At 44.3% G+C, this 113,261-nt stretch overlaps 3 protein-coding genes and 1 long non-coding RNA gene across 8 annotated transcripts in view; 1 reads left to right on the top strand and 3 right to left on the bottom strand.

Moving 5' to 3' along the window:
- The window catches only part of SLC16A4 (solute carrier family 16 member 4), a 14,353-nt gene extending 2,047 nt beyond the window's left edge, over positions 1–12,306 (top strand). Inside the window, exons 3-8 of the mRNA XM_028733837.2 lie at positions 615–758; positions 1,357–1,518; positions 2,062–2,622; positions 4,246–4,457; positions 5,881–5,974; positions 12,176–12,306. Coding sequence (XP_028589670.2) covers positions 615–758; positions 1,357–1,518; positions 2,062–2,622; positions 4,246–4,457; positions 5,881–5,974; positions 12,176–12,306 — 1,304 coding nt within the window. The remainder of the gene's footprint in view (positions 1–614; positions 759–1,356; positions 1,519–2,061; positions 2,623–4,245; positions 4,458–5,880; positions 5,975–12,175) is intronic.
- Positions 3,187–12,188, bottom strand: LOC114599160 (uncharacterized). The gene is made up of 4 exons (XR_003707264.2): positions 8,950–12,188; positions 5,361–6,977; positions 4,356–4,454; positions 3,187–3,848 (listed from the first exon to the last, which is right to left on the bottom strand). It is a non-coding gene; the product is annotated as an uncharacterized LOC114599160 (long non-coding RNA).
- Positions 12,307–28,988: 16,682 nt separating the features above from the next.
- RBM15 (RNA binding motif protein 15) lies at positions 28,989–36,378 on the bottom strand. Its single transcript, XM_028733836.2, has one exon. The coding sequence runs from the start codon at positions 35,879–35,881 to the stop codon at positions 33,053–33,055; it is 2,829 nt and encodes a 942-aa protein (XP_028589669.2). The 5' UTR covers positions 35,882–36,378; the 3' UTR covers positions 28,989–33,052.
- Positions 36,379–47,424: 11,046 nt separating this feature from the next.
- On the bottom strand, positions 47,425–101,323 carry KCNC4 (potassium voltage-gated channel subfamily C member 4). 5 transcript variants are annotated; one of them, XM_028733840.2, is made up of 4 exons: positions 100,640–101,323; positions 91,602–92,541; positions 87,502–87,687; positions 47,425–51,695 (listed from the first exon to the last, which is right to left on the bottom strand). In XM_028733840.2, exons 1-4 carry the CDS (start codon positions 101,279–101,281, stop codon positions 51,664–51,666), a joined length of 1,800 nt encoding a protein of 599 aa, XP_028589673.2. In that variant the 5' UTR covers positions 101,282–101,323; the 3' UTR covers positions 47,425–51,663. The 5 variants fall into 5 exon arrangements, with proteins under 5 accessions (XP_028589673.2, XP_028589675.2, XP_028589676.2 ...); XM_028733842.2 differs by lacking the exon at positions 47,425–51,695 and adding an exon at positions 72,514–72,890; XM_028733843.2 differs by lacking the exon at positions 47,425–51,695 and adding an exon at positions 72,514–73,269.
- Between the last annotated feature and the right edge of the window lie 11,938 nt (positions 101,324–113,261).

Here is a 113,261-nt window from a genome sequence, read left to right on the forward strand (position 1 = left end):
AACCTATGTATACAGCCGTCCTGAAAACACTTGAAAGCTTATAAGCATCTAAGACCAGGATGTAAGGACAATGTGTAAATTACTGTTTAGTATAGATGCACATCAACGGCATCCATGTGTTAATATGGTGGCAAAATTCAGGTTTAGGGGAACTACTTCATTTTTTCCTTGAACCCTAAGGTCTCCCCAGTGGAGCAAGGAAGGACATAAACAGCTACTGGTTTCCCACAAATTGCCCAGAGATAAACCAGTAGATCCCAGACCACCTTTGGGCCACCCCTGATGTAGTGGATAGTGCGGGACTTAAAATGGGGACACCTGAACTGAAATCTTCATGCTGCCCGCAGTACTTACTGGGTTAATCACTGTCTGTCAGCCTCATCTATCTCACACAGAAGGATAGGAAGGGGAAATGCCATGCATACGACTCTGAACTCGGTGCAGAAAAGAGGATACACATGTGATAAGTAACTCCACTAATATTAAGGACTACTCTCATCAGCCATGTTGAAGCAAGTTTTTTCTCTCAGCTCTGTTTAGGCAATGTCTCTCCTTCTGCCAGTTGTACCCCTTTCCCCAAGCCACCATGAAGCTGTTTTTCTTCTCTGTTGCAGCACCACTGGTAACCGTAGTATGTGAAATTATAGGAGAACGACCAGCATCAGTGATTGGGGCTTGCCTGGTTGGCATTGGTTGTCTTATCAGCATATTGGCCACAAACATCCCCTTTCTTTGTGTGTCTATGGGATTCCTGACAGGTGAGCTTACCTTGACCATATTTTTAAAAATCAGCCACAATAACAGAAAAGTCTAACTGGAAATAGAAAAACTGAGTAACAGTCAGGCTAATGTTGGGTTGGGGGAATTTTGTTTATTTTTGGTCTCCCTGCACTGCTGAGAGACAGGGCCCAATTTAGAAGAAGTTATGGATAACCAAAGGGAGCTACTCTACCTGTTGGGCTACTGGAGGCACCTACAGGCAAGTGCCCCCTTTCATTCATATGTGACCCACTAGGTAGACAAAAATGTTTTGTTGCACATGCCCTAAAAAAAAAAAAATACATTGAAGGTGAGAAAGACATCATCTGAAGTTCGTTTTGTCAGCTCTTAAGATTACTTTTGAAATTGAATGTGTGTGTGTGTGTGTGTGTGTGCTTATTAAAATATCAAGATATTGCATTTTGGGCAAAATAGTTCAACAAAATAGTTCCACTCGCTCAATAACTTGAGCCTGTATGACAGAAGCTTCCCTCCTTCTCCTTTCGTTGTGTGCCACCCAAATCTAGGGTTGCCTACCACCCTTCGGATGGGCCCAGGAGAAGGAGCATCTTTCTTATGTGTTTCTTTTCATTTTAGGATTGGGTTTTGCTAGCTTGTATCAGGTAGCAGCTGTGATGATTGTCAAGTACTTCAAGAAACGCCTGGCTCTAGCCAATGCAATTGGCCGTTCAGGAATGGGACTGAGTGTTATACTAACACCATTTGTTCAAGTCCTGATAGAAACGTATGGATGGCAAGGTTGGTAGCTTTCACTTCCCACATTTCATTGTAATTCCGACCTTAGGTGTATCGGCTTTGAGAGTGGGACAGGGGAGTGCAACCCTGCTCCTCTTATTCAATCTCTCAGTGGCTTTTTATACTATTGACCATGGTATCTTCCTGGTCAGGAAGGCACTTTATTAGTAGAGTCATTCCCATCTGCATGGTCAAGTCCAGAGAGCAGCACTGAGGGAGTGTGCTTTGCTCCTGAAAGGAACAAGCGCATAGCTTTGCGGAATACATCCGCCATTAGAGGCCCAAATGATCTCCATAGCCAGGAAAACCTTTTGCAAGTGGAAGAAGACTCCTTGGGGAGTCCTGGGAAGGAAGTAGAAAAGCCTCTGATATCTTGCCTTAAAGAATGCCAATTTTCCCAGCATGACTGAAAATTAGCTTATTTTAGACCCTCTGAAAGTCACCAAAATGTTCCTTCAGAGGGGGTGCTAATAGAATTTATTAACATTTCTATTTCCCTGTTATTGCAGCAGAATGTCACATCTCAATCTCTGTCTAACCATTTAGGTGCCCTACTGATATATGGTGGCGTGATGTTGAACCTTGTTCCTTCTAGCATGCTACTACGACCGATTAACATGATGAAAAAGAAAGTTGTAAGTATTAAACACGAAGACAAACAAACACCTGTGCACCTAAAAATTGTAGAGACCATTGAAGACAGCCAAGATAAAATTGGCACCACAGAACCGAACAGAGCAGATCCCCTCGATCATGAATCCATCAGTATGAACAATCTACAGCATGTTGGACTACAATTAGCCCCAGAAAACGACAAGTGTTCTGAAGTGCCAGAGAACGGGAGCCACAAAAACAAACATCCCAATCGGAATGGTAATCAAAACTGCTTTCCAACAAACAAGGAGGGAAATTCCAAGCCGCAGCCTTTTTCTTGCAAGCAATGCCATGTTGATTTTTCCCAGCTAAAAAACCCTTTCTTCTACATTTTCACATGGTCTTTTCTCTTCAGCCAGCTAGCCTACTTTATCCCCACTTTCCACCTTGCAGCCAGAGCTAAAACACTGGGCATCGAGCCAATGGATACTGCTTACATCATTTCAATGGCTGGTAAGAAAAACTCAACTTCTAAAGTGGCTTTCTTAAGATCTCTGCATGACAGCTTCACTAATAATTCACTTTGGGTGAAGAGAAACTAATTCCTGTAGAAAAGAAATGTAACACTGCTTATGGCTCAACATACAACTCTATTAAAAACAACAACCCAAAGATCTGTTGTTTTTAAGTATGAAATCAAAATATTAGTTATAAAAAGATCTCATAGCAATACAAGAAAGGATAAAAAAAATTACAACACAACAGAAATGATCCTGGAAAAAACTGAATATGATTTTGGATTAATAAATAGCTCCCTAGAAACATTGACACTGGTGTGCTGCAGCCATCAAGAATGTAAAAGAGTGTTGTTAACAGTAAATACAATACACTGAATAACGGAATATATCTCATCTCTTTGTCTCAAATGTGTGTTTTATATGCCAACTGGTGTGTTTAATCTGCCACCTCATCTATTTTTTAAAATGTGTCTTAATCAACTTCTAAGTAAATTGTTCTGAACAGAATCTGTTCCCCTCCCCATTTGATATTGTATTATGAAATAAGAAACAAACTCCAGTAATTAAAAAGACTTTATTAAATGAAGCCATTGTCTCCCATTGTAAGACAATGATGCATAATAGGGATCAGCAAGTAGACGTTCCAAGCCCAAATCCAGTCACCCACCCAAAATACTCCCCTTCCCTCCAATCTGAAATTTGCCAACCAAGGCCAAGAGTGGCATATGAAGGGAGTAACATCTGTGGCAAATGTGCTTGTCAGCAAGCAATTTTGAGACGTAGGAGTTGGAGACTTGGGCCCTAACCCAGCAATTGCATGCAACTAAGTGACTGTTTTAAGAAAGCTAGTTACTGAGCAGGGATACAAATGGCCATAGTTTCAAATGTGCAAACTTTCTCTTAACAAAAAAACAAAACACAAAGAAACTGGCTGCATATATACATGTAACCTTCTACATAAACAAGTTTGCTAGACTGCAGCCAGTATACTTTTTTGTAAAATGAAAGGAGGGGAAAAGACAGCCAGGGCTTTGAAAATATTTTTAGTATTTGTTCATAAAATATTTCACAAATGGCATATAACAATCTGGAAATTCCTGAGACACCCCCCCCCCCATCGGTAGATTACCAGGACATCACTGTTGGCGATTAGTAGTAATGAAATACAAAATTCTAATGGATGGCACTTACCTTTCAATTAAGCAGATCAACAAATTAGTCCTGAACAAAAACAAAAACAATCAATGTGAGCCACTGATGTTTTCATAAGAATACCAAGTAGTAAGCTAAATTAGAAGTGGCATAAAAAAGACAGAAAGTTTCCTGAGCTGTTTTTATTTTATTTTGGGAGGATATTTTAATTTTTTTAAAAAAAGTATTAGATCTCTGCAAGGAAATATTAAATGTTAAAGAAATAAAAGGTAGTAAAATAACATTCTTTTTTTTCATGTAAACTGCCACCAACCTCTGGGCTTGAAATTTTGAATTTTCACATGTATTTTACAGAAATAAAAGGAGGGTACAAACTCTTTCCTTTCTGACCTTTTATCTGTGTTTTTCAAAGCTTCTACTACATAAATTCTGTTTGAAAATTCATTATTTTTCTGCTTCCCTTTAGGTATAACAGAGACAGTCAGCCTTTTGCTCTCTGGTTGGATTGCAGATCAGAACTGGATCAAGAAGTATCATTACCACAAGATGTACCTCATTTTTTGTGGTGTCACTAACCTGCTGTGTCCTCTTGCCACAACCTTCCCATTACTTATGACCTATTCTGTAGGCTTTGCCATATTCAGTGGTGGATACTTGGCTCTGATACTTCCTGTACTGGTAAGCAGAAGAAAGCAATTAATCATCAAAAGGCTAACAGCAAGGCGATCCAGAATTATTATAAAGCACAGCCCATCCAAAACTTTCACCTACTTCAATACACAGAGGATAAACCAGAAAATTAAAAATGCTTTGAACATGATATACTTGAGGCTCCATTTAAACATAGGAACATGAGAGAAAACCTTACAGATGCTCTGAAGATCTATTTGATTGAACCCAATGCATTTTGAGTCTGCGACTCTGCCTCCAAAGCATTAATTAAACAAGTCTTCTGTACGGCCTCAGAACCAAATTACACATGACTTCTGTCACACTTTTGAAAATGTGCTTAATTGAACCCCTTTGACTTGGGCAGGGGGGTCAGTTGTAGGGCTCTGATATGAAATGTTCTCCCAGTCTAGATTGCCCTTTCCTCTCCCTGCTGAAAATCATCCCCTTCCTATTCATCCCTTCTAATTTCAGATTGATTAAACCTGTGGTAGCCAATCTTTTTTAGCAAGCATGTCACAGGTCTAAAATATGAGACTGTTCCATTCTACTGCAAGCTACATACATTTATAGTCCTTGGGTTGGTTTGACCTCAAATATTATATATTGAGCTGGGGAGAATGCAGTGGCACAACACTGGATAAACAGGGAGGACTAGAAATATGACTCTAGTCCAGGCACGGGGAACTTCCAACCCACAGAACAAATTAGACCCTAATTTTCTCTGTGGAGTCATTTCCCCCAAACCTCACCCACCTGATATTATACATGGGGTCAGGAGTGTGGGATAGATAAACATACGGTTGTGATCTGGAGCTTAAAGTGTGCTTCAGGTTGTTCCTCATCAAATGAGGCTTGCTGACAGTAAGCTCATTTGAAGTTGCACATCTGCTGCAAGTGTAGTTTATGTACCTGTAAATGGACATTTTTCCTCTATAGACTGGCCTTGTAGATAGCTATGCCTGTCTGCGGCAGAAAAGTCTCCATCTGTAGGTGGAGTTTGAATCCAAACAGAATCTGCAAATGAAAAAAGCGAGACTCCCTGTGGGCACCAAGAAGCTCATTGGGGCTGACAGTGAGCTCTTTTGAAGTTGTCACCTGACATCACCATAAGGGAGTCAGGTGTCAAAGTAGACCTTGGGGTATGTGAAGGGTCAGGATGTAGCCCTCTGGCTGGAAAAGGTTTGTCACCCCCGCTCAAGTCTATGCCAGAGAAAGACCCATGTGCCTATCACATCACATAAGCCTCTACTGGCTGTGCCAGAGATTGGTCACCTATGGCTTAATTGCAGATGGTTTATTTTTATTATTATCTTTAAAAATGTATTTCTAAACATGCAAATGAAGGGAACATGCAAACTGTTTTCAAAATGGGGGACAATGTGTAGAAAATATTTATAAAACATATAAATAACACTGATTGCTTCAACAGGTAGAGTTTGTAGGAGCCTCCAGATTCCACAGTGCTTTGGGACATGCCTCATTCATTGCTGGCCTTGCAGTCCTCGCTGGACCTCCTATTGCAGGTAACTTAAAACAACCTCTTCCTTCCATTGAAAGAGTGCTAGAATTCCTTTCTTGTCAAAAGCAAGGCTGAGTAAAATTTGTATACAACAAGGTCACTGCACAAACTGAATGACCTCCACTCATGCCACAGAACTTCCCTTCCCTCTCCTCCTCCAGCTGCTTCCCCTCCACATCCCCTGATATCTGCTCTGATGTTTCCCCCAGCAGATTTCAAAGGGTGCAGGGAGTCCTCTAGGAGAGGAGAAGGAAGGGAAAGTTCAGTTGCACGAGTGTTAAGCTGTTCCACTCACACAATGACTTCACTGGATTCTGTATTGGGTTTTCCCCTCCAAAACACTATCAACAGACCAACCTTTTTATGGACTTTCATTCATTTTATAGTAAAAGTCAGCACAAAAAAGGGTCTTCCTTAACCCTGTTCAAGGTGTGTGGAAAAGGAGTATAAAGCATGCATTTGTGTTTTTAATCCTTCCTCTTGCCTGTGGGGTACAAGCCTCTCTAGAAGAGAAAAAAAAATCCTTAGGAAGTAACAGTGAACTGTTGCCCACCCACAAGGGAAATAAGCAGCAGCAACTGTGTAGCACCATCAGTTTAAATGTTAAACAATCTCATATCCTTCCACTTCCTCTGTTTCCCTTTTGTCTATTGTAAAGCACCTTTGTGAAATGCCAGGTACATGGATAATGCAATATAAATAACAATAGTAAGGAAAAATATTGCTCACGGTTGCTGCAGGCTGGGTATTTGCCTCCTACCTTCCTTCTTCACAGCTCTGGCCCTCTTTCGCTCTCACGGTCTTCCCTAGACTGTCTATTCCAGGGGTAGTCAGAGTAGTGTCCTCTGGGTGTTGAGCTGCAGCTCCCATCGTCACTGATCACTGGCCACGCTGGCTGAGGCTGATAGGAGTTGGGAGTTCAACAACGTCTGGAGGGAATCGTGTTGGTTATCCCCATGGACTAGCCTTCTCCCTACTTTGTCTTTCCCTTTTCTGTGTAGAGTCCTCTGGAAAAGAATTAATGGGCACATTAGGATAAATTATGATAATGGAAAAAGGCCCTAAATCCCGCCTCACAGCCCCATGTGAGAAAGGGTTCCTTTGCCTCATTCCCCTGGAAAAAAATTAATACATCTCTAGCATGTAACTGACACACCAGTAAAAGGAACATATGTAGCTGTTAGCCAAGCAAGTTGCAGCAGCATAGGAAGCAGCCAGGAACAAAATGACAGATAATCCAGAAAAGCTGGGGGGGGGGGGGTAACCTCTGTATTCATACATTGACAGTTCAAAATCCCTTGCATGCCTATTGAGATGTAAGCCCCGTTGAATTCAATGAGGCTGGAATCCTTTTTTTAAAAGGAGAATGGAAGGCAAACAAACTGTCACATCTACTTTCCTGCTAGGTCTTGCCAGCAAGGTGAGAGAAAAGGTGGAGGAGCACTCTCACTGTGCCAGCTATAGGGCTGACAGTTTCCTCCCTAGACTGAAAGGGTTTTAGGGGACTAAAAAGGATTTGGATCCAATTCTTCCGTTGGTTTGCTCCCAACACCCTGCAGTGATTTCCATAGCAGCAAGAAGTAGGCACCCAATGTTGGTTCTCCCTTTCTGCCCTCACAGGGACTAGAGGAATACAAGGCCCCTTTTCTGTGACATCCAATGTACTTGACTTGTTTGATTTTTAAGGTGGTACAGACCCATTCAAAACCAGAAATACAAATTTCCAAAAGGTTGTAAAGTCCCATGAACGCTACACCAGATTATAGAAACCTGAACACAAGACCCTTGTCGTGTCATCTTTAAATAGAAAGTAAACAATTATCTGGGGTAATGGACTATGAAGCATTTTCTAAGAAGAAAGCAATGCAGTTAGCCACAGTTTGCTATCAGAAAATGCTCTGGGAACCTGTAGCAACCTAACAAATATACACACTTAATGATGTCACAGCACCACACACCAAGTGAGATTTAGCAAAAGGACTAAATACAAGAGAGAAAACAAAGGCACCTCGTTGCCCTCTGAGCAGCCTGCATGTGATAGAGGGAGAAACAGAAAGGGGAAGGGGAAGAAAAGAGAAAATAAACCCCATTTGCCCAGGCAACCAGCCAATGCTGGCTTGTCCTGTAACGCTGGCAAATTTCATTGCCAACTAGGAGAGACTTTCACCTCAAGCTGTCTTTCGTCCTGCATGACTGGGTGAGAATGTGGATGAGGAAGCACACCTACAACTCCACATTCACATTCCTGGAACTGGGTAGTTTCACATTTCCTGTGGTAGTGTTCGTGTTGTAGAACCACATGCCCTCTCAGTTCAGGAAAATGCCAAAGTTAATGTCATTTTGGCAACTTCTAAAAACACATTTGTGCTCCCAGGCCTTTGCTTGTGCTCGTCTCTGGGAAGCTGCTATGCCTTTTAACTCTGCCCCGAGTTGCCTGCTTTGTGTGTGATTTTAGTCTTCAATCTGTTTTTCAAAATGGCTAGATGTTGCCTCAGGACTTATGTAGCAGGCAGAATTGAAAACATAAAATGGAAGTTGAAAGGATGGCCAAATCCCTTCAGTAACCTTGGAGTTTGTTTAAAACCATTGTAATAGAAACTCGGATAAAATGTTCATTCCCTTTCTAACCTGTGGCATACGAGTCCAACAGGCTACTAGCATGGTTAAACAACAGTGTGAAGAAAAAGGCAACTTGGTGCCCTCCAAATGTTGTTAACTACAACACCCACCACCCCTGAACATTGGTCATGCTGCCTGGGGCTGATGGGAGCTCTAGTCCAGTAGCAACTGAAGGGTACTACACTGGCTACCTGCACTTTTAAAATGAGGAAAATACAGAACACAAGGTTTGGGGGGGGGGGGAATCAAGCAACAAGAAAGCAAACAATTAAAGCAATGAAGAGGAAACTGCTAAAGGCATGAGCAAAACATGTATTTAAATGCAGCAGGTGCAGGAAACCAACCAGGGAGACATAGTACCTTAATGAAAGGTGTAAAAGAAGTACTGAATAAGGAGAGGGAGACTGCAGAGGCTAAACGGAATCTTTGCGTTACTAGTCACTGTGGTAGAAGCTGCAGAGAGATCCAAATCAGAATCTATTGTTATCTTGGAGGGCATCTGAGGTTGTCCATGGAGGCACAGGTCTGAGGTGCTGTGTCAATACAGGCAACAAATGAAGATGTTTAAAGCTAACTGACAAATTACAAATTAACAAGTCACTGGAGTGCAACCCAGTCACATTACCTGAGAGTTCTTAAAAGAAAGAACATGAAATTACTGAACATGCACATATTGGTCACTGATAGTACCCCTTTTACTAGCACTTTCAAGTTGGCGTGTGTGTGTGTGTGTGTGTGTGTGTGTGTGTGAGAGAGAGAGAGAGAGAGAGAGAGAGAGAGAGAGAGAATATCAAGTTAAAAGACTAAAATCAATTAGAATTATTTGGGTCAAAAGCAGCAGATAGGAGAAATCATACAGCCATTATAGTGTCACAAAAGGCAAAGCAAACTTAGCTTGAGATAAGGGGGTGATCTGAACTGCTAATACGGTTAAAGAACAGGAAGGCGAGAGTATAAAGTACAAAGATGGTTCTCACAATGGAGCAGTAGGGTTCTCAAAGGATGTGCGTTGAGGCCGATGCTATTTAACTTCATAAATATTAACTTCATAAACCTGGAGCCAAGGATAAGCAGTGGAGCTGTCAGGACTGCGGATAACACAAAATTACTCATGAGTGGTGAAACACAGGTTGTGATGAACTCTAGAAAGATCTCTCTAAACTGGGTGAATGACTAACAGAAGAATAGCAAAGGCAATTCTGAGTAAATGCAAAACAGATTGAGGTTGAATCCTGACAAGACAGAAGTACTGTTTTTGGGGGACAGGAGGCGGGCAGGTGTGGAGGACTCCCTGGTCCTGAATGGGGTAACTGTGCCCCTGAAGGACCAGGTGCGCAGCCTGGGAGTCATTCTGGACTCACAGCTGTCCATGGAGGCACAGGTCAATTCTGTGTCCAGGGCTGAGACCCTGCCTGCCCGCGGACTGTCTCGCCAGAGTGGTACATGCTCTGGTTATCTCTCGCTTGGACTACTGCAATGTGCTCTATGTGGGGCTACCTTTGAAGGCGACCCAGAAACTACAACTAATCCAGAATGTGGCAGCTAGACTGGTGACTGGGAGCGGCCGCCGAGACCATATAACACTTGAAAGACCTACACTGGCTCCCAGTACGTTTCCGCGCACAATTCAAAGTGTTGGTGCTGACCTTTAAAGCCCTAAACGGCCTCGGTCCAGTATACCTGAAGGAGCGTCTCCACCTCCATCGTTCTGCCCGGACACTGAGGTCCAGCACCGAGGGCCTTCTGGCGGTTCCCTCGCTGCGAGAAGCCAAGTTATAGGGAACCAGGTAGTGGCACCCACCCTGTGGAATGCCCTCCCACCAGATGTCAAAGAGAAATAACTACCAAACTTTTAGAGGACATCTAAAGGCAGCCCTGTTTGGGGAAGCTTTTAATGTTTAATAGGTTATTGTATTTTATTGTTGGAAGCCACCCAGAGTGGCTGGGGAAACCCAGCCAGATGGGCGGGGTATAAATAATAAATTATTATTATTATTATTATTATTATTATTATTATTATTATACAAAGCAATGGGGTCTTAACTGAAACTAATGAGGGGAAAATGCATTTGCTTGAGTGCACACCTCACTGAAAATGTCAGCTCAGGACACAGTAGCAATAAAACACGAAATGTTATTATTAGGAAAAGAACTAAAACAGTCTCTCTCTTTGGTATAAATCTAGTGTGGCAGCATTTGCAATATTGTGTACAATTCAAAAAGGACTGGAAGGGGTACAAAAAACAACAACTGAAATGACAGGGGGCTGGATAAACTTCCCTAAAATAAAGATTTAGGGCTTTAAGGTGTTTTAGTTTGGTGGGAGAAGTTGACGATGGTGTGGCATAAAAGGTTTATAAAATTATGCATGGTGTAGAGGAAGTTGATAAAAAAAGTAATTATTTCATGGAGTCAATCAGCAAAATTGACACACAGTAGATTCAGAAGTATAAGGGACGCGGGTGGTGCTGTGGGTAAAAGCCTCAGCGCCTAGGGCTTGCCGATCGAAAGGTCGGCGGTTCGAATCCCCGTGGCGGGGTGCACTCCCGTTGCTCGGTCCCAGCGCCTGCCAACCTAGCAGTTCGAAAGCACCTCCGGGTGCAAGTAGATAAATAGGTACCGCTTACTGGCGGGAAGGTAAATGGCGTTTCCGTGTGCTGCGCTGGCTCGCCAGAGCAGCTTCGTCACGCTGGCCACGTGACCCGGAAGTGTCTCCGGACAGCGCTGGCCCCCGGCCTCTTAAGTGAGATGGGCGCACAACCCTAGAGTCTGGCAAGACTGGCCCGCACGGGCAGGGGTACCTTTACCTTTACCTAGATTCAGAAGTACTCTTTCACATAATGAAGTTAACTTGTGGGGTAAGACTGCAATCCTATGCACACTTTCCTGGAAATAAGCCCCATAGAACACAGTAAGACTTATTTCCAAAGTAAACCAGCATAGAATTGCACAGAAAAACCAGATTCATATCAAACTCCATCAGCAACTATTAGCCCTGATAGCTAAATGGAGCCTGTCTCTGACTGCCAACTGGCCCCTGAATGGGGTAGATCTACTTGCATGTGGAAGCACCCCATGAATGGAAATCTGTATAAACAATCCTCCACTGGGAGTTCATTTCAGAATACCTTGAAACAGACATGTATTCCAGTGAAGAAAAAAAAGAGTGGGCCCTCTGGTGGCACATTTTAAGAACATCTTGGCAGAGGACAAAAATATTGCTGAGAGGAAAACTGGTAGTGTTACTTTAAAAAGGCCACAGGGATTTATTTATTTATTTGTATGTATAGTACACCAGTCAGATATCTCAAAGTAAGAGCGTATCTCATCTGATTGCTGTGTGGCCAGTCTGGTATTTGTTTCATGCTCCAAAATGTATTGTACAACAAATGCTTTGGGTGGGGCAAAAATAATCTTGAGTATTGTACTGTGGACTTCTATAGTCTTGCAGAATAAACATTTAAACTCAGCTATTTTCCTTGGCCCTTCTATATAAGCTCTGCAATAGTAATGTTGTGGGAAATGAAGTGATATTCAACTGAAATATCAAAAACTTAAGTAACTGAACTCGGATTCCCTCCTACAGGTTGGCTACATGATTACACTCAGACATATGCTTACTCCTTCATTTTTGCGGGCAGCTGTTACCTTGTTTCTTCCCTTTCACTATTCCTTGCACCAGTAGCCCAAAAATGGAGGCAAGAACTGACTACATAAGCAAGCAAAATTCTGCAGCAATTGGAAGAAGCCATATCATGTAACATTTATAACAGTTTGTTGACTATGTAATAAAAAGAAATAAATTAAAGGACTTTTCCAAAAGATATCCTTTTGAAGCTGTGGTGCCTTAACATACCAGTGTGATAGTAAATTTATATAGTATGAAAACTGAAATTAAGTATACCTTCAAATCCTGAACATACAACTGAATGCCTCTGCCATAAAACCGAGTTTTTAACACATTGTTAGGTACAAACAAAATTGCAAGAAACATTTTTAATAGCCAAGTCTAACAAGCCTGGTATCCCATGCCTTCCCAATATCCCAAAACACAGAAAAAGCTAACTCACCTCTGAAGGTCCAAATACTAGCAACCTAAAAGTGTGAAAGAGGTCACTACTTAAAGAGTAAGCAGAAACCCCAAGGAGGAAAAGCTGCTTAAGGGGATGAAAGACATTTAACAGCAAATGTCCCCCTCCCGCCTCCGAAAGTCAATTCCATTTCAACAGTAATTTGTGAAATACAAACTGTCTTCAGAATCTGGACAGAAGACAAGACTGCTGGCTCTCACTACACCGTCTCCTAGAAAGGATTAGAGAGTAAGTTAACCATAGGCATCAAGTTTTAAATTTTATCAAGTACCATATATTGGTGCAACAGACCTTTTCATTACAGAATATGGTATATTGGCCTTTTAGGTTATGTTAAAAGTGGTTTAATGGTGGGGGGTAATAGTTTGAGAATGAACAGGCTTCCATATGTAATTCTATACGCTACAGGAAAGCATCTTTTCCTATACTCAAAAGGAAACAAGGGCCAGAAAAAGATCAAAGATCATGTCACTTCTGATGACCTACAGGGGCTATCACACAAAATGAACATGGAAATCTGTCAACAGTCCCCTTAATTTGTTTAGTTCACAGGTTACAAATTCCCAGAGTCATTTCTGATCATCACACACACGTTTTGCTGCAGGTACATAAACACACACATCACCACTTCTTGGCATATACCTATACACTTAAGACTGAGATACTCATGTTTCATATTCTATGGGAAGGGACCATAGCTCAGAAGTGAAGCACATGCTTTTCATGCAGAAGGTCTAGATTCAATACCTCACATTTCCAATGTTAAAAGTCAAAAAGTAGCAGGGGAAATCTCTGCCTAAGACACTACCAATCAGAGCACACAGCACAAGGCGTCAGGGACAAAAGTATCACCTGGTGTGAGGTAGTTTCCTACCTATTAGTAGCAGTGATTATAAAACGTAATAATTATTATATCAAATATAAATCCATGTTCTTTCATAGGAAGTTTGTAACATGTCAAGTGGCTCCATGTGAGAACACTTTTTCCAGGCAGCAAGAACAAAGTATCCACTTGCGAATCACCCCTGTGAATACCCCACCAGCAAATACCCACTAGATGGCAACAATGGAATATCTATCCTTGTACATAATGCTGCTACTCAAATTGTCTTCCCAATGGAATGGGATGCACAAAGAGAATTACCATTTGTATTTAACGTCAGGCAGGCATTTAAAACTTCCTAGCCATGAGGGTGAACTGACCAAAATGTGAGGTATTAAACCCTGTAAGGTGGCACAAGCCAATAATATGGTGCATACTTTTGTATAAGATCTCAGGCAACTCCAGCTAAAAATCTAATGTATCCCTACGGACAGGAATTGTGGCTTGTCACACACTTGACAATCTTCTTTCCCAGTTCCAGACACTAGTTTTATTGCGGCCAAGTGGATCACCATTCATGATGGGTGGGCTGGGTTTGACTTGCGAAGTCTTTCATTGTACAGCCTGGTAACAGACAGCACTAGAATAGATGGCCTGCTGATCTTAGTTTCATTTGAGTTGGTTTGATTAACTATGCTACTAAAGATGTTTCAGTAAAATAATGGAACGAGCCGAACAGAGAAACATGCAAATACAACAAAGATACGAAGGAAATTGGGATCATTCATATTTACCTAGACTTGACACTTTGCAGTTACGGTAAGTTTGCAGGCCCGATCTGAAGGTGCTTCTACTAAATAGAGGTATAGCGGTGTTGAACTGCAGACAAAAAGATATAGAAGGGAAGCCCATCACCAGCAATCCCAAGTTGGGCAGACCTTGTCCAGCAAACAGGAACAATTCCTGATATGTACCATCTGTATAGACACAGTTTCACAAGGACACCAAAACAGATATCCATTTTATTCCATCAGTGGGCTGCTACCATGTTTACTAGAAATACATGTTCCAGGGAAATGCACTGATTTCAGATTTTCAACATCAGCATGGCAATGTGAAAACTAATTACAGTATGGCCAAAAATCTTGCTTCATCTCAAAAGCATCCTATACCTTCCATCTAAACATTAAATCGCACTAAGATGGCAAAACCAGTCTAGCTTCTGTTGTTCATGTTTATGTACAGATACACACTTCTTTACTTTGGGTGATAGCTCATTTGCTAGCTATTTTCAGGGCTGCGTGTAGCCCATGCATCCATGGAATCATCAGCTCCCTGTCCTCACCAGAATGTGTATGTGTGCATGAAAATAGATCAGCTGTTTTTCATATGATCTGCTGCTAATACATACACAATGTGCTGTCAACTACACCATAATGCAGTATTGGTCACCCTTTTTCTGTACACTGCTTCACTTTGGGGGAGTTGTGTAGACATCTGTCATTAAAGAAGACAAACATTCCACAACTAGTTTAAAGAGTCATCTTCTTCTTGGCAACTTCCTTTTCAAATGTATTTTCTTGTGCATTTATTCACTTTAGACATCATGCTAATTGATCTGATGTGCAACTGACCCATTTCATAATGCTAGAACTCAGCTACTTTACAATCTTAAGTCCCCATGACCTCATCTTTTGCTATAGTGCAACTAATGTACAAACATCTGTACAGAAATAATTGTATATTATCCATGTCATTTCAGCAAAACAAAAGCCTGCAACTTCCAGACAAAGAACCATGTAAGAACTGAAAATGGGTAGAGATTGCATGCTGCTGATGGTGGTAGGTAGAACAAGGAAATTCTTGTATATGAAGCAGCAGGAGGGGAGGATGCTACCTGGTTATTCCCACATGTTTTGCTGTATTTTAAAACATTAGCATCATTTTCCCCCCTTGGTTCTTCAGTATTTCAAAAGCCTCAAATCCTATTTTTTCTAATAAAAAGTTAAAGGTATATTCATAAAGAACGGACAAGGTTTTCTATAATATTTGTGCTGCAGACAGGACAGGCCTTAGTAGACTATGCCCTGCCGTTTCTTAATTATGTCTACTGATTTCATCTGGAAGAATGTTAACTGCACAGTGGCTTCTCTTACTTTGCATACTTCTGCTTCTGAAAGTCACTGCAGCCATAATATGTTGATCTATAAATCTCTGCTCTTCCCTTCAAAGCCTTAACCGTACCTCTGCCGTGACATTAACTATTGTTACTAACCAAACACCCTTTAACTCTGGTCTTGCAAAACTGCTTCAACCCCTGCTTAACAGGGAATCTCACTGGCCTCATTTTAACAATGGTTAAGGTTGATGAAGACATTGTGGCAAAGTGGATTTACAGTAGAGAAGGGACCAACATTACACTGACAGGTGCGTAATTTCCTGGATCTCCTCCTGTATCTTGTTTTATAAATTGGCTGTTACATTGGTTATCTTCCAATCCAGTGCTTAAGGAGGACAAGTTTAGTGAAACGAGGTGGTAGATAAGTAGGTTGGTTTAATAACAGTGGGGTAAGAAAAGAAGCACACAGGAATCCTACAAGTGCAACTAACTTTTGGTACGTAAACGGAAGTTTCATTCATATGTCTTAGCACTGGTGTCACTGAATGTATTCCTGAATGATCTGGAGTCAGCAGGATGGAGAATGAAACAAGACACCCCAAAACAGTCAGTTAAGTGTTAATACAACCAAGCTCTCCAGAAAGAGAAAGCACCCTGCGTGAAGAGGGTGAAGTTTTGTGATTGGCACCTCCAGCTTCCATTTAGGGCTTACTCATGAGTGCTTTTGCGAGTTATGTATCTGAACAATTCCACCAATCTTCATTGTTGTTTGCCAGTTCACTTTTAGAAACAGTAATTATTTTACTTAGTTATTAAATTTCTATACAGCCCTTCATCCGAAGATCACAAAGGAGTTTATGGTGAAGTTTTGGTGGTTGCTTTTTGTTCTACATTATCTAAACCAGGGTTGGGGGACCTCTGGCCCTCCTGTGTCCCCAACTCCCATTAGCTCCAGCCAGCATGGCCTATTGCCAAGAATGACAGGCACATTAGTCAAACATCTGGAGGGCCACAGGTTCCCCATCCAATCTTATTCCAATCCCAACCAGTCATTCCCTATATCCAGAGAAATCATTCTCAAAATCATTCCATAATTCCCCAACAAATCCCTTGTGCTCTTATTTTTCAGTTCACTTACTGTGTCTTTCTCATTATTCATATTAGTGGGGCATTTATTATTGCTAGGCAGGGCCATAGCTCACTGGAAGAGCAGCTCCTTTAATGAAAAATGTCCCAGGTTCCATTTCCGGGTAGGGCTCAGAGAGAGCCTTAAAGTCAGAAACACTGGACAGCCACTGCCAATCAGTACTAAGCTAGATAAACCAATGGCCTAATTCAGTGCAAGGCAGCTTCCTGTGTTCCTATATTGAAGTAAATTGCCTTCACCTCTGACTCCCCCACTGTGACCCAAGTTGTACATGCATTTAAGTTTAGCATTTAAAAAAAGAGAGAAAACATTATATGTGTTTGGGTAGTACTGTAATCTTCCTGTGTGTACTTTGTTATGTGTGAGTGTGCCCTTTCAGATATTCAAAGGTGGTGCAAGGACATGCATAGAGATCCTCAGTCCCATGTCCCTACTCTCCTCTCCCCTCCCAAAAAGTGGGTCTGAAGGGGGTTTGAATGTGCTTACCAAGCCCCATTCAGACCTTCCACTTCACACAAGAAGGTTGTGAGTAGAGCAAGCAAGGACATTGGGTGCATCAGTATGCACACATCCCCTTCTCACCTGTAACTGTTTTTTGAGCACCTGAAGCCTATGATGTCATATTTGTAGACAAGCAGTATACTTCCATGCTTCAGGAAAATGTCATCCACTCTGTCAAGGAAAAAGCAGAAGGGTGCAAAGTTCAAATTGCCCCAAGGCAGTTACTGGGAGGAGCGGCAAAAGTGCCAAATTCAGTTCAAATCCACCCCACAACTTTAAAGGGGGCCTAGCAAAACAACCCTTGCACCTATCTGTATGAAATTTGGCAAGCTTTATCTACTTAGAAGAGGCTAACTTCGTCTAATTGTGAAGAGGGGGCAAAGAGCTAGATTTTGATTACCTCAGCCTGTTCACTGGAAAGCTTTAGATTTTCTGCAGTAAGGCTCTGCTTTGGACCCAAATCCAAGCTGGGATTCTCTGAAGTGGTACAAGCCAAACCAACCTGCTTTGTACTTCACCAAGTATTTTCTTCTGAGCAGAGCCCTCAGTGTAAATGACATACCTAAGTACCACACACTCTAACTTTACACATTCAGATGATGTTGATCTAAATTCACAATAACTCTCCAGGAAATGTTTTAAGGTCATAGAACAACTCCGTTCAGGGTATCATAGCACTGAAAAGGGCAAGTTAAGTATTGGAGAAATTACCGTATTTTTCGCCCCATAGGACGCACTTTTCCCCCTCCAAAAATGGGGAAATGTGTGTGCGTCCTATGGGGCGAATGCAGGCTTTCGCCGAAGCCTGGAGAGCGAGAGGGGTCGGTGCGCACCAACCCCTCTCGCTCTCCAGGCTTCGCGCAGATCTCCGTAAGCCGTGGGAGCCCTGCACTGGGCTCCCACGGCTTGCGGAGAGTTGCCTGTTCTGGGGGCTGGGGTCGGGGGAAGCTCAGGTGTCCCCCGCCACAGCCCCATGCCTGGGGGGGGCAATAAATTTTCCCCCTTTATTTCCTCCCCAAAAAACTAGGTGCGCCTTATGGGACGGTGCGTCCTATAGGGCGAAAAATACGGTAATGAAAATAAAACTTTATGGTCCAGACATGCCATTACACAGACACATGGCACAGAAACTTTTAGAACTTCACGTACAGTTCAGGCAACTTATCTAGAAAACATGTATTGTTAGATAGAAAGGAACAGAGAAGGAACTGTAATAATGTAATGGGATGATGCATCTCTCTTAGGTCATAGGGTTACCCAAATGTCCCCGGGTCCCAGGGACAGTCCCTGGATATGCAAATCTGTACCTGGACAAACCCCGTCCCCGGAATGTCCCCAAGATTTGCAAATCTGTCCCCGGGAAATGTGGCAGCGGCAGCCTCAGCAGCCCGGATCCAGCCTCAGCAGCCCGGATCTCAGCAGCCTGGTAGTGCAGTTGGCTCTGGCTAGCTTCAGGAGCTGCTAGCTGCCACTGCCAAAGGGGAACTGGGGGTGTCCAGCGGTACAGTTCTCCTGCCCCCTTCCCCCTTTGTTTTGACAGATCGGGGGAGGCTTGGGAGTTGCGGACAGGCGGCCGTTGCCCTCCTGTGCATTTATGTTTCACAGGGTGTGAAAGAAGGGCTTTGCACCTTGTGTAGCAGAGAAACCACACACCTTGTGCATTCCTCCTGGGCAAAGGCCGCCTGCCCGTGACTCCTGAGCCTCCCCCGATCTCTCAAAACAAAGGGGGAAGGGGTCAGGAGATCGGGGAAGGTTTGGGAGTTATGGGTGGGCGGCGCGCCGTTGCCCAGTTTTTTAAAAACTCTGCACATTTATGTTTCACAGGGTGCAAAAGAAGGACTTTGCACCTTTATACAATATGCATGTGTGCTTGGGCCCAGGGTCTTTTGCCTCACCATCCCCACTACTGACTCCCTGTTGCTACTCAGCTTCAAAAAAAAAAAAAAAAAAAAGGGGGGGGGTCCCTGGATTCATTGAAAAAAATCTGGTAACCATACCTTGGGAAGAAATTGTAAAACATTTGTGGCCTTATAGCTTATAAAGTGGGGAGGAGGGAAGTAAATGGAATTACTTAATTTGGTTTAATTCGATTCAGTGTTGGACTTTGTTCCTTATCTTTAATGTTATGTTTAAATGACTTCATTTTATATCACTTTGATATTTTTTAAGTTGACAGTTTATAAAAATTATTTAAAATAAATCATTGTTATTTCTAAAAATTTGTGAATACTGTAGAGAAGTAGAAATTGTGAATTGTTTTTCTTCTCTCTCACTACTAGAAATTGACATCACCCAACAAAGTTGACTAGAAGTAGATTCAGGACAGGCATAGGGATACTTTTAGTTAACATGTATCGGCTACTAATTTAAACAGTTTAAAAAAAGACTCTGGAAGAATTCATATCCTTCTGAACCACTGAATCAATATCCTAAATATATCTGTACCATAAATGTATTGCAATGTCTGTTTTATTTTCAGTCTCTTTCCCCAAACTGAATTCCCCACCTTTTTTAAACTGAGTTGATAATTTCTGTGACTTAGTCACTAAAGATCCTACCGTATTGTCAATAGGTAGTCACATATAGTTCAATGGAGAACAAAATTTCTACCTTACTGCAAGTATATATCCATGGTTTGTATCCAATGAAGTCATCCCATTTGTCCAAGGACTTCTCTGTGCACAAGAAAAATTGCTCTCCTTCTCCTCTTCTGGCACATCATCTCCAAATCTGCTCTGGAGGGTTGGGGGAACCCCCCCAGAAGAGATTTGAGGGTGGAGGAACAGACAGGGAGAAGAGAGGAAATTCGGTTGCACAGACAGGATTCCTTGCACTAACACAATGACTTTCCCCTGTATATTGCCTCTGTACTTACACTAAATCTCCTGACATTTTATTGCTCTTTCGTCACAGAATAATTGCACTAGTTACCTACATCGCAATTTATCCCCACTCTAAATCATGGTCCATCCTGAGTAATACAGGGTGAGATCCAATGTGAGTGTCCACTTACACATTCCCCTGAAGCCCTTTGCACACACCCCAAATCAGATATCATTGAGGGGGAATGCAGGGCACTGGAGAGAGGACAAAGAAACTAGATTGTTGGGATCTGCAGGGAAGAAGATAAACCAGAAGTCCATTTCCATTCCACAAGCAGGCATTATCACTGAATGTTTGGTGCCAACCATGTTTATTTTGGCCATGTCTGATTAATTACTCCACTACAGTCAGTAGTCTCCAAACAGAGTAAGTATCAAGACTGAAGTATCTGATTTGGATGAAAAGAAGAAACAGCTTGGTGCTGTTATGCTGCTCCAAACACCATCTTTCTCCATCTGAAAGAACTTTACAGGAAATGGTCTAGGAAAGCAATGAGCATCTGCTCATTACTCAAGACATCCTTGAAACATTAACTTCCAAACACAGGACCCCACTTTTCAATGCCTTGTCAGCCAGGACAGAAATGACTTTAATTGTCATCCCATATATCTGAGAGGATGCAGTGCATACTGAACCTCAAATATTGCGCATTCTCAATTGTGTACACAATGCAAACTGAAAACACAATAACAGCAAGTGTGTGTAGAAATGCATAGTTCCTGGGTAGGCAAAGCTCAGATTCACACATCTATTTGCTAACTGGAATTTTCGGCCAAATCACACACTACAGAAAGCATCAGTGATCCCTTTGATGCTTTTATTGCAGCAATAGTCTCCCTTCCCAGTCATTCAGGTCTTCCATAAACCAGTCACATCAAACACAGGGTAACTGGTGGGCATTGTTACTCATTAATGCCTGGGTTGCAGTCCTAGGTCACCCATTTATTATATGCAACCATGAGACTAACAGTAAGATTTCAGAACCCTAGGAGTATATCCTAACTCCTGAAGCTTTCTAGGAACAACCAGACTAACTTGCCTGCCCACCATGTAGAAAGGGGGGCATTTATGCCTCCAAAAGTTGAATGACAATAAAGTTCTCTCACAATCTATAGCCAGAGTATCCATTTTTATACTAGTATAAGTATGTTTCCTATTGTGTCCTACTACACGCAGCAGTCCAAGCAACTAGAGAAGATCCAAAATGATCAAGGGCTCCAAGAGTCCCAGATCTTCCTTGAAATATGTGCATCAGCATTTACTGAACCAATATTTGGGAAATTTCCAAAATAACCTAAAGTACCAAGACCTCTAATTCCATGAACGTAATTCTATGTCACAACCGTTTAGCACATTTTTTTTTAAAAAGACTAAGGAATTTTTAAAGACACTTGTCCTATGCTCCACCTCACTGCCCCAATGCCTGGTTGGCTCCATCAGAAGAAACACTGTTCTTTACACAGCCAGATTTGGTAATAAACAAATTACGGTCTGTTGTTTTGCTCACTACTGGTCCTGTGTTAACACAGCAGAAGCAAATGACCAGAGCATCACCATGCCCTTAAAGTGCTTTTCTACACACTTTGCTCTCTTCCACTTCCCATTAAAATAGCAATTGACTGCTAATTCCTCTCCCACCCCCAGTCATTCACTCCCCAGAGCAAAAATTCTCAGACTCAGCAAGACTACAGTATTATCAACTAGAAAGATGTCAAGGTGAGGTATTTAGAATAGAATTAGGGTATGAAGGAGCTGGAGGAGGGGTGGGGGATCTATCTTTGGACTCCATCACTGGTAGCCAGCACAGGCAATGTTCAGGGATGATGAGTTGTTTTCCAGTAACATCTGGAGGGCACCAGGTTCCCTACCCCTGGGCTACAGAAATCCTTGACCTTCATGATACCTCTTCTCCCTTACCATCAACTAGGCTGATATAACAGAATAATTATTTCTCTTTTCCTAGAGTACTGAATATGAAAAAGCAGAACGCTCCCAAATCCATTCTGTATTCAGTAAACAACTGAGATGGTTCTCAGATCCCCCAATCCTTGGTGCCCAGAATAGGAAGTAAGAGAAATGCACTATATCGCTAATATTCAATATATCACTGACTGGTGGCCACTGGATAAAACAGCTCAACTGCAACCAGAATCTAACCTGCAGTAGCCTTTCATTTTACACTGGTTCATTTTTTAAACTGTTCCAATTAGATTTGCAGTCCCAATATCAGAAACACACACGAAGCAGACTAAAAATCTACCTCCAGCACGCAAGGCTGGATTGAAAGCAGAAATTGATATGCAAGCTATGCAAGACAGCTTGGTGTGCACATCTGAGCTTCTTGTCTTTTGCATCCTGACCTAAGCAGTGAAAGAGGTCCAAGTGATCAGAAAAACACAGCAAGTTAATGTAGGAAAACAAATATGGCATTTTCTTGCATTTACATTTTCTCAGAAGCTCAGGTGCCACAGACGAAGGTGCCAGAGATTAAATTCTGACTGGTTGTAAATGGAGGGCTGTGTGCACCAAAATCAAAATTCTGTACTCAGAAAATCTAAATTTAGCTAATTATAAATTATTCATGCTTACATATACTTGCTTATCTTGCATAATTTATTTTGGTTCCATTATTAATGAGGAACAAGAATCTACACAGGGCATCAAAACCCTACCCTTCTAACCAGTGGGAATCCTATTCACATGTCCCCACTCCTCTACTTAAGATGTAGTAGGCATGTCTGTACACATCTTCACTCCCAATTTAAACCATGAAAGCAGAGTGCCTCAGAATGCTGCCTTCTGGGCAGAATATTTAAAATCTGCCTCTGTGCAGGATTACAGCACACACAAAGCTCTGAATACATCTAAGCGTTGCCCCAAAGAAGACTGCAGTGTGGATGCATTACAGTGGTACCTCGGGTTACATACGCTTCAGGTTACAGACTCCACTAACCCAGAAATAGTACCTCAGGTTAAGAACTTTGCTTCAGGATGAGAACAGAAATCGTGCAGCGGCAGCGCAGCAGCAGCAGGAGGCCCCACTAGCTAAAGTGGTGCTTCAGGTTAAGAACAATTTCAGGTTAAGAACGGACCTCCGGAACGAATTAAGTTCTTAACCCGAGATACCACTGTATGTGCAACAAAAGCCTGAATATTATCCAGAGGTGGGGAACCTTTTTTCCGCCCAAGGTCCACATTCCCTTCTAGACAACTTTCCAGAAGCCATGTGCCACTGTTGGGGACGCCCAGAGGGAAAAAGCAGGCAAAGCAATGCATGTGCACTTTTTACCTTTGTATACTAAGCCAATTTCTTCACATCCACATATCCCTTACTACGTTCCAGCCAGAGAAGCAAGGAGCATGATCAAAAACATTCCAGCCAGGCAAAAGTACTCAAATGAGAATGCAAACAGGACTGGTGGCTCAGGAGGGAGTGTGGCCTGGAGAGAGTCCCGAGTGCTAGTTAGAGAGGCCTGGAGGGCCACATGCCCAATAAAAGCTGTAAATGGATGCAGCCTATAACTGTAGACACCCCTGACATTAAGTTGCCAAGATATAAGTAATTTCACACACAAGGTTGATTTCTTACCAAAAGACCCTCCATTATTTGGATAAGCACTTTTAAGGCCACCTTGTTAGTACTACCTGCTTGTTTGATATACTCTTCAAGTATGAAACCTGGCATACCTTATGCACTCATTCTCCTCTACCTCTAAAGATCCGTTAGTTGGATCACTCTCTTCTGATTCAAAACCCCAGATCTGGAAGCATCAGAAGGCAAAGTCCTCACATTGTTAGGATGTCCAAAATGGGATCCATAAAGCTCACACAATCTTCTCGGGTTCAAATGCAGTACTGACACTATGTAATGCAGATGTGGAACCTGCGCAGCTGGACAACTTCCACAATCCCTCACCACTGGCTAAAACCCAACAACAGCTAGAGGGCTACAGTTTTCCATCCCTGATCTAGTGCTAATTTCAAAAAAATTCCTTCCAGTAGCACCTTAAAGACCAACTAAGTTAGTTCTTGGTATGAGCTTTCGTGTGCATGCACACTTCTTCAGATACACACTGTATCTGAAGAAGTGTGCATGCACACGAAAGTTCATATCAAGAACTAACTTAGTTGGTCTTTAAGGTGCTACTGGAAGGAATTTTTTTGTTTTGACTATGGCAGACCAACACGGCTACCTATCTGTAACTAGTGCTAATTGTAACCGATTTCTCATGATCCAATGTTCTAAAGCAGCCTTCCCCAACCTTGTTCCTAAATGTTGTAGTCCAACAACTTCCATCGTCCCATCAGTTGGGCAACTGTCAAGGATATGGAAATCAGTAATCCAATAACATCTGGGGGGGGGGGGGAAAGGTTGGAGAAGACGCTTTATAGAGCACAAGGCTCTAAAGCTATGGGAAGAACAATGTTAGTCTTTCTTACATGTTGGATCTAATCTAGTCTTCACCAACCTGGTGCATGCCAAATTTTTGGACTGAAATGTCTATCAGTCCAAAATAGCTGGAGGTCACAAAGTTAGCGAAGTTTGGTCTAACCATGGATCCCCATGGACCACCAATTTCTTTTAAATTTTCAAAGCAAAAGTACATACTTAAGAGTAGCTTTAAATTAGGGCATAACTAACCTGTGCAACAAGTGCCCTGCTGGCTGACCAAGGTCTACACCCCCCCAAGCTTTCTTTCCAATAACCCCAGAAAGCAGTAGGTACAAGGAGATTTGCCAGAAAATAATCAGTGGTCTATGACCACTCACAGATCACAGCCTACTTTCTACTATTAGCAACTGCCAAAATATATTGACTTCAGTAAAGATTTTATACTTTTTATCGTCTTAGTTTTAACAAATTACCTGAACCAGAATAACTCGAGACACTAACTTATGTCCATACCTCTACATTTTACCAATTGCTAAACTTACAATTTGTATTAGATGGGACACTTTATATAAGCTTCCACTGACAATAGCTTTCAACCAATCAATTTTCCTTTACAGCCTAACAAAACAGCAATAGGAGGTATCCAACTAAGTTATACCCAAGTCCATTGATTTGGAGTCAACTCAGAGTTGGATACCATCCTACGAATACAGAGAAAGTTCTTTGTAGCCCTTGTTGTGAAAAGGTAACATAACATCTAGAACTATACACTGGTGTGTGAATTCTATGGGGATCGAATTGATACTTCTTTTAATTAAGAATAGGTGTTTTTCCCAGTCCTCCTTCAGACACTACTAAATGTGAAGTGTAAGCAATTGCTATTTCTCGAATATTCAGAGACAGAATGTAGAAGTAAGAGTTTGTATACAACTACAAACCATCTCTTACTGAGGTGCAGAAATATTTTCTTTGGTGTATCTTATATACATTTTATAATGAAATGCTTAGCTTGAAGATTTAGAACCTTAAACACTGATCTACCAATCCACTTTCAATTGTGTCAGTTATATTTTTTAAATTGGTTGTACATTATTTTAAAATGTTTTCCTGTTTGTAATCGTTTTCTTATGAAAATTAACTAATGCTAAAGAGCAATGGCTAAGCACTTTTCAGTCCCATTGATTTCTGAGAAAAAATACGTATGCTCTTCACTCCCCCTTAATGAGGCTTCACTTTTGCTGGATCACACTCTTAATATACTGAATGGCAAACTCTGTGTGCAGTTCAAGATAAGCAAAGAACTTCAAAAATATTCTTACCATAGAATGCATAGTTATAAAGAAGCAGGTTCAGTATTTAGATACTTTTCTGTCTGCTTGGTATGCTTACAGAGTTACCATATTTTTCGCTCTATAAGACGCACCAGACTATAAGACGCACCTAGTTTTTGTAGGAGGAAAACAAGAAAAAAAATATTCTGAATCCCAGAAGCCAGAACAGCAAGAGGGATCGTTGCGCAGCGAAAGCAGCGATCCCTCTTGCTGTTCTGGCTTCTGGGATAGCTGCGCAGCCTCCCAGTGGCGTAGCGTGGGGGGTGCAGGGGGGGCCGGCCGCACCGGGCGCAACATCTGGGGTTAGGGCAAATCCACGGGTTAGGGGGCGCAAATCCACGGGTTAGGGGGCGCAAATTACTTGCCTTGCCCCGGGTGCTGACCACCCACGCTACGCCACTGCAGCCTGCATTCGCTCCATAAGACGCACACACATTTCCCCTTACTTTTTAGAAGGGAAAAGGTGAGTCTTATAGAGCAAAAAATACGGTAAATCCATTTTTTCATATATGCCATAGCCCAAGCCAACTTAAGCAGCAGGAATTCAGTATGTTAAGAAAAATGTACAGTTTACCTTTCAGACAAAGATGTCCCTCTAACCAATCCAGAGGGGCTGACCAATCCTGTGAAGAAATAACTCACTATTATGGAGCAGCCATTAGAGCATCCCCCAGCATCACAAATGAACTGCAATTAAAAGATACTGGGGTAAACAATAAGAGGGAAAGTACAAACAACTGTGTAGTTTTAATTCAAAGTGAATCAACTCAATTCACCTGAACGATCCTCTAAGAAAAATCATTAAAGGAATACTGTAAATATAGCAGACTGCATTTCAAGTGTGAACATCTAAATCATCTGTGGCATTCGCACCATCAGAGTAGACTGCAATCCTATACACACTTACTTGGAAGTAAGTTCCACTGAACTTTACAGGATTTACTTCCAAGGAGTCATGCACAGGATTGTGCTGATGACGGTCCTAATTACTCAGATTTCAATAAAGGATGTGTAACCACCTCTTTCCATTTCTTTATTTACAAGGTCTGTTTTCTTGCAGTACTTAAAAAGACAACTGAGGGGAAATTCAAATTACTTGCCAAAACCCAAGACAGTTGTGACAAAAATTTAAACTGTGCCTGTTGATACCAAGCTGTGTTCTAATATGCTCCATCATTACTCAAGCAGATCTGTTGTATCACTTGCCAGAATTCAGTATCCTCACAATATCTGAATCACTTAAAATCTAAGTATGACTATCTCTTCACATTCAATGACCTTCCTATATATATTCCATGCAGGAAAAGGCATGATCAAATGATGAGCATCTGCTTAGGTTTCTAGGTATGAACACAACACCAAGTGTGCATTTTCACATGACTGCATTGATTTTAATACAGAAAAGTGATGTCCTGGACCATATAGAAAGCCATGTGTGAAGCAGCCCTTTGAGCCAGTACTTTAATTTACCCAACAGAAATATCTGCATTTATTATTAGGAACAATGGGTGGTATCCAACTAGTCATACTTGGTAGGCTCACTGAAATCAACAGACTTAAGTTAAGTCCATTGATTTAAATGGGTCTATTCTCAGTACTACTAAGTTAGATACCATCCAATAGCTTGACCGCTCAACTATTTGCAGATTTTAAAAAAGGAAATCAGAAATCAACTAAAAGTGACATTAAATGACAAGTTTGAATTAGTACTCAGCCATCCTGGAAGTCATAGCACTTTGGGTAAAAGCGAGTTAGTAAGAGATATACCAGTTACCTAAGGACTTAGGCGGCTATAATATAATGAGAAAAGCCTAAAAGCAGTAAACCCAGCTCCCTAGAATTACAATTTAGTTTGACCTCTTAAAATCCCTTACCTGTTTAAGTGTTTTAAACAGCAGTTTGCCTTGGGAACACATAATTTGTGGAACACAATCGTTGCATCCGTGTGTTGATAAGCACCTGCTGCCTAGCAATCATCCTGCGTGAATACAGGACAGTGCTAGTGTTCTTTATCCACAATAGGTTAAACATTTCAAGGCAACCAGAGCAAGCTTGTATTTCAAGATGTCTTCCATCTGCATGTCAAATGGCAACTAGTTAATTCTAAGACAGAATGGCAAACATATGCGGTTTCTGCAGCCACGGTGCAGGTGCAGCACTGTTCGCTTCCTCTTGACCTCTGGTGGTGTGACGTCAACCGTGCCCCGAAGTCTCCTGCAGCAAAGAGTTGTACTCCTGCACAGTGGGAACAGCTTTCCAAAGCTCAAGGTCCCCAAATGCAGGGACACATTTTTCAAAGTGTCACCACTTTTTTCCTCCTCTCATCATCTGTACTACAAACTACAAGTTTGCAGTGGTACCTAGGAAACGATCAAGGTTGCATGCACATCCAAGGTGTGTAGACAATTTGCTTCAAAACTGGTCAAGAGCACCAATACCAATGGTACAGGTTTTAATGACAGCATTCTAGCTCTCAGGAACTCTTCATCCATTCAGAACTACACCCAGGACTGCACAACTCTGGTGAAAAGCCCCTGGATGCGGAGGAGCTCTTTCAAGTGTGTCTGGAAACGCGCTATCACTTAAATTTTTTTGAGTTACTTTTTCTTTTTTTCAATTTGGTGGAAAGGTTTCTATGCGCAAGATGCAAAGCAATTTCAAACTTTCTTCAAACTAAAATCAGAACTAAGGCCAAACAAGTTAGGTGAACAAAACAAATCAAGAACTTAAAATTCAGGAACTCCAGCTCTTCAAAATCAATGAAGTCCCAGATTTGTACACTGTTCTGAGACTTAAAGATGCTTTCCCTGCTTCTTGCATGCCAGCAACAGCACCATTTCCTCGTAAAGATGAGGAGATAGCAGCCATTGATCCCCATTCACCGTAAACAATGGGACACAGCAACACAACAGACTAGATTCTTCAGATCTGATACAACAGGATGGTCAATATCAATGCGTAGGTCTCCCTGCTTCTTGTCTGAGACCCATAACTATCAGATCGAGGAGGAGGAGGAGCGGCGGCAGTGGCAGCAGCAGCAAAATACCCCCACAGCTGCAAACAAAGGGGTCAAAGGTTTGTTGTCAATTCATTTCCAGGCAGAAAAACCACTTTCCTCAAAAGAAACAATTTATTTAGAATGAAACAAAATTAGCTCGACTGTGAGCGCATGTTTTGAGTGACAGCTAGTTTAAGCTGTGTGAGCCATAAAAAGGTTTTTTTTCCTTTACTTTTGCAGAAATCTTGTGTACACAGCACAAAGCAAAGAGGTCAATTTTCCACTTAAAACACGGGCATTGGCATCACAATAGCAGATACACAACTTTTTTTTAAGCTGCCATTTTAGTAAAATGCACAAATACTAAACAGATAAGCTTTCTTCCATGAGGCCCATGTAAATTCCACACAAGCCAAAGCTTTTCTTCGCAAAGGTCCATTAGAGCTTGGAATCCCTTGTTGTCTTCGGCAGTTCACCAGCCTTGCTTTCAGGAGGAAAGAAGAGGTTATTCAGTACAAGTGTTTACAACAGAGTTGTCCTCTCCCTACATTAACAGATAATTTATAGAACTACAAGGCTTTTCCTGAATATTCTAGGGAAAGTCTGAAAGCACCAATCACCCTTCACTGGCACAAAACTTTTGAAATGAATTAACATCTATATATAGATGCACAATGAATAGCCCAGGGGTTTTAAAACGTAAAATACAGTTTGGAGTTATTCAACTGAACTGGTAAAGAAAGGTAAAAACCCAGGAGGAAAATCAATTCACACAATTTCGCTTTTTCAAAAAGGCAACTCAAACAAGAACAAGAAAGTTAACTGTTCTGTTTGTATGTGTATTTTCTCACTTTACTGCATATTACTAGCAGCAAGCCCACTAGTTGCAGGAGGGAGGGGAAGCCAATGATATACATCAAATTCCACCAAATTACATCTGCACAATTCCACCCCCCCCCCCCGTTTTTCTAAAGTATTGCAGTTTGGTCAAATACAACTGGAAATGTTTACATTCCATGACACATCTGGAGTATCTATTCTTATCTACACAAATTAAATGGAAGCCAGGGTAAGTTACTATACATCTTATTTTTACATTGATTTCTTCACTTCTAATTCATATTCAAATTTTATCAAGTGCCCCCAAGTATAGTTCCTGAATACACTTTTGTGGTAACCTCTAGCTTTTCCATTTAACCATCTAATTCCAGGAGGTTTTTCCATGCACCTTTTCACTCTAAATCATGGCCAGGCTCCAGCTGCTTGCTTAAGACACCCAAATAAGTTATCTCTTTTGCCTATTATACTCCTAGGGAAGTGATCCACACTGAAGATTCCTTTAAAAATGCTATAATCTTGCCTCCACTTCAATTGCTCCCATTTGGACCGCCCATGTAGGAAGCCATTCTACAGAACATAGAAGTGGATCTCACAATAATGAGGTAGCCTTAAATTTATGCCATGTTGCCAGCCAACAGCAGTCTTTATGCTGAACTTTCAAGCATGCAGTCACTGGCTAACAGCCAAACCGCTGTTTAAAGTTTCCAAATGTAAAAAAAAAAAGTATTAATGGCAATATGCCACTTTTTCCCCCTAAGCAACAAAAAGTGGCTATTAAATGATGTATCAGAAAAAGATAATTCTCCATTCTAACGCAATACACTGTAATGAATGAAAACAGTTGTGAATATATGCACCAATCAAGTGTGCATCGCTCATACTGAAGCTCCATAATGCCATATACAGAGAAAATAACTCTGATCTGTTGTGTATAAAAGTGGCATTAAATGCAACATTTGCTAGTGCTGAACTCTTACCCAGATGGCTCAAAAGGATAATTGCTCTGCTATGCACACTCAAAAGTAAATACAGCCCCCCAAACTTGTATTTAGATTTTATGGCGGTTTTAACTAAGTGCTGTGACATTTAATGTTGCTTGTCAATTGTTATACCCTACAAAGGGCTCCTAAAATGCTAGGTTTCCTTTTCTAGCTAACAAATGAACCAGGTTTTTTACTAAATAATAAAAAAAAATTCTAAGTAAGGATTTGGAAATTGAAATTGCCCATTTCACATAACCTTAACATACTTCAAGTCATGAAGATAAGCAGCAATGAACATAATTTGTTTCCATTTTCAAAGAGGAAACCCCATGGTGTTGAGTTTTTCTGACACCAGTTGTCAGTGGCTTGCTTGTAAGCAAGACTATTCATACAATTTTTTTGCAAATTCAAGTTCTGTAGGGCTTTTCTCAAAAGAGCACTGCATATTGGAGAATGGGTACTATTGTTCACAAGTATAAAGGTTTTGAAGGGTTACATAGGTGGCCTTCCATAAATGACTCAGAAGTCTAACATAGAGATCAAGCTCTGTTACAAAAACCGTAAGAGAATCCACTCTATATGCCACCAGTGCTTGACAAGTCCAATAACATGGATAACTCAGCAACAGTCATGTTATGCACTAACTGGCAACATAGGCCTATCTTACTGAGACTTCGTCTGGAAGCAGAGAATATATGAAAACAACTCCCTACAGAATTCTCATTAATAGTAAGGAAAGTGGCTAGATTTTGCATGCACATTGAAGGGCTCTTCAGCCCACAGTTCAAAGTTTTCTTCCTTTATTACAGGACAGCAGACATTTTCAGTGTGTGCTGGTGGTTATTTGAAACTTGCAATTACTCATCAATGGGTTTTAGGGTGCTAAAGCTGTTTTTCTGAAAAAGTGAAAGGATTGACTGATTTCAGAAATCTAAAAAGTGACTTTAACATGCTTCTCAATTTAAGCTTACAATGAGCAACGTGTTGCTTTCACCAAGCCACATTTCAAATAATGTAAATCTTTATACCTGGGCAAAACCATTTTACACCAAGTGGAAAACAGCACTCTTCATTACTCAGAGGCTGGTACAATGCCTTAGAGGGTTAATAAAATGTTTGAATGAAAAGATTAGAAAAATGAAGCCACATGTCTGAACTACTTCCCCCCCTATCTATATCAGGATGTTTCTATGGAGTTTAAAAAACCTCATTTCCCAAAAAACAAATTATGTTCTTTGAATAAACTGAACTGCTTCCCCAACACTTGGAAATAAAAGACTGCAAAAATGTCAAGATTAAAACAGTGCAATCCAGACTATAAAACCTTGCATAATGCCCATTTTTTACCTGAAAGTAACTACCAGGTAGCATTCACTTCTATTTTCATGGCTATAAAATGATATTGAAATGGTTATGTGGCAGAACTTTTTACAAAAGTTAAGTGCCATCTCAGAAAATTATATTTCCAAGTTACATTTTGGAATTCACTGTCCCTACCACAATTAGCAAAGGGCAATAACAAAAATGCAAGTAATCACAGTTGTCTTAAAAGCACCTGCTTCTTACATACTGAAGCGCAAGATGTTCATGGATTATAGCAATGCTCTTGGTTCTTTATCATGTATCACAACTACAACCCAAAATGAATAAGAGATTCAAAAGTACACCTGTGTACACATTCTTTGTGGGCATGCACTTCTATGAACTTGGCAACAAAACTAAAACCCAGTGAAAGAAGCCTAGTGTACCACAAAAGATAAAGTATCATCTGCCTTGGGGAAGTCAATCCTGAATCAATTCAAACTCAGATGTTATTTTCAGGTTCTTGATGGAGGGATTATTTTGATTTCAAGGCTACAAGCCCAAGGCCTTCACTTAACCATAGGGCTCACAATGGGCATTTGCTTTAGGCATGTGATTCTGTATGAGCCACAAATGCTTTAAATCTGGCCATTTAGATTTGTAAATGTAGGGAAGTTTTTATGTCTACTTTAAAGTTATGAAATGAAAGAGGACAAGAAGTTAAAGGGTATTTTTTTAAAAAGGTGGGAAGGGAGAAAGAAATATGCTTGTTCTGGGATTCATATTTTAGTTGAAGCAGACCTTCCATTCCTGCTACCTGCACATCAGCAAGACAGTCATGGTAGCCTAGCCATACTAAAGAACAGCTAACAAGTCTGCCTTCTAGAGAGTTTATAGAAAACTGAGGGGAGGTAAGATTAACTACATATCTAATTAAAAATTATACTTGGGGAAGTGGCTAAGGCTTATCGCATAGCACCTGGCAGACACTGGAACAGAGGGGAGGGGGGCTGTGTGAAGCAGCAGGAGAGAGCATAGAAAGTATTAGGGCTTTAAGATGCACCACGGACAATGATCATGACCAAATAGTCATCCTCTGATTTAGCCAGGGCCTTGGCTGTAGAATCCAGGAACTGCTGAGAAAAATCACAGGGTGGGAAAGCATGCAAGACCCCGCTGTTTTCTTTGTCTTTATTGCCCCCTACTGGGAGGCTTATCACCCCAGCTGCCTGTTTTTGTTTAAGATAGGACACCAGGTTTCTGAGCGGCCGCTGTGTAGAGGTGGTGTTAGCTTCACCAGCCCCAGATGAGGCACGGTTGTCTGTGGTACCAGGCACAGCCAGAAGAATAGCATATCCATTGGGCCCTGCCACTTTGATACGACGGGTAACTTCATCCAGCTTGGGCTGGTCCAAACGGAGGCGCTGTGTGATCTTTAGCTGGGCCACTTTGCCACCAGTTGCTCCTTCCACCAGGAGACTGCTGGCCACACTCAGATCCCCTTGAAGTAGGTGCATGTTAGACGGAAAGTTGCTGTTCTTCAATAGAAGCATTCCTTGCCAGGCCAGGCACAGTTTGGGGGATGACCCAGACTTTGAGGTTCCATCCTGCTGCTGTTGCTTTTGAGGTGGAGGTTTCAGCCGAGATCCTCCACCACTGCTGCCTTCGGATGCATGTTCATCCTTTTTAGCTGGACTCTTGCATTCTTGGGTGGTAGCAGTGGTAAGTGTGCGATGCTTTCTTTCCCTCTCAGAGCTTTTGCGGTCACGCTTCTCACTCTGGCTTCGCTCCAAGCTACCCCTGCGTGGCTCTCGGATGGGTGAAGGGCGCTCCAGCAACAGCAAACGAGAGGTTGGTCGTTCTGCATCGCTACTATAGCGGTCTCTGCCCAGACTTGGCTCAGGACTGCGATCTTGTGGAGAGGCTGCAGCAGGACAGTGACGCTTGCGAGATGAAGATGATCGTTCACTGTCCGGCGAACGGTCCAAATGCCGCCCATCTTCCACTAGCCTTCGCTTCCTGGGTAGATCCCTACTGCTTATGACTAACTCCCTTTCCCCACGAGTTCTTTCTAGAGACCAACCATCTCGTCGGCGTTCCAAACTTTCTAGTGTATCATAAACAGTTGCTCTGCTCCCCCTGTCCCGAACTGGAGGTGGGGGAGGCACCCACTCTGTCTCAGGATAGAGATCTCTGTCACGATCGCCATACACTAGGGGTGGAGTCCTATCCCGAGCACCTCGGAGTGGATCTGATGGGGCTCCACGATGTGCCCCAAAGGCAGATGTCTCTGCTACCAGATCATAGTGAGGAGGGGGTGGAAGTGGCAATGTCTGCAAATAAGGTTGCTGATAACGATGCTCAGTGTCAGCAAAGTCCACGCGGAGACGGCGGTCTGGCCCACCCAAAGGAAAACCACGCATGTGGCTACAAGCAGCTTGTGCAGCATCCAAGCTCTCATACTGGATGTAAGCCCATGAGTCACCTTTACGATAGTCAATGGTGCGAATAGTGCCAAAACGGTCAAACTCCCTGGCAAGAGCAGCCAATGGTACCCAAGGCCCCAGACCACCCACCCAAAGTCGTGTGGTTGGGGTGGCCTTACCATAGCCAATTTTGATAGGGTTACGCAGCAACACTTTACCGGACATAGCAAGTTTAGCCCGGTGGGCCATGTCCAAGTTTTCAAACTTGAGAAATCCATAGGTACTAGTTTGACCTCGGGATGGCCTCTTGATGTCCACCTCAGTGATTACCCCAAAGCGGTCAAAACCTCGGCGTAGATCCGATTCAGTCACCGATATGTCCAGATTGCCGAGGAATAGGGTACGATTGGCTCTCTGGTCATCTTCGGGGCTAATCTCTTCCTCACTGGCTGTTCCAGTGCCACCAACCCCACGAAATGCAGCTGCCGCCACCCCGGCAACTCGATCCAGACTGTAAGCGGGCCTCACGCGGTCATAGAAGCCCCCATAATCTCGTTCTCTTTCCAACTCCCTAGGCAGAGGTGGCGGTGGCGGAGGAAGGCGGCCCAGGGCAAGCTGCTGCAGCCTGAAGTCTCTGTATCCCAAGCCAGCTCCTCCACCAGCAGGAGAAAGCGCCCTCTGAGTAGCCCCAGTGGAGGGGTGCCTGATGGCTGCAGGTGCCGCACCTGCTACACCCACCGCTGCGGCTCCGTAGGGAGATTCCTTGTCCAAAAGGGCAGGAGATCGGCTGGCGCGACGCCGGCCGCTCCCCCCTCCGCTGCTGCTCCCGACGTAGACAGCCTCGATCTTCAGCGGCCGGTCGTAGAGAACCAGGCGGCCGCGAGCATGCTTGGCAGCCCGGGCGTCCTCGGGGCGCCGGAAATTGACGAAGGCCACCCGCTCGTCGCCAGCGCCGGTGCCGGGCGGCAGGCGGCTGATTTTGACACTTACATCCCCGAAGCGCTTGAACTCGTGGAAGAGCCCGTCCTCGATCGCCTCGTCGCTCAGCGCAGAGCCCAGCTCGCTGATTTTCAGCGTCTTGTACTCACTGCTGCTGCCGGAGTCGGAGGGGGGCGCCCGGGAATCGCCGCCGCCGCCGCGGCCGCCCCGCGAGGACGACTCCGCGTTCTTGCTGCTGCTGCTGCTGTTGCTGTAGCCGTGGCGGCTGCTGCTCCCGCCGCCCCCGGAGCTGCCCACCGTGGCGGAGTCATACTCGCGGCTGCTGGCCCGGCTGGCCTTTTCCAAATGAAGGCTCCGCCGACTGCTGCCGCCGCCACCCTCGCCAGAGCCGCCGCTCGCCGACTTCCCGCCGCCGTTGCTCGGCTTCTTGCTGCTCCGCTCGCTCCGCGCCGAAGAGGAGTCCTCGCCGCCCCGGGACCGTTTGGCCTTGGCAGGAGAACGCTCCTTGCCCTTCATGGCGGCGAGCGCCAGCAAGAGGGAATCGCGCGCCGAGTATCGCGCCTCACGCACCCGCCGCCATCTTGGAACCCTCCTGCACACGGCAACTCCGCCCACTTCGCATCCATTGGACGACTTAACCGAGGTCCGTCATTCTAATTGCACAGAAAGTCTGTCAGTGTGAGGCGAGGGGAAGGGAAAAATCGGCCCAGAGCCCCGGAAGCGGAAACCCTCCTTCTTAACTAGCGCTCATCATCCTATTAGACGAGGCGCCCGTCACTCCGAAGGTCCGTGAGCTCCGCTGAACGGCGGGCAGCAGGAGAGTCACACTATAGGCCGGCTATGGAGAGGCTATGAGCAGGAGCTGGGATTGGGTTGGACAAACATCCTGTCAGTCGTCTTTATTTCTCCCTCCGTCACAGCGCGAGTCGCCCAAGCATTCATTGGCCATTTTCTTCGAATCCGGGCTCCTGTCTCTCCCTGTTCCTATTAGCGTGGGACTGGGCGGGGCGGGGAGGTCTCGCGCTACAACTTTGATTTGATTGGATGTTGGCGATGCCCAACTCGACCGTTTCAACTGGCGGCTGGGATTCAGTAGCCGTCCGCTCATTGGTCTGTCGACGATTGTCGCTAGAGTTGAGGCGCGGCCTTGCTCGTTTGATTTGGCTGAGGCGCGAAGGCGAGGCGGCGTTGGTGGTACCGCTGGGAAAAGCTCGGAGCCTGGCGTTTCCTGCGCACAGCGTTTCCTCCATCGTCACCGGCCTTCGTCCCTCAGAACTCAGTCTGCCTCCGCTGCAGAAATGCGGAGCACCGCCCAGGGTCCCGCACTGATAAAACGTCCATAAAAACATCTTTGCCTTGGCTCCGAGAGTATTATATAAGACATTAAATACAGTAAAAACACCGTAAAATGAATATACGTTCAGTACTTCGAAATAATAAACGCTAACTTTGAAAGTCCAAACGAATAAAAAAAATTGCCTAGGTCCTAAAGCCCACCCCAAGTTCTGCAACTGGGGAGGACTCTTCTGTGGTAAAAAGGTAAAGGTACCCCCGGCGTTCCGTGTGCTGCGCTGGCTCGCCAGATGCAGCTTGTCACGCTGGCCACGTGACCCGGAAGTGTCTGCGGACAGCGCTGGCTCCCGGCCTATAGAGTGAGATGAGCGCACAACCCTAGAGTGTGGCAAGACTGGCCCTTACGGGCAGGGGTACCTTGCCAGACTCTAGGGTTGTGCGCTCATCTCACTCTAGAGGTTGGGAGCCAGCACTGTCCGCAGACAGGGTACCCAGATCCTAAACCTCCATGCAGTCCTAGCGACAGCTGCAGCCCCCCCTTTTCTCTCTCTGAATATTTTAAATAGGCTGCTTCGTGCAGTAACTGATGCAGGCATTCCAATGGTACAGTTTTCACAAGCCCTGGTGTGCCAGTAGCAGGAGCAGCCCAAGATATTTTGACACCCGAGGTGAACCACAAAATAGCATCCTCCTCTGTGCCAGGGAAGAAGAATAGCTGAGTGAAAGTCCACATCAGGAACAAGAGGGGGATAAAGATCTTCATCGGGATCTGCTGCTCCTGTGGATCCTGCCGCCCAAGGTGGGCTGGCCCTGGTCAGTAGTGGTAGGTTCATTACCCCCACATGCATTTCCTGGAAAGTGGAGGGCTCAGTAAGTGATCTAGGCTGCTTGCACTGCAATAAAATGCACCTCCTAAGATGCACAGGCGGCACAGAGATCACTGAAGACCACATTTGAAGTTGGGCAGGAATTTTCCATCCATGCAATATACACAATATTGGCAGGTAATGACCCTAGTTTTCAGGAGCAATTGTACCATTCAAACAGAATCCACATAATCTACAATGTGGTCCTATATATGTATACTTAGAAGTAAGCCCCATTGAGTTTAGTGGAACTTTCCCCCAAATTAGATGGTACCCAAAGAGGAGTATCAAAATATTTTCTAGCAGATTTACTAACTTCTCACAGTCACACCATTTGACATTATTTGTAGCAGGGGAAACCTGATACAAAAACATATACTGTGTATGGATTCATAAATCCGTATAAATACCACTTCACTCTGGAAGTGCAACAAATCCTAACACTTTGATGAATCTTTAAGATGCCTGGGGAGGAGTCACGTGATTATTGCCTGCAATAAGTCCCACTGAACACAGTGGGACGTAGATAAGATTGTCTTGTTAGGATGGCCAGATGCAAAGGAGGTCAGGGATTAAGGGTGTAGCTTCTCCCTCTTGTACACAAGTATTAAAGATGCAGGTGCCCTGTAATCTTTTGTATCTGACAATACATAAAACACTCCTTACATCCTGAATACAGTGGAAGCTGTTAATAGTAATTAGGTAGAGTCAGGGAATTTATATAATTCGTTAAAATAATTCTCCCCTTTCTACTTAGCTTTTTAAGGATTTCAGATGATTTGTATCAAATTAATTAAAATAATTTATAACAACATCCAAAAAGTGTTCAAACAGAATTCATGTTTATTCAGCTTTAATTTCATGTCCTAGTTCTAATTCAGGTTAGTGGGTTCTCTCTTTAGTAGAGGTTTTAAAGCAGAAAAAGAAGCAAAAACAGGTGAATAAAGCCTTTTTTATTGAGCCTTTTTTATTGATTAAAAAATACATTGTATTTGTTGTATTAAAACTCTGCACATAATGTATTTGTTGTATTAAAACTCGCTGTCTATTAAAGTTCATTTCATCTTAAATGTCTTCTATCTGTGTATACTCAGGAGCAAGCCCCGAAAGTGTTAATAACATCCAGGAGCAAGTCTCATTGAGCTCAGTCTCAATACACAAGCTGCACTGAAATTAGTGGGAGGTGTGGAAGAGTTCTACCATAGTGACAATAATTTCTTACAAGATTTGGTTCATTTCAATGAGATTTGCATAGGAAAATTTCCTAGCAGATGGATAGCTTGAGAGTCATGTTCTGCCCAGTGATTATCTCAATCATGATAATCTGTGAAAAGACAAAAGGAACAGTTTACCTAGAAAAAGCTATTTCTGCCAGTATCATAATGCTCTTATGTAAATCTATGGTGCAAGCACATGTACAGTTCTGGTTGCTCCATCTCAAAAAACAGCTGGAAAAAAATGATAAGGGAGTTAGAGCAATTTTGCTAGGAGGAATGGCCAGTACACTAAGTAGGGGGTTGTTTAGGGGGGGGGGAGTGGGAGTGGGTATGAGGGAGATTTAGGAAATTATGTGAAGTGTGGAGATGGTGAATAAAATCTCCCGTAATACCAGAACCAGGGATAATCTAATGAAACTGATTAGCAGTAGTTAAGGGCACACTATATGTGTGTATATATGTATTCCCCCCCCCCCCATCTTTGAGGATACAAACCCTTCTAAGATGGCATGCAAGTAACAGAGATACTTTAATAAAACCACAACAATAATTTTGGAATATAATACTTTACCAGGATCCTTTCCACAGGGCATGTGGTAGTAGATAGCCCAGGTTGAGGAGAGAGAGAGTTCAGTTGCATCAGGCTCCCAGATGGTCTTCCTCAGAATACAGAAGGAAGTACTTCACACAATACCAAATTAATTTCTAGAATTCATTGTCACAAGATGTGGTGATTACCACCAACTTACAGGATTTTAAAAGATTTAAAGCATTCCAATTATTTGAATTTCTTATTATTCTTTCTAATTGCCACTTCTTCACATTTTGTGCTGCAGTTCTCCTATCCGAAAATGCATATGAAATTGTGTACGTAGGGGGGAAATTACATAAACTGCATAAGCAAAATAACATACAAAAAAGAGCATTATATATGGGGAAAATGCTTGCAAAAGGCAAAATTGCATATATACAAAATGTGTATATTAGGAGAAACCTGGACTAAAATGCTGAAGAATTTTCAGGAGGACTGTAAAAATATCAGAAAATACAGTAATTCTGAGATGTGGCAAACTGACTTAGGATCTGAAAAAATAGAAACAGAGATTGTAATTGACAAATTGATCAGTCCTTACTAAGCAGCTCAGTGCAAGAGATGAATTGGCATCTGGTGTTCAGGAGGGGATGGGAGTAAATAAGCTAAAACCTAAGGTGGAGATATTGTTAATCAGTCATTCTGGTAGCAAGAGCAGAAGCAAAAGAGGGCAGGGCTCTTGCACCTCTAGTAGTTGTGTAAATAATTATAGCAGGTGTAGCTTGCCATGCAAGCTCAGAGCTGCTGAAAGTCCCTCTTGTACAGAACTATTCAAGGTACAGAAGCCTTGTTCTGTTTTACATTGGCAGCCCTAAATTCTGGTGATCTAGAAAAGGATATTAATCTTACCCTCCATGGGTCTGTACACTCCCTAAAAGAGTGGCATACCGCTTGGGGATACTCTTCAACCCAATGCTTTCCCTGCATGCCCAGGTGGACACAGTTGCCAGGGTACCTTTTATCATTTCAGTAGATTCACAAGTTGCAGCCTCTCAGAAAAGGTGGACCTAGCATCAGCTATCCATGCTTTTTTTTACTTCTAGACTAGACTAAGCTTCTGGCCAAGTCTGCTCTTGGTATTGTATTTACACTTCTTAGTGTGACCCACTTCTTTTGCCCCCTGGCAGATGAATGGGAAGAGGTGGAGGGTGAGGGTGATAGTGATGGGGACATATTGCACCTCCTGTTATGCCCCCTAGCCTTGTGTTGGCTGTGCATTTTAGTCCCCCTGCCTGCAGATGGAGGAACAGGAGGGACTGCAGGATTGACAAGGACCGTAATGGGAGTCTCTACTACTGGTGTTATGGGAGAGGTCCTGGTCCCTTGTGCCTCCTGAGCCACTATGCCCTCATCAAATGCTTTTTTGCCTGGGTGGATTTTGTCCATCAATGCTCCTAGCTTGCCGGGATGAAATGGGGGGCAGGGAAACAGGCTGAAGCATTGAGATAGAGAGGCCTGAAAGGCTGAATTTGGCCCCCAGGCCAGAGGTTCCCCAATTCTGTTTTAGCCCCTACACTGTTTAATAACAGTGTTAAATTGCCTAGTTCAGTAGTAAATAGTATTTGTATAATAGCCTCATGTATTTAAGCTGATGTCTGTGGCTGTGATTGGTGAATGGTGACATCTGTTTACCGGACCTGGTCATATGGAGGGGAAACATCCAAGCGGAATACATGAGAAATTTCCATCCAAACATAGAAATTTCACCCAATGTAGAAATTGGATGTAAATGTCCTTTTGGGGCTAAATGCAAGTATGTTTAGCTTAGCTGTATAGTGAATTGGGCTACAAAGTTTACACTGAAATATTACACTGAATTAGTCCGATATGTATTAATCTTAGACAATAGAGCTGATAACTTCATATTTCAATATAGGTTACTTTCATGTGGATAAAGATTTACGAATCTGTGTGGGAGACAGGCAGAAGAACATACTCAGTTAGACTGGGTGTCATAGAAACGAATTAATGGTTAGCATGAATCTATTTTCAAATCACATTGACAGAGCCTCCATTAATTTCTATTTTGAGCAGCTTTACCGGGTTTGGAGAAGGATGACATAGCAGAAAAGCATACACAACTAGCTTTGATCTTAATGGGATTTAGACCAGATTGTCATCAGCTGTAAACTGTTTTTCAACATCACTTTTGCATACAGTATTACTGTATACAGCATTACTGAATACTATGCTGGATCTGTCAAAGGCTCAACCATTTTCCTCGCCCCCATTTCTTTCTTTTTTAAAGTTTAGTATTCATAATAATAATAATAATAATAATTTATTATTTGTACCCCGCCCATCTGGCTGGGTTTCCCCAGCCACTCTGGGCGGCTTCCAACGAAGATGAAAAATAAACTAAAATGTCACATATTAAAAACTTCCCTGAACAGGGCTGCCTTCAGATGTCTTCTGAATGTCAGGTAGTTGTTTATCGCTTTGACATCTGATGGGAGGGCGTTCCACAGGGCAGGCGCCACTACCGAGAAGGCCCTCTGCCTGGTTCCCTGTAACTTGGCCTCTCGCAGTGAGGGAACCACCAGAAGGCCCTTGGAGCTGGACCTCAGTGTCCGGGCAGAACGATGGGGGAGGAGACGCTCCTTCAGATATACTGGACCGAGGCCGTTTAGGGCTTTAAAGGTCAGCACCAACACTTTGAATTGTGCTCGGAAACGTACTGGGAGCCAATGTAGGTCTTTCAAGACCGGTGTTATATGGTCTCGGCGGCCGCTCCCAGTCACCAGTCTAGCTGCTGCATTCTGAATTAGTTGTAGTTTCCGGGTCACCTTCAAAGGTAGCCCCACGTAGAGCGCATTGCAGTAGTCCAAGCAGGAGATAACCAGAGCATGCACCACTCTGGCGAGACAGTCCGCAGGCAGATAGGGTCTCAGCCTACGTACCAGATGGAGCTGGTAAACAGCTGCCCTGGATACAGATTTGACCTGTGCCTCCATGGACAGCTGTGAGTCCAAAATGACTCCCAGGCTGCGCACCTGGTCCTTCAGGGGCACAGTTACCCCATTCAGGACCAGGGAATCCTCCACACCTGCCCGCCTCCTGTCCCCCAAAAACAGTACTTCTGTCTTGTCAGGATTCAACCTCAATCTGTTAGCCGCCATCCATCCTCCAACCGCCTCCAGACACTCACACAGGACCTTCACCGCCTTCACTGGTTCTGATTTAAAAGAGAGGTAGAGCTGGGTATCATCCGCATCCTGATGAACACCCAGCCCAAATGTACCTAAAGTCTTGAGAGATGCAAAATGATCATTTTATCACTAAGAATGCTTCTAGAGTAAGATTCTTTACATTCACAAGGAAGGTAATAATGCAACGGTTTATACAATTGCAAATTAGTATTATAAAAAATATTTATCTAAGATATCCTTTGTCAAAATCACATTTTAAAATATTTTCAGTCCAGTGTCACGTTGTGTTGTTTTTGTTGTGGTAGGTCTTTCTGAGAGGAGCTGTCCCACAGGTACCGAGACATGGAAAGAGCAGAGAATACTATCAGGGGCAACATTAGCAAGTCTGGTGTACTTCAGCAGTCAGAAAACCGTTGGTAAAGTCCAAGTGCTTTAACAAAAGATTACTGAGCAATCCTTTACTTACATCATGCCAGGAGTGGAGATATGCTGCCTCTGCATCACAGGACAGCCACCATATCCAATGTATGCTCTATCCAGTGCAGGTTCCCTGGTATGTGATGGAGCAAGCCTTGCAGAATGTAGGATGCAGTCAGTTGGTGAAGAAGAGAGGCTGGGATGATGAGGGGAGAGGACAATGAGATCTGCTCAGCCCATCAGGTAAAATAGGAAGGGGTGGTCACATGGGTTGCTAGCAGTGGGCCAAAAAGGTTTATTGGTCCATGCAGGAGCCAGGCTTTTGATCCATGCAGCACTCCTGGTTGGGTCAGGTATGCCTGATTGTTGAAAGGACCTAACCACTTTTCCTAATTTGAGGTAATAACCTAGATTCAATCCTGGGTCGTCCTGAGCATACGTCACAAGCTGCTTTACCTGGCTGGGGTTCCTCCTACAACCCTTGCCCTTCAGGAGTCAATGACTGGATGGCTGGAGTAGACAAATGCACTATGATATGTCTAATACATGTACAGTATTGGAACAACCATGTTTTTTCTTTGGCACTGACCAGCAGAGGGCAGAAACCGTGTAGGAATTTCCCTGTTGCTTTTCCAAATGTGCTTTTCCATCTGCGGTTGATGACCTGACCTCAGATAATAGTAACAAGAGCCTCCAGAAACAGAACTGTAAAATCTATTGAAATGTCTCATCTCACCAGAGTAATTCTGCCTAATTGTACCAATCCCAGCTCAGTCAAATGACGACTGGTGGTGCCGAGTTTTAATAAATAATGAGAGACCCATTAATGCAATCATTGGCCACTTTCTTCTAGTGTTCTGAGACTAATGGACAAAAGTTGAGGAAAGTGGCAGAACAGGCAGCCCTAGGCAATTGAGCACTCATTGAACCGGAAAGATGGCAGAAGTTCCTTCCTTTCCTAGAAGCTGTTGATAATTATATTTTTTTAATTAAAAAAAAATCCATACCACAATTTGTCAAAAGATTGCATGGCAGTCTAAAATTTATTGGGATGGTGTTGTGAATGAAGTGCTAAAATTCATTCCCTCTCTTTAAACACTTTTTAGCCCCCAAACCCCCAGTGACTCTTTATTGAAGTCTGTACTATTAGCTCTGCTACAGTTGTTAACAACAGAAGCAGTAGTATGACCCAATATCTCTTCCTATTGAGAGAAACAAGGAGCTATGCAGTGGTACCTGGTGCCCATTGAGGCTAGTAGGGCAGAACACAGGTAGCCCAACAGTAATTTTGAGCCAGAGCCAATGACAGGTAGTGCCAATTCTAGTTTTGCCCCTACTGAGTTCTATAATGCCAACACTGGTGCTAGGAAGGAAGAAAAGGACAGGTAGTGCCCCCCCGCCCCAGACAGGTTGCAAGTAAAAAGGCAGGCAAGTAGGGTCTGGCTAAGGGCAGACTGAGGTTGGTTAGTGGAGCACTGAATGAATTTTATTATTTTGGTCACAGACCAGTTCTAGCCCACATACAATATCAAGGAAGTCATAAAACATGATGGGGGTACATTTGACTTTGCAATTAGGTATAACAGGGACGCGGGTGGCAATGTGGGTTAAACCACAGAGCCTAGGACTTGCTGATCAGAAGGTCGACGGTTCGAATCCCTGCGACGGGGTGAACTCCCGTTGCTCGGTCCCTGCTCCTGCCAACCTAGCAGTTCGAAAGCACGTCAAAGTGCAAGTAGATAAATAGGTACCGCTCCGGCGGGAAGGTAAACGCCATTTCCGTGCGCTGCTCTGGATCGCCAGAAGCGGCTTAGTCATGCTGGCCACATGACCCGGAAGCTGTACGCCGGCTCCCTCGGCCAATAAAGCGAGATGAGCGCCACAACCCCAGAGTCGGCCACGACTGGACCTAATGGTCAGGGGTCCCTTTACCTTTATCTTTTATAACGGGGACAATACAGATATAGCAACAGTTAAAAAAAATATATAAATTAAAAATTAGTCACTAACATATAACCTAAAATTATCATTTAAAACCTTAATCATTATGATAGTACAGCTTTTCCTTAAGTTTTATGGCAATCGCACAGAATTTGGCTACCCTTAACGTGATCTCAGGATTCTTGTCCTCTACAAGGAATTTTAGAGATTGAAGTTTGGATTCATTTGGAGATTTTTGCATAGCAGGGGTAATAAATGCCTAGCATATATCCCCGTAGAAACGGCAGCATAACAAGGCATGAGAGACAGTTTCTACCTGCATCAAGCCGCAGAGGCAGACTCATTCCGTGTATGGTTTACCCTCAAATCTGCCCTGCAATGAGGCAGATGGCAGCACGCTGGTTAGTGGAGCACTGTCCCATTTGCCTTGATGGGCCAGCCTTCGCCACCGGTATGCAGTTGTGGCTGTTGGCTATTGGGGCTGCTTGGGCCAAAAACAGGTGAAGCCAGAAGTCAATTGCAGGCAGGGGCAACTAGTTCCCCCTCTTCCTTACTGAAGGCAGACTGAGGCTGATGCTCCCTTCTCTTTAGTGGACCTGCCTCTCTACATGTGGCCTGGGGGAATTCAGCATTGACAGGGGTCTTCATTGCATTGCCAAACCACTTCAAATCTCATTTGCAATGCAGACATATATAGGCCATGCACAAGGTCCAATAGAAATTCAATTTAAGCAACAACGATGAACTGATCTCTTGCTCAAATTTCACTCTTTCCAGATTTCTCCTACTAAAAACCTTTATAGTAATGCTGCCTTTGTGCCAGCGCTTTAAACTTGGATCATTAATTGCCCTTCCTTTCTTTTATGCATATATATATATATATCTGACTTTTCTCTTCATTGTTATAGTAAATTAAGAACTACTTGGGCTGGTAGTAGAGAATGTTGTGAATACGCATGCTAGAATTGCTTTAACAGTGCCAATTAAGCCTTGACCAGAAGCACTGATTTATTTTTCAGAAGTAAAAGGGTTAAAAAAAAACCCTGAAAGATTGCATGAAAGATACCCTATCATTTTTCTGGCATGGCACCAGTACTACTAATCTCCCAATTTAATCGTATTGCCTTAAATGGGCATTTTTCTGGAGAGGTAGGTAAGTTTATTACTCCCCACCCCCATTCATACATCAATTTTATATTGATCCCTGCCAAGCTTTTGTCTACAGTGAAGAATATTTCTATCATAGGGTGCTCTGAATGTAACCATTTGGCATTAATTGCTTCCTGATTTTCTTGTATTCACTATTAATTTTATGTTTTATTGTGTTCTGGCTATTGTGTTCAGAATGTTTTCTCATTGAAATGATGGAAAATTATAGTGCTGTTAGAGTGGGCAAGTCATGTAGATTCACACCTTGTGTTGAGGTAGAAGTTCTATATTGGAAACAGAGAATCGGGTGCAATCATATGCATGGTTACACAACAGTAAGTCCCACTCATCGCAATGTGACATAAGAGTACAGTGATACCTTGGTTCTTGAATTTAATCCATTCCAGGAGTCTGTTTGACTCTCAAAACAGTTCAAAAACCAAGGCACAGCTTCCTATTGGCTGCAGGAGCCTCCTGCACTCAGTTGGAAGCCACAGATGCTGCATCAGACATTTGGCTTCCAAAAAACATTTGCAAACCGGAACACTAACTTCCAGGTTTGCGGAGTTTGGGAGCCGATTTGTTTGGAAGTCAAGCCATTTGACTACCATGGTACCACTGTATATAAGATTGTAGCTGGAGGCACATCCAGCAAATACGCTTTCCTAAGAACCTAAGAAGAGCCCAGCTGGTCACATCTAGTCCAGCATCTTGTTCTCACAGTGGTCAAACATTTCTCTATGCAAAGCTCACAAGTAGGGCTAGGATCTCACTCTAGGAGTATTGATGGCATTTGATCAGAGAATAAAGTCTACATACCCAGATACCCCAACTGTGATAGTACTGATGCCCCAAACTGTAGGGCATCTGGGATTGCCTTGTGCACTTTCAGTAACAGATAGAAGACCCTTCACTGAGTTTCCAGGGATGTATCTTATCTATGCAGACTTCGGCCTGCACATCTGCAGGATATTCCTCCATCAAGTTATGTAGGTCCTTCTGGTATTCCTCATCTGGGTATGAGGACAAGGGGACTATAAGACGTGCTGCTGGAGAGTTATTTCTCAGACACTCATATGTAGTTCAACTTGTTTATGATGACAGCCCCTCCCCTTTTTTGGCTTCTTTAATTATGATGTCAGGATTGTTTCTGAGGCTGTTGATGGCATTCTCTGAATAGCTGAGACTGAGTAGGAAACTTGTCCCAAAGTGGAAAGAAGCAGAAGTCCCAGTAAAGGAAGAATGGATACAATAACTTATGGAATATGCAGAAATGGTGAAACTTACCGGAAGAGTAAGAAATCAAGATAACAAACTTTTTATAAAAAATGCTTTATTTAATATTTACAGATAAATTTTAAACAGATAAAAACATTAGCAGGATTATTGTAACAACCTGCAGTTTCATAAGAGTATATATTTATAGTAGATAATTAAATGAGCAAGTTAAATGAATTTGGATATTCAGAAGATATTTTTTAAAATAAATTTAACCGCAGAAAGAGGGGGAAGGAAGTCAAATTTTGAGATGTTAAATTGATTGTAAAACTAATGAAACGTATAAACTTGAAAAGTATAAATAAAACCTTTATTAAAAAAAGACATTTGATAATATTAGAGAGAGAGAAAGGGGGGGACTGAGTAGGAAACAATGTTGTTTTCTTATTGCCTCAACTGGGGCATAGTGGCAGAAGCAATTTGGTAAAATTCAAACGTGTGCTTATTGATACATTTTTGAAAATGATATTGTCAGTGCCCGCAAGGAGTTCCATTATAGCATGCTTAATCACCCGTTAAAGTTTTCCAGAGCTAAATCCAGGAACAGAACCTGACAGAGCCTATTTATGATATTATACTGTAATGTTAGTCTACATGTAACGTTTTTATATAGAAGTGCCCATGTGATCACTAGAAAACATCTGTCCCTGAACACATTGGGCATTTAAATCAGAAATGGCCTTTTGACTGCCTTTAATCTGCCTCCAACTTGCTTTCAGTGTAGCCTTACCACAGTGGCGTAGCGTGGGTTGTCAGCACCCGGGGCAAGGCAAGTAATTTGCGCCCCCTAACCCATGGATTTGTGCCCCCTAACCCGTGGATTTGCGCCTCCTAACCCTAACCCCCAGATGTTGCGCCCGGTGCGGCCGGGCCCCCCTGCACCCCCCACGCTACGCCACTGCCTTACCCTATTTCCTTGGCCATGTTGGACAGGAGAGGCATTTCTAAGGAATAAGGGCAACATTTGGCTCAAGGGGGTTTCCTGACAGAGAAGTATAGCAGTGTGGAATCATTCCTGGCAGGCAGCCACTGTGGAGGGTTTCCACCCAACCCCCAGCCAAAGCAACAGCTTCTGCTTTGGGATTGCTTTGTGCAAGAGTTGGTTGAGCAAGAGATGGGGAAAGGAAAAGAGAGGAAGTGAGTGCGCCTGTACAAGCATGATAGTGAGCTGGACAGGATACACTAGTGGCTTATGGCTGGTGGGTTCTACAAGTCATCTACCAAATAACAGTGGATTGGTACTTTATCAGCAATTGTGTTTGCTGCAGATAGGCTGTGGTTTCCTGCCGAAAATGCAGTGTTGGAAAACAGGCACATTTGCTCCTTTACCCATATACACTGGTCTGGGAGCCCTGATTAGGTACAGCCCTATGACGCATTAAGGGAGAGTATCTGTCACTAACACTTTATGTATGCATCTGTTGTGGGGAACACCAGCAGTAAGCGTGTGCCTGCTTAAAATGTGGAGCTGTGCTTAGATTCTGCTTTGTTAACAGTGGTTCCGAAACACTGTCACAGTGCTCACCTGCTCAGGTAAACTGCCTGATGCGTGAGACATCCTAAAGCCATTTAAGGAGGGAAGGGGGAGTTGAATGCCCATGGCTGCACACGCTACCACTTGTGGTGATGGCAATTCAGTGCTGTGTTAAGATGCAGACAAAATTTTTACTGCAAGGGTGTATGGGAAACGCAGCGGAATGTATATTGTGCATTGAGGCATAGTGGTCTGTCATAATTGCTCCTTCACTGATATGAGGCCTTCACCGCTCTCCTAGGCAGCAGTTCGCCTTATCTTGCTAAGCAGTCTTATTCTGCTAAATCATGTAACTTGTCTGCTTGCCAGCCTAAACATCTACAAGAGATAGTGTACAGGTGTACAATCAAACCTCGGTTGTTGAATGTAATCCATTCCAGAAGACCGTTCGACTTCTGAAATGTTCGACAATCGAGGCATGGCTTCCGATTGGTTGCAAGAGCTTCTTGCACTTGAGCGGAAGCCAAGTTGGACGTTCGGGTTCCGAAAAACATTTGAAAACTGGAGCATTTACTTCCGGCTTTCAGCGTTTGGGGGCCAAAACGTACAATAACAGAGGCGTTCAGGAACCGAGGTTTGACTGTACCACTTTGGGAGGATCCCAGCCTAAATACCTGTAAGAGATAACAGCTACCTTAGGAGGGTCCCACAATTAACGATCATGGGAGTGGTGATAGGCTCATTCTTGGCAGTTGAGAAGGAGATGGGGGAAGGTTAAAAAGAGGAAGTGAATATGCCTGTATAGATATGATAGAGAGATGGACAGGATATGTCTGTGGGTTATGAGTGGTGGGTTGTACAAGGCATCTGTCGACTGACAGCAGTTTTGCACTTTATCAGCACTCATGTTGAAACAACTCTTGGGCACAGTTTGCACTTAAAGTGTGGAGGCTGTATTAAATCAGTCCTCAGGATGGCCACTATCACATGTGTTCATGTGTAGCACCACTTGAGACTTAGTAATTATTTTGAATGTCACAGCAAGCTGCTAAAATGAAGAAGAAGAGAAAGTGGCCACTCTGCACAATGAACCACGGGACACAAATGGTCCCTTATGTGATAACTGCCTTGGGACATAAAGTGGCTTTCATGTGGGGACCATAATATAGAAGCCAACATCACTCAATACAACTGATGGGGGGGGGGGTAATCTGCCTGAAGCCTCATGTACAGTGGTACCTTGGGTTACATATGCTTCAGGTTACATACGCTTCAGGTTACACACTCCGCTAACCCAGAAATACTACCTCGGGTTAAGAACTTTGCTTCAGGATGAGAACAGAAATTGTGCTCCGGCAGCACAGCAGCAGCAGGAGGCCCCATTAGCTAAAGTGGTGCTTCAGGTTAAGAACAGTTTCAGGTTAAGAACGGACCTCCGGAACGAATTAAGTACTTAACCCGAGGTACCACTGTACAAGGCTGATTCAATGACACTCATCTCAAAATGCTGTCATTAAACTAAGTAGATTTGTTTCTAAAAATTCAAAACTACTCAAAATATTCCTATGATGGCTTCGAGGCAACCTGTTTATTGAGCATTAATTCTGATTTGATTGTGAGAAGATTATATTGTATAAAGTTGTGACAAGCAATTGTTACCTCACACTTTGCAGTGCATTTTCCTGTCACTTCCCTTATCCTGGAAATACCTCTCTTTTTTGAAATGGGTTTGTTCTGCAAGAGCACTAAATACACTCTAATTGTGCAACCTGAATTTGCTGGTATCAATCAATCATATTATTTGTTTGGTGCCTTTCAAAGTTAAAACCACTCTCAAAGTGGCTAGCAACATGTAAAGGAAAATCACATAATTACAGACGTAACAAAAGTAGTCATGGACAAAAAATAAAACATTTAAAAATAGACATTAAATGGTTTCCACATAAATCAGATCTAAAATAAAGATTCAAAAAATGAATAACAATGACAGCAACAATGCTCCCCACCCCACAAAACTCCCTAAGCCATTTTAGAAAGTGTCCTCTGATGGGTTTTTGGTTTGGTTTGGTTTCATCCATCTGTGAGAAAAAAGTTGAACCAAAGTATGTCCCCTAGTCAAAATGAGAAATTACCGTATATCATCAACCTGTGTATGGGTATAAAAACTTTGAAAGTGTCTGTTCTTCAGTTGCAGTAACAGCGTGTTTTCCCCTGAGGAGAACTGTGCTCATGTGACTGATGTCAACAGTGTGCTTGCATTTCATCTTCCCTCACAAGCAAATTTAGTTTCCGTCCAACTTAGTCTAATCATCCTGAACACCCTGATTTCACATCCATGTGTTTTCATTCTAGGACACAGGAAGGTTGTTTGGTCTCCTGTCAACACAGAACATCTGTTTTGAATTGTAGCCCCTGGCAGCAAGGAGGAGTGGAGCTGAGAGGCAGAGAGGGTGCCTTCCATTCACTCTAGTCTAGCACATTTGCTGCAACATAACACTGAACAGAATTCTAGCCTCCTTGGGAATGAGCACCCACTTGCAGCTCCAAGTTTACGGCAACAAGATGGTGCGTGAACCACCCTAGCTAGGCAGAATAGACAGCCTCCCTGTGGGACCATCCAAGAGCTGCGTGACGAGAGAGAAACCCAAACATTTCCATGCACAAGTATCCAAAATGAAATGCATTTTTTCCCCTGCAAGCAAATAAAATACCTTCTCCAAAGGGGTGGGTGTAGCCAGCTCACTAACTGAACTGGGACCGGCAAGATACTAGCTCTGGTGCCTAATTCTACATGAGATCACTTGGATCATTAATTCTTTCAATTCTTTCAATTCAAGAAGTCCAAGGAATATTCTCCAAATAAAATTATAAAAGTCTACAATAGTTATCCTCCAGTCCAACATCACAACGTCGCCTCCAATACTAGGAAACATTCGATCCATTTTCTTTATTTCCTGGATGGAGGAGAAATTTGATTCAGTTCACATTTAAAGGTAAAGTTGCCTAATTAACACTTTTCAAAAGAGAATGGGAACTGAAATGCAGCCATCCTTCCAAACCTGCACATTTCTCCAGCTGAGTATTGTGCACAAAAATGCATACACTAAGGGAAATGTTTCTTCCAGTAGCACCTTAAAGACCAACTAAGTTAGTTCTTGGTATGAGCTTTCGTGTGCATGCACACTTCTTCAGATACAGATGCATGCACATGAAAGCTCATACCAAGAACTAACTTAGTTGGTCTTTAAGGTGCTACTGGAAGGATTTTGTTTTGTTTTGACTATGGCAGACCAACACGGCTACCTATCTGTAACTGGAAATGTTTCTGTTAGTGGAAACTATATAGTACAATGTATGATACTGGGGGAATTTGCTTTGCAAAAATGCATATATTAGAATAAATACTTGTGAAAATTCTGGTGAATTTTCACCATGAGAACTTTTTTAAAACAACAAGAACAACCAGGGCCGTCTTACCCATAGGCGCAAGGGGTGCGGGGTACCCGGGTGCCGGGCTCTCAAGGGTGTCAGGCCGAGAGTTAAGTCTGGGGAAGAGCCCACCCGGCGGTTGGAGCGCCACGGCGGGCTCTTCCGCTGTGGATAGCTCTGTGCCGTGAGTTTGGGGGTGACCGAGCCAGTGAGACGCTGAGGCGGCCAGCTGGCTCCGCCCTCCTGCGTGCCTGGGACTGGGCAACCTGGGGAGGGGCGCCAGGCGGATCTTTGCACCCCGGTGCTGCATATGCTTAAGACAGCCCTGACAACAACAACTTGCAGACTAACATGGAAATGTAGCAAAGTGAAGATTGGAAAAAATGAGAAACCGAAAGAAATTGAAATTAACATGTTCACCTATTCCTATTTGGCACTGAGCTTACATTATTGTTGTGTTGTGAGGTAACCGAGAGTGGTGTGTTTCCTCCTTCTGCTTTCCATTAAACATTTCTCCAATGCTTTGCAGTCTCCCTAGCTGCCCACACTTCCTGATCTGAAACAGCCCAATGGGAGGAGTTGTTTAAACATCTTCCTCCAGCTTGAAGAAGGTGTGGGAAGCCCTGGAGGCTGGTTATCGTGTCTGAGTTCAGTGCACTCAGTGATTTTGTTTCTAAGGGGAGCCTTTTACCATTAAAAACAGTTCCACAATGATTTCTTTGAAAAAATGATATATTTAAAAAATAAGCAGCTGTCTAGAGCATGGTAGACAGCCTCCCAGGATTCCCCTGCTTAAATGAAAGCCCATCCGAAGAAGTTATGGGGTTTTCAGAAAGTGTGGGCACCTGGCAAGGCTGCAGAATTCACAGCACTGGAGATAAGATTTGGGGAAAGAAAGAAATGATGCTCATTTGGTCACCTGAAAGGCACGGCAAGCACAACAAATACCCTACACCCTATGAGTGGGATCGCCACTGGAATTTATCCTCCTATTTGATAATGGTTGGCTTGTAGCCAGTGCAGTTCTACATTAGCATCCTATCAGCACAAGGATTCCTACTTGCACCAGGGGGCTTCCCCCCCTTCCTCCTCCCTGCCCTCCCCCCCATTCACTCCCTAAATCTGTTTTGGGTGTTCCCCTAAACCTCTGGAGCAGAATTGAGGAGGGCAGGGGGAGGAGATGGAGGGAAGTCCCATTGTGGAAGTGGGAATCCTTGTGCTTATGGGATGCTTCCTTAGCACTGCATTGGATATAAGCCCGTGAATTCAGTTTCTTCTCCCATTAGTTGATGGAGAATGGCCAAAGAAAATGGGGAATAAATTTTTGGCACAGCCCTAGCTAATTGCCCTTCATTGCCCATTGCACTATAGAGCTCTTCAATATGTCTGTAAATTAATGTAGATGCCCTATAACATCTCGGAAGTACTTCACCACCACTACTGCTGGGCTAAAGGACAACAACCACATCCAGAAGAGGATGTTGTCTGGCAATATTCTAATATTGGGAAATGATATATAATGAATTGAAAAAAATGTTTAAAAGTACCTTTCCAAAAAAACAAACAAACACCAGAGTCCTTTTTGTTGGGGATAATTCAGATGGAAATTCCCAGTTGTCAAAAAAGACTATTTATGTATGCCACTACCGCGGCCCATGTCTTGTCAGCCCCAAAATGGAAAACGAGTGAGGTCCTAGTCAAAGAAGAATGGCAACTTAAGCTAATGGAATACGTGCAGCTTGCAGACTTAACATATAGAATAAGAGAACAAGAAGAATGCACGTTTAAAGAAGACTGGAAAATGTTTACGGAATATATGGGTAAAAACTGTGTTCATTTAAAAATGCTGGTAACATTAAGATAAATTCAACAGTGTAACTAAGTTTTGATAGATGTTACAATGGATTATTGAATTGATTAGTTCATGTAAAATATGCAGGGTTGTATGGTATGCAAAATGAACCACTGAAAGAGAAGAAGGGAAGTCATTGATTTAAGGTTGTTTAAATGGATATTTTGAAATGTAATTTAGAAAATGTAATAAAAACTATATATATAAATAAAAAAAATAAAAACTATATATATAGGATGTTGACTAGCAGAAGCAGAGTAGGAGACCAGTACAGGGAGAAGCAATGTTGACATTGTTGTTGCTTTTTCACGTTGAGTATCAAACAGACTACAACCACTCCTTCCTGCATAGCTTCATTGCTCCACAGTTCCATTAGTTCTTGTTGCCTGAGAGAGTTTGTGTTAAGCAAACCAGGCAGCTTCTAAAACATCACAGTGTTCTTGCTGCTACAGTTTAACATGACTACTTTTAAAAATGTGTTTGTTGTATGCATGCACACTTTCCATCAGAAGAGAAACAAGACCATCTCCCACCAGGGGCGAAGGAAGGGGCGTGCGGTGGGGGCGGATCACCCTGGGTGTCTTCACTGAGGGGGGTGACATTTGGCAGTTGCGGGTGGGCGGCACACCGAATGTCCGCCATCGGCGGCTCGCTCTGCCCCCGGCTGCAGAGTGTGCACGCTGCTCCGTGCACCCGAGCAGCTATCCCGCCCCTGGGAGGGCACCCTCTGCGCCCCACCCCCCTTGGGAGCGCGCCCGCCCTGGGCAGCGCAGGCATATGCTGTCTCCTATTTTGATATTTTAGCCCTTGGCTCAGAAAACACAGCCAAAAAATCTTATCAGCATATAAAGACGTACGAAGCTGAAACACCACACTGTCCCCAGTCTCAGGCGGCAACAGGTACAAACAGCAGGTATGGAGAGCGATTTGTCGGAACTGCAAATGACAGCAATTGAGCCGAAATGCAGGTCCACTGCGACTGCAGCGGGAAGCAATCCAAATCTGAAAACAGAACTTTGCATTTCATATACATTCTGATCCAATGGTGTTTTAAGATTCCAGAGCTGTGGAAACAACCCCTGCTGACTACTCACTATGGGGTGCTGATGAGAAGCAGGGCAATATGCTCTAAGCAGGTGGGAGAGCAGAAAAACTGGTAGCTGTGTGGAAAAACAGCAGGGATGTAAAGGATTCTCATTATGGAATCAGGAACGGGACTCAGGCCACCTTAGGCTCACCAGTCTGGTTTTTCTTCTTCTCGCGTCATTCATGCTGTGCCCATCATCACTTCTCAGCCTTTGGACTAAGATCGGGTGGTATTGTAATAGATAAAGGGCAGTGGGTCAATTCACACATGCGCAAAGTCACTTGATCGTTAGTCTCTATAGCTTGCCGTTGAATGGATGAACTACTGGCATGGAAAAGTTCTGTCCACAATGTATGTATGTATGTATGTATGTATGTATGTATGTATGTATGCATGTATACCCTGCCCATCTGGCTGGATTTCCCCAGCCACTCTGAGCGGCTCCCAACAGAATATTAAAAATACAATAAAAGATCAAACATTAAAAACTTCCCTAAACAGGGCTGCCTTCAGATGTCTCCTAAAAGTCAGATAGTTGTTTATTTCCTTGACATCTGATGGGAGGGCATTCCGCAGGGCAGGCTCCACCACCGAGAAGGCCCTCTGCCTGGTTCCCTGTAACCTCACGTCTCGCAGTGAGGGAACCTCCAGAAGGTCTTTGAGGAGGACCTCAGTATCCAGGCTGAACAATGGGGGTGGAGACGCTCCTTCAGGTATACAGGGCCAAGGCCATTTAGGTCTTTAAAGGTCAGCACCAACACTTTGAATTGTGCTCGGAAACGTACTGTATGACCTGTGTTCTGGCTCTTTTACACATGCATGTTATTCACAGATATTTCAGGCAGGAAGTGATGAAGAGGCCATAGTATTCTCTCTGGCAATGTGTCTGAAGCAGCTGGGTTTTGGATGCTTTGTGACAGTAAAAACCTTTAGTCATCTGGCCACTTTGCATCTAATTAGCATTCCACTCCCATCCCTTTTCTTAGCACAAAAGTCAATACCTCATAAAATGTGTGCTAACCTCACTGAGAAGTCTCTTATGATTGTTTGGGCAAGCACACCATAATGCCTCTCACTTCAGCTCTTGTCCTAACCCTCAAGCTCCATCTTAATCAAAGCTCCTTTTGTGCAAACCAATCTCTGCATCAAACTCTCTACCTCTAGACGCATATTCTGTTCCATTTCCTCGGCTTTTGATCTCGTGTGGACAAACAAGCATACTCCTCAATTTTTTTTTGCAGGAGGGAGGGTGCACACTCTAGGGAAAAAAAACATTTTTGATATTTATAGGGGCATTCAGCTGTTTTCTATGCACATTTAGCATTTATTAAAAAAATAATAACAATAATTCTGGCCAGAAGCCACCTACTAATTCAAAAGGAAGAAACACATTTATTCAGAAAACACATAAAGACGTGCGCAGGAATTTCAAGCAACAGGAAACAAGCTCAGATGCTAAGAACAGCCGGGGGGGGGGGGGCGGAGAATACAAAACATACCTTCAATCAAACCCAAGGCCACCCATTTAGCTTCCTTCAGTGGGGCACCCTCCATTAAACAGCATCAAGCATATTAACACAACGGGGCTAAGTTGTGCCATGGCCAGCCCAACACATTTTGGCACTTGAGGTGGAGCCCAACATGGAACCCCCCCTCCCCACCAGGGAAGAAGGAGTGAGGGAAGACCTACATCAGGAACAAGAGGAAGAAAGATTGACACTGGGATCTGCTGCCGCAGTGGAGCCTGACGCCTGAGGCAGTTGCCTCACCTTGCCTCATGTGTGGGGCAGCCCTGAGTTGTGCCATCCCCGATGTTGTGATCTCCTCAGTACTATTAGAAGTGCACTAATAGTACCTGCTCTGTACCTGCACACACTCCAGGAAGTTACAGTGGTACCTCAGGTTACATACGCTTCAGGTTACATACGCTTCAGGTTACAGACTCCGCTAACCCAGAAATAGTGCTTCAGGTTAAGAACTTTGCTTCAGGATGAGAACAGAAATTGTGCTCCGGCGGCGTGGCAGCAGCAGGAGGCCCCATTAGCTAAAGTGGTGCTTCAGGTTAAGAACAGTTTCAGGTTAAGAACGGACCTCCGGAACGAATTAAGTACTTAACCTGAGGTACCACTGTACTTTCTCAGAAGAGTTTGATGTCTTGTGTTTCTGATGAAGCACCCCCAAGGATGAATTCAGGTGACATGGTTTCCAGAAATGGGACAGCTCCCATGAGGATCAAGCTCAAGGTTTTAGCAAGAAGCAATTTCCATGCATATGCCAGTCATACAACGTGCGTCAAGTTACAGAAATGATTTGCAGCCGCTGTCCTATGCCTGCCGTATGAAGGAGCCTTGACCTTGCCTCGCTGGTGAGCTTTGACAAGGTCACGGAGCCAAGATGGTGTTGGCTGCTGCAGATTGAACTGTGCCTAATACAAAAAACACAATTAGGATCCTCGATCCAGATACGATACGTGGTGTCCTCGAGACAGCCGTTTCCACATTGTTCCGTCTACCCAGTAACCTGGGTTATAAATGGACAAGCATTTATTGTACAACAAAAGCTAAGGATAATCTCTCTGAGGCTAGTATAAACCCTTTCACTTCTAGCAACAAACACTCTTTGGACTTCAATGCCTGGTACGATGGTATCACATCCACCACAGAAAAGGGTATCTTCAATTAAATGAAAACAATCTTTTAGAGAATTGTGTTCTTTCTCCCTCCACCTCTACCGCCCCAATTTCTCTTTCTTTTAACTTATAAAGTCATATCCACATGTTGTTTGAGATTGTGCTTTTTTTCCTTTGGAAACAAACGTTAGACCTGACAAGAGCTGGCAGGTATGATTCAAAATGTGCAGAAGTCCCCCCCCCACCCCCATCCTGATCTTGAAATGTGTTCTTTGTAATGTGAAATGTTTCAAAGCTATTTTGTTGCTCAAACATTTTTTAATGATGCGTGCCTTGTCACCTCTGATTGGAATGAAGGCCTTTAATGTCTGGGTTCTCTTTTCTTGCACTGTGGGTACCTAAGGTGAGTATTCCCTTCTCTTCCAACATAGAGAGGCTACATTTAGTGCAAGGCAGACATATGAACCAGGGAACTAGGGAACAGAGAGCAACTACAGAGAAATTGTTCATGCACAAAATACAGAAGAACTCCAAACCGTCCAAACCCTTTTGTTTCCAGTGTACTTATTTATTCATTTCTATATAATAAGCATGGTTATATCTTTGAAGTCCAATCTTTTTCAGTGATGTTTTTCTGCTTCTTTCTTATTCTGGAAGATTCGGCTTGGTTCTTCTGACTTTGGTTGGATTTTCTGGATCCATCATTTATAGAATGAAAGAACAGTTGAGCTGGAAAAGTTCTGACTGTTGAAAAGTCTGACCAGTATAGTATCACTTGTTCTATATTACTCCTCGCTATGGCACATGCCACTCAAATACTTATTACATGTTAGTCCATATCTTTCAGACTACATTTAGAGGGCAGGTGAATTCCACGACGAGTGCCAAAAAAACTACAGAATTTGGTTCTGGGTACTGAATCCAGAATTTAATTTTTAAGAACAAGTTTCTAGGCCACATAGTTTCTAGGCCACAAGCTGGCTTGTGGCAACCTCTAGTGAAATCTCTGAAACTACAGAGGAACCCAGTAAACTTCCCAATGCTCAGCAGTTATGGCTTCAGGGGCTTACAGTGCTATCTGAACCAGGTCTACTCAGATGTAACTCCTATTCAATTCAATGCAGGTTAGTCCCAAGTAAGTGGGGTCAGGGTTGCAGTCTTACATAGCTCCTCATTTCTCTCCATGGTTACCGGAAAGAGAATAACTTGTTCCAAATAAGCAAAATTATGTAAAAAAAAAAATAATTTATGCAGATCACAGAATTGGTGCAGAATATGGCTAAACATTTTATTTTATTTTATTTTATTTATTATTTTATTTTATTTTATTTATTATTTTATTTTATTTTATTTTATTTATTATTTTATTTTATTTTATTTTATTTTATTAATGCAGAGTATAGACTGCCTTGGTATTATGCCACCCTGTCTGTGCCAGCTTAAGCTGAGCTTTGGGAAGGAGACATGAGGCTCTGGCAGGGTCCTAGAGCCCACTTACCTCCTTCCCAAAGCCCGATAAGCACTTGCTCAGCTTGGGGAAGAAGAAAGGAGGACTCTAGAACCTTGTCAGAGCCCTACGCCTCCTCCCTGAAGCTGGTCCAGTGCTAAATGGGCTTTGAGAAGGTGCCTTCCTCAGCTGCACAGTGTGACCGCACCACTCACACTGCCCTAAATCTGCCTCTGTACATAGCCAACAATGTGGTAATTGTGTGCCATAGTGCAATGACTACTTCCTTTACTTCCTTTATTTATTTAATTTCTATATACATCTGTACTTACCCTTGAATAAAATGAAAAAGGGAAAAAACAAAATGGGAGGGTGCAAGCAAAAAGAAGCAGGATTTTAAATACATACCTTAAGCATAAGGGGGTCAGTTATATAATGGGAGCATGAACTGCTAACCGTTTTGTGTGTGTGTGTGTGTGTGTGTGTGTGTGTATTTTTTTAAAAAGCTCAATGCTGATTGTACTTCTGTTGTCACAAAAAGGGAAAAGGTAAAGCCACAAATCAACAACATTAACATAAAGAGGGGAGGGGAGGAAGAAGCGCACTTCCTGGTAACAAAGAATATTTGCCACATTTGAATGGATTTAAATCACACCTTAGGAGTCAAAAAGCAGAAACAATGAACTGACTCAGAAATGCTGGCAGTTATTTTGAGCCTTCATTGAAGATAGACATGGTGCTGGGAGTCTGGGAAAAGGTAAGGATAATTCCTATGTTTTGAAATGGGGGAAATTATTATATAGGAAATTATAGACCAATCACTTTAATTTCAGTATTTAACCGTATGCTAGAATATGAAACAGCTGCCCTTTGTGCACGTAGCAGTAGTGTGCCATTAGGAACAGCCAAAATGGATTTACTTATACATTGAAGTGGAACGTTTCTTTAGGTGGCATAAAAATGGAGGGATTGCACCAAATTAGGTATGGTAAACTCTGAAAAATCAATAGAATGAAATGCAAGAAACTCATATGAAAGAATAACTAAACATGCAATGGAGGATAACCAGCTCAATTTCACACTCCTGTAAATGTGGCTAATGCCATTTAGAATGCAGCAGGAATAATAAATGTATGGCAAGGAGGACTTCCTGGTCCAATGGTGACTCACAAGCAAAGGAAAATGCTTTTGATGGAGGCCATTTGTTGTCAGAGTGGCCTGGTTTGGTCTTTTTCTCTCTCACAGCATGCTGAGCTAAGCCAATGTTTGCCTTAGTGTGTTATCTGAAGCCAGACTCATGGTTAAGCTTCCTCCTCAATAACCATGCACTGTAGCCAAGGTTTTTCTCTAGGCTAGGCTAGGCTAGGCTAGGCTATTCAGACGACAAGCTCAGTATGATGTGGGAGGGGAAAAAGACTCTGGAGGAACAAAGTAGCTGTGAGGTCATCTTTGGGAAGCTGCAGATTTGCATGGTTTGGATATGCCATAGTTTGACTTACCGTGACAGTCAACATGTCTTGATTGTAATGCTGGGTTTGGGTTTAGGCTAGATCCCTTGGCATCCCTTCCAGCTGACTGATTTGTGATTCTTAAGATTTCTGTGAATGGGCTTCTGATCAGTGTAGGTTGCCTGAGGCATGCAATGGACTCGATCATAGTTCTGGCAAAGCTGCCAGTAAAGGTAAGGTAAAGGGCCCCTGGATGGTTAAGTCCAGTCAAAGGTGACTATGGAGTTACGGTGCTCATCTCTCTTTCAGGCCAAGGGAGCCGGTGTTTGTCCACAGACAACTTTCCGGGTGATGTGGCCAGCATGACTAAACCACTTCTGGCACAATGGAACACCGTGATGGAAACCAGAGCGCATGGAAACACCGTTTACCTTCCCGCCACAGCAGTACCTATTTATCTACTTGCACTGGTGTGCTTTTGAACTGCTAGGTAGGCAGGAGCTGGGACAGAGCAACAGGAGCTCACCCCATTGTGCGGATTCGAACCGCCAACCTTCTGATCGGCAAGCCCAAGAGGCTCAGTGGTTTAGACTTGTTAATAGTTCTGGAAAATCTGCCAGTACCTTCCCTTTGTTGGGTGGAGATTAGCTGATGAGCAAGTTATTGGCCAGAGACAGTTGTTAATGGGGGAGAGTCATTTTGGAGAAGGGAATGTGCCTTTTTGATGGCAATGTCATCAAGCTATGTGTGTGAAGAAACAGGGCCAGCGCAAGACATTCTACCACCTGAAGCAAAGCTGCCACCACCCCACATGCTGTTTCCTCCCAGTGCTGACCTCATCCTTTCTCCTCCTCCTCTTGACTTTGCAGCTACAGCAGCAGTGGCAGTGCAGATGTTCTGTGGCTATCCAGGTTTCCCAGCTGACATTCTGATGAATGACCCTAGGGTATGTGGGGTCCTTGCGGAGCAAAGCAAGGTGGGCCAGGCAGCCTCAAAGATATCTCAGCGAATCCTTTTTAGATTTAAGAGTAGCAAGCAAAGTTTAAACATTAAAAGTTAAACCTTAAGCAGTATTTGTTGTGGCAAAGCATCAGAGGAGCAGGCAATCTCTGAACCCTTCCCCAGAGCAAGATATGGGTGATCTGCTGCTACTGAAGAGCCCTGTAGGAACACAGCTGACCACTATTCTGCAAGAACAAGGAGGGGGGGGCAGCAGCATTCCTAGAGAGCTAAATGGTGGTGGTGGGTGTTCAAATTCTATGCGCATCCTAACCAGCTGCTTGATGTGAAGACCTCAGTGCAACGAAGAAGTGGGTTGACCTTGCTGAGGAAAGGAAATCTTAGGATGCTGGTTGTTCTCCATGAAATCTGACATGGATGCAGCAGGTTTGGGGGCATCTGTTGCAGATTCATGGTGCTAATGCTTAACCTGCACGTTTATAAAAAAGGTAAAGGACCCCTGACAGTTAAGTCCAGTTATGAACGACTCAGGAGTTGTAGCGCTCATCTCGCTTTACTGTCCGAAGGAGCCGACATTTGTCACAGACAGTTTTTCCAGGTCATGTGGCCAGCATGACTAAGCCTCTTCTGGCAAACCAGAGCAGCGCACAGAAACGCCGTTTACCTTCCCACCAGAGCGGTACCTATTTATCTACTTGCACTTTGACGTGCTTTTGAACTGCTAGGTTGGCAGGAGCAGGGACCGAGCAATGGGAGCTCACCCTGTCGTGGGGATTCGAACCACCGACCTTCCGATTGGCAAGGCCTAGGCTCAGTGGTTTAGACCACAGCGCCACCCACGTCCTTGCACGTTTATAAATGCACACAAATATTACACAATGCCAGTAAGCATCCAATGACCTCCTACCAAAGCAAAACAAACCCGGACAAGCACTGCACCCCTGAAACACTGCATGATTTTGGAACTGGGGTGTATGCAAAAGTATGTTCAGCCTCAGGGTAGGACATTACCCATTCAACTTTCTGCTGTTCTAATATTGAAATTGTTGTCCTTATTCTAATCTTGCCACTTGTCTATTCCCATTTCATCTACACATTTCTGATTCCTTCCAGGAATGTCTTTGACTCTCTATCAAGAAGGTCTTTGGTTTTTTGGAACTATGAAAAAAACAGAGAAATAAAATTTGGGGAAATGTACAGTGCTTCAATGGATGCCTTTTGAAGCCTGTTTTCCTGCAGGGGATCTTCAGACCAAGAATCCTAATTCTTGTTTAGCCTGTATCTCCCAGATGGAGTTTATTAAAGACATTTGCTTTGTGGAGATGGACTGTATGACATTCTCTAAGCTGCTTAGGTTTCTGTTGGGCCATATTTCTACCTGTGTAGCCGCTTTCTGACAGGAAGTGCTGTTGCCCTGGAGCCGAGTCTCCATGGTAACACTCGCTTTTCAGACACTCAGTTGAAAATGCTAGTATGAAGAGAGCGAGATTCATGCTGGAATACTGATTCAACCCAAGTGTCTGTAACACAGACTGAATTTTAATACCACTCAGCTACCCCATGGGCTAAAAATACACACCATTCATTCTCTTCCTGAACTTCAGTAAGCATCTTAAACTGACACTGCTTTTGCTGTAGCTTCTGCTGAGATTCAGAATTTCTATGAATCAGCTACAATTAAGCCAGACTGGAACACGTGAAGAAGTGTCCAACCAAAGAACTGCAGACTAGATTAAGAATTTGCCATTGTTCATGGGGAAATGAAATGGACTGTTACCCTAGGAATAAGTGAGGTGCATTGTCGTTAAATCTATCTAGTCTATCTAGGCTAGGAACACTGTGCACTTCTTGTTTGCGTCTCAAGGTCCCAAGACCCACCCCCAAAATAAATACTCATGGACACTTATATTAGTTTAAGTTTTGGGGCAAATTTTGGCCACAACTTTATTGAAATACAATCACATGAGTGGTATTGGCTTAGGCATTGACTCCCCACTATAACTGACTCCACCTCTCAGGGTGACAGCCTGGACTTTCTCTGGAATGTAAACAGAGCCTTGTGACTCTAAGCAGCTGCTCAGTGGCAAAACAGAAACTAACAGTCGAATGGGGTAAACCAAATGAGGGAGCAAGGTCGATGAGGACCAACCTAAGCTCACCCCGGGGTTCCTATGGTCCTGGCATGGCCCTAGCCCCTCAAGCGGACTTTGGACAAGATTCAGGACCCCCAGATTCCTTTAACAGAATACCCAGTTCCTGGAGGGGCAGGTGATGGCCGCACCTCCCCTCCCCACAGTCCAACTGAGCCAATGCCTAACTGCCACCTTACAAGTTGTGACAATTTGCTAAGGGGTAGGCGAAAACCAAAGGGCTAAAGCCAATCTGCCAAATGAAAATTATTCCTACCCAGCCCCTGTTCCAAAACAGGCGACCCAAACCAAAGCAAGGGCAAGCGACTCTACCTAAACTAGGGAGGGTGGGCGGGTGTTCAGCCGTGCAAATGCAAGTGCCCCACTTGCATCACACTGCTGTTTTTAAAGCCCCTGGGATCACTCCACCTATTGGCTATTGGCTAAAACTGCCTGGCATGATCCCAGGGGAATGGCCAGGACTTCCTGCTCCTCCCCCCCCCCCATTTTAACCCTGTCAGGTGAGCTCTTGGGTCCCGAGCGCAACCAGGACCCTCTGTTATGAGGATCCCATTTCTGAGATAAATATATTTCCATAGCATTTCTGACTGTACGCTGCAATTATTGTTATTGTTATCTGTTTTTACTGTGTGGTGTGGGTATCTCATGAGAGTGCTCTTCCAGTCTAGAAGGTAATTAAACAGAACTTAACTTTTAGTGTTGGTATGACTAAAGCCACTGGGTTACATCCATAGAATCATAGAATTGTACAGCTGGAAGGGACAGGGAGGGTCATCTAGTCCAACCCCCTGCAATGCAGGAATCTTTTGCCTAATGTGGGGCTCAAACCCACAACCCTGAGATTAAACAGTCTCATGTTCTACCACCATATTTAAACAACTAAATGTTATTTAGAGTAGACCCATTGAAATAAATAGAACTACGTTGTTATTACACAGCAATAAACAAACAACACGTACATTTAAACCAGTATAAAACAAAAAGAAGAATCTAAAACATATTCATATATTTTTTTAAAGCAGGGTTAAAACACCCACTGAAGGAGACCACAGATAATTCAGATCCAAAGGCCTGGCAGAAAAGAAAGTCAGGTTCATTAGTTTCAGTGGGTCTCCTCAGAGTAAGATCAGCATGACTTTACTTTGTCCTACTGAAAGCAAGACCTAGCCCCAGCGAACTTCAGCTGGATCATGACCATTCATCACCTCCAGTGACAATGTCACATGATTTCATGTTGCAATAAGTTCAGGCACTGGCCTTGTTTCTAGTTTCCATCTCACTGTGCCAAGGCACAGCGAAGATGTATGGAACAAAGCTGTGGCTTTCTGCTTCTCCTTTTAAGGGCACTTGAAAGAAGGGAGAACCAGCGACCTTTGGAGAGGTAGCATGGTTAAATATGACAACCTGAACAAATTCTCTTTGGCAGTTTTCAGTTTTCTGAAAGAAAATATGCTCTTTTCTTCATCGACTGCCACCACTGTTATGTCTTGCTTTAATTGAGTTCAGTTGCTCAGATCTCTGCTTCGCACCCCAGGTATTTCTGCTTGGCTGGGATGTGTCTTTGAACTCTGATAATGCCTCTTGCTTGTCTGGATGGAGGATAGAGAGGAGAATGTGATTTGCAGGAGAGGGCAGTAGGTCATGTGGATCTGTGCTGCTCTCCTGGCTTCCCAACACAACTTCTTGCTGCTGCTTCCCAAGGGAGAGAGGCAAGGCAGCAGGGCGCTTGGCACAGTGGCTGAAGGATCAGATTAGCTCTGCCACCGAATTCACACTGTGCCAAGCTCCCTGCTGCCCTGCCCTGGAGTCATAGCTGTCAACTTACAGATTTGAAAATAAGGGACCAGCAGCCTCGAAAATAAGGGACCAGCAGCCTCGAAAATAAGGGACCAGCAGCCTTGAAAATAAGGGATCAGCAGCCAAAATAAGGGATTCTCCAAGCACAGGTACGTTCAACTTCTGAGCCCCTCCAAGCCAAAGGCAGAAAGCCCAGCCAGCAGCCAAACAAAGCCTCAAGCAGTGGTTCCCACAGCGCAGCAACCCAGCAAAGGGGATGCAGCAAGGAAAACCACCGTCACCTCTCCGCTGGGAAGCGCTGAGCAAAGGCAAGTCCCCAGGCAACGCGGCCGATTTGATTGGCACGAGGTATGCAAGCTCCACCCCCCCCCCAGTCGTTCTTAGACTCCTTATTGGAGCCTCCCTCCTCCCTGGCCGGCAGGGAGGGAGGGAGGGAGAGGAGCTGCTTCCTTTGAAACCCGGGAAATTTAAGGGACATCATCAATAAGGGACAGCAGTGGGACACAGCGCTGGGATAAGGGACTTTCCCGCCAAATAAGGGGCAGTTGACAGCTATGCCTGAAGTTTGTCTGCAGACAGCTTTTCTGGGCCATGTGGCCAGCATAAGTGAACCACTTCTGGCACACAGAACACCATGACAAGTGCCAGAGCGCACTGAAACACCGTTTACCTTCCCGCCACAGCCGTACCTATTTATCTACTTTTGCTGGTATGCTTTCGAACTGCTAGGTTGGCAGGAGCTGGACAAAGCACTGGGAGCTCACCCTGTAGTGCAGATTCAAACTGCCGACCTTAGGATCGGCAAGCCCAAGAGGTTCGGTGGTTTAGACCGCAGTGCCACCTGCATCCCTCTTGGTAAGCAGCAGCAACCCATGGTGTTGGGGAGCTGGGAGGGCAGTGCAGCCCCACCCCCCACCTGCCACTACTGTGCAAATGTGTGTAGCAATGAGCCTAGTGTACAAAAGTAAAAATTACATGTGTTGCTCTGCTCACCACTGGCATGTGGGCCCCTGATTAGAATGTGATGCAGAAGGGCAGATTTTGGTTGAACATTAGTAGAAGCATCTTCACAGCAACAGCAGTTCAGCAATGGAAGTAATTGCCCAGAGGCTGGGTGGCCTCTCCCCCATAGGAAGTCTTGCAGCAGAGGTTGGACAGGCATGTGTGCATTTGAAGAATACGACCCCAGAATTTTCTCCTCTTCATGCCAAACTGAACTGATGGCATGATGTTTCCCCCATAAGGCAGCAGCAATCTAGACTTGGGTTTCAGTTTCTCTCTTTGATTCTTTGCCACAAGTTTGCGATTAGGCTACACAAATACTGTCTTTCAGTTCTGATTGGGGGGGGGGGGATATGTCTGAACTGTGGACTAGAAATAAAAAACAAAGTTGACATCTGTTTGGATTCAATCCCGTTAGATGACATTTTGGGTTGTTTTCCCAGATCAAAAGTCTTTGTCTCATCAGCTCTTTTGAGCCCCCTTTCAAAGTACTTTTCTTTACCAAAATGTTCTCATTATATTCAGCAACTACTCACAAGTTCAAAAAACCCAGGCATGCTGAGTGAAGATTCTATTTTGGGGTTTGTGAATTCATTCCATTGCTTTCTGCGCTTTCTTCTTTTCTCTTCCTCTGTGTCTGTCTCATGGCCTTTTATCTCCTCTCCTATGCTAGCTAGCTCCCATTACCTTTTAGGTTTCACCTATTTCCTCCCTTCTTTCTCCTAACAATTTCTGTAAAATTTGAACACTCTCAAAAGGCTGCTAATCCCTCTTCTGCCTAGTTTGCTTGTCCCCTTTCTTTCCCTGGGAATTGAATCAGTACTTTTGTCTGCTTAACAAATCTTTACACACTCCCCTTTGATATTGTCTAGGGGCAAATTTATTCCAAAAGACAATGAGCTGTCATTTGTCCTCTAGGGCTTTGTGGCATTGAGGGAACTTTTAAGGAAAACTGTCCCCAATCTTCATAAAGAAAATACCTACTTATACACACACTTAAATGAACATATACAAGAATCATGGGAGGCCTGGTCAACAGGGACAGAGCGCTATCCACATTTTGTTATGAGTTGTGTGGGTAGGCTGAATGCCTGGACCCCTTTGTAATTCCTGGATCTAGTGCATATTCAATTGCCAGAATAGACAGGTAAATCGCCTGGGAGATGAGCCATTAAAAAGTCAATGGGAAGGTAATGGGCCATTAAGAAAGCCAAATGGGAGGGGGCCCTGTCTCAACTCAGAGATAGTTTAGAAGACAAAAGAGAGTTTTGAAGTAAGTAGAATTTTAGAGTTGAGTTTAGGATTTGGCATTTTTGCATGATGTCTGGTACGTGTGACATTCTGTAAAAGTAAGCAAGCTGGAGAGAGAGTCTGAACCATGGCTGAGGTCAGTTTGAGTCCAATAGTGCAACTATGAGAGAAGCAAGACCCTCTTGGGATGTCAGTACTGTGAACCCCTCCACCGTAGGCTCAGGTTGTATATATGTGTAAAGAAACAACACCCCAGTCTCTGCTGTGCCTCATTTCCAAAGGAAACATGGACCCTGGGTAAGCGCCTGGAACCCCTGGAATCTCACACTGCTAGGATATTGGGGTGGTGTGTAACAGTATCTTTGCAAAGGAGAAGGGCGGGGAGAAAACCATAAAAAGTTGGGCCCCCGTCTAGTGACCCCTTGGCCTCGAGGGACCCCATTAGATGCTCCACCAGGCCCAGTAGTTACCAGCTGCTGCTGAAGAACATTGTGAATGCCTTCTGGCCCTTAAAGCCTGACTGGAATGCTTGATATTTTAGACACCGAATGCATATAGTTTGGGTACATCGAACCCGAACTTGAGGCTCTTGTTCCAGGAAGTAAGACCTGCAAATAAACTGAGCTGAAATATTTATTTGAGTATATAGAGGCATTATGCAGTGTATGGGGCATTCTCTGGAATTCTTTGTCTCAGTGTGGCCATCATAAGTGAGCCATTAAGCATGGTACATTAGAACCTTTTAGTATCATCACCATGTTTCATCTTGTAATGAGCACCCGCTCTATAAAAATATTTTCAGCACACACACAGGTCCCCCAAACAAATGCTTAGGCCCATCCCAAATCTAACCAAACACACACACACACACACACACACACACACACACACACACACAATATCAGTACCCCAGATATATGTGTTTGCCTAGTCCCATGGTTCATGTTGCAACCTAGCTTTTTGTTAACACCCCACTCTGCTAGCACCGTTGGCTCATCTATGTAAGAAGGAATTTAAGGCAAACCATTTGAATTCCACTCAGCACAAGCTTTCACTGTGTTTGACAGAAGCATTCCTAAGTGTTGGTAGAAGACAGTAAGTGTAAATGTATAAAGGAAGTAAAAAGAGTTTCCTTCCACTGCCAATCAAATTTGGCAGGCAGAGAGATTCGGAGAAGATTCAAATGACAGCTCCTAAGTCTATATGGAGATGTCATTGATGCACATACAATCTTGCTGGGCTATGAGATATTTACAGAGAGTTGAAAGTGATTCCCGATATCTTACCCTTTGGTGATGAAATTGCAAAAATGTGTTTCCTTTGCAGTGGTATCTGTCGAGAATAGTAAAATGTCATGTAGGGAGCTGGTGGACCATAGCCTCTGCAGAGCAACTCTTGGTGGCATAGCCAAGAGTGTTTTGGGTCACAACAGAGATCTGAATGTTCATGTTCTAGTTGAATCAAGGGACTTCTAGTCTTTGCACGAGCAATTACTTACAATTGACAACTTAAAGAAGGTTTGGATAGGTGAAAGGTAAAACAGAAATTTGAGGGTGGGGCGAGTAAGAAGAGGAAGGAGGAAGCCACAGGAAAGTTCAGGGAGCAGGTGGCATACAGGAGGGAGAGGTACAGGGAACCTGAAACAGTAAGACAAGAGCACAGTCTGTGGAGTTTTGGTGCAAAAGCACTGCTTATACAAAGCAGGGAGCTTTGATCAATTCAGTATTGTTTGAGGAATAGCAGCAAACAGTGACTGTCTTACAGGGATCATACATGGTACCCAGAATCAAGTTATTTTGGCACATGAAGCACAAACTCCCCCAAGCCTTTTCACCACCCCCTGGCAATAAAAAAACCATACAATCATAATAAATTAAGTAACCCTTTGACATCCAAAATCAGCATCTCGAGGCAGATGCCTCATTCTGCCCAATGCAAGCATATACATAAGTAAGCATGCACAGTTGCATTTTTAGCTGTATCCTTTGAGTCACTAACCTTGGTTAATAGTTTGATTCCTCCACCATTCTAATGTTCCTTTTATTTCACTGGTGTCAAGTTGGATTTGAATGCTGGATTGTGAGTTTCATGACAGATTCATTTAAGGAGCATTCTGTACTTAAATTGCTCTTTTGGCTTGTCCACACTGGAGTTTACTGTGTGTTTGAATTCCAATTTTTATAGTCCACATAACGTTACCCTCCAATGACATAATTCTTCCCTTGTAAATTTGGGGTTTACCTGATAGAGGTAATCTGATAAGTTATGGAGACTCAAGCTTCCAACCACTTCACTCAGGGTTGCAGATTATTTGTTTCATTCTTTTGGGGTGGGTGGATTAATTTTCACTTTATGCTATTCCCCTTTCCATGTCTGCTATTTCCTCATTGCTTCCATTATTTTTCTGGCTGTGCTTGGAATGATTTCCAGTGGGGTTTCTTTTCTCTCTCTTTTGATCCATCAGATTTGCACAAAACCAGAACATTGCACAAGCAAACGACATAAAAAAACTCCTATGCCAGAATCATATATTGGGCAGCAGTCTGAAAAATTGTGTGCTGAGAATTTACAGTTGCTTTCATTTCTTTTCTAACATGCTAGTAGGGGCACATCACAAGCTTGTGTGTGTGTTTCTTTGGATTCCTCAGATTTGCACAAAACTAGAAAACTGCACAAGCAAATCTATAATTTCCTGTGCACTTTTGCATACATCTTGGGTAGACTAGAAAGACAAAACAAGGTGCAAATGCATGCCCTGTCAGTACTTAATTGGCATAATGGAATCAACAAATCAGAAGGCGGATAGAAGCACAAAGGGGAATGCCTACTGGTATGAACAGGAAAGATTGAAGTTGCTCTTCAGTACTCATTCAAATACATGTGGGAATGGACTACATTGGTCTAAATTGCACGGGGGACAAGTGGATAAATTGCTAAATAATGCTCAAATGTGGACAAGCCCTCCAACTTACCTGCACTTAAACCAATGCCTTGGCCACTGAGGAAGCTGGTACCATGTACAGAGCAGCTCCCATATTTTTCTCAGGCATCGAAAGTTGCATCTGCTTATATTGATCAGCAGCAATTTTGGAAACAAGCCCTGCTGTATAATATCATTAGCACCCCAGCAATGCCTTCAATGTCATTATGGACCCAGCAGTGCAGCTTTCAGGCCATCCTGATTTACAAATGGCTTTTCCCCATCTCAGCGGGCACTATACAGTTTCTCTCTGTGCGTCAGAGAGTTTTTATCTGTAATTGAGGCTTGGCCATCAGCCACAAAGCTTGGATTGCTCAGGATTTGATGCTGTTTTTCTTTCCAGTTTAATTGAGGGCCTTGGCTTCAGATGAGCAGGGCTGGTGCCAGCAGCCAGAGAACCTTGGCAGCTCTCCAAGGTCCTTGGTCTCTAGGGCAGGGAGATACAATAAGGGCTGAACCCAGTCTGCTACTGTTGTTGCCAAAGATGGACCTCGGATCAGAGGTGAGGGACAGCTCAGTTCTGGCTCTTGTCTACAGCTTGTTGCCTTCCTGCCTGCAGCAGAGGATGAGAAGGATGCTGCTGCAGGAAAGCTGGAAAGACATTTCTCTCAGTCAAGGTCTGGCACTTGAGGTGAAAAACAGCAGCACACTCCGGAACTCGTGGATCTGGCAATCTCTCTGGCTACCAGCTGCATTCCTAGAACTACAGCACCCACTCACACTTTGTTAGGGTCCTCACCTTGATCCTCCTGACACTTCCTCACAGGGTCCTCTTGAGCTGGATCATCAAGGGTGCAACTGATGCTGAGAAGCAGCAGTTGTAGCCTTAGGATTTTTGCAGCTGGAGAAAAAGTGTGCCAGGGCGGGGGTGGCAGAACGCCCCCCTGTGTGTCTGTCTGTAAGATTAAAGGTAAAGGCAAGGAAAGAGTGCTCTCCTGTGAGATGTGTTACTGAAGCTACAGTTTCACCTCAGTTCATGGAAAGCAGGAGGGCTGGGTAGGGTTTGGGTTTAAAGCAACATTCCTCAGTTCCAGTCCCATTTCCTTGAACAGCCTCAGGCTTTGTGAGAGTTAAGCCACCTGGCTGAGACACTCTGCATTTAACACAAACAGAGCAAGCTCTCGTGCTGCATTGCAATCTGTGGGAGCTGGATCCAGGTTGCTGTGTATAAGGACTCCCCAGCTATGCAAACAATCTAGCGTAATAGTTTTGGCAAGGAAGAACTGCTAGAGTTATCGTGTGATGTAGAAACACGTAATTGTTGGGGGGTGGAATAGAAAAGGGGCATGTCTGTGCTTGGCCTCTTGTCTGAATCGCAACAACCTCAGCCCCATCGCCACCACCCTGCCTGGAACTTCTCAGGCCTCCATAGGGAGGCTGCCAGCTGACTTAGCCAATTCCACTGCTGCTGATAAACAGATAGCATGCGGTGACATCCTTGTGCAAGCCCTTTCAATTAAGCAAGGCTATGAAGTCGGGTTAACACATGAAGTGAGATGTGCAAAAGGGAGTTGGTGTGTGCCTTCACTTTTGCCACACTGCACTGATGCTGCAGGGTGCACTGCACTGATGCTGCAGGATGCAGAAGATGACCATGCCGTGGGCATCAGAGTCTTCTTGGCTAGATAATTACAGTCTATATCACTGGCACAGCAGCTCAGTAGAACTTCACTCTAACGGCTAGGTTGCTTGAACCTTCCCAGTAACCAAGAATAAGGCAACAGCAGGAATACCCAAAAGTTAGAATTCAGCTCCCACATCTCTTTATTAAGATTTTTAGGTACAGTTCGACAGGAAGAGGCATGTGTACAGCACAGGAGATAATAGTACTAAATACTGTCTGGGATGCAGTAGTAGCACTGAGGGGGAAACAACATAGCGACCTCTCCAGTTTAACAGTCCTGCCTTTTTCCTGTTATAATAGTCCACAAAGCTACTTTGTCAGGACTTCTCCTCTCAACATCTCGTGGGTTCCAGTTCCCAAACAATTCCACGAATATCATTTTTAGAAAGGGAACATTTCCATTGAAGAAGTCTGGCGCACATACGGCAGAGTCTAAAAAAACAAGAGCTGCAGACAATGCTTGGCACTTACATACTGAAGCATCTGCAGGAGCCTGCAAGAAAGTTATCTAAGATTAGCAACGTCCATCTATGACAAGGTCCAGGAACCATTTAAGTTACTACAGTGGAGCTCAGTAGCTATGCCAGCCAACAGGTCAGTTAACACAATAAAAGAGAGAGAGAGGATGCTGCTGCTGCTGATGGAAGAGAGTTCAGGTGCTGGTACAGGACGAGAGCCCATGATGACACTGGCAGTGTGGAGAAACCCTGGGATGCCTGTGACATGTTTTCACACATTGAATACATAGCAAGCAGGATTACAGCAAACAGGAAGGTCCTCCCAGCTTACATTCTCCCAGTTTACATTTCTAACAGGATAATTGCTCGAGCCAATCCCAGCTTCTAGTGACAGTCACTGAGGATTCAACAGTCCTGCAAAAACAAGCATTTTCAGATTCCGTCCCAGCAAAAGATTCCAAAAAGGGGAAAAAGAAAAGAAAAGGGGAAAAATAGTTTTCCAATCAATGCTTCGTGTATGCTTGTCTCTGTGTCCCATGACAAAAGCTTTCCTCGGAGCTGGTTAGACAGGAAGGCATCTTTTCAGCTCTTTTGATTTAAGAGACCTGGCACTGAAAACACTGTTAGATACTTTTTTTTCCTCCCATTGATTCCTAGACATGAATGGCTTATAAAAAAAACAAAAACATAGTAAGGGAGAAAATCAGAGCTGTGCGCTGGAGAATCCAGAGGTGCTTCAAAGGGAAGAGCGGTGGTGAGTCATTCGGCCTTCTAAAGGCTGGAGAAACTGCCCAGACAGCACATATGGTAGCTTGGCTGAGTCAGAGGGAGAAGACAAAAGCTCAGTGGAGACTGACAGCACCATGCCGAAGCAACCACAGAGAGGGTTAAAGCATTGTTACCCTACCTGTATGCCCCCGACCCTGGACAAATGCCTACTAACACCATATTATCATTGTATAGACAAGAAGTAGGACCTTCCAATGAATAAAAATTGTTTTCATAGTAGCATCTGTCCAAAGCCAGGACAGACTCCATGCTTCAGACCTCATGTAAGGATTTTGGAGCATGTATATTTCTGTACAAGTCACTAGTTCTGCACAGAGTGACTATTCTTGATGGAACTTCAGGAGAGTGTTGAATCAGCCTAGGTACTAGGCATGCATGCCGAAAGCTCATACCCTTTGATGCCTAAAAGGTGTGCATGGGACTGGGGGCGTTGTCTGAGTTTGATAACTCTGCTGTAGATATTAGGTATTAAAAAAGTAACATCAATAAATGCTCTTGAGCATTGCATTCTATACTCTGGTTAGGCTGTGATTTGCCCCCTGGACTGAGCCTACTAAAAATATGCAGGACAAAGAGCCTGAGATTATATCCTAGGCAGGTATCCCAATTATCCCAACTGAGGGGTCAGATTGCCCTTACTTTGAGTAGCAGAATATTTCAGCTTTACCCATCTGACTATTTCATTATACAATATTTCAAATTTTTTCACCTTGTTAACTATACAGAAAGGTCATGTATGAACAGAATCTCTCTCTCTCTCTCTCTCTCTCTCTCTCTCTCTCTCACACACACACACACACACACACACACACAACCCAGTTGAATGAAATGAAACTGGGGCTTAAGAGCTCCTGTAAATTGCAGCAGAGGCTGCTTGGGAAGTCAATTGGAAAGACACTTGTCAGTTACAATGCCTATATCAATCAATAATCACTGTTGGTCTAGTTTCTATACCATTGATTCAGGAGTTCAAGGAAGGAAGGAAGGAAGGAAGGAAGGAAGGAAGGAAGGAAGGAAGGAAGGAAGGAAGGAGAGAGAATTTATTTTAATTATAAATGTTTTGAAGCAGCTTATATTAGATATTAGCAGGACCTGGTCAGGTAGTAGAGCTGGATATATAAAGCAAAGGGACATCAATAGAACAGAATTGTCATGTTCTTTCAGAGTGCTGTTTTGGTAGGAATTTTGGAAACATTCTCATAGCTTTTTTATATTTAGAGTAAATGTTGAAACAATTCTGATATTTGACAATGCTCTAAACAAACAAAATGGAAATATTTTGCACATCTTTAGTAAAAGAGCCCGTTTGAGGCAACTATTTCTCATCATGTTTCAGGTACGAGAACTGAAAGTGAAAATGCTTAGAGCAAACAGCTCCTACCCTCCCTTTTCTGAATGACTGTGAACCAGACAGTAATAGATAGAATATGCCTCTTGCAGAGAATCTATTTGGATGAGAAGAAATTATTGCCTGGATTCCCCTCAATTTACAAGCCAGATACTTAGGTGTAGAGAAATGGAGTGGCTTGCCCAAGCTTTTATGGCATTCAGTCAATAATTAAATGCCAATATCTGGATTTTTCATCCACAGCCTTAATTGCCAGGCCGGTCTTTGCTTGGAATCCACTAATGGTTATCCTTCTGTTACTGATATCACAGCACAGTCAATTATGAGAAGAATAGCTTTCAGTGTGTTCATAACCCTTTTTACGGATGTAAGTGTGTGCCATTAACAGCTTTATAAGAGCTATCCAGCAAGCGCTGCTCTCCCCATTATTGCAGCTTTTTGCTGGGTAATGATTCTTCTGTTGAATTTTGCCTGTCATACTTCTTTTGGGAGGCATTAAGCAAAACCCGGGCGGAAGCGGCAATCGTGTGCATGAACATGAACATTAATGGAGCATCTTCTGCTTCAAGCTTTCATGGGCTTTTAATCTGGCCGTAGTCAGAAGTAGCTATGGGTAGATTCACACAAAGAATCACAGAACTGTAGAGCTGGAAGGGACCCTGAGGATCATTCAGTCCAACCCCCTGCAAGGCAGGAATATGCAGCTGTTCCATATGGGGATCGAACCTGCAACCTTGGTGTTATTAGCACCCTCTAACTAACTGAGCCATGCATCATTAATGTCACATCTCTTGAAGACTTAACACTCTCATTTGCATCTGGCTGTGTGAACTTCGTGGATCAAAAATTCTGATGTTTGTGATCTGACGTGTCTGCCACAGTGTTTCATTTGCAATGGCTGTTTCACACATAAAATGCACCGTGTGGTGTGCAGCCATCAAGGGATGAATGTGTGGACTTGCTGCAAGCTTATTGGGGCCTCTACCAGGAAAGAGACTTCCCGCACAATTCTGCTGTTGCTTATAAAAATGAAGGGGAACCTCTCCTCACTCAGCAAGACAAAGAGGCTCTTTTGGTACCTCAGCTGGCTATCTGGATTCATAGGTCTTGGTAGCCATGACAGCACTGATGCGAAGACTCAGTATTTGACATATCGAGACTCCAAAATACTAGGGCTGCTTCACACCCAATGTTTTCCCTACAACGGTAGAGTGAGGAAAGTGTGAATCAGAGATGAGGAAACTGTGACCCTCCAGACGGTGTTGGACTCCAACACCCATCAGTCCCAGCCAGCGTGGGCAATGGTGAGGGATGCTGGAAGTTGTACTCCAGTAACAACTGGAGGGCCACAGGTTTTCATGTGTGAAAAATGCACACATGTAGTTTTAGCCACAAGACTCCTGAAGGGGAGTGAAAGGCGGGATATCAAATCCAAACTCTTCTTCTTCTTCTTCTTCTGTTGCAAGATGCAAATTTCAGGCAAATGTACATGTAGCAAAAGAGACACTTGTGCAATTTCCACACACAATATTGTAGGTATCCCCCTCCTCCAGTCTGTTTATAAAAAAATGTAATAAAACCCTCACCCAAACAATTTGAAGGAAATACAAACACCGTTTAAGCTCCTGGAACCCCTGGAATCTTGCATTGCTCAGAGATTGGGGTAGCATGTAACAATATGCATTTTTGTACATATTCCTTGGCCAGAGAACTGCATTGCAAAATTCAGAGAAGTGCACATTTCAAAGGATGACTGCGCTTTGGTTTGCATGTTGCTTGTAAAGGCAAGGTAGGCTTGCCTTTAAATGTGAACTGAAATGTGATTTGCAAAAGCAAAGCAAAGCAAGCAGACCCAATCAAAGTCTGCAATGGCAGTTGCAATGGCACAAGTAATGTAACTTCAAAAGAAGAATAGCTACAGTAATTGGGAGGGTGGACAGCATAAGAAGAGTCTGGCTAGATCAGATCAAAGGCCTCCCTAGTCCAGCATCCTCTTTCCACAGTGGATGACCAGGTGCTTATGGGAAGCCCACAAACAAGACTCTCCAGCTCATGAACCCCAGCAACTGGCCTCTGATCCTGTTGGTAGTATACAACCATTTGACCAATAGCCTCATCCTCCATTAATTTGTCTGGTCTCCTTTTATAGCCAACCGGAGACGGTCCCTGTCATTGGGTTAGATCACTTACGCACAAGGTTTTCCCTGAATGCATGCATGCGTATGCACCAAATCTGAACCCACTTCCTGCTCTGAACTGATCCGGGAGAGTTTTCTATGTAGTGTAAGAATAACTCCATCACAAAGAACAGGCACTTCCTTCTTGGTATAGAAGTGTATTAACCTTCCCAACTAGCACGTCTTGTTTTATGGGCTTAAGATGCTTTCCCAGGTCAGCTCCTCTGGGACTGCTCTGCATTCAAACCTCAGTCACTTGACACATTTGTAGCTGATTGGTTGCAGGCAGCTGCATCCTGTTCCCAGGGATGGGTCAAGAGATCAGCAGTTGCACGGGTGAGCGTGGCCTTTCCCAAGGGATGAGATCTAATCCATCTAAATTAGCAGGGAAGGAAATACCTTTCGGGTTCAGTAGCCTGCACAAAGTTTGAAATTAGCAGGTTTAGCATAGCATGCCTAACAAACATCTCTCTTGCTCCCCTTCCTGATAAGTCTCAATAAAAGTAGGTGAACCTGAAGATCAATTTAGAGCTTTCAGACTAGCAAGACAGCGGTGAAGTGCTCTACCTGCAGACGCCACTTTTGCCATTTTTACTTTGTACATCAGCTAGTGGCGGAGTATTCAGGGCTCTCAGCTCAATTCAGGCAACTACGGTAAGTTTTCTCATGCCAGGAAAGGCTATTGAGGTTAAAAGCCGGTAAAGGCACAGGAGTCCCTGCCAAAATAAACAGAAGCAAACCCAAGGTGGATGGTCCCAGTAAAACTGAGTCACGTGTCTAAGACGTGATGGATTGTTGTGCACTGCCCAGTCCTGTGAAGACTGCACCACGCAGTGATGCCAAAGCAAGCAAAGACTACGGCAGCCAGATAGCTGAAAAGTAAACATTTATCTTTAAACTGATCAATCAACTAGAAGGCAAGGTAGCTGCAGATGCTGCTGGCTTTTGTTGGCCCTCCCCACTCCACAGCCTCCTATGGGGTATCCATGTAGCCCTGGTTGGTGCTGTAAGTGGGGTGGGGGAAGAGTGAAAGGTGACAAGGGGGGAACGTAAGATCAAGCACTGTCTTTCACTTGATCTGCACATTTAATGGTAATTGCTCGTTCTCTGGGTTGCAGCCTGGCAACCCCTCCAGGCCACATCTTGATCCCTTGAGTCTTTCTTCACCTTTGTGCATTGGTGTCAGGGGAAAACATTTCAGATAAATAAACTTAAAATTGCAGCCTTCACCAGAAGACAATGGTGAGGGAATGGGGTTTGTGTAATCCCTCTTTTGTGGCTTTAACTCTGCGCCTCTGGCCTTCCATTTTATTCCATGGAAGTTTCTTCTTAACTTGAAATTTTCCTCTCACTGTGTCTCTTTGGGGAGGCTCATTCTAGGGAACATTCTGCACTGCCGTTGTGTGGATATTACAGACAGACCCCACACGTTATGTGCTTGAGAAGGAGAGCAGGGCAGGGTGGGGAGCAAGACCTATTGATTTATCAACAGCAAGGAGGCTTCCAATAAGCCTCTTGGTATCTCACTCCCTAATTCTGGTTTTTGTTCTCACAGCAGCAGGGCTATTAGTCATGCTTTATATACCAAGTTGCATAATGCCAAGTCTAAAAATTGCATAGCAGAGCTGCATGTCAGTTCTAATAAGCGCTGCCTGAAACAATATTATCCTTGCTGATTAGGAATGCTTGGTCCACAGAGGATTTTCCATGTCAAATAGCAACAGGCTTGTCCTTGGTTCAAACAGAAATCAGATTCAGACCCCCGGCTATCTAACACCAGAAAGCCAATAACAGAAGCCACCTGGCTATGTAACGCCCAATTATGGCTCCTAAACCCACTTGGGTGCTCCCACTCTTTTGTTCAGTGCCAAAGACCCTGTGAAAACAACTATGAAAATATTTTCCACATATGTTTCAGTCCCAATGTCCTTTCCAGGTTTCCTGCAAGCACCTCATGCAAGCACAGAAGTGGAATGGTGAAGGAGAAGGCTCATTGGGGTAATTTAATTGGACTTCCTGCCTGACAAAGGCCACAGCTGTCTCATCAGTAACGAATAAGCTGCTTGTGACTGTGCTAAACCCCTGGTCCTCAGGGCAGACACACACACCTCATTTTACCCTTGACTGCTATATTAACAGATAATTGCAACTCATCTATGGGGAGCTAGAAGCCTGCATTTAAATGACACTAAGCAGCAATTTTCTACAAGTTGGCAAAAACCTATCAAGGAACATATGCAGCAGCCCAGCTCCACAAAATGTCAGACCACAAAACCACCACTGTGTATGCTGGCCTACCAGGGCCTTGATAAACTTTATAGGTTCCCCCTTCCTCCCTGCTTTCATTGCCTGTCTAGGACTGCAAAAGCAGAGGTGTTTTATGCACCCAACAGGCCACAATATAAAGCTGGAGGTCTGTGGTGGACTTTGGGGGTGGGAATTGTGAGTTGTGCAGAGGTGCTCTAATAAAACACAGCCGGCTGCTTCCTTTGTTGTCCTCCCTAACAGTTGAAATGTAAGCTTCTGGGGGAGCAGGGAATTTTCATTTTTGCTATGTTAATAGACTGCCCCATATAAAAACAAGATATAATGAAACTAAGGACTTTGTCCAAAGTAGCACTAAGAAAGACTCCCATCAGCGCAAGGATTTCTGCTTGTGCAACAGAACTTTGCCCTCTCTGCTGCCTCCATAGGTCTCCTAAATCTGTTTTGGGGTTCCCCAAACCCTCCGGTGCAGATCTATGGATGGGGCAGGGGGAAGAGGAGAGAAGTTCCATTGCACAAGGGAAAATCTTTGTACTGATGGAACACCTTAGTTGAATACCACTGAAAGTTGTATACCTCCCAGCCCCGATTTTTCAACTCACAGGTATGGCAGGTAGGAATGCAGCTAATAGAAATGAGGGTGTGTAAAAGTGCATAGGAGTTTGTTTATGCATGTTCAGCATTTAAAAACCCAGGGCACTAGACAGGAGCTTCAAGTTGCACTGATTTTTGTTTAAGTTCCAAAGTCAAGGGGATTTTCACTGAGCGGCACCCTTTTCTTTCCATGTTTCTGAGTTATGTCCAAATGGCAAAAAGTTCTGGCTAACCAGCTACCAAATGTTTCAATCCACAGGGTTGTCCACAGCATTGTTCATTTGGGCATCAGTTCTGTGCTACTGTACCCAGATGAAAGTGCAAGCAGCATGATCTAAATGCCTTGCCTCAACTGGGCATCTACAGAAGCATCTACATATCAAGAGCTGGAAGTCTGTACCGCCCCCACTGGTCACAGAGGAGACCCACAGTGTACAAGAGCAATGAGGGTGATGAGATGTGAAGCAGAATAAGGCTCCTGTATATAGATTATTTGGGTTTTATGCAGCCCTCGATGTTAAGCCATTCCTTTTGGATGAGCAAAAGATGGAAATGTAGAAACTAATAAAAAAGAAAACAAATTTCAGCAAGGGTAAAAAAAAAATTGCTGATTCAACTCAGTGGTGCTTTAAAAAACCTATTGAAAATATCCCAAATGGTGGTGTCATAACAAAACAGAAGGAATTAACAAAGCTGACAGTTGATTATTTAAATATGATTGGGCAAACTACACCTCCTACAATTATATTAAAATTAAATTAATCAAGGATGCTATTTCAGCTCCCACATCTGATCAGATTGGATTCTTGTGCACACCTGTGGTGAACCATTATTGCCCAATGGGTGAGAAAGCCCTGAGTGTACCTTTGATAGCATTTCAGCAAGTGCAACTTGACCTGCAGGGCTGAGAATAGTTGTGTCTGCTAAAATTCCCTCTTCTACATAACTGTTAAGGTTTCAAATGCCACGCCCTCCTTTGGATTTGATCACCTGTCCGTCAAATGCATTCTTGTGTGACTTCTGACTTGCAAAATTGGCCTTATTCCACATCGGGGTGCTATGCAGCTGAGCCGATTACAAATAATGATATTCTTCTCAGATACACCAGAGTGATGACAAGAAGCATGTATCATTTCTCTGATCAGCTGAATCCTATTTTATTTCTCTCCAATGAACAGAGTGTGCGGTATTAAGCATATTTACTGCATGACTCACAAAGTGTTGAGAACGGCAAGCTTAATAGGTAAATGAATACACTTAATTTTTAAAAATTGCACAAGTGCCAAGTATGCTGCTATGGAACAAGTGCCTGACAAACCTGCCGGATGTAAGCAGAGGATTATTCACTGGCGTAGTGCAGAGTTCATTCAGAGCTACTAAAGCACAGGAATTACAGGCTGATGGAAGTCTCTGCATTTTATCTTTCACCTTCCTCAAGTTTCAGAAACAGGAAGCTCAGCCACATCCGAGAATGATTTCCATTTGATGTTAAAGGGATGTGTGCAGCTAGAAAGCAGAAGCTGAGGAATCTACCAGCTCAGGCCATCTAGAAATCCTTGATCAGCCTGCACCAACGTGGTCCCCTCCAAATGCTTTGGACTAAAGCTCCCATAAGCCACAGCCAACATGTCCATGCTAACTGAGGTTGGTGGAAGTTGCAGTCCAAGACAACAGGATAACTCAGTTGGTTAGAGCATGTTGCTGACAATACCAAGGTTGCAGGTTCAGCCCCTGACTGCTGCATATTCCTGCATTGCAAGGTCTTGGACCTATATGATCCTCAGGCTCCCTTCCAGCTCTAGGATTGTATGAGATAGATAAGAGGCATCACGAGGGCAGCAGGTTTGACTACCATTGCAAGGCAGCAAAAACAGAGGCATCCCTTGTGCCACATTCTCACCTGTCTGCCCTGCTGGTTGTTTGTGTCTATCCTGTACCTTGCAATGGTAATAAGTATCAGCAGTATAATATTTGTGCATTTTGTTTGAGAGTAGGCAGGAGAGGAGGATGGGTAAAGAGACCAGTGGGGGAAGAGGGAGGGTGTAGAAAGAGGGGATGTGTAGCATGACAGAGCCCAGCCTCTTAGGCATTTCCATTTTACACAGCATAGATGGGAAGTAATAATCAGAATAAAAGGTTGGCAGCTCAATTTTTGTGCCTAAAGCTGTGTCCAAACAATAGCTCTCCATGGCATAAGTTCAGCTTTCATAAGCTAAACTGTTAGCGTGGGAAGCAAATGGAGCAGGTGTTTTGAAAAGACAGCTATCCTTTTTTAAAAAATAGGCTCACTTCAAATTGTATACCTTATGCTGGCATACACCAGCCACTGTCATTGTTACATCTCCACAAGCCTTTGGACCCAGTGGTGGGGGATTTGTGGCCCTCTAGATGCTGTGGACTCCAACTCCCATCAGCCTCAGCCAGTGTGGCCAACAATCAGGGATGACGGGAGTCGTAGTTCAACAACATCTGGAGGGACACAGGTTTCCCAGTTCTGCTTCAGACTGTGCTTGCAGTTGTGCTGTTTCCATGGTGTGACCTAGTTTTGAAATGGATGCCATCAAACTAACAAAACTAACAAAATGAATTTCAATAGGGACAAATGTCAGGTTCTGCACTTAGGCAGGAAGAACCAGCTGCACAAATACAAGATGAGGGACACCTTGCCAGTAGTACATGTGAAAGGGATCCAGGGGCCTTGGAAGACTACAAACTTAACACAAATCAACAATGTGATGCAGCAGCAGCAAAAACAAACAAACAAACAAAAACGAATGCTATTCTAGGATGCATCAAGAGAAGTATAGTGTCCCAGTCAAAGGAAGTAATAGACCACACCTGGAATACTGTGTCCAGTTCTGGGCACTGCCCTTTAAGGAGGACATTGACAAGCTGGAATGTGTGCAGAGGAGGGCAACCAAGATGATAATGGGTCTGGAAACCAAGCCTTATGAGGAATGGTTGAGGGACCCATGGATTCAAGTTACAAGACAGGAGATTCCAACTAAACATCAAGCAGAACTTTCTGATAGTAAGAGCTGTTCCACAGTGGAACAGACTCCCACAAGAGGTGGTGGACTCTCCATCCTTGGAGGTTTTTAAGCAGAAGTTGGATGGCCTTCTGACATGGATGCTTTAGCTGAAATTCCTGCATTGCAGGGGGTTGGACTAGATGACCTTCATGGCCCCTTCCAATTCTATGATTCCATGACTCCAATTCACAACCAACCTGCATCGACCTGGAAATGCCAGAACCAAAAAAGCAGTACGGTGTTGGAATACAATTGTACTGTACTTATTTGCATTTTCTCTCTTGATATCTGTGTCAAGAAGGAGCAAGTGAAACTCCTGTCCAGACATAGACAACTGATATCAAAAAAGCACATGATCCAGAGCTACTTCTGAAACAACTATAAGAAAATTTGCCAAGCAATAGATGGTTGTGAGAAGGTGTTTTTGTTGTTGCTTTGTTTGCTCTGCTAATTGCTAAGAGTGCAGCTTAACTAGATAGGCAGCTTTCCCAGCAATGCACACAGACGCTGGTTGAAGTCACCCTAAGTGGTTAAAAATGGGTTTTGTTTGTTGCCAGGGAACTGCTTGAAGGCATTTCACAAAGAGATCTGGGCCACCAGGAAGGGAGCTGAGATCATTCTTTGGTATCACAATACTTCATAGGTTCGGCGTGCAGGCACTCATCGCACAGAAGCACAGAGATTTATGGGCATACGTTAATGCTGGAGAAAGAGACATGAAATGAGTTGCATTGCCTCATGATCAATTACTCACTTCCACATCCATGTATGTGCACTTAGACATACACCATCGAGCTCAGCTGAGGACTGCCAGAATCAATAGCAGCCCACAGTCTTCTGCTGTTGTGAGAAGCAGCACCCAATATAACTCCTGGTTCTGCAGAACTATTTACAAGCACAGGAGACCCATCATGGACTGAATCCAAGACCCTCAGTATGCTTTTAAATGATCCTTTCTTGCAACAGACCCACTACACTCACAGAAACAAAGGTGTGATTTACATTGTACATCAAATGTGGTTTGCTCAACTGCATTTTAAATATAGTTAAAATATAATATATAACTAATATATAACTCTCTCTCTCTCTCTCTCTCTCTCTCTATATATATATATATATATAGAGAGAGAGAGAGAGAGAGAGAGAGAGAGAGAGAGAGAATTAATATATAAAATCCACAAATCCCATAGTTAGGGCCTTTCCAGATGATGAGTAGGGGCAACTAGACTGTTATAAACTAGCAATAGAAACATGTCATGATCTAAATAGCCTGCTCAAAATACCCTTCTTAGTCCCCATCTGGATACCAGTCCCAAATGAAAGTATTGTTGCAACCTTGTTGATGCTCACCTCACCATGCTATGAAAGCATGGAAACTCCTCTGCTACTTCTTTGCAGGTAGGTGTCACCAGTACCAGCTTCTCATGACCCCAGTTGAGCACTGGAGAATGCAGCTAGATGTTTCCTGAGACAGACACCTATCCTTTCCTCTTGGGACAAGTCCAAGTGTTCACTGTGGGATGCTACCTCTGAAGGCTACTCACCCCATGCTGGTCCCTGTCAACTTCATAGGTCAGACAGGAACAGGACAGGATGACCTACAGATTTGGAGACAGGGATGAGCAGATACTGAAGCAGTATCTGGTGATCCCACTCCAGATTTGTGAAGGGTTTGCTCCCTAGCCTTTTCTTAAAGATGATCTGCTAGGCAGTGGAGGTTTAGGGTCAGAGTTTTCCTTCTCCTAGATCAGCCTTTCTCAACCTGTGGGTCCCCAGATGTTGTTGAACTACAACTCCCATCACCCCTAGCTAGCAAGGCCAGAGCTCAGGGATGATGGGAGTTGTAGTCCAACAACATCTGGGGACCCACAGGTTGAGAACCGCTGTCCTAGATGAACAACCTTCCAAGGTGGACAAGTCCCATCTTGCCTCTACATCAAATGCAAACACAGCTTCCCTGACCATTGGACCCACTATTGGTCTTGTCTGCTCCATCTGCTGGAGCCTTTCTTCACATGCAGAGGAAGTCCCTAACTTACCGAGGGTTTGAGACCCATTGGCTACCAACACCTGGCTTAGCTGGCCGGTCGAAGCCATTCCCCAGGGTATGACTGCTGCTGTGTGTTGACAAGGCTTCAAATCTAAGCGGCTGGGGAAGGGAGGGGAAAGTTGTGGGGGGACCTAGTGGTTGTTGGACTTGGCCAATGATCAGGGAAGATGGGAGCTGCAGTCTAGCAACAAGAACAGGGCCACATGCTCCCTGTCCTTGAGCTAAGGCTTGCTTTTCAGTTCTCAACAAAGAGGCAAAGAGCCAGCAGAACTGCTCATACTAATGACTCAGCCTTATTTGATTATGTTTTCTCAACTGTGTCTGTCTTAAAAGTACTGCCAATAGCTGCTGACTGCTGGTGTTATTGAAATCAATAAACTTACCCAGGCTAGTTACTGTGAACTGCTTCTCTTTTTTTAAAATCTACCCACTGTTCTCCTCCTATACTTGCTAGTGTAAATCAGAGCTCAAATGCTCTGAACTCATGGGGTATTAACAAGGACAAGAGTTGTAAATCAGAGAAAAATATGCCTTTATTGCTGGGAAGGGATATTAAAAAGCCATTTGGAATAAAGGCAGGCAGGCATAAATAGAGCAGAGACCAAAGGAAGTTAACTAAACAGGTAGATGGGCTTAATAGATAAAGTGGAAGGGAATCAGATAAATGCATTTAACCTGAGTCTCTATGCAAAGGCAAATCTGAAAGAAAGATGTAAGGGACAGATGCAAGAAACTGCCCTTCAGATGGCTTGGGGGTTAGATAACTCCATACCCTCCAACATTTCTCCTATGGAAATAGGGACGTTCTAAGGAGAAGCAAGATATTCTGGGATCAGATCAGAAACCGAGGTGGCTTCTGTAAATCCTGGACTGTCCCTGGAAAATGGAGACGCTTGGTGGATATGGAAATGTTCTGATTAATGTAACAATTCTAAGGATCCCACCCCTCCCATGTGAAATTTGATACCACAGTTAAGCAGCTACTCACTTTCCAGAACTATTGCCTATATTTGTGTGTATGTCTCTCTCTCAATGTCCTCACCCTATTGTCTCATTTCTCCCCCATTTTCACTGTTTCTCTTCTTTCTACCTATGCATCCCCATACTCTGCCCTACAAGCAGACACCTCATTTTATTTGTTTGTTTTTCAGGACATTATACAGCTCCAACAGTTTCTATATTCCCTCAGAGATGGAGGCTGCGTGCAACCTGATATTTTTTCACACTTCAATGCAAATGTAAGAGTACATAGGCGTTATTTGGGCCTCTTCAGCATGTAAAATAGCTATTAACCAAAATAACAGCCCACGGTCAAAGAGGAGGAAGCACACAGAGGCAAGCATTGCACAAAGAGTAGTTAAAGCGACATCAAGGAAGAACAAGGGGCAACAAACCATGAGGAAAGAAACTGTGAAGGACCATCTCTAGAGGGGCTCTGGTGTAGACATATGGTGGGGCAGATGGATGAAGAAATGAAGAAAAGTAAAATCAAATACAGCCACTCTCAAAGTCTGATGAAAATTGAAAGAAAGGAGGAGGTGGGGTGGAAGGTTATGAAACCCAACCTGAACACCTTGACAAATCTGCTCCAAAGACATGAGTTACATAGCCTAAATAGTTGGAGATGGAACAGAAGCACAAACCAGGTGTGGCTTTGGTTAAAGATAGTTCTGATGAGCTACCTGAATGTAAGAGGAGAGTATTGCTTCTTGTGGGCAAAGGGAGCCACAGCCCGAGTGTTCATATGCCTTGAAATCTCTTGTTGCCGTGAGGGGCAAGGCAGCTACAGCTTCTCTCATGCATTACCCCCCTGATCTTGCCCTCCATCCTCTTCCCAACCATACCTGGAGTCTTGCTTGCCACAGCAGGTGTCAGAGGAGGGTTATTAACAGGACCAAGAAGGTAGAGGGAAGGAGATGTCATGGCTGCCCTGGTCACATCCATGCCATTTTCTGAAGCCTCTTAGGACATTTTAACAGATGTGCCTCCCCTCCCCAAGGCATCCTGGGAACTGCAGTTCATGAAGGGTGCTGAGAGGAGACCCCTCACAAAGCTACAATTCCCAGCATACTTAACAAATTACAGTTCCCAGGGTGCTTTTGGAGGTAAGCTGTGACTGCTAAAGTGGTTAAATACATGGGGTGGATGCGACCTTTGTTTACTGTGTCACTGGGAGACTTATATAAACCTCCTCCACGTCCCAATCGGGCAACTCTATCACAGGCAGGAAAAGAGCATGAAGGGCTGTGGGCTTTAAAAAGCAGTATTTTCTTCCCTTTTCAGCTGTGACAAAGACTGCAAAGCAGCCCAGCTGGGATTCCTGCCTCATGTTTCTTTCATCCACAACCTCCCCTCCATCCACCGGCGCTTGCCTCTAGGTCTCCTTCATACCTTTCCGGATGCCACCATCAGCAGTGGAAGAGAAATCTCCAGCACTCAGAAGAAAGCAGGTAGCTGCTTTCTTGTTTTTGTCCCTGGTACTGGAGCGCCTCATGGGCTGGTTCTCCTCGTGAGGCGGCGAAAGAGGCTGCTCCTCGTCTGACAGCACCACGTTGGCATCGCCGTTCTGCTTGGTATCTTGGAAAGGAGAAAGAATAGGCAAAGAGGTAAGTGTTTTTTTGGGGGGGGGGAGGGGACTGGATCTGCACCTGCTTGGCAAAGAAGCAAAAAACACAGAAGGTTCTGGAAAACCTTCTGGCAGGCTCAGTGAGAGTTCGCTCCCCACAGTGTGTGAAGCAATGGGTGGGCCGGCCTAGTGGCTAGTGTCAGACTAGGACCTGGGAGACTAGGGTTCAAATCCCCATTCAGCCATAAAGCTGACTGGGTGACCTTGGGCCAGTCACTGCCTCACAACCTATCTCACAGCGTTGCTGTGGGATTTAACTGAGGGAGAGCTATGTACACCACCTCAAGCTCCTTGGAGAAAAATATGGGATATAAATGCAATAAATTGGGGCGGGGAGACTTGTCCCTCAGCTCTTCTTTCACTGCCCGTCTTGCAAACTGAGTTCTGTAGAGAAAAAGAGAGGCAGTGAATCTGAAGTAAATCTTCACTTTGCTGGAAAATGTTAGGCATGTGCTACTGAGAGAGCCAACATAGCATAATCAGCGCATCCATGCTTGCAGCAGGGCTTCTCCTTCCTTTTCTCCCCTGCACTTCTCTCCCAGGTTCCCACAAAATCTGCTCTGGTGCAGATTTGGGGATATGTGCAAGGGGTTGGAGGGGAAGAAGAGAAGCCACAAGTCCCATTACAAAAGCAAGGTTTTGTTGTGCAAGCAGGTAGACATAAGAACATAAGGTGAGACTGCTAGATCAGGCCAGTGGTCCATCTAGTTCAGCATCCTGTTCTCACAGTGGCTGACAGGATGCCTCTGAGAAGATGCAAACTGGACATTAGTGCAACGGCAAAGGTCCTTGGAGAAGATGAGGCATACCTGGCTGCTGCACAGTATGGAGGGGAGTGGGGAAGGGTAATGCTCTCTTGATGCTAAAGCAGCAGCCGTAGTGTGGAGACTACATGGGCAGCACAGGTTAGACCTACCAAGTTGCAACTCAGTCATGTACTTTAAGTCCCTCAGTGCTGTGGGAGACAAGGCAGTCGTTCTTCTCCCGCCATCTCCCTTCAAGTTTATACCATCTGATGGTCCGGCCATGATCCTGGGATGCTTCCAATACAATCTAGGGTCAAATTCTTGTCTTTCAGATTTGGGGGTAGTGGTGGTCTCCATTCAGCTCTTTCGCCATTGCAAAACAGGCCATACCAAATGCTCCCCGATACTGTTATCAAATACTGTATGCTATAGAAAATGTAATGCATATGGAAGATTTGACTCTATAATGCAATGGCTTCCACTAGCACAATGGGGCATCTCCCCCACCACCCTTCTCTGCCCTCACATGCCCCACATCCCCAATTGGTTTGTGGATTTAGAACCCCCAGAATAGGGCACAAGGAGAGGAGAGGGCAGATGGTTCCATTAGGCAAATATAAATGCTTGCACTGATGGAGCAATCTGCTGAGTGCTACATTAAACTCCTCCCCATAAGTCTGCAGAAAGAGAGCGCGCTTGCAGAAACTGCCTGCCAATATAGCAAATGTTACTGCTATGGCAATGGCTCTATGGTTTCTACAGAAACTGGAGTCTCCTGCAAGCAGCTTACTGTATCAGGTACTTGATAAGCCTTGTATGAGATGCCTCTGATTACATTCCGTCCCTACAGCCCTGTTCCAGTGTGTTACTCATTACCTCATACCAATGCCACAGTCTGAAGAAACCAAGTGAGCTGCTCAGCCACCATGCTCTGACATTCTTGGATTCCTCAAGAAGGCCAGTTAGTGCCAGTTATGTCATACCTGGTCCAACTTTCTGCCAATAACAGAGCTTGCATATCCGGACAGCTTCCTTCACCTGGGTGGCAAGACTGGCACTTGAGAATGGCTCCAATCAGCCTGCCATTGAGCCTCTTTGACAGGCCAGCCTAAAAGCATTATCCGACCACTAACAAGGTGGGAAATCTTAAGAAGCAAATTGAAAGGCTGGCTTCCTGCTAGCAGTGATGTGGAGGGTGAGCCAAGGACATCCTCCTGAGACCTGTGTCTGAAAGCCCTTTGTTATTACTAAATCTAGAGAGAATCCATTCAAGGCAGATCCTCAGCGGGTGTTAGATGCTCCAGTTCTATTGTTATCAATGCTCTTCTGAGTTCCATTCGTGCATGGGCACATGTCCACCTCAGTTTCTTTAGGACTCATTTACTGGAAGGCTCTTGCATGCAAATTCTTGCCTCTGTTGTGGCAAAGGACAATAAAGCTCTCTTGCTCTCTCTCATTCTCTCAAGCTCTCTCTCTCTCTCAAGCTCTCTTTCTCTCGTCCCCTTTAAGTGGTGCTGTACACTTAGGATCGTCGCAGAGGTCCCAGAGCACTCCCGACTGCTAGACAGGAGCCTGCAAGAGGAATCCCTTAGAGAGCCACAGCCCTGGGCAGCAACTATGCCTCGCTTAACAACAAGTGCCAGCTGCTGAAAGGGGAAAGCACTGCAACAATCAGAAACAAATCACCTGCCTGTCATGTTCACAAGCTTCCCACACACATGACACATATCAAGGGCTACTCGGCTGACTCTGGGGTGCTGAAGAGACCCTTTATCAATACGTGTTGCTACAGAAAAGGTCAAATGGTTCACGATATTGGGAGTTGATGGGCAAGAGACCATGCATCTTCTTTTACTTTTACATGGTCAAACTGCGTAAACTGCTTAACCTAGTTGAATCCCATGGTTCAAAGCAGTCTTGGGAAGTACCATGAACAGGGGATTGTTATGCCTCCCACCCCCCACCCCCACTATTTCCCTGTGGAATCTTTCTGTACCATTAACAGCAGCAAATAGCAGCTTTGGGGGGTGATTTTCCATTGGAAAACAGCATAAAGGGAACAGCTTAGCTCTCCCCTCTGGACATGATCCAGATCAGGGTCCCCACAGGTTCAAAAAGAAGGACATCCTTGGTGTAATGTCCAAAGGAGAAGCTTGCACAACTCCCCTGAGAGAGGCATGCCAACACTGCCCCTTGCAGCGATCCATGTAAGGTACTTTTTCCTTGTGTTTCACATGATACTGAGTGGCTTTGGACCCTGAGATATGAGAGTAGTTCTGCTTAGGATTCACTCTCTTCAGCAGTTTAGGGATCTCTGTTGGTGATTTGACACTTGGAAGATTAGCCCTTCTTCATGTGTCCCCTCCAGTTGAGAATGGGCCTTTTCTGTGGTGGCTCCCTGTTTGTGGAGTGCTCTCCCAAGGGAGGCTCACCTGGCGCCTTTGATGCATATCTTTGCTCAGGCCTTCAGCTAATTAAATAATTTATGGCCTTTTAAACTATGGGGGCAGGGTTATTGTTTTTGTTTGTTACTATGTTATGTATTTTTGGTTTTTTATATTGTAAACCGCCCTCTGATCCTTAGATGAGGGGCAGTATAGAAATTTAATTAATTAATAAAATAAATTTATTAAATAAATAAATAGTGCAAGCAGGCCATTGGTGAAAATGTATCATAATGTCTTTGATCATTGATAGTAACACATCTCTGTCCCCCACAGCAAACACTTGCTAATTTTGATGCTACATGGAGCCATTAGATATTGAGAACAAAGTAATTCGTTGAATAAAGCTACTTCTCATTTACATCAAAGCAGAGAATTTGGCTCAAGATCTAGCTGGTACAATGAGACCATGCTGACATGCTGACCAAGACAGAAGCTTTGGCTAAACATATCCAATTACCCTGATCCATAAACACAAAAGGGAACATTTAATAGAGGGACGTGCTGAGAGAATTGTTCAAAGCCAACCTCTGTTTTAACTATGAATTCAGCATCATGATATGAGTGGCCTAATGGAGGAACATACATGATGGAGAATCTGCCTGTTTAGTCTCTGCAAGGTGTTTAGCTGCTTTTAGTCTCCCACCACCAATTTTTCTCGCTCTGGCACCTCACCTGATCTTTTCCTCTCCATCACCCCTGCCGTTGCAGCTGCCGGAGGGCTGTTATAACTCTGAATGCTGTTGCGGGGCGAGTTGCCTTCTGACTTGCAGTACGTTGGTGAGTCAAGCGGTGCTGGGCGAGGTATGTGCTTCTTTTTCTTCTTTGGCAGCTTCTGCTTGGCCATCGCCAAGGAATAATACATTCCAAAATTGTTGACAATAACTGGGACAGGCATGGCAATGGTAAGCACCCCTGCCAGTGCACAAAGAGCCCCCACCAGCATGCCCGACCAGGTTTTGGGGTACATGTCACCATAGCCCAATGTGGTCATGGTCACCACTGCCCACCAGAATCCAATGGGAATATTCTTAAAGTGGGTGTGCTCACTTCCACTCGGATCAGATGGCTTGGCTCCAATCCTTTCAGCGTAGTAAATCATGGTGGCAAAGATCAAAACCCCCAGAGCCAGGAAGATGATAAGGAGGAGGAACTCATTGGTACTGGCCCGGAGTGTATGGCCCAGTACCCGAAGCCCCACAAAATGGCGTGTCAACTTGAAGATCCGCAGGATCCGAACAAAACGTACTACCCTCAGGAAGCCCAGCACATCCCGTGCAGCTTTGGATGACAGGCCACTGAGTCCCACCTCCAGATAGAAGGGCAAGATGGCTACAAAGTCTATGATGTTAAGAAGGTTCTTGATGAAGACCAATTTATCTGGGCAGCAAACGATGCGCACTAGGAACTCCAGAGTGAACCACAGGACACAGACTCCCTCAACATAGGTGAGGATGGGTTCCGTCTCCAGCTTTCGCATCACAAAGGTCTCGGTTGTGTTGCCCGTCACCAGTGTTTCAGTCACGTTAACATCTATGATGAAGGCTTCGTGAGTCTCCAGGCAAAAGGTTGTTATGGACGCCAGAATGAAAAAAAGCGAGGCAAAAGCAATTATCTGCAGGAGGACGAGAAAATAAGCTCAGTGATTAAAATGAACAGGCCATGGGAGAAGAAAAACAATATATGTAGAAAACAACATCTCTCTCTTTCTCTGGTGCACTTAATTGCTACAAAGAAGATACAGAATGAAGATGTATGCTTGATTTGAGCCTAGGAAGAGGCCTAGCCATGATCAAATGACAAGCTTGGAGTTTTTCTCTACCCACTTGATGTGGCCATGCTCTCTGAGGAGAGGAGGAATCTTTTTTGAATGGATCCTTTCCTTCTTGAATGAATCTTAGTTTTCAGTTCCAGCCACACCCCCAACTCAGTGAGATTGATCAGTCAAAGAAGTTGGAGGGAGGAGACTGTGGAAACAGTGAGTGTTCATACCTCAAAATTATGAGCTTGCAGGCAGTCTGTCTCCTTTCTTTTACCTTCAACACTATGCTAACCTTCAAGGAATAATACTAATAAGTATGTGCCAAGATTAGGTGAGGACTGAACATGCCATACTCAACTTCCTCATTGCTTTATGATGTCCTTTTTGGACCAAATTGTTGGGCAGCGTGAAATTTCCATGCCTCTGATGGCAATGAAACTCATCAGCCGTTTTGGTTTCTCCTGTATCCCAAAGGCCAGCCAGTCTCACACGCCACTGACACTAACAATAAACAGGAAGAGCTCAATGACCCAGTTGGGACTACTTGTGTTTGTTTGTGCTCCAGCCTCATTCTTGTTTGTTTCCCCCCTGCACATTAGTTTGCCAGCCAATGCATGGATTAAAACCCACATGAACATAAGAAGGCTATTTCTGTGTTTGGTTGATGATTACTTGGAGCAAAGGTCTGGTAGCTTTGATGAAGAAGTAGTAAGTTAGATCATTCATATATCATTTTGATGTGCTATTAATTAAAGCACTGGTTTGCAATTAAATAAATGATTCATACTACCTAGGAGTATAATCCAAAACCCTAAACTGTGAGGCTACATGTACTGCAGAATATATACAGTACCTACCATTTAGATACAAGGGGATCTGTTGTGAAATTCACAGATTTTAGTTTGGCTTTTCCTGTCCACATGAGAGCAGACTAAGCCAGATGGTTTGCTTGAAGGCTAAGGCTAGGATCCTGAGTAAAACTAGTTCAGAGAGCACAGAGGAGTTTTAAGTTTCTCCCCCCCCCCAAACAACACAACTCTCCCCATCACTTGGCAAACTGCCTTTGAAACTGATAACTTTCCAGAAGCAAGGGCTGGCGGTTATTGGGCAAATCAGTTTTCCTCCATGGTATACGAATAAATGCCAGATGAGTTGGCCATCTACTCAGTTGGCTTTAAAAGGGGATTAGACAAATCCATGAAAAGGCTATCAATGGCTATTAGTCATGTTGGCTGAGTACTAGCTCCAGTGTCAAGACAATATGCCTCTGAATGCCAGTTGCTGAGAATCCCAAATCAGAAAGTTCTGTTACGCTCCTGTCCTGCTTATTTGACCTTTAATTCAATGTGTTTCACAGAAAGTTATCAATTGAATTTTCTGAGATTATTAGTGTAAATATTTAACATATTTATTTGCATTAAACTCAGATTTCATTTTAAAGCAGGCTAGTGGTGGGTGGGTGTGTAGCTGGCATTAAGGCTGCAGCCATACGTACCTGAGAGTAATTTCCACTGAAATGTAATAGAGCGGTCCTATGTATATCTGTCCACAAATATTCCTCATCCTCTCAGCTAAGTGTGTATAGAATTACAGAGTTACTTGAGAGGTTTCAATGGGACTTGCTACTGAATATACATGCATAAGTTTCTGCTATTCACAAGGTAACGGAAACTTAGAATAAAAATAAAAGCATATTTAAATTCTAAAGCAATTAAAAAATAACAATAGTTCACCCTGCTTTGACACCCTGCCTCCAAAGCTGATGGCCTTTCCATTCTACATACTAATGAAGAATTCATACTCTTGGCTGAAGCTCCATAGTATGCAAGATGTTTCAGAAAATGAATAACTGGAACAAATGTGAAATAAGCACAAGCACACATGCACACACACACGTGTACACCATTTCTCTCAGAATAATTTGATGCTTTATTTAACAAATCAGTGCACCTAACAATTTTACCAAGTTGGTGATGAGCCTTGCAGAGCTTTTCATTTCTACTGCTTGGCCTCAGTTAACATCTAGTCATTGCATTGGATCATTGATTTTAGCTCAAGAGGAGACTCATCAGCCCTGTGATATGAAGGCAAATATTGATTTCATAATACTTCATGGGGTTGTGGAACAATTGCCCCAGTCTCTAAGGCTAGCACAACCCCTTTAAATTAGCCATCTCCACTTAGATACTTGGGGTAAAGTTGATTCCCATCTGTTCTGAATGGTGGATCAACCACTATCCTACGTGAACTTTATGAAGTAAGCCGAATTAATTCTTTGCATTTGTCTTCACTTATAAGGCACATCCGTGTGCCTAACTTTCACAGCAAGGGAGTCTGAGAAACTGAGGCAAATCGTGATGTCAAGAGATGACGTTCAATGTCTTTTTGTCAAAATAAAAGCTGACAAATCACTGCATCCAGGTAGCCATCACTTGAGAGTTCTTAAAGAACTCAAATGTGAAACAAAAACACATAACTTGCCCCTAAGATCAGTCTCCACACCTGCGAACTGGAAAGTGACCAATGTAACATCCATTTTTCATAAGGTATTTAGACTGGTTCGCTCAACATCTGGGGAAACTGGTAGAAAACATTGTTCTACAAAATTACCAACCATACAGAAGAACTACCCATGCTGAAGTTGAACCAGCATGGCTTCCACAAGAGAAAGTCCTGCTTTAATAACCTATCAGAGTTCTTCAATAATGTCAACAGGCATAGAGATAGACTCTCAGAAAGCTTTTGACAAAGTACCTCATCTCACCACAGAATCCTGAGCTTAGCAGCCATGGAATAAGAGAGGATCAGTAACTGGTTAAGAAACATGAAGCAGAGAGTATGGATAAACAGACCCTTCTCTTTATGGAGGGATGTAGAAAGCAGAGGCTCCCAAGCATCACCATTGGAACCTGTGCTTTTAAACTTGTCCATAGATGACCTAGAGTTCAGGAGCAGTGAGGAAACCTGCTGACAATACCAAATTGTTTAGGGTGGTTAAAACAAAGCAAACCAAGATTGTGAAGAGCTCCAGTAGGATCTCTCCAAACTGGGTGAATGAGTAGTAAAATTGGAAATACAATTCAGTGTAAGCAAGTGTAAAGTGATGCACATTACAGGAGTGGGCAAACACCTTAATTTCACATATGTAGTGTGCTTGTTCCTGTTTTCTAGATCATGCACTTTCTTGATTACACAAAGAGTCATTGAAGCCTCTTCCTGTGGCTTGTATATGCATTGCTGGCATGCTCGTTTCCTCTTTCGGTGGTTTTATGCACTCAGGTAGAATCTACACACATATAAAAAAACGCTGTGAAAGTGCTTTTTTTAAAAAAATTGAAAAATATACTGAATTTGTCATAGCTCACCATTGCAATCTAGAGTCACATTTGTATATTGCACTTTATAACACACTTAAAAGATTTTATTTACTGCTGTATAGCTGAGTCCTCAGTGTAGTTTCTAGGGCTGCCCCCCCATCTACTTGAACAGCAACAGTAGCTAACATGATTGCCACTCTTACTAAGCACGTTGTTACCTTTTCTGTTACATTTCTCTGTGCAGAGAAAAGAGGAAGAGGAAGAGGAAGAGGAAGGAAAACCCCCATCACCACATTGTTGCAATTGTCTCCATTTGGCCTGGGGTATATTCCAGGTGTGGAAGTGTCATTTTGGTGGAGCAGGCCTTTTCGGGTATTGTTCCTCCTCCTCCTGTTTCTATGCAATATGCAATGCAACAAAAGCAGTCTAGCAGCTTCGTTTATTATCTCATTCCCACCCTTCTGTTACTCCAAGGAACCTAAGGGACATACACCCACACACCCTAATGTTTCTCCTCACAACAAGTCTGCAATACAGTTTAGGCTGACAGAGCATGACTAGAGGCCACCTAGTGAACTTCATGGCTGAGTGGGGAACTGACCCTAGATCTCCCCTTGTCTGTGCCTAGTCTGACACAATTACCACAATATCACACTGGCCAACACTGTCAGATCCTAGTATCTCTGCTACTGCTGAAACACTTTCCTTCTAGTGGCAGGCAAAGTGTGAGCAAAGAACCTCTACATGAATTCCTGGTGAGCTATGCCCACTACACAGCTCTGCCTTTACTGTTCTTCACAGTCCGCAAGTGAGTCAGGATGCAAAATTATGTCTGGCTGTGAGCAGCAGAAATTAAGGTGGGAGATCTGCTTTCATTTGGGGCTTTTAAACTCTGCTCTCTCCTGCTGAGCAGACTGCTGCAATGTTTCATGTCCATGATTACAGCTGTTTGTGTGAGTCTCTAGCATGCCATGCCTTTGTTCATCGCGGCAGGGGGACAGGGCTCCTTCCCAGCGCAAAGCGCCAATTCCTACTGTTACTCCAAAGTCAGCTGGCTTCCTGCAGCCACAGCTGCTTTCTCTGCATTTTGTATAGAGGAATCAATTTCTGTTGTGCTGAGGGACTTCCTAACTAGAGTTAGTGTAATTCCAGAAGAAGTATGAACTCTGCCGTTGCCCTGTGCCTCATTGCCCATTTTGTGTTCTGATAAATATCTTCCGTAGATTTGTGGGGGAAAAACAGCTCTCAAAACCCAACCTTCAGAAGTCAATGCCACAGCAGGGACTCTTAGCTCCAGCCAAAGCACCAATAAAACTGTCACTTTTGATAATGATGCCACAGGCTCCTCCCCTTCACAGCACAACCTTATAGACCAAGATGTCTTATGATGCTGGTTTGTGTCAGGAGGGAGAGATTGGGGGCAGGCTAAGAGTAATGGGGTCCAGCCAGAAATGGGGCCTGCCTGGCTGATCCCAGTGCCATCTGCTTGAAAAACCCAGACATTCTTGCTTGCCAGGGAAGTATGAATAATATTGATTACAATGAACAACTTGGCCACAAAGGACTGTCCTTTGCTCCCCATGTTTTCATACAACTACATGCAAAGGGCAACATCTTTTGAGCAGGAACACTGAAGGAGTGAGACTGAGTAACATCACTTTTGTACCTTTCCCGCTATGTTGTCTTAGTCAAGAAAAATACAGAATTATTATTATTATTATTAAAAACATTTTCTGGCCTGAGAAAGCAAATCAAAATGCCATGTACCCAATGAAGAACAAGGGTTAATAAGGCCAGTTAAGGCCAGCTAGAATTTATTCCAGTGATGAAAAAGATGGAATCTATGGCAGGCTTTGGAAAGTCAAGCCTTAGTGGACAACAAATATCAGAGATCTTGTTTCTGTGACAAATAATACATTGACACTTGTTTCTTTCAGAGCAGGATTCCATTAAGGGGAGGGGGGGTTATTTCTACACCACCTAAATGAAGCGCAAGGGCACTTTCTAAGACAAACCATTCATATTTCATGAACCATTTAAAACACCCTTCTCAACACTAGTATGTAACATTAGCAGTACTGGATACTTAGCTGGTACAAACTGAGATACCGGTAATCTTGCTGGAAGTATTGAGAGCTTGAAATGAGTTGAACAGCACCTGTTTATACCATATGAGGATCCTTATCACAGTTGTAAGGAAGTTTGGAGATGGAGGTAAATGAAGATTCCTGGGTCAACTGCTCTCAGCTTCCCCAGAGTACAGCAAAGTCTGCCAGGTCATGCCATCTAGCTAATGCCTGCCAAATCTTAATACATATCCTCTCCCTTTTAATTTAGATGCTTTTCGAAGCCATTCTTCTATGGCCCTGTGCCTTGGTCCATGGGAGAGGACAGTCACATTTCCTGCCAGGTTCTCCATCTGCCATTGACAGTGAGAGCCCCTTAAGCTTTGCTTTCTCCAAGAAACTGAAACCTTCACAAAAACAAAAACAAAACAGGTACTGAGATTTTTTCATGCAATGACCTGGGCTGATCATATTCTTAAATGGTTTGCAGGGAGAAGGTAGGGACAGATGTACTTATCACTACATTGGTGCAGATTTTTTCGTTTTGAGCTCTGATAATCATATCATCAGGCATCACCGAGGTCAACGGCTGGGGAAAGCATTTTCCAGGAGAAGACGAGAGACAGGCAAAGGCAGTGTGGGAAAATCCCTGGAGGCTGTTTTCAGCAAGTCTATTTTGGACCCTCTCATAAACTGAGAGCAGCTTTGGAAATCTAAGACCTTTGAGACTACAGAAGGGGCCGGTAATGCCATCTTTGGAATGTCTGGTTTTGGGATTTGGCTGTTTGGCTGGAAGAAAACATGTTGGATGTATGTGCACACACCTATACCATACCTGCAATGGAGGATAATGTTTCATGCAGCTGATGAAGTGGACCCCAGTCCATGAACGTTTATGCCCACCAAAACCTGTTAGTCTTTAAGGTGCCAAAAGAGTATTTGCTGCTTATGATGGTTATAGAGAGTCCAACCACCCACCAACGCACACATTTTAATGTGAACTCTGCCAGGATCTAGGCTGAGCTCAGAGTGTTCCCTTGCATTTTTTACACCTCTAAATGCCAGCAATGCTTCTGCATGTGAGACAGAGAGAGCTAAGAGTATATGTGCCAGCATTTACGTGATAGGTGTGACTAAGGAACCAGAGATATGAACCACTACTTCTTGAGTATAAAAGCAAGAGCGTATGGCTGGATGTGAATAATGCATTTGATTTATGCGTACATTAAAAATCAAAAGCATGTGGAGATTGCCTCTATTAATTTGTGTGGGTTTGAATGGGAATGAAGTGGGTGTGTCTCCATCAGTAGGCATGAAAAAGTATCTCTCAAAGCGAAAAAGCAGGCAAGTAGCAGGTGGCTTCCCGTCAGGCTGTATTTCTTGTTCCGGAACTTGCAAACAGGTAGGAAAGGCAGGTATCACTAATCTGCTTGCAAGTTAGAATTCTAAAAGATGAAAATTAAATTTACTTCTATCATGGGTGAAACCAGGGGGTTGCATCACAGCTTCCTTAAACAAAAGGACAGCTTGTTTTTGAATAGTGGATCAAAGAGGACAGTAAATAGAAAGAAAGGTTGGGGGCAATGTACCCTCCTTGGGTCGTCAAGGGCAAACTCCCACCCACAGCTGCTTCTTTCTTTGGCTGCTTAAGACATGAATTTCTGTGCACACGCATGTAAGCATAGACACAAGAGAGAGGTGTGAAAGGACACATGTAAGCCAGTGGTGAACCTGGAAGAAGCATAGGAGGGAAATATATAGGTCAGTGGTCCCTAATCAGCTAAGTACTACAGACCCCTGTTTTTCAAAAGTCATGGACCCACGACTTATGAAAATTTTGATCTCTCTATGGTAGTTTTTGTTATGTGATCCCCACTCATAGAGGTAATTATTACTGGGCTTTCCTAAAAAATATTTTAGATCTTGAATTCCATGAGTGGAAGAGGGGACAGCATGCGTAATGCTGGGGCAGACTGCTCCAAGGCTGCCTTGGGAATCTGAAGGCCTTGTGTTTGCCTACTGAGAGTTGTGCTGAGATGATCGTTGTCTAGGGTGGGGGCAAGCCACATCCATACAAATTCAGGGGTGCTGTTTTACTCCTCTATGTGTGTGTATAAAAAGAAAAGAAACACACACAGAGAGAGAAAATAAGAACCGAGACGCGCTGCCCTCTCACGTTTGTGCCAGCAAGGGAGAGCAAGGAGAGAAGGTCACACGAAGGGAAAGAGGAAGAGAAAATAGCAGCGAATGAACAGGAGGGTCATCACAAAGAAAAGAAAGAAACTCGACTCAAAAGCCTTCAAGAGTGGATGAAATCCCATACTGCCCATAACAAAAATGTCTCAAACTGAATGTAACTCATGGAAATAATTTAGTAACAACATTTTGAAACAAATTTTAAAAATGAAATGTGAAGCAACTGTTGTCTCTGGAGAGAAACAAAAGACGTAACAATGGGGTGGCGAGGAAGGGTAACTGAGTGATTGGGGGCCCATGAGGATCTGGCCAGTGTGTGGGGAGCCCCCCTCCGCTCCCATAGGTGCCCCCACCAAATGCCCATCAACTCACCCTGGCTGCCCGGGATGAATAGGGATCCTCAAAGAGTGCCCACATCCGGGGCTGCCAGCTGCGGCAACAGCCTCCTGCTCCCGTGGCCCCCGGTGGCCTGTCGTCCATGCCCAGGCGCTGCAGAGACGTTTCCCGGGCTCCTTCCTCCTCGTTCTCCTCGCCAGCCCCGCCAGCCCCGGGCTCCGGGCTCTCGAAGATATCCAAGGCTTCCTCGGCATCGCGGTGCTGCCGGTAGGTCATCCAGCAGCAGGGCTCCACGTCGGTCTCGTCGATGCCCCAGTAGGTGAGCTCCTCTTCGAAGAGGGGGCCGCAGATGTCGGCGGGGCAATGCAGCTTGCCCGTCCGGTAGTAGTTCAGCACGTAGGAGAAGATGCCTGGGTGGCGGTCGAAGAAGAACTCCTTGCTCTGCCCGTCGAAGTCGAAGTTGCTCTGGGCGTCCGGGTCGGCCAGCCAGGCCAGGCGGGTGCCTGGCAGGGTGCGCAGGGTGCTCTTGTACGTCTCATGCCGGGTGCCCCCCACGTTGATAGTGATCTTGTCCGACTCTTCGCCTTTGGCCATCTCTTCCTTCAGGCATGTTTTGGACGGTGGCTTGTTCCCGGATTTGCGCCCGCGGTAAGAGGAGACACACACCGAGCTGATCATAGATCAGGTTAGGTGGCCCGCAGGTGCCCTCGGATGACCCTTCCCGTCCGGCAAGGAGCTGCGCTGGGCGGCTGGGCGAGGACGCGCGCTCTCGCTCTCTCCCAGGCAGGAGCGGTGGGTCTCAGAGGTTGGCCGGGACTGGCATTCAGCACAGTCCTTCTCGAGAGAGAGGGAGAGCGTCTTTGTGTGCGCGCGTGTCTCTCTCTGTGTGTGTGCGTGCGTGGCCGTGGAGGAGGCCAGCGGGAAGTGTTCTGCTCCTCAGCCACCGAGCAGCAACAAGTGCCTCGACGGAGGGGGAGCCGAAGACCAGACACGGAAGGAAAGGGGCCTGGCTGGCGAGCCGGAGAGCTACAGGATTCGGCCCCCCCTGCCTGGAGGCAGAACTGGAAGCAGATGGCAACGGAACTGGTGCGCGCGTGTTTATCGAGGGCACAGGAGTCTGGTAAAGAAAAACACCGTGTTAGGAACAAATCAGACGGATATTGCAGCAGCAGGAGCAGCAGGAGGAGGAAATCATCTCCTCTCCTCTTTTCTCTCTTCTGGTCCTCAGCAGGTTGCTGACTCTTCCCAAAGTGGAGAGGAGAGAGGGCTTGACTTGACTTTAAACTTTGAAAGAGCTCCAGTGTTGGATTCCCACGCTGGTTCTCTCTCTCTGACACAGATCTGCAAACAACTCACTCCCGGGGTCTCGCCGTTCCTGCCTTCTTGGATTGCCGAGCTTCGCCTTGGCTCCCAGGCAGGTCAACGCGCGATCAAGAAACAAACAAGCAAACCATGGACGTCTCCCGCGCTCGAGGAAGGAGCCGCCGCCGCCGCCGCCGCCGCTTATTTCCTAGACGTGAGCCTCCGGGCGAGGAAAGCCGAGCGAACCAGGCGCACCATCCGCTGCTGCTTCTGCTTGACTGAGCTGGTTCCCCTCAGGAGAGAGGGGGGCGCGGCGAGGTCCAAGCAAGGCTGATGAGAAGAAGCCGCTTCAAGCTCCTGGCAAGATGCGCTTTCCGTCGGAGGTGGCCGTCGTCGGGTCCAGGTGGGACTGCGCTTTCCTCACAGCTCCTGCCGGGAGAGACGGCGAAGGGTCTTGCCGGCCTTCAGGTGCGCCTGCGAAAGAACTGGAGGAAGCCGAGCCCGCTCCGAGCTGCCTCATGGTCGGATGGTGGGAGGGCGAGAGGGAGGGAGGGAAGAAGGGAGGGAGGAAGCACCGCGCACCGCCTGGGCGACTTGGCCTCTTTCTTGCCACCCCTCCTCTCCGACAGGGCTGGGAGGGGCAGCCTGCAGGGAGAGGGGGGGGGCTGGTCACCAGGGGCAACTGGGGGGCCGCCCAGAAGTTGGGGGCGGGCGGAGAGGAGCCATGGACAGCTGCCGCCCGAGTTGCGCTCCCCGCGCCAGGCTCTCTGTTGCGCGATGCCCTGCGGCGTCGAGGCTCCACGGAAGAGCCGGAGCGCACAGCCTCCTCCTGGCCTTCGGCTCGAGGCAGCTGACGGAGGCGGGAGCATTTCGCCCCTTTGTCCAGAGGGGGCGCTGTGCGGAGGGCAGCGCCAGCAGGACGGCTCCGGCGGTTCCGCAGCCAGTGGCTTCCCGCCGCCTGTTGCCCGGATACTGGGCGCTTCAATTCCCAGCCCGGCTCGGCTGGGCTCGTCTCCCTCGCCTCCCAGGAGCTGCGCGGGGAGAGATTAACCCCGTCGCTGCCGGCGCGCTTTGGCAGCTCCGGCGCCGGAGGGGGTGTGGACGGGGCGGGGCTGCCTGAGCTCTTCGGCGCGGCTTCCTCCTCCTCCTCCGGAGGGGGGCAACTCGAGACGGGGAACAAGCTGCCCTCGGAAGCGAGGGGCGAGCTGATGCGGAGAGTCCAAGTGTAAAGGAGCTGACATGAGAGAGGGGGCGAGCGAGGCCATCCCAAAAACCCCACCAGTATAAATTTTCGGGCTTTCAGATTCAGAGGAGGAAGTTGAGGTCGTGAGAAAGAGAGGGAAGGAGGGTCGTCCTCCTCCCGCCCCAAATCATCATCCACAGCTTGTGGGTCACACAATGGCACCTTTCGGCGTCTCAGAGGAAGCACCTTCAACGTGGCGAACATCCTGCTTTGCCGGCCCCCAGTTGAAGGTTCTGAGAATGGGGCATCCCAGCTCTCCACCCACAGCTCCCAGGATGGCACGTGAAAGCAAAGTCTAAGTAGGATGCATGCCTAGAGGTCCCAGTTTCAATCCCTGGTCCATCTGGGTGGGGAGTTGGAAAAGTCTTCAGTCCGAAATCCTAGAGATCCGTTAACCGAGCCGTGTAGACAAGGCTGTACTAGATGGATCAATAGTCTGACTCGGTTATAAGGCTGCTTCCTCTGCATCTATGACACGGGGTCCCTCTGGACGAGCTGTTTATTGAACGGTCATATGCTTGTACAAAAATCATGGGGACGTTCGATTCTTTCTGGTCTTTCTTGCGAGTTTGTTCTGATTTGTTTGTGGGGCAGTTATAGGACAATGAGCATCCACCCTGATTGCTTGCAGGGTGTTCCCACGTCTTCCTGTTAGTCATTCATTCACCCCATGCTTTTCAATGCATTTCCCAAACTGCAAAATAATAGTAATAACAGATTCGTTTTTAAAGAAGATTTGTTGCACTATGAAACCCCTTTAATGCACTTCAACTGTGCAAACTTAAAGTAGCAATGTGCACTTGAATCCCTCCCCCACAATAATGACAGTTTGGAGGCAGTATCAATCTTGTGTGCAGAGTGCCCTTGGCCAATTCACCAGTCTCTGTTGTTTTCAAGCCTGAGATATAGGGAAAGGGTGGGCAGACGTCAGGCTTGTGAGATCTACCGGTACTTTGTTCTTCCAATAGAACCCCAAGATCTGACATCTAGAGTCTGGTGCAAAAGACAGACAGTTAGCATTAAATGAACAAGGTGCCTCTGGGCACATTCTGAACCTAGGGATTCGTTTCCAGAACCAGAAAAGAACTGAGCTGTCTGGCTTTCACACAACCCCACTCCACCCCTCACCTGATTCAGCAGCCAAATTTAGGTGGAATGAATAGTTTTGTTCTGGCTGTAGTTAAACACTTGAAGGTCAGAACCTCTTGCCAATCTACTGCAAACCACCCAGAAATCTATCAGTAGATCCTGATCTGCTCACCCACAATATAGTCTTTAAGTGGGCATGTATCTACCTAGCAAAGCAAAACTTTGATGTGGAAAAGGCCTTGTGCAGCTTAACCCTATTATGCAAAATTACTCAAGGGAAGCCCCATTGGACTCAGCAAAATTTGTTTCTAAGGTGACATGTTTGTTGAGCATTCATTCTGATTTGTTCACAGGAAGGTTAGACAGTGGCTGGCTATCTAACAAGCATTTGTTCTGATTTGTTTTCAGGGAGGTTAGATACACTTTCCAGTATATTTCCCTGTCACTTCATTATTTGCATATAGTCCAATCTTTGGGGAAGAGAAGTGGGTTTGTTGTGCAAACCAACCCCCAGTTAGCTGTGATCATGCAACCTGAGTTTGCCAGTACGTGTTTGAATCCCACTCAAAAATAGCAACAGTCTGGAAGCTCCCTAGGCCAATGTGCCTAGACTCTGATCTAACTGTAGCTGTTATTACCATTGAATGTTCCCCTGCTGGCAAGAATAAGAGTGTGTCTTCTCGTATATTATTTGTGTACCACTGTGTGTGTTGTTAATGTGGACTAGAAAAGCGTTTCCTCTATTTAAATCTAATGGGCACTTGAGTTGATGTAAGATTTATAATTATGTGCAAGCTGCAGACATAGAGAAAAGAAAAATCACTTAAACAGAAAAATTCTATACACCAATTATGCTGGGTGGGGAGAGACGCACTGCTGCTACATTGGCAGAACAGCTGCTGGGCTCAGCTGGAGAAAACATGCAAAACACACGCGCGCACGCACGCGCGCACACACACACACACCATCCAAAAATGGTGTGAAAACAACAGGTGCCCCCATCCCTGCAAATACTGCCAAAACCCACCAATTAGGAACTTTGCTAGTGATGATGCCTGCATACAACCCACAGAGAGAGAGGACCAATAAACTCACAATGATGGGGTGCATCACAACATGTACAATGATGCCAAAGCATCCCCAATTCACCAGTCCCAACAGCTCAGGCAGCCAGAGGCGGAGCAAGGCAGGTGAGGTCTGCCCCAGGCACCATCCCTGGGGGGGGGGGTGACATTGCTGTGCTCGTGGTGGGCTGTGCACCCCTGGGAGGCTCGCAGCGGGCAGGCACACCCCCAGGGTGCTCGCCCCACCCCCCTGTGACATTTGCCTCACCCCTGGGACACTTGCCCCACCCCCACGAGCAGCTAGCCCTGCCCCCTGGGTGCATGCCGCTCTGGGTGCCAGAGCACCTAGCTCCGCCTCTGCAGGCAGCAATGACCCTCAACTGCCAGTCTCCAGGCAGGGATACAGGAATGGGTTCAAATCCCCTTATGCTCCTCCCTGGCATAGGTTTGGAGGGCAGCACACAAAAAGGGAAGGAAGGAGAGACCACATGGCACAGTATCCACACAGCTACCTGGGCAGGATGCTGAGCACACACAGCCCTCATAAGAACCTCAGTTCTGGTGGGTCAGTCCAGAGTCCCATCTAGTCTAGCATTCTGTTGTTCCAGTGACCAACCAGGTGCCTTTAGGAAACCTGCAAGCAGGGCACAAATGGAACAGAACTCCCCCTACTTACCATTCCCTGCAACTGGTATTCTGATGCATACTGCATCTGACAGTGGAGGCAGAACATAACCATCATGGCTAGTAGCCACTGCTAGTCTTAAAAAAAGTAAAGGTAAAGGTACCCCTGCCCGTATGGGTCAGTCTTGCCAGACTCTATTTTTTTTTAAAAAATAATTTTTATTAATTTTCCAAACATGTAATAACAACAAACAATAAAACAAAATAAAACATACAAACAAATAAACATGTATAATTTCATAAACTCATTTTCCTTCACCTTATTTCCCGGACTTCCCCATACCTCCCTTTTTCTGCATCCTTATTTTTCCTTTTAACAGCAACCCTCCATTTAATTAATTAACTCGTCTTCTTTATAATTCCCTTAAATTCATGATTTACAGCTGCAATTCTCTGTTTCTTAACACCATAACATCTCAGCACTCCTGAATGTTACAACAATTTTTAAGGTATATTTTAAATTTCTTCCAATCTTCTTCCACTGTCTCACTCCCCTGGTCACGGATTCTGCAGTCTTGCCAGACTCTAGGGTTGTGCGCTCATCTCACTCTATAGGCCGGGAGCCAGCGCTGTCCGCAGACACTTCCAGGTCACGTGGCCAGCGTGACAAGCTGCATCTGGCGAGCCAGCGCAGCACACGGAACGCCGTTTACCTTCCCGCTGGTAAGCGGTCCCTATTTATCTACTTGCACCTGGAGGTGCTTTCGAACTGCTAGGTTGGCAGGCGCTGGGACCGAACGATGGGAGCGCACCCCGCCGTGGGGATTCGAACCGCCGACCATGTGATCGGCAAGTCCTAGGCGCTGCGGTTTTACCCACAGCGCCACCCGCGTCCCTCACTGCTAGTCTTATCCTCCATTAATTTCTCAGACTCTATGTTAAAGACATCTATGCTGGTGGCCGCCACTCCTCCTTGTGGGAGCAAATGCCATTGTTTAACTGTGCGCTGCATGAGTAAGTACTTTCTTTTCTCTATCCTGAATCTTTTCAATGTTCAGCTTCAATGGACACCACTGAGTATTATGAGAGAGGGAGAAAAACTTCTCTCTGCCTACTTGCTCCTAATGGTGCATAGTGGAAATTCTGCTTCTCGTATAAAACTGAGCCTTTCTTCCAGACTTCTCTAGGAAGCCTTGCTGGAAATTTGAAGTTTCATATTTTAGAGATGAGAGTAAAACACAAGCCAATGGCTCATCCAGTCCAGCATCATGTTCTCACAAGATGCCTGTGTGAAGCCCACAAGCAGGATCTGAGCCCAAGAGCCCTCCCCCCTCTTGCAGTTTTCAGCAACTGGTATTCAGAAGTATACTTCCTTCAGTTGTAGAAGCAGAGCAGAGCAATTGTGGCTAGTAGCTTGCTGTTGGATGTATTCAATATTGTATTGCACCCAAACAACTGTATATTTTGAGAGTATATTTTGTGTGTGTTTCTGAAAATTGTAGTAACTCTAGCAATGTTACCAACACAGGTCTATCACCTTGTTGTTTTAAAGCAAATGGGCTTATTTCTGTGACATCTATGCATTAATACTTGGCCCCAGTGAATTAATGCTCAGTCAGGTATAAAGTTGACCAAGGGTAGAGGACCTGTGGTCCTCCAGATGTTGTGAGACTCCAGCTCCCATCAGCCCCAGCAAGCATGGCCAATGGTCAAAGATGATGGGAGGTGGAGTTTATCATCTATAAGATTATAATTGGATTTCCCAGAGCCCAGATTGCCTCATACTTTGGGCTTATTTCCATCACCCAAAGAAAGTAGGGTTTTTTTTTCTTTTTTAAAAAGATTGTAATTAAGTCATAAAGAGCAGCTCAGAACTGTATTATGGGGAAAAGGTTCCGCTTAGTTCTGCCTGAGCCAAAGGAGCCTGGTAAACGAATTAAATTAGCAGAGCAAGGACTAGCAATCCAGCCAGGCACAGGCTCTGCATTTAGAACTGCAGTTATGCTCACTGTTTGCACATTTGGAATGATCCTCCATCAGCCAGTGCTGTCTGCTGTTAAGGGTGCAGAGCTCAGCCCCAAAACTAAAGAAAGTGCCAGCCTGTAACACTGTTATCATTAAGGCAGAAATCATTGGTATGATGAATGGATTAGGCATAGATTTTCTACCCCAAATACCATGGTTAACTAATTGGCTAATCTCTAGAAGCAGCAACAAAAACATGAAACATTAAAAGGGAGCTGGTGTAATTGGGAAGATTCCAAAGTAAGTCTTTATCAAATTATCTCTCATTTCTGACTAATTATTAGTGGTGCTGCTCTGCTTTTTTTGGGCTGCCAAAGCATTGTACTCCGCTATCAACATAAAGCAAGGATAATGCCTTGATAATTACCCTGTACCAAGGCAGCAGAGATTATGGACAGTCAGGGAAGCGGGGGGTGGGGGTGGGATGAGGGATCCACCCCAACGTCAGGGTGATAGCAAGAACCAATACAGGTCCAGAGTACGATTGGTTTTGTATGTATATGTGTGGGGTGAGGTTGAGGGTTCATCCAAATTTGGGGGTTCATTGTGACCAAAACTCTTAAGATAGACCAAAACGGAGGGAGTTAATGATTATGGGGAGGAGCTTACAGTTGTAGTGGGATGTTTTCCTCTTTTCGGTAAGATTTTAAAAGTTAGCAGCTTTGATAGTGTAGCAACAATGTTCTGACGACCACCCATGTGCTATGGCAGCAGCCAACAAAGGAGGCAATTTTAGGCAAAGTTAAAGAAGAGCAGGAAAGAAAAGAGCAAGAAGGATAAGAACTGCCCCCACTACAATTGCAAGCCCCCCCCCCCAAAAAAAAAACTGTCTGGGAGGTATTTTAGGACCCAAATTCAAATGGGGAAAAAAAGGCCAACCCTCCCCCCTCCCAATTCATCACCTGCAGATGGAGTGATGAATTGAGAGAGCAATGGTTTAGGGAAGGCATAGGCAAACTCCGGCCCTTCAGGTTTTGTGACTACAATTCCCATCATCCCTGACCACTGGGCCTGTTAGCTAGGGATGATGGGAATTGTAGTCCCAAACATCTGGAGGGCCAGAGTTTGCCTATGCCTGGTTTTGGGCTCACCCTTTTGCCCAGGAATAGAAGCACAAAGCTTTGCAGAACCATGGACAGATCACTGTGCGTGATGGAGTCCTAGCTCTGATTTATGCCTTCTATATCCTTTTAGGTCCAGCTCCATACCCACTCCGCTGGCTGAGAAGTGAAGTCCTTAAAGAGACAGCCCTGGACCTGGAAGCAAGTACCTTCCCTTTCCCCACTTGACATGTTCTGTTTGCCAGTAAGGAGACAGTGAATACTAGTAAACAGTTCTCACCATGACCCACCCTCAAAGATGCTGAATTTTGGAATTGTGAAAGTCAATTGAGCTATGCTGGTTAATAGCTGTTGAGGCTAAGGCTATCTGTTCCTAAAGTAACGGGGTAATATTATCCTGAAATCCTTCAGAAACCACATCAGATTGACACAGTAAAAAACATTTGGCTCTCTTCTGGTACATAATGCAGGGAGTCTATGCTTTTTTGTGCCAAAGTAACAAAAATGCCAACGTATTGGAAAGGGAGGAAATCAACAAGATTAGAGGAGCTTTGGCCAGTTCCCATGGAGCAGGGAGCCATCTTGTGCTTATACCAACACCACAGTGGCGTCACTTCTTTCACCAATCCCAGGGACGAGGCTGCTGTTAGTGCAGAACTCTTCCGACAATTTCTGTAGAATCAATCAGAAATTAAATAAATCCCTGTTCTCGGCATTTTAAACCTAATAACATGACCACAATATGTTCCACATTAGAAACAACTTGGCAGGAAAATATTTTCCTGTGGCTTGACACTGTAAGTGATGGACGTGCATGCAGAAATCAGCCTGCGCACCATGAGCCTAGGCATGTTTCCTTGGAGCAGTGGGGCAGTTAGGAAATTTTACATTCTGGAATCAGTGGCAGTAGTCCCAACACTGGGCATTGAACAGTGGCTTTTTATCAATTAGCATTTGACACCACTTGATACATCCTCTTCAAGCAGTTGTCTTTGCCAGAGCAAGGATGCCCTTTACCTGTAGGAACATCTAGGACAGGCAGAAATGGGCTCTTACCTGGATATGCTGCTGGGACAGAAGAACAGTCAGTGCTATGCTGCTGTGTGTTGCAATGTAGGCTGTGTGCTGGGCACGTGTCCCCATTGTCATGAGTTCATTGGCTCCCTCTAAGTTTGGGCAGCATGTGAGTCCAGCGGCTCCTTTCCAGTTGGTGTGTACAGGTCCTTCTTGTTGGAGCTGACCCATTTGTGGAATGCCCACCCTGGAGAGGTCTTCCTGTCTCCCTCATTATTGACTTGCAGGAGAAATCTAAAAACATACCTGTTTACCCAGGATGGGTAATAGATAGTAGCCATGGCAACTATAACATTAATAACCGAGTCTATTTGTTTTAAATGTTTTTAAAATTTCTAAATGTTTTTAAACTGCTTTTTGTTTTTTAAAGTTGTTTTTAAAGTGCTTTATGTTTTTTTAAAAAAATGTTTTAAAGTGTTTTAAATGTGTTTAATTTTAAATTGTACTGTTTTTACCTCTTGATACTTGCCACCCTGGGCTCCTGTGGGGTGAAGGCAGGGATACAAAATTAATAATACAAATTTGAGCGTATTACATTAATACTGGTCCGACTGCACTGGCTACCAATTAGTTTCCGGGCCCAATTCAAAGTGCTGGTTTTGACTTACAAAGCCTTAAATGGCTCAGGACTGCAGTACCTCAAGGACCGCCTCTTTCCAAATGAACCTACCTGGACCCTGAGATCATCCTCTGAGGCCCTCCTTCATGTGCCTCGTCCTCGGCAACACGAGAACGGGCCTTCTCTGCAGTGGCTCCCCATCTGTGGAATGCCCTCTCCAGGGAATTTTGCCTGCAGTCTTCATTAAACACCTTGAGCCACCAGGCAAAAAACATTCCTTTATAACCAGGCCTTTGGTTGATCTGATTTACATCCTTTTAAAATGTGTTGGGGGGGGGGGGAGGCTATTGGGTTGTTGTTTTTATTTTTATTATGTATTTTGTGGTTTTATATCTTGATTTTATTCTGTGAACCGCCCTGAGACCCCTGGGATAGGACGGTATATAAATTCAATAAGTAAATAAAACAAACAAACAAAAATTGCAAGCATAATCCACAATTTCTGGACACTGGTGGAGTTTCCAGGGACACCGCGGTGTGCATGTGTGTTGAATGCCTGCCACTTTGATGCCATTTTTTTTTACATTCTCTGGTTTTGTGTGTCCCCACCCCTATCCCCCTGGCCTAGCATGCATTGGATACAACAGCTGTTCTGTTGATGTAGCAGCCCCATCTCTCCAGTCCTGGTGTGATCGGAATAAAGGATTTCTTTGTGAGTTAAGAGTTGTGCACGGGGCCATACTCTTCTTTCCTCAAGAGCTTAACGAAAAGTGCTCCCCAACGACCTGGCATTATGTACAAGCAAAAAAGGAGACCCAGGAGACATTGCATGGTAATAAAGAAGAAACTCTTTTAATTGCAGGCTGCTGTGGAGTTGTTACAGTATTTCTCCCATACAACAGAATTCTCCCGCTGACACAGGGTGCATATGGTGCTTACACTGGCTACACTGTATATGAGACAAATCACTACAATCTGTGCTGCTGTTTTTATTTCTACAGCAAAGTTTCATCAGAGACATGTACTTTTTCATTGCATGAAAGTTTAGAAAACTCGCCAGCGCCACCACACCTGCTCCAAGTTCTGCTTTCCTCACTGCAGTTAGAGGCATCCCAGTTAGGGATTTAGGGCCCAGCTATGGAGGCCAGCCTGTCAGCCCCTGGATGCTAGGCTCAAGTGCACCCTCTCCCTGCCTCTTTCCCCCAGGACACCCGAGTTGTCTTCAGGCTAACAATACTACTTGCATCTACCTCTTGGGGCTTGCTATGAAGTCAATGGATATTTGTATTCCACTGCTGAATCGAGCCTTTGGTTGCCAAACAACCTCCATAGTGGATTCTGGGAAGCCTCCGCCATGGTATTAATAGCACAGTGTTTTCCCAGAACAAGACAACATCTCATTGGGGGGCCTTCTTTTGGAACAGATCTCTGAGTGGTTCTGCATAGACCTGCTATCTCAAGTACACCAATGTGATGCCACTGTGCTGCGGTGAAGGAGATGCTCCACAGCTGGAGGTAAGAATCCTTTCACAGCAGAGTGAAGGATTCAGAGTTCCTGTCTTGTGCTGACATCCCTCATGGCCACCTGTTGGACCCACTGCTACTTTAAAAATCTAAAAGACATGGCTCTAGCACGAAGATCAAGTAATATTTGATCATTTAGAAAAAGCTTGCCCCTGTAAGAGATCAGGGGAAGGGGGAACAATTGGTTAAGAGTGCAGGGTCAGGAACCTGATTCCCTGTTGCATTAGCAGCTACCTTATTTTATTTTAGCTATATATTTGATTAAAACTGCAGCTCATTATGTTACAGGCAGTTTGATCTAAAGGTGATGGAGGATGGGGTCGCCAAGGTTTATTAAGCAGTTTTGAGGCAACGTGAAAACTATCAGCTGGTAAGAGTAAAGTTAATCCAGAGCGGCCTTATTGGGTAAAGATTAGCATTTCCCTCAACTCCTGGAATGCCAGGTGTAGGTAATTTAAGGTAGAAAACACTGATGAGCTCAGCCAAGCTCCAATGGATGAAACCCAAGGACTAAGAACGTTGGGATCTTCTCTGATGTGGCCAAGTCTACTCAATTTGTCATTGCTACAGGATGAACCCACCATGTGGTCAATGTGCAGGTTGAACCTATGCAAAACGAAGCACATTTAACTCTGCATAGGACTGGACTGTTAATATAAGACTATTTACTCCATCTACAGTCAATTCATTGTTTTACTTCCCCACATGGTAAAAACAGCCATATCTATGGATCTATGCTTTCAGGTTTCATCGGCAACTACATTCCCTGTACTCTTAAAAAGCTCACCTGTTCCACTCTTTAGCTAAAGCAACAGAAGTGCCGTGGTTAAAATCGAAGGCTTTGGCTTCAAGCCCTTCTCATGACAAGATAGAAAGGCATATACTGTCAAACAATGAGGGTGTCTGAAGTCCATCCAGCTCTGATCTGACTGATTTGCATTGCAGGTGGGGATGCACACCTGGATCTGTATCAAACCAAAAGCAACGCAGCACAAACTGTTGGCACTCACATTTGGATGCAGCCAGTTTATGCCCACAGATCTTGATCCAAAGAATTAGACCTGCATGTGGAACTTGGTACTACACAGAGACT

This window comes from Podarcis muralis, chromosome 5, assembly GCF_964188315.1.
Source record: "Podarcis muralis chromosome 5, rPodMur119.hap1.1, whole genome shotgun sequence".
NCBI lineage: Eukaryota > Metazoa > Chordata > Lepidosauria > Squamata > Lacertidae > Podarcis > Podarcis muralis.

Bases quoted from the DNA above. Each gene is read 5' to 3' on its own strand.
- RBM15 (XM_028733836.2), bottom strand. From the start codon at position 35,881: ATGAAGGGCAAGGAGCGTTCTCCTGCCAAGGCCAAACGGTCCCGGGGC.
- KCNC4 (XM_028733839.2), bottom strand. From the start codon at position 101,281: ATGATCAGCTCGGTGTGTGTCTCCTCTTACCGCGGGCGCAAATCCGGG. The intron at 87,688-91,601 runs GTGAGGTGCCAG...CTCCTTTCCAAG, and splicing joins GATGGAGAGGAAAAGATCAG to ATACCAAGCAGAACGGCGAT. The intron at 73,672-87,501 runs GTATGAAGGAGA...CCTCTGACTCAG, and splicing joins TGATGGTGGCATCCGGAAAG to CCAAGCTACCATATGTGCTG.